The 140,856-nt window shown below is 55.2% G+C and overlaps 4 protein-coding genes across 8 annotated transcripts in view; 2 read left to right on the forward strand and 2 right to left on the reverse strand.

The window, feature by feature from the left end:
* Positions 1-28,890: 28,890 nt before the first annotated feature.
* Positions 28,891-46,257, forward strand: LOC142430657 (long-chain-fatty-acid--CoA ligase ACSBG2-like). 3 transcript variants are annotated; one of them, XM_075535680.1, is made up of 12 exons: positions 28,891-29,052; positions 30,946-31,034; positions 33,612-33,732; positions 35,089-35,181; positions 38,804-38,953; positions 40,153-40,329; positions 43,529-43,710; positions 43,854-44,087; positions 44,339-44,556; positions 44,757-44,896; positions 45,816-46,002; positions 46,184-46,257. In XM_075535680.1, exons 1-12 carry the CDS (start codon positions 28,906-28,908, stop codon positions 46,255-46,257), a joined length of 1,812 nt encoding a protein of 603 aa, XP_075391795.1. In that variant the 5' UTR covers positions 28,891-28,905. The 3 variants fall into 3 exon arrangements, with proteins under 3 accessions (XP_075391795.1, XP_075391784.1, XP_075391789.1); XM_075535669.1 differs by having other exon boundaries at positions 35,089-35,172; positions 45,756-46,002; XM_075535674.1 differs by having other exon boundaries at positions 28,906-29,052; positions 45,756-46,002.
* A 7,255-nt stretch (positions 46,258-53,512) lies between these two features.
* On the forward strand, positions 53,513-66,299 carry LOC142438772 (long-chain-fatty-acid--CoA ligase ACSBG2-like). The gene is made up of 13 exons (XM_075541123.1): positions 53,513-53,549; positions 54,021-54,247; positions 55,288-55,376; positions 55,826-55,937; positions 57,858-57,938; positions 58,091-58,240; positions 58,321-58,497; positions 60,295-60,476; positions 60,572-60,805; positions 63,645-63,865; positions 63,968-64,107; positions 64,737-64,983; positions 66,205-66,299. The coding sequence occupies exons 1-13, from the start codon at positions 53,513-53,515 to the stop codon at positions 66,297-66,299; spliced, it is 1,992 nt and encodes a 663-aa protein (XP_075397238.1).
* A 1,529-nt stretch (positions 66,300-67,828) lies between these two features.
* MLLT1 (MLLT1 super elongation complex subunit) lies at positions 67,829-109,862 on the reverse strand. 3 transcript variants are annotated; one of them, XM_075545546.1, is made up of 12 exons: positions 109,724-109,861; positions 100,504-100,684; positions 95,895-95,977; positions 80,598-80,741; positions 77,826-77,951; positions 74,210-74,767; positions 72,574-72,694; positions 71,546-71,657; positions 70,242-70,341; positions 70,027-70,098; positions 69,868-69,939; positions 67,829-69,748 (listed from the first exon to the last, which is right to left on the reverse strand). In XM_075545546.1, exons 1-12 carry the CDS (start codon positions 109,733-109,735, stop codon positions 69,620-69,622), a joined length of 1,710 nt encoding a protein of 569 aa, XP_075401661.1. In that variant the 5' UTR covers positions 109,736-109,861; the 3' UTR covers positions 67,829-69,619. The 3 variants fall into 3 exon arrangements, with proteins under 3 accessions (XP_075401661.1, XP_075401668.1, XP_075401678.1); XM_075545553.1 differs by having other exon boundaries at positions 72,574-72,661; positions 109,724-109,860; XM_075545563.1 differs by lacking the exon at positions 77,826-77,951 and having other exon boundaries at positions 109,724-109,862.
* A 19,896-nt stretch (positions 109,863-129,758) lies between these two features.
* ACER1 (alkaline ceramidase 1) overlaps positions 129,759-140,856 on the reverse strand; it is a 22,612-nt gene continuing 11,514 nt past the window's right edge. The window contains exons 2-6 of the mRNA XM_075535690.1: positions 134,733-134,847; positions 134,442-134,583; positions 132,532-132,669; positions 132,020-132,157; positions 129,759-129,927 (exon numbers count right to left, since the gene is read on the reverse strand). Coding sequence (XP_075391805.1) covers positions 129,759-129,927; positions 132,020-132,157; positions 132,532-132,669; positions 134,442-134,583; positions 134,733-134,847 — 702 coding nt within the window. The remainder of the gene's footprint in view (positions 129,928-132,019; positions 132,158-132,531; positions 132,670-134,441; positions 134,584-134,732; positions 134,848-140,856) is intronic.

The following is a 140,856-nucleotide window of genomic DNA, read 5'->3' on the forward strand; positions in this document are numbered from 1 at the left end:
AGAGAAACACTCCTTAGAGGCTCCTTAGAGGCCAGGGCAACACTCTGGACCTGTCAGGTGTGACCAGCCCCTCCAGTCATGGTAGGAAACAATCCCTGGGCACAACATTCCCCATGGATGCTGTTTTCCGGGTTCTTAAAACATCATCCTAATATGCCCCCTTGAAGCGTCCTGTGTCCAGGAACTATCAAGCTGACCCTTATGGACTCTCAGAGAACTCCTAAGCCTTGAGTTGAACTGGCCCCGCAGATCCCCTGGAGAGCCACTGCTTTGATTGGACTTTCCCCCCTCTGGCACCTTGATGAGACGAAGACATGGGTATGGCCAAGAGAGCTTGTCTGCAGCCGTCCAGGGACCCCCGAGACCCATGGACATGTGACTTGTTCGGCAAGCACCCGAGCGTGGATGAGCCTCAGCCCTGTTGGCATGCGGACATGTTGCCAGGAGAGACCGGTCCCTGGAGGAGGCCATCACGCTCGGTCAAGAAGAAGGGCAGCGACAAAGAGGAAGGCCCTCTGCAAGCTGGATGGACACAGTGGCTGCGGCCGTGGGCTCAGGCCTAGCCACCATGGTGAGGCTGGGTGGGACCAGGCAGTGCTTCGTTCTGCTGTGCAGAGGGGCTCTCTGGGTTGGAATGGACTCAACGGCAGCTGGCAGCAACATCTGTGAGTACGGACAGATGCAGTTCACAGGTCCCATTCCTACAGTGCCACGGAAGTGATGCAAGGTTCCCATCTAACGGTCACCAAGTGTTCGTCTAATATCATTTTTCAAATGTGCATTTAAAAAAGTCAACGAACCAGTCCCAGACACGCTGAAGCTCGGTGCACACAATGATGCAGCAGCAGCAAAGCTCTGAAGCGCAGTAGCCACTTGTTTTCATGGGGGGCAGGGGCGGGCCTGAGGACTTTCACGTAGCGCCTCTGCAAACCATTCACACACTCAGCCGCTCACCAAAGGGTTGGAGGTTCTGGTCCACCCCGAGGCACCTGAGAAGAAAGGCCTGGCAATCTACTCCCCCCCCAAAAAAAGCAGCCATGGGGAACCCCATGCAGCCCAGTTCTCCTCGACACAGGGGAGTCAACAGCCGTGTGCTCTTGAGCCCCACCCTTGCATGGAATTTCTGTTCTAACTGCGCAGGGAACGAAGGCAGGGCCCCCCTGGCCCCCTACAATTTTGTCTCCAGATATTGTCAAAGGACCCCTGGCAGGCAACATCGCCCCCAGGTTGAGAAGCATCACCTACAAACATTTTTCTGGTAACAAAAGAAGGTTTTCCCTCTACATAATGGAGGGACGGTGAGTGAACTGGGTACCAAACAGGGGCTTTGGAGGGAAGACCTACAGGCGATACAAAGGATCAACCCGACCTGAATGGTTAAAACCGTGTCAGTTGATCCCTCCCATACACTCTGGGCCTGATCTGGTTTTCAACATTTTATGGTTGTTGTTTTTTTTCCCTCTTCTTCTTACTGGGCTCTAGCTCTGATGCATTTTGTCATTGGGGGTAGCCCTCTTGAACTTTTGCTCTATGTTTTTTCTGTTTTTCAGGATATGAAGCCCAGGATTGATGAACCCACAGAGACAGCCGTGGAATAAGGGTTCCAGGGGGGTACATTAAAGGGGAGATGACATCTAGGAGTTCAAGAAGAAAGCGGATGTTTGGAAACTGTGGTGGCAATTGAACAATACTGCCTGATGTGAGTGGACTATGGAGCGATATGATATCTGTAATGAGGTTTGGGGAATTTTTTAAAAAAACAAGAAGGTAGACAGGGAATCCAGGACAGATGATCCCTTCAGGACCAGTGGTGAGACTGGCGATACCGGGAAGGTGGGGTAGAAACAGGGAACCAATTACAAGGATCTAGATATTACCTCCTCCCTGGGGGACAGACAACAGAAAAGTGGGTGGAGGGAGACAACAGACAGTATAAGATGTGACAAAATGATAATTTATAAGTTATCAAGGGTTCAGAAGGGAGGAGGGAGCAGTGAGGGAGGGGGGGGGGAAATGAGGAGCTGATATCAAGGGCTCAAGTAGAAAGCAAATGTTTTGAGAATGATGACGGCAACAAATGTACAAATGTGTTTGACACATGGATGGATGTATGGATTGCAATGAGCTGTTCGAACCCCCAATAAAATGATTTTTTTAAAAAAGAAGGTAGAAAGTACAGTGGGGAGGGGGTGAAAGGAGTGGGGGAAGAGGAGGAGAGGGGAGGAGGGAGAGGGGGAAAGGAGGATGGGGAGGATGAAGAGAGGGAGGAGTATGCAGAAGGGGTGGAGGGAGGAGGAGGAGGATTTCACACAAAAGGTGCCGAAACATAGACAGGCCACTCAATGGATGACCCTGAAGTGGACAAGAGCCAGCCAGGTTACTCCTGTGCTGGACCAGATCTAAAAGTGACCAGAAGCCCATTTAATCCTAGCCGCTCTTCACAGTCACATTAGACTCTGTCGCACAAGAATGGCGGAGGCCCTGCCAGCCCACCACAGGCCCCAGAGGACGATGATGCTGGTGGGGGTCTTACTTGACCGAGTTCATTCTCTGCAGATCGAAAACCACCAAGCCGGACCAGAAAGTCACAGTCCAAGTCAAAAGAGGAATCGACACACTTCAAGAAGAAACTCAGGATGGGTTGGTGGCTGTTAGGGGCCACCAATTGGTTCAACGGCACAGTGGCCTCATGGACCACCGAAGACACTCCCCATCCATTGTCCATTACTGTGGCCGCTGGGGCCATCCATCTCATTGAGGGTCTTCTTCTTGGTGGGCCTTCTACTTTGCCCACACGATGAGCTTCTCCAGGGACCAGTCTCTTCTGATCCCAAGTCCAAAGCATGCGACGGAGATGTACGCATTATAAACCAGAAACCAAAAAGACCAAGGAAGAAGGTGGGAGACATTGGGAATGGGGTGAAGGGGTGGCAAGATTCAATCTCCAACGAGAAGCAGAAAACGGGGAGAAAAAGCTGGACAAAATTGTGTGGGGAGGGGTGTGGGGGGAGGGGGCTCTGCGGGTGGAGTCCCAGAGTAAAACAATCAGTGAATGACAATGTGGTGTGATTTTTAAGCAGTTACCCTCATTCCCATAGAGGGTAGAACCACCCCTGCGGGTTTCAAGAGACTATAAATCTGTAGGGTGAGTAGAAAGCCTTATCTTTCTCCCTCGGAGCAACTGGTGGTTTTGAACTGCTGACCTTGTACTTAGCAGTCTGATGTGTAAACACTACACCACCAGGGCTTCTTTTGAGCAGGTATCGAACTCACTGCCACCCAGTCAGTTCCGATTCACCGAAGGTAGAACTACTGTCCTTGTGGGTTTCTGAGACGGTAGATCTTATGGGTGTAGAAAGCCTCATCTTTCTCACTTCAGAGTGACAGGTGGTTTCGAACAGCTGACCTTGCAGTTAACAGCTCAATGTGTAACTCACTATACCACCAAGACTCCTTTTGAGAAGTTTAAAATACAAACAAACAAACAAACAAAAAAACAAAGCAAACTCATTGCCACTGAGTCAATGCTGACTCACAGCGACCCTCTAAGGGCAGGGTAGAGCTGCCCCTGTGAGTTGTTGAGACTGACCCGAAAGCAAACTCACATTAATACTGACCAATAGCGACCCTATAGGACAGGTTAGAACTGCCCCTGTGAGTTTCCCAGATGGTAACTCTTTACAGGAATAGAAAGCCCTGTCTGTCTCCCACAGAGTAACTGATGGTTTCGAACTATCAACCTTGCAGAACGTTGCCCAACATGTAACCACTGTGCCACTAGGTCTCCCTAGAGACTGTCAGGGGAGGATTCAACAGTGACGTGGTGGTGGCTGTTGTGAGCTGCTGGAGTCCATCCTGGCCCACGGCCATCCTGTGTGTGTGCAGAACAGAACTGCCCCACAGGGTTTTCAGATCACCAGGCCTTTCTTCTGAGCTACCTCACTCAGGATGGGTTTGAACCATCAACCTTCTGGCCGCTTGATGAATGTTTAACTGTTGGCAGCACCGGCATTTATATGGAAGAGGACTCTGAGCCCCGGAAATAATGAGAAAGACATTTCAGTTCTGTCGTGAAAAGTATTTGCCTCGTTGCTGCTATGTTGTTAGGTGCTAGCGTTCTGACCCACAGCGACGTTATGCTCCGCCAACCTCATAAGGATTCCTATGCCCGAGCCCAATGTTGCTGCCACGGGGTCAATCAATCATGTCCTCGAGGGCCTTCCTCTTTGTCGCTGCGCCTCCACTTTACCAAGCATGATGGCCTTCTCCAGGGACTGGGCTCCCTGACCACATGTCCACATACTTTTAGGTCCCCGTTTCATTCATGCAAGTTTATACCGTGGACTGCCGAAGGACAAACCCATCTGTCTGGGAAGAAGTACGGCCAGAGGGCTCCTCGGAGGCCAGGATGGCGAGACTCCATCTTACATGCTTTGGACATGTTGTCAGGAGAGACCAGTCCCTGGGGAAGGACCTCGTGCTTGGGAAAGTGGAAGGGCAGCGAAAGAGAGAGAGGAAGGCCCTGGACGAGATGGACGGACAGTGGCTGCATGAGTAGGCTCAGGCACAGGAAGAAAAGTGAGGACGGGGCAGGACCATGAAGTGTTTCGTTCTCTTGTGCATGGGGTCCCTAGGGGTCGGAGCTGACTCGACGGCCCCTAACAACAACAACAACAACAACAACATGCATCCCGACAGAATACTGCCTGCTGGAGTGCTGGGGGGTGAGCCCCCTGCCCCTCCCCCAGGTTGGAAGGGACTCAGCGTCCACAGGGTCAGCCACAAGGCCTCCGAGCACAGGGACCGTTGTGAAGACAGCACAGGATGGAGCAAGGTTTCCTTCTGGGTACCAAAGGATTCCCCCTGACAGAAGCCCTGCTGGCATAGGGTTTATGCATTAGCAGTTCAAAACCACCAGCTGCTCCTTGGGAGAAAGAGGAGGCTTTCTACTCCCTTAAAAGAATTCCAGTCTCGGAAACCCACGGGGGCAGTTCTACCCTGTCCTCTAGGGTCACTGTGAGTCAGAATCGAGTCAGAATCGGAATCCACTGGATGGCAGGGAGTTTGAATTTGGGGGCAGGCAATTAACTATAGAGAGAGGGGATGAAGGGGAGGGTGGGAGGGATGGAGGGGGCGGGGAGAGAAAGAAGCAGAGGGAGGAGAGAATCTTTCTTAGTGGCGAGTGGTATTCCTATTTGGCACCTAACTACAAGATCAGTAGTTTGAGACCACCAGCGGGAGAAAGATGCAGCTTTCTTCTCTGGTAAAGATTTGGGGTCTTGGAAACCCACCAGCGTTCCACCCTGTCTTATGGGGTCGGTATGAGTCAGGATCCACTCAATCACAGTGCAGCAGACACCAACCCCCCTGTCATCCAGCCCTCCTCATTGACTATCCGGAAGAAGGGAGGTCTAGGGTGAGAGGCGGATGAACTTTACTGTTCAGGATCTTTTCAAATCCTGTTGCAGTTTGACAATTTGGTCACAAAGAGAGGGCTTGTGGGTGAAAGTGGGTGGAGTTACCGCGTATCAGGAAGAACTCTCTCGGGGGCTGTTGTTTTTGTCGTTAAGCCTGCTCCTAATATTCATCTTTTCTTCCCTGCCGAACATGTGTTATTTGGGTTAAAATGGAAAGCTCTCGTGGGCACACCTGGACGCCTCCAGGCCCGGCTCCAGAGTCTGCCAAGCGGGAATTCAACCTGGCAAAATCGGGCTAATATGAAAGCGGAAAAGGGCCCCCAATTCGGGCAAACCAGGGGATCGGGTCAGAGCCACTGCCTTCCCGAAGTCACCCGGACAGTGACCGCGAGTGGCCCCGCGGCGGGGCGGGGCTAGCAGCCGGTGGCGCGGCCCAGCTCTGCGCTCCCATTGGCCACGCGCCCGCGGGTGTGTGGGGTGAGGGGGGCTCCAGGGACTTCCTCTGGTGATGGGGCGGGGGGGACCTGGCCCAGGTACCAGCCCCGCCCCGCTGCCCGCCACTCTCCTGACTCTGGACTTGTCGTCTAGAGTCGGCTACGGCTGTTGCTGTCCTTGTCCCGCTTTTTCCAGGAGGCGCAGAGTTGTGCCCCAGGTAAGGGGGAACCCCGGGTGGGCAACTCGCCTCGAGTCCGCTTTCCACCTTGTCGGGGGTCGCCCTGGCAGGCCGTGGGGGTGAGAGGGTCTTACTATTTCTGAACGCGGACAGGCCCCCTCTGACCACCTTCCCAGTCTCCGATAGGGTTTGGAGCGCGCTTCGCTTTCACCCAAACCTGCGCTCTCCTGGGGCGCGGCTCCATCCCCGCGTCCTCGGAGCTCTCTTGGGAAGCTCCGCGCGCTCCCTAGGCCCCTCGGATCGCATAGCCAAAGGCGCTGGCGAGGGAAGTAGGGGAAGCCATTGGAGGCTCTTCATGGGGGCCCTGACAAGGTGCTTGCGTGGGGTGGGGTCTCTAATACTAATTAGGCTACCTGCTGCCTCCACCATTGGGCGGAGACTGGGCCTGCCCCGGGGAACAGGTGGAGAAGGCATCTGCGCCCTCTGGGGTCTGCTGTCCCTCTGGTTCCACTCTTACATCCCCATTGCTCTCTGCGCCTCAGTTTCCCCAAGTGCGAAACGCACCTACAGGGTTCAGGTGTTGTCAGCGCTGCGACCGGTGCTCAACTCGCTCTACCCATGGAAAGGGTGGCAGTTCGAACCCACCCAGCGGGTCTGCAGAAGCTGGGCCTGGCGCTTTACCCAGGGGAAAACCTGGGGGTGGGGGTGGGGGGAGGATTCAATGCTGTTCAGGGTGTGTGTGTGGTCAATCAACTCCAGGACACCAAACAACAAAAACAGGATGGCGGTAAACTCACATCTGCACCCATCCCAGCCGTATTGTGGCTTTGTGGGGAAGGTGGTGGAGAGCCAGTTTTGCTCGGTGAGCTGTACTGCTTGCATCTGGGGGATGGGAAGGTGGTCGGGCTGTGCCAGGGGGACCTTAGGCGCCAGGAAGTGTGGCCCCACGGTGGAGACATCCTAGACCGAGTTGCCCCAAACCAGAGTCCACCAGCCACCATGGGCCACTGGGCTCCAACGGTGGAAACCCTGTCGGAAAGGCGCACCAGCTGGAGAAGTTGGAGTGAAACTCCCCAAGAAGCGTCCCTCAGGTTTCTACTCCGAGGTTGGCGCCAGCAGGAACCCAGCCAAGATAACATTGTCCCTCTCCCAGCCAACCAGGGCTAGGAAGTGGCCAGGCTCCAGGGACACCGGTGGCCGGATGCGGGGCGGGGCTGTGTATTAGCAAGGCAGTCACCTGGTGCACCCCCTCCCTCCCTTATGTGGCGGCAACAGGCAACAGCTAGAGGCCCGGCCAGCAGGAGTCTGGCTGTGAGGGTTGGGGAGCCAGAGAAGATAGAGGGGCCTGCCCCTCGCATGCCTGCACAGGGACCCCTACAGGAGGCCCGAGAGGAAAATCAGGAGACCATTAGCCACCCATAAAGACCTTAACTGGGCATGCTCCAATTCAGGTCCCCTACCCAGGTCCCAGCTAGGAGGGCATTACACCTGGGGACCCAAACTAGGCCCAGGCTCAGGACCCCACCCACCACACCTCCCCAGGCAAATACCCTGGCAGCCGGAAGGTGGCCTCTCGGACTCCCGGGCTCGCAGGCAGCGGCAAGTAGAAGAGGACTCTCTCCTCAATTTTTGTTCTGCTCCTGCGCCCGCTCTTGGGCCTCAGGTCACCTCATGTGGGCACCCAGTCTCACGAGGTTGCCCGTGTTCCCCTGTGAGCCCCAGCGAGGCTTCTCCAAGGCCTGGCACGCCTTCCCTTGAGACGGTAAAACCTTGTGTGCCAAGCCAAGCACCGAGGTCTTACCCACTCGAAAGGTCCTGTCACGAGGACGCCTGGGACGGAAGGACAAGAGCTTTAGGGAGGCAGCCTGGGGTTCCCAAAGCGTGGGTCACCTTCCGCTGGCCGCTGCTGACGCCCCGTGTGTTACAGAGTGTAACTGCCCGTGGGGGCCGTTTGTTTTCTTAGTGGTCCTCTTTAAGGAGCGGCCCTGGTGGTGCAGGGGTTAGCTGCTAGGCTGGTCTTCCAAGGGTGGGCAGTCGGAGTCCCTCCGAGGGAGAATGGCGAGGCTGTAGCGTCCTGCACGGGAAACTCAGGAGCAGCGTTCTGGTTCTGTGCGATTGCTAGGAGTCGGAACCGACTTGAAGGCGGGAGTTTGCTTCGTTTGGTTTTTGCTTCTGTAGTGGGTCCAGTAGCCCAGTGGCTGCTAGCGGAAGGTGGTTGACCACCCCCTGCTCCCCACCCCCGCCCCCGCCGAGGTAGGAAAATGTAGCAGCAGTCAACTCAGTACCCTCCAGCCTATTCAGGTCAAAGCAGCCCCTGTGAGCTTCTGAGACTGTCACTCTACCCCCGGAGTAGAAAGTCGTCTTTCTCCGGAGGAGTGGCTGGTGATTCTGAACTGCTGACCTAGAGAGTCAGACCAGTGGCAGAGGCTTCTCCGAAACTGGAGGAGGGGCACACCTGTATAAGCCAGAGAGCACAGCCCTCATAGCCACCTTCAGAATCAATGCAGATCCTTGGTGGCTCAGCGGTTTGCACTTGGCTGCGAACCTGCAAAGTCGGGAGTTCAAAGCCACCGGCAGCTCTCCCTCCTGAGAAGGTCACAGCATTCTGCCTCAGCAAAGACTGACAGCCTTGGAAATCCTCCGGGGCGGTTCCATTCTTGCCTTCTGGGGTGGCTGAGTTGGAATCCACTGGGCTGCAGTGTTTAAGACCAGGTTCGGGCTTCTGACCTGTCCCCCTCCAGGCCCCACCACATCCCCCCACGACACCCCCTGTCAGGGTGGTTCGAAGTCACTTTGTCGCTATTGCCGGCTTCTCTTAAGGGCACGCTGTGCTGGGGGCCCCTGGAGGCTTTGGGGGTGCCTAGCACACAGCAGGCACTGGCTCAGTGTTCGACATGACAAGAGCAGATGCTCAGAATCTCCCAGCGTCCCTCCAGCAGTTGACAGGTGGACTTTCAGGAGGTGGGCGGGGACAAGTAGCACTCTGGAAAGAGGGTGGGGTCAGATGGAAACCGCCCAGGGGACAGGTGGTGGGATGGGTCAGGACCTCAACCTCTGCCAATGTCTCGCTGGGCGGGCCTCTCCCAAGGCCATTTGGTGTCTGGCCTACCTGTCTGGCACACCAGTGGGCAAACATTTGCTGAGGCCTTTCCTGGCGGGGTGGGGGTGAGCTCAGGCACAGATGAGTGGGGGTGGGGGAACTCCCGTGAGTTTGGGAAGCTGTGCGGATTATCTAGTGTCTCCTTAACCCCCAGCCCCAAGGTGGGATTTTGTAGTGAGGAGGGCTCGAGGCATGGCACCCAGCTCCACTGTCTCCACGATCCCTAAGTAAATGCTTGTGTCGCTGTCATCGCTCACAGTGGGGGGGGGCAGGGTGGTTTAGGACACCCTGTGAGCCCTGGGCAGATGGGATTGCTTCTAAAGCCTGTTAAATATTTAAACAGCACAGAAATGTTTGCATAGGAACGAATGGTTAATGCCCTCTGCTAACCCTGAAACAGCCCTGGGGCACAGGGGCAATGTGCCCCTCCCCTGCCCATCAACGGGCTGGCTCCCCTAGCGGCGGGAGAAAGCAGTGACAATCTGCTCCCATCCAATGACCGTGTGGGACGCTCTGGGCCCCCACAGGGTCACTGGGAATCCGGATCAACTCCATACCAACAGGTCTTGGAGGGCTGTGCCAGGGAGCCTCTGGTGGTGTTACGCACCTGGGACTCCTAGCAATGAGGTCAGCAGTTCAAAGCCACCAGCTGCCTGAAAGGGAGAAAGATGAGGCTGTCTTCTCCAGTAAACAGTTACAGCTTCGCAAAACCCACGGCGGGGGAGGGGGGGCTCTAATTGTGCCCTAGGGGGTCGCTGTGAGTTGGACTCAGCAGGGAGTGAAAGGTTGGCCTTCAAACCCGCTGGTAAGGTAGCTCCGCGATTAACTCAAAGGTTAACTCAAAACTCGCAGCCGAGTTGATTCTCACAGAGATCCTATAGGATGAACCGGCTAGAACTGCCCTGGAGTTGAGGGTTTCCAAGGCTGTGACTCTTTACAGGAACAGAAAGCCTCATTGTTCCCCTGAGGAGTGGCTGGTGGTTTCGAACTTCCTATCTGTGGATTGCAGCCCAACACTTAACCACTATGCCACTAGGGCTCCTCCGTCAAGATGACATCACAGGAAACTCTTGGGCGTAGCCCTCCTCTGTCCTTCCTGTGGGGTCCCTGGGAGTCGGAATTGACTTGACAGCCACAGGTGTGGTGTTGGGTTCTTGCTAACCTAAAGGTAGGCCCTTCAAGCCCACCTGCTGCCCTGAGAGAGCGAGACCTGGAACTCTGCTCCCACAAATACCAGAGCATAGGAAGCCAGCTCATGGGGGACAGTCCGCCCTTCGCTGCCTACAGGCTGGCCGTGCGTCAGAATGGACAACATCTACCACGAGCGAGTCTGTATCTACAGATGTACATGTATGGGTGTGCACACACATGTACGTACATAATGAGCCATTCTTGTCCCCCAGGCCAAGGTGATTACTGCTAACAGCTTACCACTGTATGGAGGACTAGTGAACACATGGACCTGTCCCCACACCCGTCACACTGTGATGGCGTGTGCGTGGCCATGTTGCTGAACGTCAGGCCAGCCTGGACTTTCAAATACCTGCGGGGTCACCCCTGGGAGATGGCAGAGCTTCCAGATGGAGACAGGCTGGGAGAAAGGCCTGGGGCCTGCTTTTGAAAACTGGCTAACGGGGACTCTGTGGGTGACAACAGAACTGAGAGATGAGTCCCCCAGGCTGGAGGACCCTCGAGAATACAAGTCAGTCAAGGCAATGACCTTGGAACACCCAGCAGTACAGAAGATGGGGCCGGGCCGGGATGAGTGCCGTCCTGCTGTCCATGAGGTCACCAGGAGTCAGATGGACGCACGAGCTAGATGTCAGGGCAATGAGTTCTGATGCGCAACAGGCCTGGTGGCACACAGGTTAAGCACTCGGGTACTCATTGAAAAGCCAGTGAGTGGTCTGAACCCACCTGGCAGCTCCACGGAAGAAAGGACTGGTGATCGGTCTGCTCCCATGAAAATGAGAGCCAAGGAAACCCTATGAGGCATTTGGACTCGGTCAGGTGGGGTCTCCGTGAGTTGGAGCTGACTCGGCTGGGACCCACGAGAGACCATGCCCAGCACGCTGGAACAGGGGTCGGCAAAGGTTTGAGATGGAAGAGCCAATCCTGTCCCTTCCCACAAGCTGAAAATCACCCGAGAGCCATACATCTATTTTTACAAATGACATTACCATGGTCTGAATCATATCCTTTAAATTGTTCGTAAATGAAACTGCAATCATTTTACTTCCGAGCCAGATGTACAAACCGGAAGAGCCGCAGCAGCAGTTTGCCCGTCCCTGCTCTAGAACATTCCTGCGGTCTGGTTGAGCTGGGTTGCCCTCCCCACTCGCTGCTTGAGTTTTACTGGGGTCCTCAACGCCGGACCAATCTCACTGCCATTGAGTCGACGCTGACTCACAGTGACCCTATAGGACAGAGTAGATCTGCCCTGTGGGTTTCTGAGGCTGTGGATCTTTATGGGAGCAGACAGCCTCATTTTACTCTTGCAGAGCGGCTGGTGGTTTCAAACAGCTGACTGTGGGGTTAGCAGCCTGTGTTAGTCTGGGCTGACTAGCGAAACAAATCCAGAGACACTCATGTATGTGTGAGAGAAGTAATGATGCATCAATAAGACATCCCCCCAGTCCAAATCAAGTCCATAAGTTCAATATTAGCCCATAAGTCCGATATTAGCTCTTCAGACTCATGCAGCACATGCAATGATGCCAAGTGCAGGAGGATTACAGGCCGGTGGGTGGAAAGTCCTGTGGGTCCAGTGGCCATGGAAGCATCCCCAGGGCTCTGGCTGCCATCAGCGTGGCTCCATTTGTCTTGTCACCAGGAATGTGAAGCAGAGTTTTCCCCAGAATCCTCATAAGAAGGTCATGCCCACCAGGCAGCATTGATCAGGCTGTGACCTGATTGTCAGGCAAGACTCCACCCCTAGAACTTATTTGTCAAGGTGACATGGAATTATGCAAGTACCACGCAACCTGATGTGTAATCCAGTGTGCCACCAGGGCTCCTGTGGAGCTGCAGAGAGCCACCGTCCCAAGGCAGCCATTGTTCTCAGGTCTCCTCGTTCAATGCTGTGCATCTTGTTGTTTGTTTGTTTTCAATAGTAACTTTTTAAGTTTCTTTTAAATCATTTTATTGGGGGCTCGTACAACTCTTATCACAATCCATCCATCCATCCATCCATCCATCCATCCATCCATCCATCTGTCAAGCACATCTGTATGTTTGTTGGCATCATCATTTTCAAAACATTTTCTTCTCCTTGAGCCATTGGTATCAGCTCATTTTTTACCTTCCCTCATGAACCCTTAATAATTTATCATTTTTTTTCATGTCTTACACTGACCGATGTCTCCCTTTACCCACTTTTCTGTTGTCCATTCCCGTGGGAAGGGGTTTAGATCATTGTGATCGGTTCCCCCACCTTCCCCTTCCCCTCCTGGTATGGCTACTCTCAATATTGGTCCTGAGATTCCCTGTGTTTCCAGCTCTCACCTGTACCCATGTGCATGCTCCATGTTAGTCAGGTTTGTATGGTAGAATTGGGATTACGATAGAATGCTCTGTCTCTTTCAAGTGCCTCTGAGGGGACTGAAAAGACCGTGGCTTCGGGCAGGTGCGCCGTAGTCCTCAAAGTGACGTCCTGCTCTGCGACATTTTAAAGAGGTCTTGGAGGGAGCGCTGGACCTGAATGTGAGGAGTCAACTCATTTTAAAGGCGGTTAATCGGGGGTGGAGAGGAGGAGAATCTACGAAAATGTCTTAAAACTGAATGTGGTAATGATTGTACAACTCTTCCTGATACCATTGAACATAGATGATATGTGGATTATGTGCCGATAAAACTGTTTAAAAAATTTTTTTTAAACAAAGAGGTCTTGTGTGGCAGATTTACCAGGTGCAATGCATCATTTGATCTCTTGACTGAAGCTGACATGCCGTGATATTCTGGAACGGCAAGTGATCTACTATCTGGCCAACCAAGTGGACACACAATAAACTTAACCATCAGACAGGTCAACTGGGTAAACGGGAAGGTGTCTGACCAGTCCCTCGGTCCTTCTCCCTTCAGGGAAGATGCCTCACGGGGAGGACGTGGGTTCAAGAGCAGTGGACCCCGCAGCTGGCCCAGCATGCCTGGCATCCACTTCTCTGTCTGCTGAATCCACACAGGCCACCCCACCTGCCAGGTGAGTGTCCCCTCCTCCCTGCTTCCAGTGTGAGCACCTGGCTTCTTTCCCATATTTTCCTTTTGCCTCAGTGCATTTGGGGGGAGCCCTTGGTTGTAGGGTGAGTCTCAGTCTGAGTTCCCTAGAGGAACAAAAATTCAGGAACACATACAGTAACACCTGCAGAAGCTGAGACCTGGGTACGATGGAAACCTGCCCAGGAAAGAAGTGTCAGATAATTTATCTCTGCAGAGAGGGATAGTGGCACCCAGAAACACAGGCAGTGCCAGCAAGCCCCAGCTCCCACAGGCTTTACTGTCTACATAAATAGATACAAAGATCTCTAAAGAGATTTTTGTCAAGGAAATAGATTTCCCATTGGGCTGGGAAAATCCCAGAGCTGTATAGGTCAGGCGGCCGGCTGGAGGCTTCCGCAGGCATATGTCCCAAGAACTGGCGGTCAGGTGATGAGAAGCGTGTAGGGCGGCCACGCCTCCCAGGAAACCCCCTTTGCCAGGGATAGGCTGCTCCCATCAGATCCCAGCACCGAAAGTGATTCCGTTCTATTACATCGTGGAAGAGCAACCGGCCCAGAGCCCGCCAAACCACAGAGGACCACAGTCGAGCCCAACGGACACACATCAGCCAGCGCATTGGACTGGGAATGGGTTGGTCCCAGGCCAGCCAGAAAGACCCAATGTACATCCAGGCCTGCGGGTGGAAAGACGCGTTGGTCCCATTGAGAAGAGGCGGGAGCAACTCAGCTGGCTCCTGAGGAGCAAGTCCTACAGTCAGATGGAGGTGGGCGCGGACAGCCCAGCCTTGTTCACCTCAGCCCTGCTGCACTCATGCAGGATCGGGGGGCGGGGGTGGGGGGTTATGTAGGTTCTACCTGAGTGGATTTACTTCTCAGGGGAGAGAGACTGTGAGTGTGTGTGTGAGTGTGTGCACGTGTGAGTGTGTGTGTGAGTATGCGAGAGTGTGTGTGTGTGTGCGTGTTTGTGAGACGGTGGGTCTTCCTGACTGTGATTGCCCTAGCAAACGTCCTCACAGCGAGGGAAACTTTGAGCACAAGGACTGGTCTTCTCGCAGAGCTGGTAGTGGGCCTCACTGGGATGATGGTCACTCTCTCTGACCCTCCTCCAGCCCGCGAGTGTTGGCCGGCACCCTTCTTGCTGGTTTGTGGGTGCTCATTTGGGTTCTTGTGGGCCTTCTCCACCTATGTCTCTGCGTCTTTCCGCTCTTGGGAAATATTTGCTCAGTGCAAACAGACGCGTCTGCTTCCTCTTGAACACACGTATGCCACATGGTTGGTTCAGCTCCATGCCTCGCTGCCCCATGTGACAGAGGACACTGCAGGGCGGTCCGATGGCCCCATTGGCTTTGATCTTTATAGAAGCTGATTGCCAGGTCTTTCTCCCAAAAATACACTGGGTGGGCTGGATGCACTGAACTGCCTTTCAGTCGACAGCTGAGTGCTCAGCCATGGGAACCACCTTTACTTTGTTCTTGATGGGATTTTGGAAGTGATTAGGGTTAGGACCCCCAAACACTGTTTCCATACAGCATCTCATCCACAGGTAGCTGGGCCAGGATATCAATGCAGAGCACTGGGGACATAATTCAGTTTACAACTGTGTGTGTGTGTGTGTGTGTGTGTGTGTGAGTGAGTGTGTGATTGAGTGCCTGTGGGGGTGTGTGCATGCGCATGTGTGGGGGTGTATGTATGTGAGTGTGTGCGTGACTGTGTGTATATGCATATAACGACATGTCTTTGTGAGACTAAGGGGCCCCGGTGGCACAATGAATTAAGCACTGGCTTGCTAAATAAAAGCTTGCTGGTTTAACCCTAGCAGCTGCTCCGAGGGAGAACAATGAAGCTGTCTGCGCCTATAAAGACTGGTCATTTTGGAAACCTTAAGGCCTAACTCTGCTTGCTCTATCGGGTTGGCGTGAGTCTAGTTGACTTGATGACAGTGGGTCTGTTTGGTTTGGGGTCTGAGACTGTATGAGGGTGTGTGTGTGTGTGTGTGTGTGTGTGTGTGAATGGAATTGTGGTTCCGTATGAGGGTGTATGTGTGTCTGAATGTGTGTGAGTGCAAGTGTGGTTGAGTGTATAAAGAGGTACAGATGTAGGGAAGGGTGTGCATGCGTGTGTACATGTAACTGCCCCCAAACTAGCAAAATGGCTCCACCAGAAAGGGGTGCTCTACTGACTCCCAGGTTTTCCGGATATTTCATGTGACAACATCGCCCTCTGCAGAGCCCCGAGCCTACCAACATCCATTCTGCCCTGCTGCCCCGGGCCTGGTGGGGTAGGGGTCATGCACTGGGCTGTTAACCACAAGGTCAGCAGTTTGAAACCACCAGGCGCTCCTCTGGAGACAGACAGGGCTTTCTGCTCCTGTAAAGAGCTAAGTTTCAGAGGCCCACTGGGGCCGTCCTGTTGGGTCCCAGTGAGTGGGAGGCCACTTGATGGATGGGAGTTTGTTTTGGGTTTGGTTGTCCTTCTGCCTGGCATTAGGGTTTTGATAGCTGTCTCTCTCTCTCTCTCTCTCTCTCTCACACACACACACACACGCAACATCATGAACACACACAGTCATGAACACCTACAGAAGCAGTGTAGGGAGGGAGGAAGGAGTAAACGAACGAACGAATCGCAAGAGAACTACAAAGGCCCTACCTCAAGCTGTTTCCTCACTTGCCGGGGTGGGGCCAGGAGGCAAGGCCGCCAGTGATGTCACAAGGGTGGCTGGGACCGAAGGTTCTAGAAGGTTGAATGGGGTAGCGGCCTGTTGGGAAGAAAGGGGAGCTGTCTGCTTCCTTTTGCCTCCCACCGTCCGCATCATCCTGGCTGGCCCTGGATGGTGACCAGGGTGGGAAGTGGGGGGTCTACATGCCCAGGCTTCTAAGGGGGACCAGCTGGTTCATTGTCTTTGTGGAAGAAGGCATTCACACCTTGAGAGCTCAGATGTCCCTGCTGGCCCCATGCCTGTCCTCGCCGTGATGAACAGACCCACACGTCAAGAGTGGCAGGTGCCAGTCGGAGGGGTGGGGGGCAAACAGGGGCCACTTGGGTTTGGTTGTTGGTTGTCATTCAGTGGCCCACATCACAAGGAGCTGCCCCTCCCCCCGCCCCCACCTCAGACCTGTACTCTTTGGTGTTGAGCCAGAGCCCAGGAGTTCCTTCCGTTGTGCTTCCTAACGGCGGAAGGCAGAAAAGCTGGTGGTGTTTGTGTTTCAGATCATGTGTGTTTGACGTGTTTTCCTCTGGGACACCCACCTACCTCCCCAACCACTCAACAGATTCCACGGGACAGTTCAGCCTCACGGCTGATGTTCTTCACGTGGCATTGCCCTTCCCCAAACCACACCACCACCACGAACCACGGCTCACAGCCTCCTAAGGAGCTACCCGTGGTGGGTGGGGATCGTAGGGTTGATCCCAGTGACTCATGTCACCCAGAGTAGTGTTTTCCAGGTTCGTCCGTATTCCGGCCTTCCATCAGGAGTTCAGTTCTCCTGATGGATGAGTAAGAACCGCTATTGCTTTTTAAAAATACATTGATCTTTTATCTAGTCATCACGCAGAGCGATTGACTGCCTCATAGTTTCTCAGCTGACTGGAGGGTCCAGGCGGTGACTGCTGTTTCATGGTGCGCTCAGGTCAGTTCTGCCTCATGACTGCCCACGTGTGAGACAGCACAAGGCACTGCCCGGCCCGGTGCCATCCGCACAGCTGTTGTTCTGTTTGAGCTCATGTGTGCGCCTGTCCATCTCGTTGAGAGTCTTGCTGCCCCTCCACTTTCCCAGGCAGGATGTCCTTCTCCAGGGACTGGGCTCACCTGACAAACATGTTCAATGGACTTGAGATGAAGTCTCGCCATCCTGGCCTCTAAGAAGCACTCTGGCTGTACTTCTTCGAAGACGGATGGGTTTGTCCTTTCGGCGGTCGGTGGTCCTTTGAATTTTCATTGCCCTCGTTCAAATGCATCAAGTCTTCTTGGGTCTTCCTTAGTCAATATCCTACTCTCACCTGCATATGAAGCAGTGAAATATTCCATGACTTGGCGCAGGTGCACCTTTGTCCTCAAAGTGAACCTCTTTGCTTTTCAACCCTTTAAAAAGATCCCGTGCAGGAGACTGACACAATGCAATTGGCTGTTGGGTCTCTTCCATGAGCTTTGACTGTGGAACCAATCCTTGACATCTTCCATCTTTTCTGTTTTTCATGATGTCGCCTATTGATCTAGTGATGAGGAATTTTGTCTGCTTCGCTGAAGGCTGCAGTCCTTGATCTTCGTCAGCAAGTGCTTCAAGACCCCCTCATTTTCAGCAAGCACAGTTGTGTCATCTGCACATGACAGGTTGTTAATAAGCCTTCCTCCCATCCTGATGCTTCATTCTGCTTCATAGAAACCAGCTTCTCTGATGATTTGCTCAGAATACAAATTGAAACGTATGGTGAAAATAGACACACACCTCACCAGATTTTAAACCATGCCCTTGTTCTGTTCACACAACCGCCTCTTGATCTGTGTACAAGTTCGGCATAAGCACAATGGTGCGTTCTGCAATTCCCATTTTTCTCAAAGTGATCCGTGCAGTCAAATGCCTCGGCGGAGTCAACCAAACACAAGGAAACATCGTGCTGGGATTCTCTGCTTTCAGCCAAGATCCACCTGACATCAGCAATGCTAGTCCTAGGTCCACACCTCTTCTGAATCTGGACCAGACCTCCAGCAGCTCCCTGTCAGTGGACTGCTGCAAGGGTCCTTAGATGATCATCAGCACAGTTTTAATTGCACGTGATATCAATGATAGTGTTCTATAATTTGAGCACCCTGTGGGGTCACCTTTCTTTGGAATGGGTCCAAATACGAATCTCTTCCAGTCACTTGGCCGAGTAGCTAGTTCCAAATGTCTCGGCCTAGGCGAGTGAGAGCTTCCAGTGCTTCCTCAGTTTGTTGAAACATTTCAGTGGGTCTCCCATCAATGCCGGAGCCTTGTTCTTGACTAATACCTTCAGGGCTGCTTGAATGTCTTCCTTCTGTACTACGGGGTCTTGCTCAAATGCTACCTCTTGTAGACTGGGCTCAACTTCTCTGAGGTCCAGCGACTCTGTAGCACAGATTTGATGATTCCTCCGTCATTCAAGATGTTGCCCACAGAATCTCTCAATCCTGCAGCCCACGGCCTCATTGCCCCCTTCTGCTCTTTCAGTTTAAGGTAGACGAAGCGTGCTCTTCCTTTTTTGGTTTTCGAATTCGAAGGCTGTGCGCATGTCATTGTAATATTCGTTTCCCAAGCGGCCCTGTGACATTTTCTGCTCAGCAATTTGACATCATTTCTTCCACTTGCCCTGGCTGCTCTGTGAGTAAGCGCAGGTTTCCGAGTCTGGTGACGCCCCCGCTCAGCTTCTCGCGCCTTTCTTTCTAATGACCTTTTGCCTTCTTCGTGAGGGATGTCTGTGTGTCCTCCCCCAGCTCACCGCGTCTTCGGTCGTTCGTGTTCAATGCATCAAATCTGCTCTCGGGATGTTCTCGAAATTCAGGTGGGCTAGACCCAAGGTCATGTTTTAGCTTTCATTTTCTTCAACTTCCACCTGAACTTGCATGTGACCCAGCAGGCCCTTTTGATCATTTATCTTGATGTTGCCTACTGGTCCAGTTGTGAGAAGCTTAACCGTCTTTCCGCTGAGTTACAATCCATTCTGAAGGCTGCAGGCGTTGATCTTCCGCAGCAACTGCTTCAAGTCCTCCGCCCTTTCGGCAGGCAAGGCGGGGTGTCCTCTGCGGACCGCGGGTGGTGAATAAGCCTTCCTCCAGTCCTGGGGCTGCATTCTGCTTCATACAATGCAGCTTCGCTGTGATTTTCTTAGGATACACATGGAAAAAGTAGCAGGACAAGCCCTAATGCGCACCTTTCTTCATTTCAATCTACGCAGTGTCCTCTCGTGGTTCTGTCTGAACAGCTGCCTCTTGGAACACGTTCCACATGAGCACGAGGAAGTGTTCTAGAGCTCACGGTCTTGTCAGCGCTATCTCCAGAGTTGGTTGTGATCCACACAGGCCAATGCTTTTGCGTAGTCACGAAAGCACGCATAAACGCTCTCTGTTTTCAGCCAAGATCCACATCCTCTTTCTGAATACAGCTTGAGTTCCTGCCTGCTGCCTGTGTGTACTGCTGTAACCATTGCTGAATGTTTGTCGGCAAACTTTAAAAAAAAAATTTTTGGCAAACTTTTATCTGCATGTGATATTAATGATATTATTCCATAATTTCCACCTTTCTTTGGAATACGTAGATATGGATCTCTCCCAGTCGGTTGGCCTGGGAGCCGTCTTCCAAATTCCTTGGCATGGGTGAGTGAGTGCTTCCAGTGTTTCATCAGCTTGCTAGAATATTTCAGTTGCCATTCAGTCGATTGCAGAAGCTTTGTATTTTGCTGATGCCTTCAGCGCATCTTGGAGGCGTTCCTTCAGCACCATCGGTCCTTGCTTATACACTCCCTCTTGAATTGGTTGAGTGTCGACCAGTTCTTTTATGGTGCAGTGACTCTGTGTATCCCTGCCCTCTTCTTTGGAGGCTTCCCCCGTGTGTAGTTGCCCTTGGTGTCCTTGGGAAACTAACAGGTTGCAATGAAGAAGTCTTGGGTCTTGCAAAACCCTCTCATGTGCTCTCCTGCTTCATTTCCAGCCCCCAAGACCTATGTCCTTTTCAACGACTGCTCCTTCCCGCCTTCTCGCCAACGTTTGCCTTCCCAGTGCCAGGAATGGTCAGTGCATCCTGATGGAGTGTCTGATCAATTGCAGACTGGAGACATTTGGTCTTCATCACTTGCGTAAATTTGAAACATTGTTGCCGTGACTGTCTCCTTGTACAGGTATCCACATCGCCCTGTCACATGAGGCATTGTGCTTCTAGATCAGGAAATGTCCTCTTTGATGGGGGACGTGTTGCCATTCCTTCTGAATGTGTCCTCCTCAGGGATGGAAGCTACGATCGTCTGGTTCGAAACGGCCAGTGCCAGTCAGTCCGTGTTAGCTCCCTGCTCTGCCTAGGATGCCAGTCTTTGGGCATTCCATTTCTATTTTGACAGCCTCCAGTATGCCTGGACTCACGCCTCAGGCACGCCACATTCAAGTTAATAATAGACGTTTACAATGGTTTCTTCTCATCTAAGCTGTGCCCCATCAGCAAACGGAGGTCCCCAAAGCTTCACTCCATCCATGACATTGTGGTCAACTCTGTTGAGCAAGCATATTTTGAGTGTCCTCTAACCTAAGAGATTCATTTTCCCATACTCCGACACTCTCCCTCTGTGGCTCATAAAGTTGCCTCTTCATCTGGACCCTCGCTCTGCTGAGATTTGTTGACCACGGGTCACCATAGCGTCCAGCATCGCACAACACACAAGCCACCACAGTACGCCCAACAGCAACACACAAGCCACCACAGTACGCCCAACTGACAAGGGGTGGGATCCAACATGGCCAGTACCGATTCACTTCAGCTGACGAGTGACCTAGGATATCGATCACTACATCGTCCATGGTCGTATGTCGTTCCACTGATTGTGATGTAATTCATTCCAACAAGCACGGTCTAAGCAGCCAGCCTCATTATTTGCAAGTGGTGTCTTTTTCTTAACTTGTTTCATTTGCTAGGAATCTCCAAACCAATGTCATGAGAGCAGACCTATTTGTCTTGTTGTTGACTTAATGGCAATGTGTCCAGCGATGCTATTTTTTGGGTGTGAGCTCTCAATATGATGTGTGTGTGTGTGTGTGTGTGTGTGTGTGTGAACATGGTTTACTTCTGGTAGCTAGCCTTAACAAGACTAAGAAGTGGTGTGTTCTACTTCTGACTGGGGCTTTTCATCCTAATTGGATATCGTATCGACTCCTATTTTGAGATAAGGTGATTTTTCACCCTTCATTTTATAAAGGCGGTAACTCGCATTGGTAGATTTTTTAAAAATAAATAAATCTTTCGTGGTTTCGGTGAAGGTTAACAGCCGGTCAGAGTTTTAGATCCAACAATTCACGCCCCTTCCGATCCCGCTCATCCGCCACAGTCCCTCAGTGTCCCATGGTCTGTGCTACCTCCTGCCTTTGTTTCTCGCCTGCGTTACTTCCTGACACTGTGACCTTTCTCACTGGGTAAACACTGCCCTTTTCTTCTTAAATGGTCGACGGTCATAACACAGAGGTGATTTCCTGTCCAGACCTGAAGAGTAACGAAGGGTCACAGTCTCACGGGTCCCACGAGTTTTATCCCACGTTTCCCCGTCCTATCCTGGACCTCCTCGTGTGATCGAGTGGTCGTGGGGTACCATCTAACTCTCTTGGTCTCAGAGACAGACTTTGGCATGGTTCCTGAGTCCAGGGGGCACATCATTTCCATGTGTCTCGATTTTCATCAATCGTCTTTCCTCCGAATGAGGAGAGACCGTCAGATGGCTGCTCACGAGCTTTTAAAGACACCCCGCCCCCCCATGGCTACTCCCAGCAAAGCACAGTGTACAACTGCGTCAACTCTGTCATGACAAGTGACCTTGGTGTCCCCCATCCTGCGTAGTTTTTTGTTTGTTATTTTTTAATGATAAACACTTGTCAACATAGGTCCCTTCGGTGGTTCCAGTGGCTTTTGCTTCACTGGTTGGCAATGGGAGGCTGCCTGGAGGAGCCACGGAAGACCCCATGTCATACACGGTGTGGCCCTTGGAACGGACCCAGTGGCCATGCAGATAGCGGGGTTCTTTTGTGTTTCTTTTAGCACGAGCATCATCGCACAATCAGCTCTGCATGCACAGAGAATGGCTATGACAGGGAGCTGACTCGGCTGTATGGAACAACAGATTGGGGGGGGGGGTGGAGGTGGGGAGGGCCGTCAAGTCAGCTCTGACTTGTAGCCACCCACGTGGAATAGAACAAAACATGCCATCCTCTCCATCTTTGCTGTGTGTGAGCCCCTTATGACAGCCACTGCATCCATCCGTCTCCCGAGGTCACGTCCCCTTTAATTGACATACAATCCCTAGTTTTGACAAATGACCCGCAGTCATGTGACCACCACCACCACCACCACGGCCACGGTCAGGCAGCATAGCCGTTCCACAGCCCCCCACCCTCCACCCAAAACATCCTCCCGCTCAACCCCCTCTCCCAGCCGCCCACCACGGATCTGCCCTCTCTTCCTGTAACTCTGCCTGCTCCAGAGCGTTGATTGTGTAGCATGCCACCTCTCGTGCCTGGCTACTTTTCCTCAGCCCCGTGCCTTTCAGCCTCCTCCAAACGGTTGCGTCTGTCTACACACCATTTCTTATTATTGCAACGTGGTTTCCATTGTCTGGGGCACCGCAGTCTGTTTAGCCACCCATCCGTTTGAAGGTCACTTGAAGCCTTTTCAGTTGAATGACCACAATGAGCAGCTGCCAACATTACACAATGCTTTTGTGTGGACAAAGGCGTTTACTTCCTGGGGGGGTGGGGGAGGGCTGTTAAGGCTCTTTCATTTGCCCCAGGAGAGAAGGCTCCTTCTAGAGTCCTGGTGACATGACCTTTAAGGGTTTGGCTGCTCGCCCAAAGGATGACGAGCCACCCAGTAGTTTCTGTGGGTCAAAGGCCCAGCCATCTGCTTCCGTGACGATGACGACTAACAGACCTTAGAGGCCACTTTTCTTGGCCCCATTGGGTCCTGGGAGTCAGAACCATATCCACAGCATGTAACAATAAGACTGATTTCTTGCCTCGATGGGAGGGTCCCCTAAAGTACCCGTCTCCATCGGAGCTGAGGCACAGAGGTGAGGCTCCCCCCACATGGTCAGTGTGTGATGCAGGAGAAATGGGACTCCAGGGCCCTTTCTTGAAGTCGAGTGGAAATTCTCAAAACCCAGCATTTACCAATGAGCATCTCACCGTCATGTGGGGTTGTCACAATGATATGTCATCACCAACTCTCTCTAGTTCCAAAGTATTTCTGTCTCCCATTACGCAATCAGCCCTCCTCCCCCAATCCCTAGGCAACCACTAATCTGCTTCCTGTCTCTCCCAATTCCCCTGCTCCAGAGGCATATAAATGGGATCATGCACTATATATCCCTTAGTCTCTGGCTTCTTTCACTGAACATCATGTTTTTTGGGGTCCCTCCCTACCTAGCCTGGGGTACAAACATTAAGGGGCCACCATCAAACCAAGTCATCTGGAGAAGTTGTGCTTTAATGCCACACTTTAAAAGAGCAAAGTGGATGGGGGGGAAATTCCACTATGCACAAAGGATCAGCATTTTAAAAAAATATTGTTGACAACCCATGAGTATATGGCCCAGCATTTCCCGGGTGTGACATGTTGTAGAAATGTCAGCGTTCTGCATCAGGACAGGTTGCATTACTGGGTGGTCTGACAATTTTGCTTATTGTGCTAAGAGAACAATCGTTTCCTGAGACCCCTATAGCCCTTGGGCGGGTTCAGGAGGGTTGGCATTGATGAACAGTTTTGTTTTTTTTTCATGTCAGCCACCCTGCGCCAAATCCTCACAATTGTTCTTACGTGTGAGCCCATTGCTACAGCCCCTGTGTCAATCTGTCTTGGGTTGGGTCTTGCTCTCTCTCGTTAGGTCACTACATTAGCAGGCATGATGTCCTTCTCCAGGGACCAGTCGCCTCTGACAACGCATCCAAAGCATGTGAGACAGAGTCGCATCATTCTTGCCTCTAAGGCACATCTCACCATACTTCTTCCGAGACAGATGTTTGTTCTGGAAGTCCACAGCAGAGTCAGTATTCTTGGCCCACACCATAACTCACCTGTCCCAGTTCGTCTCTGGTCTTCCTCATTCGGTGTCCAGTTTTCAAATGCATATGAAAAAACTCACCACCATGGACTCAGTGCTGACTCATAGCGACCCTCCACCCCCACCCCCACCCCGTGGGTTTCTGAAATGGTCACTGTTTATGGGAGTAGAAAGCCCCATCTTTCTCCAGAGGAGCTGCTGGTGGTTTTGAACTGCTGTCCCTGCAGATTGCGCGGCCGAACCCACCCGTAACCACCCGATGCATATGAGATGATTGAAAAGGCCACGGCTTGGGCCAGGCACACCTTAATCTTCAACGTGGCAGCTTCGCTCGTCCACAGTTTAAAGAGATTTTCCCAGTGCAACCTGTCATTTGATTTGTAGGCTGCTGCCTCCTCCGGCATTGACTAGGTATCCAAGCAAGACGGAATCCCTCCCTGAGAGCCCCAGTCTTTTATTCGTTGCTCCCAATAGCGCTTGGTCCACTTGTGGAGACTTTGTTTATTTTTGCATCGAGTTGGAATCCGGTCTGAAGCTGCAGCTCGTGATCTCCCATCAGCAAGTCTCCATGGCCCCCTCCATGCCAGCACTCCGGGATGTGCTCCCCAACTGGTCACCTGACTGCCTCCTTGTCCACGCACAGGTGCCCGTGAGCACAATGAAGGGAACCTTCATGTTTGGAGCCACGCTATTGAGTGGATTTATAGAAGTTAACACTTTGAAAACCAAACGGGGTTTAAGGCATGGTGGCTGTCCTTATCGTGTACAAAAGTCCTAGGACAGCGGTTTTCAACCTTCCTCATGCCGCCACCCTTTAAGACCGTTCCTCATGTGGTGGTGACCCCCCAATCATAAAATGATTATCCGTTGCTACTTCATCACTGTCATGTTGCCACTGTTAGGAATCGGGAGACCCCTGTGAAAGGATCGGGTGACCCCCAAAGGGGTCACGACCCACAGGTTGAGAACCGCTGCCCTAGTACAATAAAGGGTGAGCTAGTGAAGGGGCTGGACGCTTGGTAGCCGGGACTGCCACTGACCTCGCAGATGGGTTAAAGGCCATGTGATCGATCCTCACCTCAAGTGTGACTGCCCCATATGACCCCACTGGTTGTCTGGGAGTGTCTGTGTCCCCACATCCTTATCGATAAGAGAGATTCTCAACGTTTTGCTTTCTCTCCATCTCAGGGTGAACATCCCATGGCATTGTCTCTATATTGCTCAATGGCGGAGATTAAGCTTGTTTACCTGTGTTTTGTTTTTAAAAGTCGTTTTTATTTAGCAGAAAGCCATACACTCACGCCCTTTGGCTGTTGTCCTTTTTATTTTTCAGACTGCTTAACACTGGGCGCTCGGTGATGCATATCATAGTTTTCACTCAACCGTCCACACGCATTCTATGCGCACGCATCCATGGCCACCCCCTCAACAGACCGTCCGTCGCTGATCCCACTTCCTCCCTGTGCTTCCTGTCTCCTCCTCTGGACATTGTCCTGCCCTCTTGATCTCCAGTGGTTGATTGTTCTCCCACAGGGGTCAGTTCAGCTCCAGACCATGCTGAAGAGGAAAGGGCATCGTTTGGGAGTGTGTGTGTGTGTGTGTGTGGGGGGGGAACACCAGTCTCTCTGATCAAGAAGCCTGGTCTCTTTTATCATTTTGAACTCTGTTCTATTTTTTTCACCCACTCCGTCCAGCATCTTCTAATGTGATCTTTCCAGAGCAGTGGGTACTGGTAGCCGGGTACCATCTAGTTCTTCTGGTCTCAGGGGTGTGGAGACAGACATTCACATGGTCCATTCCTCCAGTGGACTCTGTTTTCTGTGTCTTTTGATTTTCATCATTTTCCTTCCCTCTAATGGTTGCACCTCAGATGGTGGCTCACAAGCCTTTCGGGCCCCAGTTGCTACTCACCCCATTAAGATGTAGAACATTGGTTTTGTTTTGTTTTTTAACTATGTTATGACATTTGACCTTTATGTCTCCCAAGACAGTAAGTCTCATCCCCCAGGCTCTGCAACTTGTTTCTTCAATATTGACCTGTTTCTTATTGATTTACCAGAGCTCTTTATATATTAAGGACAACAGGCCCTTATATGTGCGATGTGTTGCCTGTGTTTCTTCCAAGTTTGCTCTCTGGCATATCTTCTGATTTTGCTTACGGTGTTCATTGCCATGTCAGAAAATTTTTTTTAATTTTTTGATACCAGATTTACTCTATATTCCTTTCATGTTGTGAAATCTTTAAGTTGAGCAGATTAGAGCAGATGTGCGTTCTGGTGAGAGTCCCTTTTCCTGGAGAGACTGAAAAATCTTTCCCATCAAATGGATGACATACACTTGGCCCCCATAGTTTGGTCATTTAAGGCTCTCCGCTGGGGATGCTCAGATTCAGCATCCTCTACGCCGTACAGTTGCTGTAACATCTGGCACACGGGCCACTCCCCTCTCTTCCTAGATCCAGGACAGTCATGACTAATCGACCTCAGATGTCTAGGCAGCTGACAGGAGCTGGCCTTGGACATGCAGCCCGTTTGGATGCTCCACTGAGCTGCCTGCTTCTTGCCTTGCAGTGATGGGAAACATGTGCTCTGTGGATCTGGAAAGACCGAAACCCCAATGACTCAAGAAAAGGAAGCCAAAGATACAGAAGTAGATATGAGTAAGCCACAAGGTAGGTTGTGCTGGAAACCCAAGTGAGAGTCCGCAGCCAGGGCAGCCACAAGACCAATAGCACCTTGGTATAAATAGGTTGAGACCGTTTTACTGCAAGGACTAGGCTCCCAACAGGCACGGCATGATCACAAGGCTCTCAGCCATTGTCTTCACAAATGTCCTTAGCAAACCTGCCCGGGGTGCTGACCACAGTGGTCACTTTTATTAAAACAAACAAAAAATCCCCGCCCATGGCATCGAGTCGAATCCCACCCATAGCAACCCTGTCTGGTCAGACAGAACTGGCCCGAGAGGGGTCTCCTAGGTTGCCATCCCTCCTGGCCGGCATGTTCCTCAGAAGCGAGTGCAGCGGGGCTTGGTCTTGTATCCTTTGGACATGTCACTGGATGGGACCAGGCCTTGGGTCAGCAGAAAATAGGACGCGCCTCGGCGAGATCCATTGGCATGGTGGCTACAACCCTGGCCTCAAACACAGCAGTGAGAGTGAGGATGGAGCAGGATCGGGTAGTGTTTGGCCCCGGGGCTCATGGGGCCACCAATAGTCAGAGGAACCCCACGGTACCTAACAGAGAGCAACAATGTTCTCTGTGAGGGTCTTCCTCCTTCAGAGCCGCTGGTGGGTTCGAACTGCTGACCTCTTGGCTGGCGGCCAAGTGCTTCACCAGGGCACATCAAGGCAAAAAACGAAACAGAAAACATGACCCTGCGATGACATCATGGTGCAGCCAGCAATTCACGGGGACGGGAGCATGAGCAGGAGATGTACCAGAGGCAAGCTTTGCAGTGCTCCGTCTTTGGGTTAGCTGAAGAGGGTCGGACTGTGTGCGCCACCCATGACGGCAGCTTAACAGAGAGATGGGTGGGTAGATTCAGAGCCAAGAGGGTCCGCGCCGGCAGCTGGAGAGTCAAGGTGGGGGGTTGCTAGCAATGGTTACTCTTACAGCGATCTTGTGGGCATGACAAGTGTCACATGGCATTATGGGCAGGAGGGTGGTGAGAAAAGAACAGATGTTTAAAGGGACCACTCTTGACCACAGGCCTTGACCCAAGGAGTACGACTGAGCCACAGGGCCCAGGTGGTACCCGTGGCTTATCAACTACTAACCTAAAGGGTCTGGGAGCCCTGGTGGCACTGTGGGTTAGGCATGGGGCTCCTAACAGTAAGGTCAGTGGTCTCACCAGCCACTGTTTGGGAGAGAGATAAGGCTGTCTTTCTGCTCCCATTAAGACGAACAGCCTAGGACATGGGGTCCCAAGCTTATTTGGCCTACTGCCCCCTTTGCAGAAAATTAAAACTTTTGTATAATAGCCAATCCAGGATAAAGTGATAAGCCCCTGGCTTTCTATTCCCCTGAAGAGTTACAGGCTCGGAAACCCACAGGGGCAGTTCTACCTTGCTCTATAGCCATGGTTCTCAGCCTTCCTCACGCCCCAACCCTTCCATAGTTCTTCATGTTGAGGTGACCCCAACCATAAAAATTACTTTCATTGCTACTTCATCACTGTCATTTTGCTACTGTGATGAATTGGGTGACCCCTGTGAAAGGGCTGTTTGACCCCCAAAGGGGTCTCGACTCACAGGTTGAGAACCGCTGCTCTGTAGGGTCGTAGAGAATTGGGGGGTGCAGTATTGCCCACTCTGGGAAGCACTGGTCTAGGGACTGTTCTGCTCCATCTTATAGGGCTTGCTGTGAGTTGGGATCCATAGGAGGACAGTGTTTTGGATTTTTAACCTAAAGTGCTGAGGTCCCAACCATAGCAGTACTGTGGAAGAGGGGCCTGGCGTCAGTGAGAATGAATAGCCGGGAAGCCTGTGTGAAGCAGTTCCAAGCTGTCACCCACAGGGCCGCCATGGGCTGGGATCGACTGGCCAGCCGTGGGTTTGGTTTGGTTTGCTGGTTTGTTTAGGATGCCTTCCAAGTCTCAGCCCCTGAGAACTAAAAGACCCTCTCTCTCCGACCCCCCCCCACCCCCACACCCTTCCCAGAAAACAACTCCTTGTGTAAAATCACCCACTATCCCACCCCCGTGATTGTTGCAGATGGTCTGCGGCTGTGGACCACCCATCGGAACGGGGAGGTGCAACTGAGGCTCATGAAGCACGGGCCGGGCCACGAGGCTCCGATGACCATCCCCGAGTATTTGCGGGAGTCAGTCAGCCGGTTCGGGACTTACTCGGCCGTCGGCTGGATGGTCAACAACCAGTGGGAATTTCTGAATTACAACCAGTACTACGAGGCGTGTCGGAAGGCAGCCAAAGCCTTCCTCAAGGTACAGGAGTCCCTTGTTCCCTCATCGGTGATCCCCTCACACACTCCGAACTGGCTGCACGGGCCAAACACAGGCACATGGCACACGCTGCTATCAAGTCCATTACGCCTCTTCATTGGCGTTTTCAGTGAAGCTGATCACCAGACCTTTCTTCCGTGGCACACCGGGAAGAGTCCGGACTGCCAGTCTCCAGACTAGTACTCAAGCGCATGCAATTGGCACCAACCCAGGGACCTTAAACAGCGCCATCCAGTCCACCATCACCCACGGTGCCCCGTGTGTCTCTCAGACCTCATACTTAAGGCTCAAAAGCCACAGGTGCTGAAGGACCCACCGGGTAACTGGCAGGCGGTCCCTTTGATTCTTGGTGAGCTGGCTTCCCTCTGTGCACTGGGTGTGCACTGGTGGGAGAAAGACGCTGTGTTCTCTAGTTTACAACCTCTGGGTGTTGTAAACAGTCTAATCCTGGCTTCTAACCAAGAGCTGGTGGTCTGAAGCCACCCAACGGAGCCAAGGACAAAAAGGCCCGGCTGTTTCTGTGACGATGTCCGCCAGGAAAACACGGTCACCCGTGGGATGGAGCTACCGGCAACAGATTCGCGCACACGCACATTTTTACCCATGCAGTAGCCGGTGATACCCAATATCCTGTATCTCGTGGGGTCCCCCGGCCTCCACAAAGCTCCTATCTCTATGTGTGCGTTAACAGTGGCTGCGTGACAATTGATCCCGGAACTCAGCGAGCCACTTAACCATCACACCGTTTCTCTGGGTCCAGAAGTCTCAGCGTAGTGAGTGTCCTGCTCAGGGTCTGTCCTGGGGCCGCACCATCTGGGGCTCTGCTCATCAGTGCCCTCCGGTGGCCGACAGCAGGCACAAGGTCTCGGCTCCTCATCCTTTGGCTCTCTCCATGGATTCCTTCTGTGTCCTTACAGCCTGGCAGCTGACCTCCCTAAGAAAGAGTGAAGTCAGGGAGAGAGGGAACAACTGAGATAGGAACCATAGGATCTTTAATAGTCCGGTGATTGCCCATCATGAGGGAGGGGAGGGGACGGAATCCGAAATACCCGGAAGAGAGAATCACTGGGGGTCGCTCTGAGTGCCTTCCACGGCTGCAGACGTGGACGTAACACCAGCCCCCATCGCACAGGCATGTAAGGTGTTTCTGGCCTTTTGTTAAGGAGCCCCGATAGCATGGCGGGTTACACACTGGGTTGTTAGCCACAAGGTCAGCAGTATGGAACCAACTGCTGCTCCCTGGGAGCAAGGCAAGACTAAGTGTTGGAATAGGCTCCAGAGCAGTGAGTGTTTGCTTCTTTAGCTTTTGGCTGCCACAGGGACGCTCCCACAGAGGAGCTGGATTCCGATCCAGGAATTGTCTCCATCGAACCCCCTCTCCACGGTCAGCAGACTGTCTCCCTCTAGTTTTGCCAACATCAGAAACATTATCCTTGACCGCCCCATCCAGTAAGCGGGGTGGAGAGAATTCCAAGATGCCCCACCGCCACCCCAGACGCCCAGGCACACACACCCCGCAACCCCCCCCCACCCCCGTGTGCTCAGCCGGAGTCCCAGGGTCAGCGCTGGAGTGCGAACCGAAAGGGTTGGCTGTTTTGCAGCCCCTCGGAAGAAAGGCCTGGCCACGAAACGCGGTGGGGTGCAGTTCCACTCTGCGCCGCATGGAGGCGCCACCACTCGGAGGCCCTCCATGGCGCTCTGAGAGCCGCTTCCCCCCTCCCCACCCCCAACCCCTCCCCACCCCAGGCTTTAGGGTCAACGCCTCTGCTCTTGCAGGGACTGTGCGACTGTGAATCCGCGTGCGTGTGTCTCAAGAGCCCGGGGACACCTGGAAGCCCCGCGCAAAGGTAATGTTTCCATTTTTTGCCTTCCCAGCTGGGTCTGGAGCGCTTCAACGGAGTCGGCCTGCTGGGGTTCAACTCGGTGGAGTGGTTTATCGCTGCCATCGGCAGCATCATGGCAGGGTAAGGGCATCCCCTGGGCTCGAGGTGGGAGGAGCCCCGGCCCCGCCCCCGTTCCCGCTGGTTCCGACTGAGCCACGCAAAGGCTTTTGAGGCGGAGACACCCCCCCCCGCCCCGGGGGTGGGGGTCGGAGGGTCCCCGCTAGGAAGACACGCCCACAAATCCGTGCACAGTGACTCCCGTCTGATTGCATCCATCGGATGGAAGATTCCAGACTCCGAGTGCGTGTTATTCTGTGTGTGACTGGGCCTTGTCACTGTGGATGTCCACATGACAAATGGGAGGTCTGCTGAGAGTGAGGGGTGGTGGGGGGAGGAGGAGGAGGGGGGTGGGAAGAGCCTCTTCTTCCTCCCACTGGCCAGCTGGTGGCTTTGAACTGCTGACCTTATGGTTAGCAGCCCAATGTAAAACCCACCACCCCATCAGGTCTCTTGAGGATGATCCTAAAAGGAGAGATCCGTGGTCCCTGCTTAACTCGGGCTTTCTCCTCTTCTCAGCACGACTGGCATTCGGGGTCAGGTCCTTCTCGGTTGTGGGGGAGGGGCAGCCTGTACAACAAGAGTGTATCCCTGGGTGGGATCCTTCCTTCCTCTACTTCACCACGCGCATGTCCATCAATGCTCAGAGCAGCAGCAGCCAAGAGGTCACAGATGCATTGCCTGGGGCAAATGTACTGCAAAAGACCTCCAACATGGGTTGAAGAACCAAGAGGCCACTGACTTTGAGGACGTGGGCGCTCGCGGCTCAAGCCGTGGTGTTTCAGTTGTTCAGTATGCACGTGGAAGCTGGACATTGAATACGGAAGACCTGAGAAGAACCCATGCCTTTGCATTTGGGTGCTGGTGAAACATATTGAAAGCAACACAGACTGCCCCCCAAACCCCCAAGCAGACCTGCCTTGGAAGAAATACAGCCAGAATATTCCTTAGAAGCAAGGATGGGGAGACTTCATCTCACCCACTTTGGGCATGTTGTCAGGAGAGACCAGTCCCTGGAGCAGGACATTAGGCTGGGTAAGGGAAAGGGCAGTGGAGAAGAGGAAGGCATTTGGCAAGACGGCCGGCCACAGGGGCTGCAACCCGGGGCTCAAACACAAGAGCGATTGTGAAGCTGGCGCAGGGCCGGCCATGCTTCGTTCTGTCAGACACAGGGTCATATGAGTCAGAGCCAACTCAACGGCCTTTCACAACAACACCACACACACACACACACACGTCCTTTTAAAGAAAGACAATACTGGAACAGAAACACCACAAAGGGAACTAGCCATCAGGTAAATTGTAGATTAAGGTCACAATGGATACACCACATTCCGGCCCTGGCATGGCCGGGAACAAGAACAAAGGGGCAGACAGCCCATTGGCGTTACATGTGGTGTGGCCTGGAACAAGCAAATGACATCACTGCCCTGGGGCTCAGCTGCTTCATCTGTGATGTGGAGGGGCTCAGTGATTAAACCAAAAGGGCAGCAGTTCAAACCCACCGGCTGCTCTGTGGAAGAAATATGAGGCTGGCCACCTGCTCCCGTCAAGATTACCCAACCAAACCCACTGCCACCCAGTCGAGATGCCGGGTCACAGTGACCCTATCTGTATAGGGTTCCCAAAACTGTAAGCCTGACGCAGCGGTTCTCCACCTTCCTCATGCCGTGACCCTTTCATACAGTTCCTCATGTGGTGGTGACCCCCAACCATAACATTATTTTTGTTGCTATTTCATAATTACCATTTTGCTGCTATTATGAATCAGGCGACCCCTGTGAGGGTCATTTGACCCCCAAAGGGGTCAAGACCTACAGGTTGAGAACCACTGCTTTACTCCCTCGGAGCTGCTCATGGGTTTGAACCATCAACCTTTGCGTCAGCAGCCCAATCCCTACCCCACAGACCCACCACAGCCTTGGCCATCCCAGCAGGCACTGCTCTGTTCCCCTAGGACAGAACTAATCCAGAATCGACTAGATGGCCCTGTGCTGGATTTGGTTAGCTGCTTCCTGTGGCCAAAATGACATCACAGAGCTGCTGTCCCCGTGATTCTCTCTCTCTCTCAGTGTGTCCATCACAAGAGAATTGACGTCATTTTCAATTTTACTCTTATTCCTCATGCTCTGACCAGATCGGTGTGTAGGTAAGTCTCACGGATAAGGAATCCGGAGGGGTTAAGGCAGCACCCCTTCTCTCCTTAAAAATAAAATCATAATAATAACAATTATTATTTTATCCCTTGTATTATTGGTTTTTCTTTCATGTGTGGAGTGTCACACATGCCAAAAAGAAGATAATAAATAACATACAAAATTAAATAATATAGACGATATGTCGTTATATATGAGCCCATCTCATCAAAAACGGTGACCGTGGCCCAGCAAACCCCATGCAGTGTAGTAGGTGTTTATTTCTGCTGCCGCTTTGGCCCCTCCTCCCTCCCCAGGTCTGACCTCAGCGTGGCCTTCAACATCTTTTCCTTCCGTGTGAAACCCATCCTTCCCCGCTTTCTTCCTTTACGATGCTGGCGCCATCATGATGGCTGTATCTTGATCCGTAGGCATGCACCCACACGCCTGCGCTTTCTCTCCCTAGGGGCCTCTGCGTGGGCATCTACGCCACCAACTCTGCGGAGGCCTGCGAGTTTGTCATCACTCACGCCAAGGTCAACGTCTTACTGGTTGAAAATAGCCAACAGCTACAGAAAATCCTTTCGGTAAACTTCTGCCCAGCGCTCCCCGCCCCCACCCCCACCCCACCCCAAACTCAGGTGTCTGCTCAGGTAGATGTTGAAAGGCATTGTGGGTTGGGCGTTGGTGATCCTGTGAGATCCCAGGAGCAAAGCGGGCCTTGCGGGCGGTGAATTCCCACGCAGCCTCCGCTGAGAAATGCGTTTCCGCGTTCTCACGGCGGGGCACATTCTCTCTGTCTAGTAGAAGCTCACTTCTGTTCCTGGTCGCTTTCCTCGGGTCTTGTCACTGTCTCCATACCTGCCATGGGTTTGTCTTCTCCTTCCGCGACTTCTCTCTGCTTCCTGTTTCCCCTCTTTCTGGTACCTGGCCGCCCCAGCTCTCTTACTAACTCTGTGCTTGGCCTTCGTAGCTGTATTTGCTTCTCCCTGTTGGTGGTTTGATGCTGCAATGCCGGCCCGATTTCCCTTTGCCCCATGGGGACGCTGCTCAAGTGAGCAACATGCACACAGAGTAAGAATTCGCTCTTCGCTTCCAGGCTCTGATTTTTCCCCCTTGTGGTGTCTTTGAAGGAATGTGATCAAGGGTGGGGTGGGGGAGGGATGGAGTTCTGTACTTCACTTTTAGGCACAAGGTTCCAGCATCTTTCATGGAATGCCTGGCTCCAACTTGCCGGTTTTCTGGATGGTGGGAACAGTTAATGCACTCGGCTGCTACCTGGAAGGCCGGAGAGGGCCTCGGAGAAAGGCCTGGCAATCCACCTCTGAGCAGTCAGCCGTGGAAAACCGCGTGGAGTGCTGGCACACCTGCGGCTGCTAGGAACCAGAGCTGGCTACTGTTGTGCTCTTGCTGTTTTTAGCTAAAACACCAACCGATAGGTTGGGCGAGTCTTCCCAATAGATTCTAGAATGTGGCTTGTACTTGAAGGAGCCCTTCCAGGGAGAAGTCGAGTTCCCATGCTGATGGTGCAGCCCGATGCCATCTGAGGGACAGGGTTTCCCTGGTAAATAGCCTCCTCCTGGCTGTACGTGTAACTACGCTGGCGGAGCGGTTGCACGTCCGTCAGGCTGGCCGCTGCCAGGTCAGCAGTGCAAACCCCCCCCAGCCAGTTCTACGGGAGGAAGACAGGCCTGTTGACTCCTGTAAAACTCACAGGGACGGGTCTGCCCTGTCTTGTAGGGTCGCTGTGAGTCTGAATCACTCAGTGGCAGTGAGTTTGTCTTCCTTTTGTTGTGTTTGGAGGGAGGCTCTTGTCTTTCTATTGGAGCTGCTGGGGCCACAAAGAACCCACCAGGGGAGGACCGGTCATCTTAGGGCAGCACTGAGACAGGAGGCGTCCCGGAGCTGGGCTGCTGTGAGACCCGCAGGGCATTTCCTTTCAGATTTCACCCGGCAAGCTGGAGACCTTAAAAGCCATCGTCCAATACAAGTTGCCTCTGGACGACACCATCAGCAGCGAGTTCTCTGTGTACTCTGTAAGTGCGTGAAGGGATAGGCCGACCTGCACAGGGGAGGGACCGGTGGGGGAAGCGGGCGTGGCATAGAAAAGGAAGTGGGCGTGAGCAAAGGAAGGGGGCGTGGTCTTCCAAAGAAAGTGGGCGTGAGCAAAGGAAGGGGCGTGGCCTTCCAACGAAAGCGGGTGCGAGCAAAGGAAGGGGGCGTGGTCTTCCAGTGAAAGTGGGCGTGAGCAAAGGAAGTGGGTGTGGCCTTTTAAAGGAAATGGGGCAAAGACAGTGTGTGAGGCATTGCCAGGGGAGGTGGGTAAACCTTCCCTAGAGAAGTGCTGGGAGCCTTTGATAGGGAGCAGGTGATGGCTTATAAAGAGGGCGGGGCCTTGCAAATCAGAAGTGAGTTTTGAGCAGCGGAAGCAGGTGGGGGTGGGGGGGTTCTTTGGGACTCTTTTTTGTCTTCCTGACATGAGGTTTGAGCCCATCAGAGGCGCCTGGCACGGTGGTTCAGCCTCGGAGGTCAGATAACGCGAGTCCTGCCACTCTGCCCACCAAGGTAGCCACAGAGTTCTGGGGAAGGGACTTGGGTGGCAACTTCCTTTGGTTTCGGTTCTTGTCGCTGAATGTGTGCGCAGCAAAACAGACCCCAGTTCAACAGTGTCTCTGTGTCCCCTCCAGCGAGGTGGATTCCATTCCTCACATTGGAACTGCTCTTCCCCCTGGAAAGGGCGTGGGCTCAGCGCCGCCTCAGCTTTCTCTCGGCCATTTCCAGGGGCAGTGGTCAGTTTGATCCATCTAGATAATTCTTCAAAACAGCCCGATGTCCAAGGCAAACATGCTGCTCTAAATAAGCCAATGTCTTGTTTGGTTTAAGGAAGACTTCAGGGAACATTTTTTAATGTAAATTTAAGTTTTATATAGTGTCTCGAGGTAGAAGTGCCAGCGTTCATCTGGGCTCCAGAGAGTCTAGAGTCTGTGAGGATGTGGTATTTTGTCTCACACACTCCCCTCTTTTGGTCAGGGTTTTCCTATAGGATCTTTGATGAAAATATTCAGTAATGGTAATAGGGCAATATCTAGTACTAGAGATTTCAGAGCTCGGGGGGCAGTGCTCATGGAGACAACTAGCTGCCCATCTGGGTGGTCCTCCTATTCCTGATTCTCTTTCCTCTTTTGCCCCAGGCGATAGAAGACCAATCCTTGGACCTTGGATTACATTCCACCCCTTTTTTTCTCTTTCCATCGATTTTACCTTTGTTGCCTTTAATTCTTGCAAAACCCCAGTGTCTTCCCCGGCCTCCCTCAATTTGTAACAATCTCTCAAGTGTTGTATAAAGTCAGTCATTCCAACCGACCAGCTGCCCCGAGGTAGAAAGATGAGCCGGCCTATCTCTGTCATGATTACAGCCTCACAAACCCTACTGAGCAGTTCTGTACTGTTCTGTAGGGTTGCTATGAGTCAGAATTGCGCCCAGGCCAGTTAGTTTTTTTTATGGGGAATCCAATGGGCAGCAGCAAGCGGAAAGGTTAGATTCAGACGCTTAGGGAGCAATGAGTTCTTGCTTGAGTTGTGGTCAGGTACCATCGAGTTGATCCGACTCATAGCGACCCTCCTACCTACATGGAACAAAACCCCCCCTGGTCCTGCATCACCCTCACAATTGTTACGAATGAGCCCTTGTGTCAGGCACGGCGCCCATCCATCGTGTCCTCAGCCACGAGTGCTGAGTGCTTCTGACACTGCCGGACAAGGTTCTCTTCGGTCCACGAGGTTCTCGATATCTCACAATGCTCCGCTGCTGTCCAGAAGGCTTTCCGTGGCTAATGCCTCTGGAGCCACGCCTACGCCAGTGGTTCTCAATCTTCCTTATGCCGCGACCCTTTCGTACAGTTCCTCATGGTGGTGACCCCAACCATAAAGTTAGTTTTGTTGCTACTTCATCACTGTCATTCTGCTACTGTTATCAATCGGGCGACCCCTGTGAAAGGGTCGCTGAACGCTCCCCCCAAGGGGTCACGACCCACAGGTTGAGAACCGCTGGCCTACGCCTTCTTCGTCACGTAGTCTGTTCCTCGTTTGGAAGCTCTGCTGAAACCTGATCTCTTCTGGGTGCTCCTGCTAGCATGTGAAATACTAGCGACAGAGCTTCCAGTAACACACAAGCCTCCCCAGTACTGCGACCGTACTACCTGACACCGAACTACACACTGGGCATGTCGAGCGGGGGAGGAACAATTCAGAATTGTACATGGAGAAGTGGAATGGGTGCCTGATTTGGCTGTGCCTATTATTTTCCACAGCAATAATATAACCCGAATTCAAAGCAAAACACCACACACAAACACTAGTCCCAAGATGAGGAGCCCTGGTGGCATAGTGAGTTATGCAGGGGCCTGCTCACTGCAAGGTCAGCAGTTCGAAACCCCCAGCTGCTGTGCGTGGGGCAGGGGCTGGGGCGGAAGATGAGGCTTTCTACTCCCGCAAAGAATTACAGCAGCAGTTCTCAACCTGAGTCGCGACCCCTTTGGGGACTGAACAACCTTTCACAGGCGCCGCCCGATTCATCACAGTAGCAAAATGACAGTGATGAAGTACCAACGAAAATAATTTTCTGGTTGGGGGTCATCACCACATGAGGAACTGTAGTAAAGGGTCACAGCATTAGGAGGGTTGAGAACCACTGAATTACAGTCTTGGAAACCCACAGGGGGAGTTCTGCGTCTCTCTCAGTTGGTTCACTAAGAATCAGAACGGTCGCCGTGGCAGCAGGTTTGGCTTGGAATCCCAGGATAATGGCCCAACTGAGTAAAAACAACAGTTCCAGGCTAGACTTTCCAGAGGTTCCAAGTGGCCACCATCAGACTGTTGGGTGGGAGAGAAGGCATCACATCGGATGGACTGGGGATGGGGGATGGCCTCTTTGACCTCCAATGACTAGGTACCAGTAAGCCATGCTGGACCAGTTACCATGGGGCTAGTGCTACCCCCTGGCGATGCCAGCCTGGAAAGAGATCCTTAAGGAACATTGGCGAGCTCCCATGAACTGGCCCGTCCAACCCACTGTGCAATGACCCTGCCCACGAGTAGCTGGGTATGCAAGACTGGCTAGCTGCACTCCATTAGGTTTTTCCTGGGGTCTGGTTTTATTTTTTTTTAATGGAAGTAGATCAACAGGCTTCTCTTCTGGGCCTCCTCTCAGTGGGTTTGAACAACAACCTTTTTTATAGTAGCCAAGCCCTTTAGACCTTTGTGCCACCAGGCCCTCTCTGTGGAGCCCAAAGGGATGAACACAAAAACCCATTGAGGACCAGGTGATTACACCAAGAACTGCCCCATAGCAATCGCATGGCTGGTGCCCCCGTGTGGCACTGGTAGAACTGTCACATAGTGGTTCTGTGGCTGGCACCCCCGTGTGGCACAAAGTAGAGCTGTCCCACAGCGCTTGTGTGGCTGCCATCCTAAGGACCTTTTTTCCCATGCTGACCCTGGGGTAGACTGGAACTGCCAACCTCTTGGTTGGCTGCCAAGCACAAATGGCTTTTGCCCTTGGGGACTGTTATCTCCCACTGAGGAAGGGGAAATCCTGGGCAGGCCCCCACCCGCTCACACCGGGACACCCCACTCTCTGTTTCTCCTCTCTTCTGGCAGTGGGACGACTTCATGAAGCTTGGTTCGAGTGTCCCTGATATCGAGCTAGACCCGATCCTTGACAGCCTGCAGCCCAACCAGTGCGCCGTGGTCATCTACACCTCGGGGACCACCGGCAACCCCAAGGGCGTAATGCTGAGCCACGACAACGTAAGAGCCTGCTCCGCCAGCCCCAGGATGGGAAACTTGGCCAGCAGAGGGCCTTTCCTCCCATCTGCTTCAACTCACCGGGCGGGACTGAGGTCTGGGGTCTGAACTCAGAGCTTCTGAGCCTCCTGTTTCTGGACCCCAGAACCTAACCAGTCAGCATGCCGGCTTGGTTCCAACTCAGGAGACCCCAGGGGGGTCTGAGTGGAAGGGCACCTGGTAGGGCTTGTCGTGGGCAGCGGACTTTTCAGGACTCACTTGACTTGGGTGGATCGGAACTGCCATGTGGGAGGCCACTGGTACTGCCCTAGGGCTCCTTGTGGGACCCAAAGGTAGGCCTTTCTTCCGCTGTCACTCTGTGTGGACCAGCCGTGTCCTGCACCAGACCCAGTGGTGGCTGGGTGCCTTTGAGCCAGTTCTGACTCATGGCTGTCCCAGGTGACAAGATGGTAGAACTGCCCCCATGGGCTTTCCTTGAATGCCACCCTTAACGTGTGTGTCTGGGAGGGGGGTGGGGGGTGGATTGCCAGGTTTTACTTCTGCGGCTCTCATTGCCAGTCTTTTGTTAGCAGCTGAGCTCTGGACAAAGGCTCTGCGTAGCCCGGAAGCAGCTTGCTGCATTCTGCAGCTCATTCACGCCTGGCTGTGCCCCCTCTCCTGCCTGTAGAATGGGGAGAATTGTTATCATGGCCCCATGTTTTGAAGAGGAACAAATAACATATATAGAGAGAGAGCACCCTGGTGGCATAGTGGTTACACACATTGTGCTGCTAACTGCAAGGCCAGTCATTCAAAACCACTAGCCGCTCCACAGGAGAAAGATGAGGCTTTCTGCTCCATAAAGAAGTGTCGTCTCTGAACGCCCCAGGGGCAGTTCTGCTCTGTCCTAGAGGGTCGCAAATGCTGAATTGACTCAATGGCAGTGAGTTTGGCTTTATTGTGTTGTGTGTGTGTGTGTGTGCACGCGTGCAGGGCCTGGCACGTAATGTCTGCTGATTATCAAAACCCCACTGCCATGGAGTCGACTGTGACTCGCAGTGACTTTGAGGACAGAGTGGAAGCTGCCCCCGCAGGGCTGCCTCCCATGGCCGACGAGGCTGTCGATCTTCATGGAAGCCGGCCACCTCCTGTTTCTGCCACAGAGCAGCTGGTGGGTTCGAACCGCAAGGCGCTCTGGATGGTAAAGGCAGCTTTTGTTCCAGATCACGTGGATGTCCGGGGCCGTGTCCAGGGAGTGCTGCCTGTCTTTGGCCTCAGAGAAGCAGGAGACGGTGGTCAGCTACCTCCCCCTCAGCCACGTCGCAGCCCAGATAATGGACCTGTGGATACCCATCAAGGTCGGGGGGCTCACCTACTTTGCTCAGCCAGACGCACTGCGGGTAAGACGTGGGCAGGGGGAGTTCCGCTCATGGGACCCTGGCTTCCTCACAGCCATGCTCTGCAGCTTCAGGGAGGGGGCCTTTCTCTGTCCTCCTCAGGCCCCTGCTTCACAGCTTTGGGAAGAGTCGGCCGGCCATGTTCTTTAACTTTTCTTCTTCTTTCAAGTCAGGGCGCCCATGTTTGGGAGTGTGGGCTGACCACTGAGCAATCCAAGGCGAAGGTGTGAATGATACCTACTGTGTGTGTGTGTGTGTTTGTGTGTGCCATCCACTGAGCAGTCCAGGATGAAGCTGTGAATGATACCTAATGTGTATAGTGTGTGTGTGTATAGTGTGTGTGCAGTGTGTGTAGTGTGTGTATAACGTGTGTGTATATAGTGTGTGTAGTGTGTGTATAACGTGTGTGTATATAGTGTGTGTATAGTGTGAGTGTATAGTGTGTGTATACAGTGTGTGTGTAGTGTGTGAGTGTATACAGTGTGTATATGGAGTGTGAGTGTAGCGTGTGAGTGTGTATAGCGTGTGAGTGTATGGAGTGCGAGTGTATAGAGTGAGTGTGTACGTAGTGCGAGTGTATAGTGTGTGTATAGTGTGAGTGTATAGAGTGCGGGTGTAGCGTGTGAGTGTTTACATAGTGCGAGTGTATAGTGTGTGTATAGTGTGTGAGTGTAGCGTGTGAGTGTATGGAGTGTGAGTGTGTATGTAGTGTGTACATAGTGCGAGTGTATGGAGTGCGAGTGTATAGTGTGTGAGTATAGACTGTGAGTGTATAGAGTGTGAGTGTATGGAGTGTGAGTGTGTATTGTAGTGTGGGTATAGTGTGAGTGTATGGAGTGCAAGTGTAGCTTGTGAGTGTGTACGTAGTGCGAGTGTATAGTGCGTGTGCCTAGAGATGTGGTGGTGCTGGGTGCTGTCAGGTGGGCTCTGACTAAGCCCACCCTATACAACAAAGCAGAACCGCCCTAGGGCTGTCTCAGTGCTCCTCAAAGAGGGGTACCCACCCCCTGGGGCGCTGGACCGACAGGGAGGGCGGATGCTTAGGCTTTGTCCACTAGGTGGATATCCTACTGCACTTCCTCCAGGAGTCCTGGTGGGTGGTGGTCACGCCCGGGGCTGCTAACGACAGGATCAGGACACCATCGGCCACTCCTCAGGTGAAACACGGGGTTTTCTCCTTCCATAGAGAGTCATAGTCTCGGGCGGGCTCTCGTTTTATCTCCTTTGGTGAGGTGTCGGTTCAGATCTTTTGCCCACGTAAAGTTTTGGCTGGATGCCTTGTCACGGCAAGTTCTCGCTTGTTGGCTAACAAGTCCTTTATCAGACGTGGGCGGTCCACGTACTTCCTCCTGGTTCTGTGGCTTGTCAGACGTGGGCGGTCCACGTACTTCCTCCTGGTTCTGTGGCTCCTCCTTTTGTCTTCTTGGAGTGTCTTTGGAACAGCAAAAGTGTTTAGCTTCCTTGAAGTCTGATTGGTGGCTTTGTTGTTATTTTTCCTCCTTCTACGGATTGTGCTGTTGATGTCACACATCAACTTGCTCCGGCCAAGTTCACGCAGGTTTTCTTCTGGAAGGCTTTTAGCTTTAATCCCTTACAGTTAGGTCTGTAATCCATGATGAGCTAATTTTGTGTATGGTGTGAAGTAAGGGGTCTAAGCTGAGCTTTGTTTTTGAAATTCTTAAAATTCTTCTTGTTGTTTTTAATATTTCTCCTCTCGAATTCCTTGCACTTTCATTGAAACTCAACTGATCATCATAAGGTGTCCCTTCTGATTTTTTTTATTCCGTTCCATTGATCCAGCCCCTGGTGGTGCTGTCGGGTCAGTGTGGGGCCGAGAATGACAGGGTCCACGGTTCCGACCCATCAGTCTCCCTGAGGGAGAAAGAGGGGCTGTCTACTCCTGTAAAGTTGGAGCAACCCTGAGAAAGCCGTACGTCAGAGTCGACTCGATGGCAGTGTGCTTGCTCTGCCTGACTCAGGGGCTGTGTCCCTGGCTCAGGTGTAGGAACAATGGTGAGGATGGGGCGGGACCGGGAAGTGTTTCGTTCTGCGGTGCACAGGGCGGCTATGGGTCGGAGCCGACTGCATAGCACCTCACACCATGGTGGTGAGGACACTCTTGTCTGGTTCCCTTAGCAAGAGGAACCTCAGCAAATCTTCTGTTAAATGTGCTGAACCGAGGTCCAAGCAAGCCCAAATGCCTTCCCCATCTCTTCAGTGGTCCACTGTTGGGCTTTGAGCACAAGGGCATGAATTTTGTCGACAATTCCATCCATTCAGGAAGTTGACGGATGTCCGGAATGAGGTTTGAAATCAGAAAACGCCTGGTACTCTTGCATTTTTCCCACAGCGCTGTCCCTGTAAGCTGTGTTCAACATCACAACCGTTTCTGCGGCATATTTTCCAAGGAGGAAACAAAATTTCACAGCCACGCATGTGCTGTTCTCTTAAATTGGCCTTCATCAAAAAATGAGGTTTGAGCGAAACTGCTTTTAGGAAAAAATTCACTGTGACCCGAGAGAACCTTCCAGGCGACACCAATTGCTGGATGCTCGCCTAGTGGGCAAAATGCATACTACAAAAGCTCTGCTCAGAGCAATTCCAGTTTTTTCGGGGGGAGTACCCCCTCATATGTAAGACAGAGTCTTGCCCTCCTTGCCTCTAAAGAGTCCTCGGCCTGACTTTTTCCAACACAGATGGGGGTTCCTCCTTTTAGCAGTCCACAGTACTTGTTCTCCAACACTACAATGCAAATTCGTAAGGAAGCAGACAGTCTCATTTTTCTCCCTCGGGGCAGCTGGCAGGTTTGAACTGCCAACCTTGCCATTAGCAACCCAGCGGTTACTCACCATGACACCAGGCTCCTCGGGGTGAGATCCCAGACCCGAGTCCAGCCCACTGCCTCTGATAGTTGATTCCAAACCCATAGCAGCGCCAGCTAGGGTTTCTTAGGCTGTTGGTCTTTACCTGGCTTGGGGGGGGGGGCGCTGAGGGGGGGTCCTCATCTGCCCCGCAGAGCCCCTGCTCAGGTGTGAACCACTGATCCTGCAGCTAGCACCCCAGCACTTACCCCTCGGCCCCGCCAGGGTGGTCTCGGCTGTGCGTAAATCAGCCCAGAGGAGGGAGCCAGCCCTGGATGGGCCGACCGTCAGACCAGGTCTGTGTGGGCGGCTGCACGGCTGACCATGCTGTCTGCCAACAGGGCACCCTGGTGAATACCCTGCATGACGTGCGACCGACGACCTTCCTGGGGGTGCCCCGGATCTGGGAGAAGATGCAGGAGAAGATCAAGGAGAACAGTGACAAATCGTCCACGCTGAAGAGGAAAGTTTTCCAGTGGGCGAGGAACGTGGGCACTCAGATCAACAGCAGAAGGATGATAGGGTAGGTGCGGGGCCCGCAGATGGGCTCGGCGTTCTCCATGGAGTGTGTGTGTGTGTGTGTGTGTGTGTGTGTGTGTGTGTGTGTGTGTCCTGCCAGCCCCCTCAGGCAGGGCTCCGGGGTCATTGACCCGCTGGTCTCTGCAGGGTATCCGACTTGCCCATGAGTTACCGCGTGGCCAAGGCCCTGGTATTCAACAAGGTGCGGGTCGCCCTGGGCCTGGACCGCTGCCGGCTCTTCATCAGCGGGGCGGCCCCCCTCACCCAGGACACGGCCGAGTTCTTCCTCAGCCTGGACATCCCCGTCTTCGAGCTATACGGCATGAGTGAGAGCTCGGGGCCACATACCATGTGCAGCCTGGAGAACTACCGTGTCCTCAGGTGCCCGCCCAAACCACTGTGCCACTGGGGCTGGGGGGCAGGGACCCGGGGCATTCTCTGCAGAGGGCATCCCTGTCTGGGTACTGCTGGCGGGGGGGTTGGAGAGGGGCTTTGGACTGCCCTCCTGGCCGCTAGCAACCCGGTGCCTGAACAACTGGAGCTCCTGGGACACAGGGCTTGGAGCTGGGTGGGTGGGTGGTGGGGCACGGGTGGAGGGGACCTGATACCTCGTCTCTATGGTACCCTTGCAGTTGTGGGAAGATCTTGAGCGGCTGCAAGAATATGCTGTACAAACAGAACAAAGAAGGCATCGGCGAGGTCTGCTTCTGGGGCCGGCACGTCTTCATGGGCTACCTGGACAGGGTGGACAGTACCATGGAGGCCATCGACGAGGAGGGCTGGCTGCACTCGGGGGACCTGGGCCGCATGGACAACCAGAACTTCCTCTACATCACTGGACGCATCAAAGGTGCCGGGGCTGGCAGGGCCAGTGGGGCGGCAGGGGGCGAGGACAGCTTCCTTGTGCCCCAATCGTGCCCCTCATGCCAGCAGCAACGCCGGCCCACATGCCATAGCAATGCCACCCCGGCCAGCGTGTCGGTCGGTCTGTCGGCGGGGTGGGGCTGCCCCCCTGGGCCCCCTCCCTGACGGAGCCCTGCCCCCTCCCAGAGCTGCTCATCACTGCCGGCGGCGAGAACGTGCCTCCGGTCCCCATTGAGAACCTGGTCAAGGAGAAGATCCCCATCGTTAGCAACGCCATGCTGGTGGGGGACAGGGCCAAGTTCCTGAGCATCCTGCTGACGCTGAAGGTGACCCCGGGGCTCTGCCTGGGGGCCTCACGCCTGGCTCGCACACCCTCCTGGGGCCTCAGCGTGGGGAGGGCCTCCTAGAGGGTTCAAGACGTCCCCCCACCCCCAACTTCTTGGTTGTTTGTAACGCTTCCCATCCCTTGTTGCTGAGGAGAGGCAGCAACACCTGCACCCTGTCCATACAGGTCCCCACGGGCCGTTCGGTGACATGAAACCACGCTGGCCCTCCCCCTTGCACCTGAACTCAGGCTCCCGCTCCCAGCCACCTGTCTGGCCCTAATGTGGCACGTGCCATTTCCCGCCACAACAGAAAGACCACAAAGGGGGCGGCTTTCACCAACAGAACATTTTCTCGTCGTTTGGGAGGCTAGAAGGCTGATTTCAGGGCGCTGGCCTTGCCTCGGGGGCCAGGCTGTGGTACTTGCTGGTTCTGGGGAAAGGAAGCACATCCTTGCCCCTCCTTGGAATCAGTTCCCCAGGCTTCTTGGCATCATCTTTGCTGTGGGGTGGCACCTACCTCCCCAGCTCTGCTTCTCGGTGCCTGGGCTGCCCAGGTATCCCTCAGAGATCCTGGCTGTAGACACCTGCAGCACAAGTGCCCACTCATGAGCCTAACATCGACACCTGTCCCCAGTGGCGGGGGGTTGGGTAGAGGGGAGCTGTGTTGATGTCCACGGCCCCAGGCTCAGGAACCCAACACATACACGTGTTTGTGTGGGGGGGCAGTCTGTCAAATCACCCCTGCTTCTAAAAGGCACCAGGCTCCCAGCCAATGAGGACCTGCTCCTTGGCCTCTAGGGCCTGTGGCTGTGCAGCGGGGGGCGGGGGTGTCTGCGGTGACAACGGTCTCCCCGCACAGTGCGAGATAGACCCCATGACTGGAGCGCCGCTGGACAAACTGACCCCGGACACCATCAAGGTCTGCCGGCAACTGGGCAGCCACGCGTCCACGGTGACGGAGATCTTGGAGGCGCAGGACCCCCCCATCTACAAGGCCATCCAGATGGGGATCGACCAGGTGAATGAGGTGGCCGTGTCCAACGCCCAGAAGATCCAGAAGTGGCTCATCCTGGAGAAGGACTTCTCCATCCCCGGCGGGGAGCTGGGTGAGTGGAGCTCCTGTCCTCACTGCCCCACACAGCGTGGTGGGGGGACTGGGTGGGGAGTGGCCTGGAGGGACGGGCGGGGGTCCCACTTCATCCCTACAAGTGCACGGGGAGCCTGGGGGGGGGCAGGTGGAATTGCGGCTCCCTCTGCCTCTGAGCCCACCGCCTCCTCTCCCAACAGGCCCAACCACCAAAATGAAGAGACCGTTTATAACCGAGAAATACAAGCTACAGATCCAAGCCCTGTACCACTGACCGGACATGCAACAGTGAGCTGAGATGCTGGGGGCACAGGGCCGGCTGGCCAGGGGCCTGTGTGGTCACGGTCAGCCACACGCATGCACACTCCACTCTCACACTTCCATCCACACACCGTATCACCCTCACCCTTTGACTCACCTACACACCCAGTCGCACACACACACACACCATATCACACATTCATACTTTACTCACCCACGTGCACTTTCACATCCCCTCCCCTTGTGCACACTCACACACCCGATCTCGCGTACTCATACACACAGATACATACTCTTAACACTTTCACATTCTCATTTACACACACATACGTACCCACCAATGTGCATATTCACCGGCATCACAAACACACACCTTCAATCACACACGCTGTGGTGGGTTCTGACTCGTGTGTGGCCTCAGCTCACACCTTCTCTGCAGAGTCAGCAAACAACAATCACAATAACCCCTGCTGTCCAGTCAAGTCCAGCTTCCAGAGACCCCATAGGACAGGGTAGAACAGTCCCTGTGAGTTTCCGAGGCTCTCAATCTATTTGGGAGCAGACAGTCTCCTCTTTTCCCTCGGAGCAGCTGGTGGGTTCGAACCACTGACCTTGCAGTTGGCATTCAAGTCTGAACCACTGAGTATGCAGACTCCTTCGCGATTACTGCCCCACACTGTGTGATATTCTCCCCCTTTCCCACAATTACCCCACCCCAACACACACACACTGTGGGATATTGTCCAGGTGGACTAGAGAAACAAATCCAGAGACACTCATGTGTAAGAGAGAACTTTCTATCAAAGAGCAATTGTGCATTAAGAAAACGTTCCAGACCAGTTCAGATCAAGTCCATATGTCCGATAGTACCCCATATGTCAATACTAGTCCATAAATTCTTCTTTAGACTTATGCAGCCATGCAATGATGCTGAATTCAGGAAGATCACAGACCAGTGGGTGGAAAGTCTTGTGGATCCAGTGGCAGGGGAGGCATCTCAGCACTGGCAGGGGTCTCCACGTGGCTCCTCCAGCTCCAGGGCTCTGGCACCATCAGCGTGGCTCCATGTGGCTTATCAGCAGGAAGACGAAGCAGAGGGAGAGTGTGTGTGTGTGTGGCCTCTTTATTTCCATCACGCTTTCAAATGAGGTCATCAAGCTGCAACCTGATTGACAGGCTAGACTCCACCTGTGGGACAGCGCAGGTCTCAAGTACATTCAAAACTCCCAACATACAAACAAAAACCAAATTCAAATTCACTGCCCGCGAGTCGATGCCGACACAGCCACCCGACAGGACAGGGTGGAACTGCCCCTGCAGGTTTCCAAGGCTGTGGCTCTTTACAGGAGCAGACAGCCGCCTCTCTCTCCTGCGGAGCCCCTGGTGGTTTCAAACCGCTGACCTTGAGGTCAACAGCCCAACCTGTAACCACTGCATCACCAGGACTCCTTTGGGGAGGGATTGGCGACTTTTGGTGAGGGGACGGGTTGGTAAGTTAGGGGGTGTTTTCACGGCACGTTCGCAGTGGGGGTCTCATTCTGTGGGACCCCCACATGTGGTAAGCTGGGTTTTCCCTTCTCTTCCCCCAGTCACAGACAGGGAGGTCTCAGCACAACGCACCACCAAGACCTCCTCCAGCCTCGCACCTCCCACCTGGGGCTCCCACCTGCCGGTCTCCAGAAGCCAGGTGTCTCGGTCTCTTGATTGTGCACCAGTTGAGGTGTCCCAGCGGGACCTCCCCCCACCGTCCAAAGCAATCAGCTCGTGGCCATATGAGCCATGGGGCGGCAGGTCCCCGGAACCGATGTTGGGGGAACATAGTCTCAGCAAATTCCTGGTGTAGCGGGAGGATCGGGCCGGGACATGTTCCAGGCAGCCTGCATCCCCCGGAGGACCTGACAGATGTCGGAAGCCACACCAAGCGTCTGTCTCCCCACAAGAGCCAAGAACTATACCCCTGCACCCCTTCAGAAACAAACCCACCAGCTGCCTGGAAACCACTTGGGGACCCACCCCGCAATCAGCTCTGAAAATAAAAGCTCTCAACGCCCGTTGTCCCCTGGCCAGATCCTTAGTGAGCTGACAGCCACCGGTGGAGGACGGGAGCCAGAGGTCAGACGCTGGTTTCTGAGTTTGAATTCTGACCGGAGGCTGTGGCACCTTCGGGGTCTCGGGGTCGGGGTGGGTTTGATCATTCACAATGGAAGCCATTTCACAGGGTGGTCGTGCAGGGTCCCCGAGCCCCCTGTCTTTTCAGGTCTTGACCCCTGAAAGCCCTTGTGGTGGCCCAGAGAGTGGTGTCCCCGCCTCGGTGGACAGGTGACTGGCCACAAGGGGGACCCTGCTGTCAAGTTCAGCATAGCCGCTGCTCCATCCAGCGGGGAGTCCCCAGTGCTGGCTCTTGAAGAGATGTTGGGGACCGCAGAATGAAATACCACCGTCCCTATGGCTCTGGTTCAGGTTACCCCCTCCCGATGTGTGGCTGAGGCCTCACCTTGTGCAGAGAGTCCTGTGATGAAGAAACAAGTATTCTCTCCCCCCCCTGCCCTCCCCCCACACCATTATATTGGGAGCTGTGACAGGAATCTTATTCCATAGTCCAATCACATCGAGCAGAATCGGGCAGTTGTCACCACAGCCGGTCTCAACACATTCTTTTCCTCCTGGAACCCCTCGACGTCAGCTGCCTCTCACCCCACCTCCACCCCACCCCTGTAACCCCCAGGAGCCCTGATTCTACTGTCTGCCTGGGTTCATCGATCCTGGGTCCATATATTGCAGTACACGCGACGACCATTCAAAAGGGGCACCCCAGCGACAAAGTGCATCTGAGATAAACCAATCACAAGGATCGACATATAACCCCCTCCCCAGGGGATGGACAGCAGGAAAGTGGGTAAAGGGAGACGTCGGGCAGTACCAAGACATGAAAAGATAATAAATTATCAAGGGTTCGGGAGGGAGGGAGGGGAAAAATGAGCTGATACCAAGGGCTCAAGTAGAAAGCAAATGGTTTGAGAATGATGATGGCAACAAACGTACAGATGTGCTCGACACGATGGATGGATGGGTGGATGGTGATGAGTTGTATGAGCCTCCAATAAAATGGTTAAAAAATAAAAGCAAAATAACAACAGAAAAAGAAAACACATAGACACACAATGTTGAAAACCACATCAGGCCCAACGTAACGAGCAACGGGCTGGGGTGGGGGGGATCAAGCGACAAGGCCTTAACAGTTCCAGTCGGGTTTAACATTGCGATGATCTGTAGTCATCTCTCCAGCACGCTCAGTTTGGGAATCTGTGTATTCCCGTCCCTCCATTATGGATACAGGGAAATCTACAGGGGCTTGTTTCCGCCTAGACCCCACACAGGTTCCTTGGACTCCCACTGTGTCCACAGCCTTCTGCAAACCAGAATCTCACCGTTTTGGCTCCGATACGATTCCCCCCTCCGGCTTCGGATGATATGCTTTCCCATCCTTGGGCCACAGATGTTGGTGTGCTTCTTCCATGTGGACTTAGTTGGAGTCTCACTCGGATGGCTGCTTGTTGAGAGGGAAGCCTTTGAGACCCCAGACACTATTTTATCTGGTAGCCAGGCACCATCTAATTTCTTCGCCACACTGATGGATCGCACCCATAGCTTGTGTTCCCTTCCCGGGGGCAGGTATGGAGCAGGGAGGCGGTGACGTAAGAACTGATTGTCTTGGGCTGGAGCAGGGACTCTGGAGGGTTTCCCTGTAGGAGACCCCACAGGTCTACCCTGCCTTTCTGCCGCTGTGCTGCTGCAGTCGTTCGCAAGCCGGCCTTTTCTCCTAAGAACCGTCTACTTTTTCTTTCCACTCACAGGCACTTGGTCCGTGTGGAATGAGTTTGTGTGTGCAGTGGGAGGCGTGGATCCCGATTCCTTCTCCGGTGTGTAGAAATCCAGTTTCCCCAGCACCGTTTATTGGAGAGGCCCCGCTCCAGCCCCCTTCTCCATTGATCAGATTTGTTCAAAACCAGAAGCCCTTCGATGTGTGCATTTGTTTTTCAACTCTCAGTTCTCCTCCATTGGTCTGCGGGTCGGCATGTTACCATGCTGTTTTAATTACTGTGGCTTTTATAGTATTTTTCAAGTCTGTCAGTCCCCCTGTTTTCTCTCTGTCCCCCCACACTGTTGTAGCAAGCTCGGTCCCTTGATCTTGCATTGAATTTGGGGGGGGGGCTGGCTTTTTGTTTCCCTGAAGAGGGCTTTGGGATTTTGATGGGCTCCCTAGAGGTTTAAATACCCCAATGCAGCCCAGACTCTCTTAGTTTCTTTCTTTTTTAAGTGCAGACGTGAGGACCGGACCTGCAGGCGAGGGTATTGTCTGGGCTCTCCTGTGCTGCTGTGGCAGAGAAACGCCTGGCACAAACTCATAGTTGTTTCCTATGTATTCAACAACCAAACCAAACACACTGCCACTGAGCCGACGCCGAAGCACAGCGACCCTATAGGACAGGGTAGAACTGCCCCCGTGGGTCTCTCAGACCGGAACTGTTAGGGGAGGAGAAAGCCCCAACTTCCTCCCATGGAGCGGCTGGTCATTTGAACTTTGGACCCCTGCGGATTGCAGCCCAACACGTAACCACACGCGACCAGCGCTTCCTATATATGAAGGGTAAGGAAGTACCCACGTCTCATGCATGTATCATGCGCACATGCACAGGCCTACGAGGAAGCACACGCGTGTCTCACATTCATCATACATGGACATGCATGAGGAAATACCGGCACTGACCTCTGTCAGTCTGGGTTGGCTAGAGAAACAAATCCAGGGCACTCATACATGTAAGAGAGAGCTTGATATCAAAGAGTAGTTATATATTGAGACAACATCCCAGCTCAGTCCAGATCAAGTTCATATGTCCCATATTAGCCCATATGTTCAATACCGGTCCATAAATTCCTCTTCAGACTCATACAACACACGCAATGACACCGAATGCAGGAAGATCACAGGCCAGCGGGTGGAGAGTCTTGTGGGTCCAGTGGCGGTGGAAGCCGCTCAGTGCTGGCGTGTGTCTCCACGTGGCTCCTCCAGCTCCAGGGCTCTGGTTTCATCAGCGTAGCTCCATGTGTCTTGTCAACAGGAATGTGTAGCAGAACCATGTGTGTCTGGCCTCCAGTGAGCTTTTTATCTCCATCGCACCTCCAAATGAGGTCACCATGCTGCAGCCTGATTGACAGGCCAGACTCCAGCCCTTCCTCAAGTTGACAGGAGGTCATGTAACTGCCGCTGTGCCTGTTGTAGGAGGGCAGCAGGCTGCGTTGCCATCATGACGCTAGCCCACGGAATCTGTGGTGATGTCACAAGGGCTGCCCATTTGCAGGAATGTTCTGGACGCCCCGCCTGGAGGCCACTGTCCTTCTGTGGCTGGAGCTGAAGGGTCACTGAGACGGAGGAGAAGAGGCTGGGGACAGGAGTGACGTGAGAGGGGGCAGTGCGCTGTCGGAAGACGGGGCTGGGTGGCCCAGTGGGTGGGGCCGGGGTGAGCACAGCAGGTACCAGCCTACACTCCCTCACGGCCATCTTGAGTGCCTTCTCTTTGCCCCCTCTCCAGCCATGGCACCCCCCATCACACTGCCCTCCACTCCAAGAGCCCCCACCCCCCGCCGCTCAACAGGTCAACCGAGTTTGGCTTCTTTCACTCGCATAGCTGGAGCAGAACTATCACAAGGGGGTGGCGTTCATGAACAGAAATTTATTTTCTCACCATTCGGAAGGGAATGGGAATCCGAGCACCGGCTGCCCTCAGTGTTGGCTCTGAGGGGAGATTCGGTCTCTTCCGGCTCCTGTTCCTTGGTTTCTTGGACACCTTCATGTGGCTTAGCCTCATGTCTATCTATCTCTGTTTCCATTCCCCCTCCTCCTTCTCCCTTGTGCCTCCAGCCCCCTCCCCTGGCTCCAAACACTCCAGAGTCTCTTCCTTTGGTGTGCAAATGATGTGCCCTGTTTCTTCCTTTATGATAATAACACTAGCGATGTCGTGAGTATTTATCCTTCTGAGCATAATGTCCTCCCAGTGCGGTGGTTCTCAACCTTCCCGAGGCCGCCACCCTTTCATGCAGGTCCTCATGTGACCCCCAACCATCAAGTGATTTTCATTGCTACTTCATCACTGGAACTTCAATCATCATGTAAATATCTGATACGTGGGATGTATTTTCATTGTTACAAATTGAACATAATCAAAACATAGTGATTCATCACAAAACAATATATAAGTATATATTGTGAAATGTTTATTTCTAATGACAAATAAATGAAATTTTGTCTTAAAGCATGGTGTAGCATGGGTCACAGTCTTCATGCCGGGCATATCTGCATGTGAGAGGGCCCACCTGGAGACAGATAGAGGAGCAGTGTCTCGGTCCTGAGACCATTGGGAATATGTGTTTTCCGATGGTCTCAGGTGACCTCTGTAAAAGGGTCATTTTCGTTTGACCCCCTTGCGGCTCACAGGTTGAGAACCGTTGTCCTAGTGGGTCCGTGTCACGAGGGCTGTGACAGCCTCATAATGTCCTTTTCTGGGCTGCATAGTATTCCATCGTGTGTGTGTGTGTGTGTGTGTGTGTGTGTGTGTGTGTGTACCAGCTTGGGTTTACCTATTCCTCCACAGGCAGATTGGTTGTTGTTGTTGTTTTTGCCCAAAGCTGCCTTCTTGTAAGGGAATGCAGTGATCACGTCATTCCATAGTTCAATCACACCAAGCAGTACTGTACAATTGCTACCACGATCCCTTTCAAAACATCCTCTTCCTCTTGAACTCTTTCATATCATCGCCCCTTGACACGCCCCCCCAGATGGATTTTTATTATCCCTCCCTCCCTCCCTGGTTTTGGATATGACAGAAGTTGCTGCGATGAGCAAGGGCATGGCTTGTTTCTGTAAGGTGTGTACCCTAAGGCATTTGCATCTGTCTTTGTGCGAGGGAGTGCCACACTGATTCCCACGGTGGCTGTGTCGTCCTGCGGCCCCTCCAGCAAGTCGTGCGCCCCCCCACTCTCCTCACATCCCCTCCCAGTGATGGCTTTCTGTTTTCTTGAATTTCGCAAATAGCCTGGTGTTTTAATTTGTCATGCGTATTTTGGGGGCACGCGATTTGGTCCATAACTTCTCAGTTGCCCCTCGTGACTAAGAAGTCCCCCACACCCCCATTGTAATTCTATTGATCTTGATGCCTATCTGTGCCCCCACCCCACCCCAGGCCCTGAGGACAGAGCAGAAATCCCTTGGGATGACTTCTCGAGTAGCGACTCAGAACAACTCCAAAGGTTGGTGGTGGTGGGGAGGAGGTCTGTGGGCTCTGGGGCAGGTGTGGGGCTCCCCTAGAGGCTGGTCTGAGGGGAGGGGGAAGGTCAGGGCTGGCCCAGCCATCACTGGGTTCCATGGGGTAGGAGAGAGGGCCCCAGAACAGCCCCTCTACCTGGAGGCTGAGCTAGGGACCCTGCGGGCGGGGCAGGTGGTCAGATCAGCAGTGTCCAGTAGAGCCTGGCCACTGTGGGGTCAACGGGAGACCTCAGACCTGCTGCTGGACTGCCTGCTCCCTGGGGCTGCAGCTGCACTGGTCAACCCCGCCTGCATCCTCTGCGCCTCCCACCCTGCCCATGCCCCCTCTGTCTGATGCTGCCCTATCTCCCTGGCCCTGCCGGACTGCCCACGCTGTGCCCCCCACCCCCTGCCCCTGAGATCCCTCATTTCTGCTGAGCATCCCCCACCCCACCCCCACCCCCGCCTGCCCCCAGAACTAAGCTTCTGGACGACGAAGAAGGACGGCGAGGTGCGGCTGCGGATGGAGAAGAACTCGCTGGCCAACGAGAGCCCCCTGACCGTGCACGACATGTTCCTGGACACGGCCACCAAGTTCTCCAACTCGATCGCGCTGTGCTCCAAGCACAGGGACGGCTGGCAAGTGCGCACCTACGTGGAGTACTACGAGGAGTGCCGCAAGGCCGCCAAGGCCTTCCTCCAGGTGCCCGGCCCCGCCCCTCTGTCGGCCCCGCCCCTGTCGGCCCCGCCCCTCCGTAGGCTCCGCCCCCTCTGCCTGTCCCATCCTGCGTGGCAGCATCCTCCTGCGCGTCCCGCTCTGCTGGGGCCCCTTCTGTTTCCTTTGGACTCACGGGGTGCTCAGAGCTTAGTTCCTAGTTTGGCGGGGGTGGGAGGGGCTGTCCGTGTAAGCCGCGGGTGTGCCTGTTGGGTGTCGGGCAGGGGGCGCCTGAATCCAGAGCACGCTGCCCCCAAGCCGTGACAATTAGAAACGTCCCCAGACGGACTGGCTCATTGCCTCCGTGAGAAAATACCCCCCTGAGCCATGAGACCCAATGGACTAGATGGTGCCTGGCGACCGTGACAGTGTATTTGATCAGAGAATCTACTGATGACTCCTGATCAAATGGGAGGCTTGGGGGGAATGTACACAGGACGTCATATGGTCACAAAATCTAGACTTCCTGGAGACCCTGAGCCAGGACAAAAACTGAGATTGTCTTTCAACTTTCCACCCCCAAATATCTTCTGAGGTCTTCTTTAAACCCAACAAGGGTTTTGGCTCAACTGGTAAGGCATGCCTGCCTTGAGCACTGTGGCCCCCTTGGGTCAGTCTACAGAGAGCCCAGTGGGCGAGCCACTCGGAAGGTTCGATGGGGTGGGTCACGGAGTGAACGACTCGGAAAAGGGGGAGCGTGGAGAGCAGCTGCCTGTGTGAGAGATGTCATCAGCCCCACTGGCTTGTCGACGGAGACGCGGGGGGCTGGTGTGTCCATTACCAGCGATGGCCACGAAGTCTCCCACATTGTCCAGTGTCTCCTCCTGAGGGTGGTCGGGTGGGGGTAGAGGGCAGAACCACTCCAATGGAGATGGCAGCTTCTAATGGGGGGTGTGAGCTCTTTATCAAAGAAGGACGGACAATGACTCTTTGGACAAAGCCCAAGCCTCTCAGCCTGAGGCTTCTGGGCAGTTTGGGGGTGCTGAAGGAGGAACCCCCTGGGTCTCACAGCGGCCTTCCTCCCCCAGCTTGGCCTGGAGCGCTTCCACAGTGTGGGGATCATCGGGGTCAATTCGGAGGAGTGGGTCATTTCCAGCCTTGGTGCCATCATGGCCGGGTAAGGGGCACCCGATTTCTCCCGGGGCGGCAGCAGAGGTAGAAGCCACCAGCCCAGCAAGGGCCCTGCCCGATTCTTACTTGTGTAGGGGTGTATCATGACCCGGCCCCCTGGACATGGAGCAGATGGGGGCCCGTGGGGGCCTCGCCCACCTCTGTTTAGTCGAAGCTTAGTGGGATGACAAAGCCCAGCCCCAAGCTCCAGCCAGGTCCGCCCTTCCTAACAGTCTCTACCTGTGGAACTCCTTTCCATCCTGTGAAGCCCAGTGCCCAAGTCCCCACCTCAGGGACTTCCCGGCACTCAGTCCTCCTCCTCACAGGCAGAGCCCAGGGCTGGGCTGACCCCAAGTGCCACCATTCAGCACCCTAGCCCCCCCCCCCCCCCGCTGGGAGTGACTGATGCCTCCCCCTGAGCCCCTTGTGCACTCACAGCCTGGGTTCTGCTTCCAGAGGCTTCTCCGTTGGCATCTTGACCACCGACACTGCCAAAACCTGCCAGGTCATAGTCGAGAATTCGAAAGTGCAGGTCATTGTGGTGGATGGCACTGTGCAGCTGCAGAAGGTGACCCAGGTCAAAGGGGGCCGGTGGGGACTCAGGGCCGGGTGGGCCTTGGTGGGGAGGAGGGCTGGTGTGGTAGGCTGGGCTTAATGGAGACGAGCTCAGTCCTTCCAGCAGTCACATCATCTCACTCTTGTGTACCCGTGTGAGGGAGTGCCGGTCCTGGGCCCTCCACTGAGGTTCAGGGCCTATTTGCTCTTCCTGCCGAGTAAGTCCCCAAACCCCACCGACAGCTTGCCCCGGGCAAAAGAGCTCAGGCCATGCTGGCTCCTGGCGGACTTTCCAACCAGCCTAAAGCCAGAGACACGTTAAATCCAAACTCAGGGGCAACTCCGGTCCCTCAGAAGAACCAGTGCTTTGGATGAACTGTTGGTCGCACATCCCACTCCACCCCACCCCCCAATGATCTGTAGAAGGAACTTCGATCCACCTCTGGTGCCAGGTTAACAGAAACTCAAGACGGGTGGAAGAATTCCACTTTCTGGAAAATGATGAAAACGGCATGGCCTACGAGGAGCCTGGGTGTGCATTTAGGCCCTTCAGGATTAAAAAAGAAAAGGAGCAAACAGATGGGCATGAGCCCAGAGGGGGACAGTGTCCAGCTACCAAGACATCAAGGGTTCTCTGTGAGCGGATCCTGATCAAACGTGAGGATGGGGGATGTGGAACAGAATTTCAAAGGCTCATGAAACCCAGACTTTGGGGAGCCATTAAGACTGGGTGATTCTGCTCCCCTGCTCCAAAGAACTCCAGAGCGTCGTGAGAGCCTGAACGGAAATGATCCTCTGAAGAAATCTTGACCGGAAAGGCTTCCTTCAGCTCCAGAGGAAGGCCTGCCTGATCTCAACAACCCCAAAGGCTTGACGGGAGGCTGTAGGGAGGCGGGGCAGAGAATTTGTGCTCCTGACAGCGAGAGGATTTGGGAAAGATTGTCCAAAAAGGTCGCACAACTCAGACATCACGAATATCCCTCAGTCAAACACGTGGAAACGGCTGAGGTGTGATGGGCGTGCTGTGTGGTACAGGATAAACGAGGAAGAACATTCACACGCTGAACATAACTCACTAAAATCTGCTCTCTCAATTCTGTAAGCGTGTGATATTACACACAGCAACCCTGGGGGAGCCATGACTGAGCGCTTCCCAGCGACCAGGAATGAAGCGGCGGCATCATACCATCCATTTGTGCCTGGCTCATAGCAACCCCACGCACCACGGAATGAGGCTCTGGTCCTGCACCATCCTCACCCTCCTTCCGCTGTCTGACCCCATTGTCGCAGCCACTGTGGCACCCACCTCGTCATCACTGACCTTCCACTTTACCAAGCACACTGTCGCTGGGGCCTGGTCTCTCCTGACGACGACGTGCCCAAAGTCCGTGAGACGAAGTCTCGCCCTCCTTGCCTCCAAGGAGCGTTCTGACCGTACTTCTTCTGAGACGGATCAGATTCTCCTTCAAGCAGTTCAAGTTCCATTCTTTGCCAGGACCTTATGGCCATCACACAGCTGGGCCAAGAAGCAGGATCATGAGAAAAACAGGAAAGGTCGACATGGCCAAGGCTTTCATCTGGCTGGATTCCCCAGTCCATGCTCACAGAAGCAGCAGGCAAGAGGTCACACGGCATGTGGCGTGGGCCTGGTCCACTGCCCAAGGCCTCCTTCAAGGTTGAGGACTCAGGTGTGTCCGACCCAAGCCGCAGTATTTTCAATCACCGCCTAGGCCTTTGAGTAAAGAACACCGGAGGAGAATCGCCGCCTTTGGATGGCGGTGAGGGTGCGATCCTGGGACTGATACGTGTATTGGAGGGTAAAAGAGCTCAGGAAGCTCGGTGCTGTGAACCACAGCCCCCCCACCCCCCCCACCCCGGGATCAGGCTCGGGAGCTTGCCCCTCCTCTGCTGGCTGAGCCCTAATGTCTTGCAGATACAAGGCTTCCTGAAGTCCATCAAGGCGGTCGTGCAGTACAAGGAGGCCATCCGCGCGAAGCTTCCCAACCTTTATTCCGTGCGTTCCCAACCCAAGGGGACGGGCTGGGCGGCCAGGGTCACGCAATGGGGAGGCCTGAGGTCTCAGGCAGTGGGCGTGGCCGGGGTCGGACCGGTGGGCGTGGCCTGGGCGGGGCAGCCCGAGAGCCCACGGGGCGGGCCTCTCCGCAGTGGAGCACCTTCCTGGGCCTGGCGGTGAGCGTCTCCGATGAAATGCTGGACCACGTCATTGACTCTCAGAAGCCTAACCAGTGCTGCATGCTGGTGTACAGCCACACGACCTCGGGTCCCCCCAAGGCCATCATGCTCAGCCACGACAACGTGGGTGTCCCTCCCGCAGCGGGCGCGGGGGTGGAGGGCGGAACCACGAGGCTTCGGGTGACCAGACCGGGCTCTTTCAGATCACCTGGACCGCCTCGGCCATCGCGCAAAGCCTCTCTTTCACCTGCCCCCCCGAGGGACAGGAGACCATGGTGTGCTACCTCCCGCTCAGCTGCTTCAGCTCGCAGCTCTTCGACGTGTGGGTCTCCATCTACGTGGCTGGAATGCTCTACTTCGCCGAGCCGGACGCCCTGAGGGTGAGCCCACGCCTCTTGCCCAGCGCTGGTGGGCGGTGGTGGATCGGGCCCACTCAGGGCCAGAGGCTCGATCCAGAAATGGAACGGAGAGCCCCTGGGTGGGGCGGAATGCCCCAAGCCTCAACGATGGGCTAAAACCTTGGGGTTCCAATCTCCCTGGAGGGTCCCAGAGGACAGGCCCGCCTTGAAGGTACCGAGTAGCGTGGACTTGAGGGCAGCTGGCAGAGACAACGGTGGTGATGAAGTTTGCTGTCTGCAACAGGAACCCCTGCCCTGTCCCCAGTAGGGCGTGCGCTAGCTAGTGTCCTAGTGAGCAGAAGCCCACCACCCCGTAACAAGTGGAGCTGCCCCAAAGGGTCTTCCAGGCGGCCATGGGCACGGGGGCGATGGCAGGCCTTTCTCATCTAGCTCTGCAACCGCCCGCCTGCTGGTGAACAGCTGCACACACTCACACTCACACACTCCAGCAGACACCGACTCACACACAAACGCATACACTCACATGCCTCCACACGCAGACACACACACATGCCCAGACACACCCAGAGACACACACAGACACCCAGACACACATACATACCCAGACACACAGACACACATACACAACCACACACACATAGACACCCAGATACACACATACACAGCCACACACACAGAGACACACACACACCCCAGCACAGGCACGCATACTGAGACACACACACACACATAGACTGACAGAGACACACATACCCCCCATGCAGACATACACACACACACAGACACACACACACCCCAACACAGACACGCATACTGAGACACACACACACACACACACATAGACTGACAGAGACATACACATAACCCCCATGGAGACATACACACGTACACACGTACACAGACACACACAAATAGACACCCAGATACACACACATACGCACACACACACATACATACACACACACACTCTCACACACATACACAGACACCCAGGTATACACACACATACAGACACACACACATACAAACACACACACTCTCACATACACAGATACACACACACACTGACACAGATACCCAGCCACACACACATAGACACCCAGACACACATCACACACACATACCCAGACACACAGACACATATACACACACACACACAGAGATACACAGAGTAAGTGCCATTCTCCCCTCTGCCTGGATCCTTCCCCCCTGGGAACTCACTGTCACGTGGGGCGTTGAGTGACAGACCCAGCTAGTGACACGTGCTGTTAGCTGATGTCCCTAGTTCACTATCAGTGTGCTCTGCGCTGTCCAGCCCTGTAGGCTTCCACACGTTCACCGTGTTCCCGGACACCGGGAATCGTGTCTCCACCTTGGAATGACCTCCACCAGGAGGTCATCTCTCTGTCCCCTCCACTATTGTCTGTCTGTCCCTCCCTCCCTCCCTTTCCTGGGAGCAGGTGGGCGTCAACATAAAAACAAACACAGCGACCCTAGAGGATAGGGTAGACCTGCCCCTGGGGGCTTCCGACCCGGCACGCTTGCCTAGAGGGGAAGCCCCGTTTTTCTCACCAATACTGAAATTTACACCCACGTGGCTGGAGCTCGAGACTGCTGGGAGATGGTCCCACTCCGCAGTCCCCCTCCCCAAAACCCCCTGCAGTCTGAGGGCCCAGTGGACTTGAACTGGGCCCCAGGCCCACTAAGGCCAGTCAGGGTGCTGAGGGGTGGGCTGAATAGGACTCTGGGGGAACTGGAGATGGCTCTCAGGGGTCCCACTGGCCACAACTGTGTCCCTCATTCCGTTGTCCTGCACAGGGCTCCCTGTTGGACACGCTGCGGGAGGTGCGGCCCACCACGTTCTACGGAGTGCCCCAGGTCTGGGACCGCATGCTGGACAAGATGCGGACGACCCAGCTGGCCGCCTCCAAGTTCCGCAGGAAGCTGGATGCGTGGGCCATGCGGCTGAGGCTCCGGATACACGCCAAGCAGATGCTGGGGTGAGGCGGGGGGGCCGGGCTGCCTCTGGGGCCCTCTGGGAGGGCAGAGCGGGGCCTGGAAGGGCGGCCTCTGTCCCTGGCGTCTGCTTCTCAAGACAGGAGCAGCTGCCACTGTGTTTCTGCCTGGCTCAGAGGATGACCTTCGACCCCGCCCGGAAGTTCCTGGGCCTGGACCAGTGCCGGCAGGTCTTCAACACGGGGATAGGGCTCCCCGAGGACACGCTGCTCTACTTTCTCAGCCTGGACATCCCCATCTGTGAGCTGTACAGCCTGGATGAGTGCACAGGCGTCCACTCGCTCTGCAGCCCCGGAGAATTCCGGCCAACGAGGTGGGTGCCGCTCCCGTGTGCCCCGGAGGGGCAGTATTCCTGGGACCCCTTCCGGAGCTGAGCTTGCAATCCTTGTTCTTTGGGAAGTTGATTGTGACGAGGCCTTTCTCCCTAGTCCTCCTTATCCCGGAAGCACCTCTGAAACCTCATCCGCATCCCAGCCCCATGCCGGACTCCACGGATGGGCGCATGGCGGCCGCGGGTGAGGTGGGCTGGCCCGGCTTTGAACCCGGGTCTCCAGGACCAGCACTTGCTCGCTGAGTCACCGCTGTTGCTTTTGGGGGTCGGTTGGTGTTTTAATTTGCAACCTACCATTTTTAATAAGACACCCTGGATTAATCACCAGGCCGCCAACCAAAAGGTCAGCAGTTCGAACCTCCCAGCCGGTCCATGGGAGAACAAGGAGGCTGTCAGGATCCACAGTCTCGCAAGCTCTAAGGAGCAGTTCTGCTCTGCCCAGAGGGTTGCTGTGAAGGGGCACCCACTCCGCGGCAGTGGGGTTCACTCTCTCCAGTGAGGCTGAATGCTTCCTTAGCCCTGGCATCTGGCGACACCCACGCAGTGGTGAGGATGGTGCGGGGCTGAATGGGTTTTCACTTTATTATACCACCAACCAGCTCAGCGACGCCTACATAGAAAGCCAGCGAATGGGTCACCTCTTGCCACAGCAAACTACCCCCAAATCAGCAGCATGACACACCAGACCCCCTCGCCGCGGTTCCTGGGGGTCTGGAGTCAGGAGCTGCCTCCCTGTGCGCCTCAGGGTCAGGAAGCATCGCGAGTTACCGTAGCCACGATGGCGCTGGTGTGGCATTGCCGGAAGGCCGGACGGAGGACAGAGGGCTGCTCCCAAGAGGGGCTGTTGGTGCGAGGCTGGGGTTCTTGGCTGTCGGGACTGCCCACAGGGCTTCCTGAGCGGCCTCCCCACCTGGCATTCAGCTTCCCTCCAGCAAGCTCCCCAAAAGACAGCGGGGAGTTCACGAAGAGAGGATGCTGGGTAGAGGGTGGTGGAACCCACAAGACTCAGGCCCGCAGTCCCCCTTCCGGTCTGGCACTGAACTCGCCATGGTGTGAGCGGCATCAACCAATTCAGGGTCAAAGGGGCAGCGTTGACCCTAGGACAGAGGGCTGGGAAACAGGAAGCCGGGGGTGGCGGGGGGATGGGTTGTTACATGGAGGAGTACGGCAATGAAGATGAAACATGTGTGAAGCACCACATGCAACATTGATGACCCGCTCTGTAAACCTTCGCCGAACGCACATGAACGTGGGTGTGCGCACGCCTCGCCCGCACTCCCCCCACCAAACACAAAGCAAGATGCCTGGTGCCTGGGTACATTTAAATTTTAAGGGATGGATTTCTGAAAAATTAGCTTACGTATGTCCCATAGAAGACAGGCGATGGTTTAAGTAAAACACTCACCTGCCCTCGAGTGGATACCGACTCATGGCGACCCCGCGAGACAGGGCAGAAATGGCCCTGTGCGTTCCCGAGGCTGTAACTCTTCATGGCAATAGAAAGTCTTGTCTTGCTCCCACCGAGCGACGGATGGTTTTGAACCTCTGGCCTCGTGGTGAGCGCCCAACTGCCATGGCAGCAGCTTGTGTGCTGCTGGGAGCTGGCTCAAATACCAGCAGGGTTGCCCACGGTGGGTAGGTGTTCGTGGTGCTTCCAGACGCGGGAGAAAGGCCCAGCAATCTCATCTCTCCCCACCCCCGCAAACCAACCAGAAACCAGCCAATGAAAACCCTGGGAAGCATACCCAAACTTGTCTGTCCCTGAGGTCGGGACGCAAAATACATTCAGTGGCCGCCGCCACGGACCAGAGCCCACCGGCAGTCACAGGACTGGGTGAGGTTTATTCTGTGGCGCACATGGCGTCGCCACGCCTCGCAGTCGACGAACTCCAGGGGCCCCACACTAGTGGGGTCCACACACAGGAAAGATCCGCAGAGCCTCTGCCATCGGCCTCCATCCATCCATCCACCCCACCCCTTCCCTTCCGGTGGGCTTGCCCGAGTGGCTTCAGAGAGCATGTCAAGTCCAGCTTTACAGCCCAGGGCTTGGGGACGGGGCCTGGCCTGGCTGCTACCTTGCAGGGTGTGTCCTGCGTGTTGGCCACAGGTAGGTTTGCAGCGAGCTGTCCAAGGACGGTGTTGAGGACCCTTGGGCTCAGCGTGGTGAAGACCCGCTGCCCGGCTTCACAGGAAATAAACAGGGCCCCTGGGCCCCTCGAAGGCAGAAAAGTATCGGGCTGCTAATTAACTGCAAGATCCGAGGTTCAAACCCACCGGCTTGCTCCTGTAAAGCTGTCGTTTCGGAAACCCTGGGGAACAGCTCTACTCTGTCCTGGAGGGTCGGGGTGGCAGCGGGTTTGCACGGGTTCCTCCTGCTTGCCTGGGGTGCACTCCTTCATTCTCTTCCCCACGCCGAAACCTTCCACAGAAGGCTGCCTTGTGGAGACCCAGGTCTTCACCCTTCCTCTCGGTCCCACCGATGTATGGGCTTCCGGAGACCAGGGGCTGGCTAGGCCCGTCCACGTGCCTGCCCCCGTGGGCTTAATTCCCAGTTGGAGGTCTGCTCAGGGGAGACCAGAGGTTGCTGCGTCTGGCAGGTCTAACTGCCCCCTCCCCACACAGAACCAGTAGGAACCTAGGAGCTGAGAGTCAGAGCAGATGGACTGCATAACTGAAGGGAAGTGGGGATCTCCTTTCTCTACCCTGCATCCTGGTACAGGGGGCTTCTCGGGCACCTCAGAGACAGGGCGGCACGCACAGAAATAGTGGGAGCCAGGGGGCTGCTGGTGATGTCCCACCTCTCCCTGCCCACTGCCCGCAGCTGTGGGAAGGAGCTACCTGGTACCCACACCAAGATCATCAAACAGGAAGAGGAGGATCTTGTTGGTGCCGTGCATGTGTGGGGCCGCCACGTTTTCATGGGCTACTTCCACAACAAGGCCAGTACGCAAGAGATGCTGGATGCCTACGGCTGGCTGCACACGGGGGACAGGGGCTACCTGGATGAAGAAAACTTCCTATACCTTTCGGGCAACATCCAAGGTGCACCTTAGAGGAAGGGTTAGGAGGTCTGGGAGTGGGTGGGTGGGGGGGTGGGGGAGGGCTACCTAGGGACAGCCCTGAGCTCCTGCCCTCTGCTCCCAGACCTCATCACCCTCAAATCGGGCGAGAAGATCAACCCGCTGCCCGTGGAGGAGCGGCTGAAGCTGCTGATACCTATTGCTCGCTATGTCGTGCTGGTGGGGCAGGACGCCCCGTACCTGTGTGCTCTGCTCACACTGAAGGTGAGGGAACGGTGCAAAGGGGGCCTGCTGTCCTGGTCTCAGATGGGGCACAGACCTCAGCTTGGGGGTCTAAGTCCAGGACCCCAGAGATGTGGCTGGCCTGGAGTGCCGGCCTCTGTGGGAACAGGGGCATGTATCCCGGAGCTCCTGGGGGCTGCAAGTGGCTGCCCCATCCGTTCCTCAGAAGAAAGTCCTGGTGATCCCTGTCCAGAAAACTCCACAGAGCACACTCCTTCCCCGAGATACATGGGGGAGAGGTGGGGAGGGCACCCTGATTCGGCATTGACTAGACAGCAACTGACCAGTGATGCCTTTTAAAGAGACCTGAGATGAAGCTCGGCCAGTGAAGTCCCTGCTGAGGGGGTGGCCCGACTCCAGGCCATGCCATATGCCTGGGGACAGCTCTCCTCATATGGGGTGGGTCAGCCCTGGGATGATGGCCAGGCATGGAGTCTGGCTGCCTCTGGCAGCCCTGGCAGAGCCCTCGCCTGCTCCTGGGTCATGAGGGAACCTGGGTCTGCCCGCCCAGCCCGGGCTGCTGTGGGGTTGGCCAGGCGGTGGGCTGTGGCCAAGCCCCTGTTAAGCTCGGGGTCCTGGCTGCAGCCTGAGCCTTGGTCCCTGTCCAACAGTGCCAAGTCAACCCAGAGTCGGGGGAGCCCCGGGATGCTCTGACCACCGAGGCTGTGAGCTTCTGCCAGCACCTTAAGAGCACGTCCACCAGGCTGACGGACATCCTGTATGATGCAGACCCCATCATCACCCAGTTTATCAACCAGGCGGTCGACACTGTCAATTCGGAAGCCACCGAGCCCAACTCCAAGATCATCAAGTGGAGGATTCTGGACACCGACTTCACCATGGAGAGCGGGGAGCTTGGTGAGTGCACCCCTACCCCCCACCCCCAAGGGCAGGCTAGCTCTGAGCTCCGGAGATGGGCAAGTGGCCAGTTGGCCCGCTCTGAAGTCCTCGCTGCAAGGTGCTGGGGAATTCCCGTGTTGTCATCCATTCACGCTGGGCTGGTGACAGGAAGGTTGGTGGTTCCAATCCACTCAGGAGCAAGGGGGAAGAAAGACCCGGTGGTCGGCTTCCCACGTAAGCCCACCACCGAAAACCTTAAGTGGGCCACACTCTTTTCTGGCCAGGGTGACTCAGCAGCAGTGGATTTCAGTGGATGTCTTTTTTTGGGGGAGGGTTTTGTTGTGAGGATACGGGGTCTTTAGCTCCCTTCTTGGGATCCCCCTGACCGGCAATTACCACACACACCAGGACAGGCACCTCTCTTGGAGGGTGGGTGGAGGGGGGGCAAGTGGCTACTATAGCATCCACAGGCAGGTGGAGGGGTCTCTGTCTTGCCATTCAGGCTAATGGTTGATTCCAAGTATAAGCCAACCCTGTTCCTGCCAAAGTTGATTAGACTCTGAGCAAACCCTATTGGACAGGGTAGAACTGGCCCTCTGCGTTTCTGAAGCTGCAACTCTTAGGAGAGTAGAGAACCTCATCTTCCTCCTGTGGAGTGGCTGGTGGTTTCGAACACTGGGGGAGCAGCCTACTGAGTAATCACTAGGCCGCCAGGGTTCCTCAGTACTGGCCACGGTCTGGTTAAAATGCCCTTTGCCAGGGCCCGGACTCTAAGGAGCAGCCCTGGCTGTACAGTGGCTCATCTTAGAAACTCATGGGGCAGTGCTCCTGGTCCTGGAGGTCACCGAGTCGGAATGGCCTTGATGGCAGTGAGTTTGGTGTTTTGGGTGCTGAGTGGAAGAGAAAGGGGGAGCTCTTGTCTGCTCAGGGAGACACGTCAGTGGTGCCAAAGCACCTGGGAAGAAAGGACCGACATGGCTACTGCCATGGCTTGGAGTCCAGGGCACCAGGCTGGTCTTGGTGGTGTGCAGGCTGCTGGGCCCTTACAGACTGGAATCTTCTCAGGGCCTGTTGGATGGGGTTACAGCACCCCACCCCTTTCCCTCAACTCAAGGGGGCGGGTCCCCTGCCTCTGTATCCTGGATGGCAGTGGGGCCCTCAGGCTTGCTAGGGACTCCTGTAAGAACAGAGGCAGGGGTGGGCATCCTGAGACTGACTTCTCCTGGGCATCCGTTCCAGGAGCGAACACAAAGGTGAAGCGGGCTGTGGTGACCAAAATGTACCAGGCGGAGATCGAGAACTTCTATGAAGAAGATGAGAAGGCGGAAGACTAGGGCTGGCCGCGGGCTATTCGGGGAGCCCTGGGCTGTGGCCCTCCAGCACCCCCTGTAGGCGTGCCAGGAACTGTCCTCAGAGGGCGGGGTCTACCCCTGGGGGTGTTCCACTGCTCAGAGAGGGCATCCCCCCAAAAAACCTGTCTGAAATGTACACTGAAGAGTAGTAAAGCCGGTTCATTACAAGCAGTGGGTCTCCAGGTGGGTGGTGGTGCAGATCTGCATTCCCTTCCTGCTCCGGGACAGTCCCCGAACACCCAGCTGGGCACACTACTGCCCTGATGTACACCGGGTGGGGGGCTGTTTGGGCAACTGGCTTCTTTCGGGGTGGGGACACATTTGTGGGTGTTACGAGGAGTGCCTGAAGGCCCAACATGCTGCTCAATGCCCCAGTGCCGGGGAGGCCCCTGGTCACTGAGGAACCCTGGGAGATAACCCTCCCAGACTCAAAGACTCACTGCCATCGAGTCAACTGCGGGTCACCTGGACCTTAGGAGACGGAGCAGGACTGCTGCTTAGGGCTAGCGAGGGCAGGTGTTTATGGGAGCAGACAGCCTCACCCTGCTCCTGTAGAGTGGGCTGGTGGGATTGAACTACTGACCCTGAGGTTGCAGCCCGTGCTTAACACACAGTGCCACCAGGGTTCCTTCCCAGGATTGAGTGAGGCTCTTCTGATGGGGATGGAAGGTGTTTCGTTACACAAGCATGCTCCCTTGTTCTGAGGGCTGGGGGTGTGGGCTCGAGGGCCCTGTCTAAGTCCCTCTGTCCCTATTGTAGTTCATCAGAAACCAACCCCACTGGCGGCCAGCAGGACAGCCCTGTTGTTGGGGAGTTAGTAGAGAAGACATGGCTGAGCGACCTGGTACCCCCCTACCCTCCCTGGCCATCCACCCACTCATCAATCTCTCTTCACCCATCTGTTGCCTACTCATGGACTCCCACCCACCAACCATACACTGTCCGCTCACCCACCCCCTAGCCATCCTTCACCCATCTACCCCTACTCATCCACTCCCACCCACCAACCATACACTGTCCGCTCACCCAACCCCTAGCCATCCTTCACCCATCTACCCCTACTCATCCACTCCCACCCACCAAACCATACACTGCACTCTCCGTTCACCCAACCCTCAACTACTCAGCCATCTACCCATCCATCCACACACACACACACGAACCCACCGAACCATCCACTGTTGGTTCACCTGACACCATCCATCCGCCTGTCCACCCGTGCCTGCCCCACCCGCCAACTCAGCTTTGCCTTGGACCCACACTGCACTGCCTGCTTCCGAGGGAAACAGCTCGGTGTTCAAAGCGGGACCTGGGATGGAAGGACAGATGCTCGACCTCCGTGCTGCTCCTCTTGGACTTCTGAGGGACCCTCACCCCACCCTCCGTCGTTTCCGCTCACTGGTCTGAACAGCACTGCATGGGGAGGTGTCAAGGTGGCCACCCCCACCAAACCACACTTGGAGGTGGTCCTGCCCACCAGCTCTACCGAACCAACGAGGCTGAATTTTCCATTTGACTTTATTTCAGGTTTTTTTTTCTATAAAACTCCTCCATAATTTCACAAGTTAACAAAAAGAAGTTTAAAATGCAGGACAGAAACAATCCTGCGGCTTATTACAAACACGATTCCCCGAGTTCCTTTATCCAGGAGCTGGTCTCGGCCCAGGGAAGGCCTGGCTCCCAGGGGGACGCGTGCTTTGAAGGAACCCTGGCGGGCAACAGAGGCATTCCATACCTTCTGCGTGCCAGCGTCAGCTGACGTACGTTTGGGAGAGAGCGAAACACAGGGGTTTGCACCAGGGACTGCACACTTCACACGACACACGCGGCAATCACAAAGTGCCGGGCCCCTTCCTATGCCAGTGTCCCGGGAGCCCGAGTGGGCCCAACACTCGGGCAGCGGGGTGGGCGGGAGCAGCTGGGAAGGCCGCAGGCAGGGGCGCCGGTGGTCTGGGGCTGCTTGCCAGCTGAGGAGGTAACTGAGAAGGGAGCCGGGGATGCCCGGCCCTGGCCGGTGGGGCACAGCAGGCCAGCCGCCCATTCCTGTGAGGTGGGAGGGCTGCCCAGGTCACAAAGTCACGATGGCCTTCCTGGGGGTGGTGGTGGGGGGAGTGTTTCTTAGGAAGAGCAAGCCTCAGTCACCCACCGTCTTGGAGTTGTCAGAGGAGAGGCGCCCACTGGAGTATTGCTGGCCTGTGGGGAGGCGAGGGGAGGGGAGGGGAGGGCGGCCCGCCCTCTGCCCATACCTGAAGGCAGTGGGGTAGGAAGACAGGACAGGGTGCTCCAGCTGCTCCTGTGAGTCCTTGGAGCAGAACATTGGGGAGGGAGGTCATGGGGCACTGGGAGGCTGCCTGGGGGCGATCCCCCCCCTCTGGCGTGTGCAGTCTTTCAGGAGGGGGTCGGGATGGAGATGGAGGAGCAACGAGCCCTGAGTCCCGGGGCCTGGACTCCTGGCCAGGGGACAAAGGGCTGGAGTGTGGGCGCTCCTGGCCCCAGGCCACCTCTTCCCACTTGTCTTTGGAGTGGGAGGTTGGTCTGCCGGAGAACTGCCCAGTGCTCCCTGGTCCTATTTGGCAAAAGCTCATTGTTTCGAAGTTCAAAGACTTGATCAACACGTGGAGGCAGGTGACAGGGTGGCCAGGGACCCAGGGGTCTGTCCCCAGGCCCCCAGCTAGTCTGACTAGGTATGGAGCAGTGTCTCTGGAGGACCACCACCCTGTCTGTAGTGACACTGGCCCCGGGCAGCGACTGCATCCCTCCCTGGGGAGGTGGCCTTGGGGCTGCAGCTGGCCACTCCAGAGGCCCCCTCCATGGCGACATGACCAGTTGAGACCCCTTAACCCACATGTCCAACCTCATATCCCCACCCCCACCCACCCCACTGCTGTCCCAACTGTCAGACACTCACAGGATACACACACACAACAGAAGGAGGGCTGTACAGGCGGCCAGCACAAAGGGGCGCTCCCTGTGTGGGGGCCTGGCCTCCCACTGCCTCCGCCACTGGCCTGTGCTGATGCCTGCCACCCACAGCTGGGTGAGGAACCCGCAGCCAGATGCCCCTTCCACGTCCACACCAGCGGCCCTGCAAGTCTTCAACCCAAAGCCCTTCCCGGCCGAGGGGAGGGTGAGGGCACCAGGCCCCCCTCGGGCCGAGGCCCCAGTGAGCGGTGGGGAGGGCTGGCCGGACGCCGCCAAGGAAAGTGCAGCAGGCGGTGCGGGCCAAGGGCAGGGCAGTGGCTAAGGCAGCGCTGCGGGCTGGCGGGCGGGAGGCGGGGCCCCGGTGCAGGCTCCGCCCCGGGTCATGTGGCCACAGCCTCCAGGTAGCTCTGCAGCTTGCGCACGGTGGTCTCGTCCAAGGAGAAGAGGTCGAAGTCAAAGGTGGTGTTGGTGACATTGAAGTGGCCCGTCTCCTCGATCAGGTTGACGATCTGGGAGGCAGGGCGTGGGGTGACATCAGCAGGTGGCGGGCAGAGCCACCTCACCTTCAGCAGCTGCCCTGGCTCCGCGGCGACCCCCAGCCCGGGCCCCACCCTCCAGGCCGGGCTACCTGCTGCAGCACATTGCGCTCCCGCAGGGCCATCAGCCTCCGGTGCAGCTCCACCAGCTCGTCAGTGTAGGCCTGTGGGGGTCGGGCAGGCAGTGGCATCATGGCACCACTCGACCCGCCCCAGGAGGGGTCCCCCTCCCCACCCTCTCCCCACATCACCTTGTCATAGGCGCCCTTTTTGAGGATCTTGTCAGGCTTGCTGCAAGAGTCGGGGCTCCGGCGGCCGGAGGCCTGCAGGATGAACCCCAGGACCATTGAGTACTCACCCCTCCCCAACAACCTGAGGCCCGGCTCAGAACCCCAAGTCCTTCAGAAAACCCAGGCCCAGATGAGTGCTGGCTCCAGTAACACCAACCCCGCCAGACTGGGCTCACCTTGCTGTTGGGTGGGGGTGGCTTCTGGGGGGCCGGGGGCTCGCGGTTGGGCAGGCAGGAGTCGGCACTGTTGTCACTCTCACTGTCGCTGAAGCTCAGCCTGGAAAGCGACACAACAGGGACCATGCGGTCAAGCCCTACTGCCCTACACGCGCGCGGCACCACATGGTCCCACAGGAGAGCAGGCCAACAGCCTCAGCCATGTCTGGACCACGTCCCTCCTCCCAGCTGAGGCCTCGTCTCTGGATTATGGCCCCACCTGCCCATCCAGGCCACTCCTGGTCCCCCCCCCCCCCCGCCTTGCCCAATCTCTCTGGTGTCCCGGGTCTGGGCACAGTCCTCTTCCTTCTCCCAGCACTTTGTACAGGGAGGTGGGGCCAGGAAGGCAGAGTCCCTCAGGCTCTGGTGCCCCCATAACCCTGAGGCCTGTTCCCATCACCCTCGGGGGCATCCACCTGGACAGTCTGGTGGCCCCAGCCCAACACCAGGCTCGCCTGGTCCTCTCTCAGCCAGGGGTGGGGCTGTTCCCCCACAGTGGCAGGTGTCTCCCTGACCTAGAATAAACTCCAGCTGACCAGTCAGCTTCAGGGCCCCTGCCTGGCCATGAGGCTGGCATGGGCCCCAGGGTGGCATTGCTGCCCACACCCCAGCCTCTTGCCTCCCCTTCCCTGGTCACGCTGGCCTACAGGAACACTAGCCCTAGGTCAGCTACTGACCCTGCTGTAGACTGGCCCTGAAGTCCCACAAAGCAGACAGCTACCATCCCTATGGGCAGCATGCACATGTCCTGCCACAGCCCCTCACTCTGCGGAGGGGGTGGGGAGCATCAGGCTAGCCTGGGGTGCTACCGTCCAGACCACTGTCCAGGTCCCTCCCGCGAAGGCAGGTGGTACTTGGGTGGGGTGGGGCTGCGTGGAGTAGTAGGGGGCCTGAAGGTCAGCCTGGGTGACCCACGCTCACCCATACTCCAAGTCAAAGAAAGCCGTCAAGCTTGGGGACCCTCCTTCCGAGACAGGCCCATGACCCTCACAACTCCTCCACTGCCGACAGCTGGGTCCCCAGACCTCTCTATGGGGCTGCCGCGCCTTCTGAGACTACACCGAGGAACACCACGGAAGGCCCTGGTGTGGGCACGGTGGGGAGGGCACACCTGGCCACCTGCCCAGCAACCAGGGGAAGCCTATCCTCCCAGCCGGCCTCAGCCCACCTGATACAACGAGGCCACGAGGCTCGTGTGCTTGCCGCGTCCCATCCTGGCCCAGCCCAGCCTCCACAACTGCAGACGGCCCAGCAGGCGCTGTTACCTGGAATCCCGCCCTGGGTTTGTCGTCTTGACGGCCGCTTCCTCTCCAGAAGAAGAGTCGTCCTCGTCTGACTCCTCCGACTGCAGGTCCTCTACCATGGAGCGCAGGGGGCCTGTGCGGGGTGGGGGAAGGCCAGGGCTGTGGGGTCATAGGGGGCCCACGCCCAGCCCCAACCCTCCACCCGTCTGGCAGTGGTTCCTCCCACCCCGCCCTACCTTCCTGCACCCTGGCCTCAAGGCCAGGGCTTGCAGCAGGGCTGTGGGGTGCCTCCATTGCAGTGAGGGGACCCGCCAGTGCTTCCAAGGGGGCTCACACTTGGGTGGGCAGCGTGGTGCCCAGCCCAGGGCCCTCCCCTGGACTGAGGCAGTGGTGGCGGAGCCTGCGCCCCGCCACTCACGCCCCCCTGGCTGCCCCTCGGTGGTCCCCTCGGCAGCTCTCGGCCCACTGTCCTCCCTTTCTCCAGAGGCACACAGTTCCAGTCCCCTACCGACGGCATCTTGGTTTATATCCCCGTTACCAAGGCGACAGAGGGACACAAAGCCCTCAATTACCTTGGTCACGTGCTCCTGCTCCAGCAGGTCCCCTCCCTCCTTTCCCAGATAAGAGCACTTGGAGGGCGCCCGCCCCATCCCCCAGCGCCACGCGCGACTGCGCAGCTCAATGCCAGGCCGCCCCCCCCAACAGACTCCGGGCTGTGGGGGAGGGGAGTCACTCCGACCAGGGAAGATTGACTTCCTGGCTTGCAGGGGTCCTCACAGGCACCCACCCTCATCTGAGCTTGCCCCACCCCACAGGGAGAGAACACAAAGCAAGAACAGGAGACAGGATGCCGGAGCAGGCAGGCCACAGGGGGTGATCCTTGAGCTCAAGGGGGTGGGGTGGTCAGTGGCGCCAGCATTTCCTCAGCACAGCCAAGAGCCCTGCCACCCAAGAGGTCCGGGGCAGCCACCAGTCTGAGATGTGTAAGGGCACCTTAGTTCCACGGTGGAGACTGCTCCCCGCCTCAAGCAGTCATTGAAGGCACCCACCTTGACTGTGGTTCTGGGATGGCTCGAAGTCTGAGTCTGAGCTGGAGTCCGCGCTGGAGCTGGAGCTGGACGGGCTGGACGGGGCCGACTTCAGCCGGGTGGGCGGGGGAGAGGGGGACTCCTTCAGACCACAAGGAAGGAGAGGGGGGGGGCAATGCCCTCGGGCCCTGCAGTGCAGCCTGCCCCAGGTCCCCTCCTCTAGCCCCTCTCCCTATTGTGATCCAGGGGAAACAGACTCTGGAGACCAGACCACCAACCACCAGGGCTGGGGGTGGGGGAACAAGAGCTCTGGGGCGGGGTTCACCTGCCTCAAAGAGGGTTGCAGCCAGCAGATGGGGGCAGTGGGAGCGGGGAGGGGCTGCTTTTCATGGGTAGACCCTCCCCCTGCCTCTGTGTCCCCAGTGTCCTGCGGGGAAGACAAAATGCTGTGTCCTGTCTCGTGTCACTGTCCCTCACTAGCTGCCCCTGCAGAGTGGCGGGTGTGTACATGTGTGTGCACCGAGAGCGGCCCCTCTCCAGCCTGGGCCCTGAGCCCTGCAGGTGTCCTGTCCACATCCTCTTTCCTGTGCCTGTCCACCCTAATGCAGCCACCAGGGGGCAGGAGGACAAAACAAACTTTGGCCTCCATGGGAGGAGGCAGCCTCATCTGGACTCAGCCCCTCCCAGTCCCCAGTGGCCCCAACCCTCAGGGGGGACCTGGACCACAGGAGGCTCTCCTCGTCACGAGGTCCAGGCTCTTGTGCAGAGGGCAGACAGCTGTCCGTGAGCAGGGCCACAGATGCACGAGTGCCCATGCCCTGGGCGGCTGGTACTGAACTCCACAAATGTGTGTGTTTGGGGAGGGGGGTGCCCCTCAAGTGGCCGCCTGCTGTGCTGCAATGTCCCAGGCCAGGAAACACCTCAGAGAGCCCCTGACCTCCTGGCAGTCAGGAGGCTTGCTCAAGAGCCCCTCCTCTTAGGCGCAACAGAACTGGACATCCATCACCCCACTCTGAGTAGTGAGGTGAGGGTTCGCCCCTCAGGGAGAGCAGGCTGGAGCAAGACCACACAGGTCTGTGTGCATGTGTGTATGTATACATGCTGCGTACATGCACGTGTGTGCAGACGCATGCCTTGAGTCATTGGCCAAGGACTGAGGCGAGGGGCAGTGAGGAGGGTGGGCATCGGGATGCCAGTCCCGCTGTGCACCCCGACAGGCGTGCGGCCTGGGAGCAGAGTAGTGGTCCATCTTCCTAGAAGGCTGGCTCAGACTGCACAGCCTCTCTGAGCAGACAGCAGTCCCAGCCCGGCATCTTCAGAGAGTCAAGTGGCCCCACTGCAGCACAGTCAGCCAGAGCATGGCCACCATGCTCCAGCACCCCCAGTCTGCGCCTGGACCCACGGTCACCCCATGGCAACTGGGGAGGTGGCTGGGAACGGGATGCAGCCGCGGGGAAGACACAGTCACCCACGCTGGCCGTGAGTGGGACATGGTGGGAGGGAGGTTTGGACCAGGGCCTGGCCCCTGGCGTGTCCCAGAGACTCACAGCTCCCCTGCTCGCCTGCCCTGTGCCCAAGGACAGGCCTGGGGAACCAGCCCTAAGTCTCCCCTCGAGTGGCAGCTTCCTGAGGCTCAGTGGTGAGGGGGTGGGCTCACCTCGGACTTGAAGGAGGCCTCGTCCTCCGAGTGGGATCCCTCCACCTCCACGGCCTTCTTGGCCTCCTTGGGCTCGCGTTCTGCCTGCAGCTTCTCCCCTTTGCCGCTGCCCTTGTCTTTGGCGGGCTTTCTGTCCGAGAGGGAGGAGGAAGACGAGGTGCGGGGCGAGGTGCTGGGGGCGCTTCGGGGCCCCTTGGAGCTGCTCTTCTTCTGCTTTTTGGTGCTGGGCTTGGGCGAGTCCGAGGTGGCAGGCCGCTTGCTGGAAGACTTGGGCGGGGGTGGGGCCGGAGGGCCCCCCTTGGGGGACAGGCTCTCCAGCTTGGGCTCCTTCAGGGCCAGCTTGGGCTCCTTGAAGGCGGCCTTGGGCGGCGGTGCCTTCTCCTCCTTGGGCGGGCGGCCCTCGGCCAGCTTGCGGGGCGCGTCCTTGGAGGCCTTGGCTGGCTCGCGCTCCGGCTCCTTGGCGGCACTCTTACTTTCCGAGTCCTTGCGCGGCCGTTCGCGGTGTTCCTTGCTTGCCTTGTGCGGCTTGGAGGATTTGCCACTTTCCTTGTTGGCGTCCTGCAAGGCCAAGGGCGGGGGCACGGTCATCGGGTGGTCCAGACCTTGCTGGTGTGACCCACCTGATGCTGCCTCCGCCAGAAGAAGAGGAGAAAGCCTGATGGCAGTGGGGAGTCTGGTGGAGTGGCTCTCGAAGCCTGCGAAAGAGGTCGTGTCCAGCCAGACCCTCACAGCAGCCCCCAGTCTGGGCCTGGCCAGTGCCTCGCAGTGCCCACAGCCCAGTCTTCCGGAGCCCCATCCACAGGTCACTCATGGGCTTCACGCAATGCCCAAGACCTCGAGCGCACACCACATCTCCTGAGGCCGCCAGGTGGCTTGCCTCCAATGGGTCTGGCCCGGGGGATCCACCCTGAATTTGCACGGTGCATGGCTCCCACTCCCACCCTCTGTACCTGCACTCAGAGCAGGCAGCTCCTGGGTGTTCTGCCCCGTAGGTGGCAACAGGCCTGCGTGGGGCAGCTGTAGCAGCACATCCATTGTGCCCTGGTCCAGACTGAAGGATGAAACCAAACTACCAGGCCCATGGCAGTGGTCTCTACGGAAACAGACCGCCACACCTTCTTTGTGCAGAGCAGCTGCAGGGCTCAAACCACTGGCTCAGCCACAGCCCCTGCAGGCTCCTGACACTTCACTGCACATTTCAGACAACGTGGCAGTCTACGCCAGGCCATGTGACCCCCACCCTGGAGCCAGACCAGCTTTCTGAACACTGGCTCTTGGGGGTTCTGTGGCCATGGCCCTTGACTGGTAGGCTAGATTCTTTTCTCAGGGGTGCAGTGGGTGGGTGGGGGAGGAGATGCCAAGGCCTGCCAGCTGGGCTCTCTGAAATGCAACCATTCGTTTCTACTTGTTTGCAGCTGCCTGGGCAGTGCCTACACCAGAGACTACCTCTGGCCCCAACTACAGTCAATACGTGTGGGCACCCACACTCTGCAGGTAGGGGGCCTCTTCACCAGGGATGCCCCCAGTCCTCAGTCCCGAGGGGGTCAGCTGCTTTGGGCTGCGCCTGACCCTGGAGGTAGCGATGGCAGGCCAGGTGCACAGCCAGGCCCAAGGCTCTCAGACAACGCCCACCTGAGCCTCTCCCAGGCCACAGCCTCATGGGCAAGTCCCACGTGGCACCTCGGGGGAGGCAGTGTGTTCTCACACCTTCCCCGACAGAAGCCCTCAGGATGGCCACGCCACTGTCACCCTGACAGACACCACAGGCCTGTCCTGCTGAGCCTCTGGAGACAGCTCAGCTACCATGGCCTCCTTGGCTGACACCACAGGCCGGTCCCTTCATAAATGAGCTCCGGGGCGGCTCAGTCATCACGGCCCCCAAGCCCACAGGCTGTCAAAGCTTGGTGATCTAGTGACAAGGAGATAAGCAGGGTCAGGGACTCCAGCACCCCTGGGGCACTCCTGGACACGCGCTACTTGAAACAGCAGGAATTTCCAAGTGGAGACTCTCCCTGCAGGACAGACCCTCAGGCGGACAGAACCCCTGGCGACGCAAACTGAGCTCCGGAGTACGACCGATGGCCCAGCCTAGAGCCCAGTTGTGTCTGGGAGCAGCCAAGAGTGGGGACCCAGGCCCCTCCTGATGGAGAAATTTCTCTCTGCCCACAGGGACCCCAGAAACAGAGACCCGCTCTGAGTGGGGTCAGCAGTCACGTGCTAACTACTCCCAGCAGGACAGTGTGTGGACACCAGGCCTGCCTGTGGCAAGGTGGCAGAAGTTCCTGCCTGAGACCCCTCGGTGGACACCTCCGTGCCCACAGGCCCCTGCCCAGCAGGCAGCAGGCAGCTCTGCAGGGGGAGGCAGGGGTCCTCACAGGGTCTCAGCTGATTGCAGAGGTCTCAGCCATTCGCTGTGGTGGGTAAGAGAGAAGTGCCCGCGACCCCGTAGGAGAACTCTCGGCCAGCACTCGGGCCCCACAGGAAGACAGGCGCCAGCGCTGGCAGACAAAAGAGCGCCCGGGTGCTGCTGATGCGGATGGCTCAAGGACGCCAAAGGCGTGACCAAGGAGCGGACTCAGGGCAAAGCGGAGCAGCGCACGGGGCTGATGACAAGAAGACAGGCAGCTGCCCGACTGCCAGCTGGTGTTCAGGCGCCAGGCACGTGGAGAAGGCGGGGCAATTGTGTGCTTGGAGTGCAACTGAGGCCTCAGCTGGGCGCGCTCAGAGAGCCTGCTCAACGGAGTGGCAGCTGTACACTGTGTGCACGTGTGCGCGGGGAGACGCAGTCCAAGGCCTCGGCTGGGAGTGCTCAGATGGAAGTGGCAGTTGTACACCATGTGTGTGCACATGTGAGGGTGCTTGGAGAGCGAATTCAAGCCTCAGCTGAGACTGCCCCAAGAGAAGTGGCAGCTATACACGGGCGTATACACATGGATAGGCAACCAGAGGTCTCAGCTGGGCACGTTCAGAGAGGGTGGCAGGTGTGTGTGTATGTGTGTGTGTGTGTGTGTGTGTGCAGAGTGATTTAAAGCCTCCGCAGGGCCTGCTCAGAGAGAAAGGTGGCAGCTCTATGTGTGCACACGTGTGTACATGGAGAGTGATCCAAAATCTCAGCTGAGCTTGATCAGAGAGGTGGCAGCCGTACACATGTGCATGTGTGGAGACAAGCTGGAGGCCTCAGCTGGGCGCACTCTGGAAGGGGGGCAGCTGCACATGTATGCAGTGTGCATGAGCACGTGCTCAGGAGGGGTGGCAGCTCTTGGGGGGGGGGGAGGAGAGAGACAAGATGATACTCAGCTCCTCCTCCATCAGCTGCATCACTTGTCCTCACTCTGACTCCCAGCCTGGCCCCAGGCAGCCTTCTCTGCACAAGCGGCTGCCCAAGAAGCAAAGCCCGGAAGACTGAGTGCGGAAGCAGCAGGGCTGGGCAGACGACAGGCTGGGCCACAGGCCGGCCAATGAGCACACTGTGTGCAGCGGCCCTGGCTCTCCTAAGAAGGGTGGTGAGCGGCAGCCAGGCGGAGCATAAGTCCCAGAAAGAAGATGAGGGCAGCTCTGCAGGGTGCAGAGCCCCACCCTGCACGGCGGCCTGGGACGGGCCTTGCACCGCACTAACCTTGGTGCCGTGGGCCGGTTTGGTCTTCTTGGGGTCAGAGAAGGCAGAGAGTGGAATTGTGGGTAACATGGGGTAGTCGGGGCTGGGCCTGGACACGGTTTCTGCTCCTTCGGGCATTACCATCACCTAGTGATAAAGAAGAGACAGGCGTTACGAGGGAGCGGCTGCTGAGTCAGCAAGCCTGGTGGAGCAAAGAGAAGGCTGGTCAGGAAGATGTGCCTGGAACCCCAGAGGGGGCCACGCCCACCGGAGCTTGGCACTCAGGTGCACAAGACGAGAAGCTGCAGCGTGAGGAGCCAGTGGGCAGCCTCGGTGAACGCTGTGGGAAGAGCTGCCCCGCACTGCGGCCGGGAGCAGGCGGAACGAGGCAAAGAGCAGACAGAGTTGGGAGATTGGGTATCCTACTCTGGGGAGTGGGACATAAGAAAGCCTGGGCCCGTCGACGTACTCCCAGAAGCACCAACAGGCAATGGCCATAAAGTCAACTCTGGCTTCATCGGGATTCAGGGGCCAGGTTTGGGGAGATAGATAGGCAGGCCTTTCTCTCACAGTACCTCCAAGATCAACGTGTGCACACCAGAAAGCACCCCTGGATGGTGGCGGGGGCGGGGTGGGAGAGATTTGGCCTACAATGTACTCTCCCAGAGTCTCCAGGTAGATAAGATGAGGGCCTTCAGCCTAAGAAGCCTGGAATGAGCGGTCCTGCCCAGGGTGGCTATGAGCAATAGACCTACTAAGCCACGCACGGCCAGCCACAGCCATGCCCAAGACCTAAGACAATGGCCATGCGTGGGGGCCAGCAGCGCAGTGTGAGGGCGAGCCAAGCCTACGTCCCCGCGACCACCCTGCGCCTGTGCTGAGTGCTGGCTGGCTTCAGGTGCAGGATCATGTGCTCTCTGTAGCAAAGCCCCTTGTGGAAGAATGAATGGAGCCACGCCTGCGCCGGGGGCCCCACAGAGAGGCCCATCTCAGCAGGTGGAGGCAGGTCAGCCCTGTCAGAGAAGTCACCAGTCTGGGTGGCGACTAGTTGCTCTCCACAGAGGCCCAGGGACAAGCCCGTCCCGGAGGACCCTACCACCTGCCCAGAAAGTGGCATTTTTCTAGGGCATGCCTGCTGCCTCACACGAAAGTCGAGAACTCAGACTCACCCAACAGCTCGTGAGGCCTAGAGGGAGCACATCGCATCCACCCTGGGTCTCTGGGGCCCCAAGGGACACAGACACCCCCACCCCATCCCCAAGCCTCAACCTCTAAGGCTCGCTGGCTTCTCCCACGCCCAGAACAGTCTAGAAGGCACGCAGCTCAATGGAGGCCCCTTCACACAGGAAGCCTGTCCCCTGCCCTCGCTGTCTGCACCAGGTTCACCTGGAGACACTAGCCGAGGGTTCCTAGAGAAAGCTGACCCGAAGTCTTCCGGAAACACCCCAAACACCTTGTGTCAAACACACAGTGAGTGAGCAGGAGGGCAGGCAGAACCAGGAGGGCCTTCGGAGCCCCGCCGGGTCTGCAGGAACCTTGGGCAGGGGCTCCTGTGTCCCCCTTGCCAGCCAGCACCCAACATGAATCTCACAGCCATCACAGGACCCGCAGGATCAGCCACAGCCCCGTAACGGACCCACGACACTTTAATGCAAGTAAACGTTTCTCCATGACCATGCGGACGAGGCAACTGAAGGAGCGATCAGATGCCCTCCATCAGTCAGCATTGCAGCCACTACAATCACACAAATGCACACTCACATATGCTCACATGTATGCACACTCATACACACCAACAGGTATACATGCAAACTCAGAGTCACAAACTCACATACATATACAACACACACACAAGCTCATGTATGCACACACATACACTAACACACTCATACATATATACAATACACAGTCATGCAACCACATGGTCATATACTTGCAAACTCATCGACAACCATGAACACAAGTACACATTTACACTGTCACACGCGTGAGGGGGCTTCAAAAAGTTCAAAGAAACTTTGAGTAAAAGGTAGTGAATTTTTCTACAAACTTCCCGAAGCCCCCTCAGACACACAGACATACACATACATTCGCGCATACACAACACAATGACAGACTCCCTCAAGCATATATTCATGCACATTCAGATCCAGTGTGTGCAAAGGTCTAGTGACTTAGGGTCCCTCAGAGGTGACGTCTGGATCTCCTGTGACCAACCACAGCCGGCACCGCCTCCCCACAAACAGTCCAGTTCCACAGCTAAGCACCCCACCTCCTCCTCCTCCGCCTGCCTCTGCCAGCCAGCACACCACACCCTCCCCTCACTCACTCCCACAGTCACTCTGAACGAACCCCAGGGCCCACTCAGGAATCCCTGCCACACAACTCACGCAAGGCCCCGCTTGTGAAGGGGGGTGACCTCCACGCACAGACCCCAGGGCAGAGCCTCACGAAGCAGCCACTGAGATCCTGGGTGGGATGGCGCTGGCGGCAGCCTTGCCAGGCCGGTTTCAAGCCAGCTCCAGTGCCAGCCACGCGGACAGACTGGCCCAGTGCCCATTCCTGCCAGCCCCTCAATGGAGGAAGATGCTCATTAACCACGGCCAAGCAGGAAGCAGCCAGCCACTCATCCCTGTGGCCACCGCCCAGAGCAGCCGGGAATGCCCTGGGTCCTCTCGGCCTGGCCAGACCCTTGGAGAGCCCCCCAACGGCCCCACAGTTCCTCTGCCTCAGGGCCACAGCACCCAGGGCCTCTCCCAGCCCAGCGGCTTCTGCCCATCACAGTGCACTCACCCCGCCTGCCCTCAGGAGCTTGCATCGGAACTCGTAGGTGGGGTTGTTGAAGGTCAGCTTCTCACAGCGCAGGTGGTTCACAGGCGGGTTACCCTCCAGGTTCAGGAACAGGTCATAGGTGAAGCACACCTTCCTGGGCTCCTCCTTCAACAAAGTGAACAGGAAGTCAGGGAGCCGGGCCTGACACAGAGGGCAGCCCACTCCCCACCCTGCCTTCTCTCCCCTGCTTCTCCCATTGAACACTCTTTGATCGGTGCCTATAGGCCGGGGGGCTGGGCAAGGGGCCCAGGCGGCACAGCTATAAATTACTGGGCTGCTAACCCAAAGGTCGGCAGTTTGAAGCCACCAGTGGCTCCAGGAGGACAAGCCTGTGATCTCAGAGCCTCTCTGCGGCAGTCTGCTCTGCCCCTCGGAGAATAGCAGCTGTTGAGCTGAGAGCACTCAACACCAACAGGTAAGGGATCCCTGGGTCTTTCCCTCTGACAGCTCCTGGGGTGGCAGGGTTCATCAAGGCTGCCCAGCCACAGGGCCCCTGCCCACCCACCAGTAGAGAAATCAAAGCTCAGAGCCCCCCCCCCACCTCTGCCCCCAGCCTGTCACTGGAAGGCCCCCCCCACCGGATGGCTGGGGGTGTTCTGAGCACAGCGGGCTCATTCAGCATTGCTCTGAACCCGAGGCTCATGGTCAGGCCTCTCCATTTCTGTACCCCACCCCAGGACACACTGGGGCGCTCGGAGGGATTGGGGACACTTGTCTCTTAGTGACAGTTTCAGGAGAGTGGAACGGGGACAGGGGCATTGGGTGAACCGGCTAGGCCAGGAGGGCCTGGGGTGCCGGACAAACAACACTGTGGAAACTTGGTGGCCACACCCCTCTTTCTTCACCAGCTCCCCGCCCAGTTCCGGAATCCCGGGCCCCAGCATCTGGGGCAGGGAGCCAGGAGATGGGCCACAGGGTGAGAAGAAGCTTTAATGCAAACAAGGGTGAGGAATACTGACAGGGCTGGCCCTGGTGGCACCTCAGCTAAGCACTGGGCTCCAGGAAGGCTGGTGTTGGAAGCACCCAGCAACTCCATGAGAGAGACACGGTGGCGAGGGTCCTTCAGGAACAGGGCCCATGTTGCTTCCGACACCCCAAAACCATGGCCATAGTCATGGCCAAGTGTGCCCCACCCAGGAGACCTGGTGCCATAGCCTGCAGTTCAAAACCACCAGTCGCCCCTCAGGAAAAAGATGAGACTAAGTGACAGTCTGGGAACTTACAGGGCAGTTTCCCCTGTCCTGTAGGGACACTGCGAATTGGGACTGACTCTGCATGGCGTTTGGTTTGAGCTTGTTTTGAACCAGGGTCTCCAAACCACTGGGTGGGGAGAGATGAGTCTTCATTACACAGGACTGGGCCTGGGTGGACAACTGCAGGCCCAGCATGGAACTAGGCAGCCTCCCTTAGCATCGAACCAGCAGCCAGTGGGCTACGGCCCCACAGGGCTTTCCAGGCTATGGCCTTCCACAGCGGATCACCAGGTCGGTCTTCCAAAGCACCTCTGAGTGGGTTGGAATGGCCAACCTTTTAAGGAGTAACCAATTGTGCCACCTAGGGGACACCCACTCATGCCACCCAGAACAAAAACTCTTTGCCAGAGTGGATTCCCACTCACAGCGACCCTCGAGGCAGGGCAGAATTGCCTCTGTGGATTTCTCAGACTGTAACTCCATACAGGAGCAGACAGCCTCATCTTTCTCCCACCCAGTAGCCTGGTGGGTTTGAACCGCTGACCTTGGAGTTAACAGCTCAGTGCGTGCCCACCACACCACCAGGGCTCCTTCCTTATTACACACTCAGAGATGAACCTACATGTCAGAGCTGGAACACCCCAAAGGCACAGACCTGCACAGCCTTGTCGCTGGCATTCTCTCTTAGATACGGCACCAAGAACATTAAGTGACAAACGGAAATACTGGCAAGCTGATTACACCAAAATCAAGGGTTTGTGGTTGCTGTGTTCAGAACAAACAACAAAAAAGGTAAAAGAGGCAATCCAAAATACATCAACATGCAAAAATAAAAGAAAGAAAGGAGACAACTTTTGTAATTCTATCTGACAAGGGACTTGCCCGAGTGGGCCTCAGAGAGTCCATGTGTCAGGAGTCTCAAGCCCTTTCTGGACCAGGGTGAAGGGCACATCTGGCCCTCGGCCATTCACACACACAGCCCTTTCCAGAATCAGGGTTTTCAGCCCCACAGCAACCCCAGCTGGCACGATCCTGTTTCACAGAGGACGACGCTGGGCCGGCAGAAGCAGAGGCATCTGTCCAAGGCCAGCATGCCTTAGAGAGGCCTCTCCCCACCCCACCCCCGCCGCCTCCACACACACACACACTCACAGCGCTACAGCCCCCTGGAGACGTTGCCTTCATTTCCTCAGAGACCCCAGGGGTGGGCAGGCCAGCACTCACAGGACTGTGAAGCGACCACAGGCCCCCAGTGACAACGTGGAGTCCAGCCCAGAAGCACCATCACTGACGCCCGAGAGCTACCCTGAGTCACCCGGCCTGCTGGCCTTGGGCCAGCGTCTCTCTAGCTTCAGACCAGGAAGATACAGGGAACTGGCCAAACTGGTGCCAGGGCCTGGGCCACCCTGTGCTCATTTGAGGGTTGTGGGCAGGCAGGCAGGCAGGCAGCCTGCTAGGCTGCCAGTGCCCTGTGGCTGTCCCCACGGGCGGGAAGCCATCAAGGGGACAAAACTCCACACCTGACACCAGGTCCCTGGCCTCCATCCTGTCACTGGCCCTGAAGGACCCAGACTTATTCCTGGACAACTAGAGGTCTGCAGGTGCCCCTGCCAGACCCCCTGCCTTGTGCACTCAGGCCCTGGGCCCCACGTGAAACCCTGGGAGATGCCCAGTTCTGATGCCCGCAGCTGAGCCCCACTGGCAGTCCTGGGGTGTCCTACACAAACAGTTAACAAGAGCAGCTGCTGAATCAAAGGCTGGAGTTTTGAGCTCACCCTAAGGTGCCTTGGAAGAAAGGCCTGGCAATCAGCACCAGCCAGTGAAAGCCCTGGGGAGCACAGCTTGGCCATGAGACACTTGGGGCCCAGGCGATGAGGCTGACAACGTGGAAGGCAGTGGCAGGGCGGGGCTGTCACTTCTGTGGATGAACTCCACACTCTGCATCCTTGAAGGGTGACATGTAAGAAGTGGCTCCCATCCCAGCTCTGACCACCCAGGAGCCTGGTGCTCTCCTGGGAGCTAGAGATGCTCTCCTGGGCCCACAGGGCTCCCCTCAGCCACCAGGCAAATGTCTCTCTCTCTGCCTGGGGCCCCTTGGAGACCCCGTGCTCCCTGCCCCGCCATGGCTGCGCCTTTTTACAGCCTCAAAAGAGGTGCTCAGGGTGAGTCTCTGCTCTCACAGCCCCAAGGGGCACCTGAGGTTCACCTGTTTTCTGGGCTCCGGAGAGGAAGACGGGCCAGGCAGTGGCTTCCGCTAAGGCTGACAGCCTCTGACACTGAGCTGGAGCCGACCTGACAGCAGTGGATTGGTTTGTTTTTGTGACCTCCTGATTACCCCCATCTACCAAAGCAGCTGCGAGAGCTGCCGCCACCTTCGTTCCCACTGAAAGGCGCCTAGCACAGCAGTGAACAATGACACCTGGAGCCTGAGAGGCAGCCGGCAGTCCAATGCAAGGGGCAGGGCGGAGAACCACCTGCATCTGCTGCCCCACCTCACAGGGTGGCTCTGAGGTGACACAAACAGAGCAGGGACAGCCATTCTCACCCAAGATGGGGGACTCCAGGGACCTCCCATACACCCACAACCACTCCCGCATGAGTTGCTGGCTGCAGGGATCCCCCAACTCCACAACCACTCCCACCTGAGATGGGGCACCAGGGACCCCCTCCCACAGGCCCTCATGTGATGGGCAGGTGAGCCCAACTGAGACTCTGCCCTACTAACATCCCCAAATACTGTCTTCTGGGTCCTCCCCTGACTCTGGGCTGCTCCAGTGCCATCTGCACCGCTCCACACATCCATCTTCTCTTACAGCCCCAAACCTGCTGCCCTGGAGCGACTCCGGCTCCCGGTGGCTCCGAGGGGCCCCTGGGCTGGATCACCATGGGAAGGAGCCTGGCAGCCCTGCGCAAGCACTGGCTGGCTTGCAGCACAGCTACTTGAGGTCTCGTGGCAGCGCAGCAGCAGAAAGGCCTGGGTGCCCTGTGGGGCAGCTCTGCTGTCCTGTAGGTGGCGGAGTTGGCATCAACTCAATGGCACCAGCGCTGCCTTTACAGAACAGACCGCCAGGCCTTTCTTCCGGATACCCCGAGGTGGTTGGCAGTCATCACAGGTGCTGGCCCTCCTCCAGGGCTTCTCCTCAGGACAGACATCTGAAAAGAGGCTAGACCAGGACATGCTGGGGGCCTCCACCAGGCCGCTTCCTCTCTCTAGGCACATCCTGCCCGCTGGGGCAGACCCTCCAGGAAACACAGCCATGGGGACATGCACAGCATCCGACCACACAGGCTTGTCAAAACTTGGAGGCCTCCGACCTTTCTCTGGGTCTCCCCACACAATGGCCCCTCTGTCTGGCTCCTTGGCGATCTCAGCCAACTGTCCCAGTAGCCAGCTTGCCTCATTGCCGCTGGGGCTGCCCACCCCCTGAACCTGAGGGTGCTGTGAGAGTGTACATGGAATGAAATGAGCGTGAAGACATGGTGACCCCTTGGGAGGGGGTCATCCTTAAAGGATAGCCTGGGCTCCGCTCTCTGTGTGTTTTTGACAAGCTGAAGGGCAGGTAGAGGAGCAGGAGACAGGCTGAGGAAGGAAGATATCTTGCTGTGCTCTCTCGGTGGTTATGTACTCACTGGGAAGGGGCTGAGGGTGGGAGGAACTTGGGCTGGGTGCCGGAGCTGCTGCTCCTGCACAGGCGCAGATCAGACAGGACCGGTCTCAGACACGGTGGAAGGCCCCAGGCTTTGCTAAGGCCAGTGCCACTGGGGCGGACTTCAAAGTGCACACCCTTTCTGATAATGCCCTCAGCTCCAGGTCAAAGGCACCCAGGGTCCTTCGTGAGCCAGGGCTCGATTTGGTGGCAGTTGCAATGTCCTTTTGAGGCTCCAGGTGACAGTGGTTGGTCACAAAGCTGACCCAACGATGCGCTCCCCACAACGTGCCAACTGGCAGCTGAGCGCTGTGCCCTCAGGGAGACGCTGCTGTCGGACACGCTGGTCTCACAGCCCCAGCCCAGGGAACCACTGTGAAGAGCTATGCTCTGCCACCACATTTCCACCCCAGTCCAAAACTGAAACCACCCCTCTCGTCTAGCCATCAGCTTCCGGGTCAGGTGAGAGCTCTGCCCTGGGTTCTCTGGGGCTGGTGTTTTCACAGGTCGATGGCCAGGCAGTGAACTCAGAACTTCCATGCCCTGGGGATTCCTGGCACCTACTCAGAACTCGACTCTCGGCTGTGGAGTCCGTCCAACCTTAGAGGACAAAGCAGAACTGCTCCTTGGGGTTTCTGACCCTCGCCTTTCTCCTGCATAGCAGCTGGGGGATTTGAACTGCTAAGCCTATAGTTAGCAGCTCAACGTAGCCTACTATGCCATCAGGGCTGCTGGATAGATCTTTCTCGGAGCAGAAAGCCTCAACTTTCTTTCCTGGAGGGATCGGTGGTTCCAAACATCTGGCTTGACAGCAGTGCAGGGCACAGGACTCCCGCTAGAATGGCTGTAATCAAAAGGCCAGTGGCAGGTGCTGCCATGCCCAACTCAAGTGGGACCTGGCCCCCAAGGTGGGCTGAGGACCAGCAAACTGGCAGGGGGTTGGGAAGGGTGCACAGCATGGTATCCCGGACCTGGAAGGACAATAAGCCCAGCCCCCAGCATGATGAGGCACCAGCTACATTGGGGGGAGGGTTGCTTTAGCATCCCCCCCATAGCCACCCTGGAGCACCAGGCTCATTCACAGGGTCACCGTGTGTCCCCAAGGACAGCTGCTCTGAGGCAGCTACAAGAAGGTGGCTGGGGACACGAGTCAAGGGGCAGGAACAGCCAGGGAGGCTGACCAGGGGAGCGTTGAAGCAGCGGAGCGGGGCGAGCAGGGCTGTGTGCACGTTCCATTAAAAACGGCTTAAAACAAAGATGTCACATTCACAGAAAACTCCAGGGCAGCTCAGGGGTCAAGGGGTTCGGTGCCAGGGTGAGGGGCAGGCTGAGCAGTCGGGCTAAGATGTGAAGCCACCACTGGTTGCGATGGCCCAGGGCCACTGCTGGCCTTGGAGAGTGAAGTGAGGGGTGAGGAAGGGCGGCCAAGGTGGGAGGGGAAGTGGGGGGCAGTATCTCTAGATGAACACGCTCAGTTTGGGCCCACCAGAGGCCCTGTGGAAGAAAGGCCTGGCAATCAACGTGAAGAAGCAGAGTTTCCATGTTCTCTGTATTATCTTGGGAGGAGCTTTCTGCCGCTCCTCTTGGGGCCTCCTCAGCCTGGGGGCCAGTTTTCTGGGAGACCAGGGAATGAGCTAGGTCGCCTCACACTAACAACAACTTCAAGAAAATTTACTTACCATGGGCTGCCTCTGAGTTGTCTGGCCACCACAGGCAGACACCACTACGAAGCCCACATTACAAATGGAGAAACTGAGGCTAAGAAGTTACCTGGGCCCCTAGTGGCCAGTGGGTTAAGCTGTCCCCTACCCACATTGCTCACACACAGATGTCTGCCCACCTGTGGGTGCCATGTCCCTTGTTGTGATTGGCTGCTGCAAGTCGGCCTCTCCCACAGTGGAAGGCAATGCCTTTTCCAGGATGAAGCCCCTATCAGACCCCTTTGGTCCCAGGGATTTACAAAGGCTGATGTTTAGACATTAAGCAGCAAACCTTTCTTCCTAGTCTGTCTGAATCTGGAAGCTAAGCTGAAGCCTGTATAGACAGGAGTGGCTGCTCTGGAGGGGTGTTGGCCAGGAATCTTACCATCCATGATCGCCCCCTTTCAAAATGACATATAAGGTTTTCAGGGGCTCCTTCCCCCAAAGTGGGGGATCTAGTCCTTCTTTGTTTTCTGTTCTTAGTCTGGAAGCTCTGCGGAAACTATGCTGAAGCACTGCAGCCTTCAGTGTGGGTTCCAGCCCAAATCTTCACACCAACAGGTCACCATCACACAGCTACACGGAGAAGGGGTTGAAGTTGTCAGACAAATCAGTGTTCATGGAAGTTAACAGCCAAGAGCTCAGGAGACATGCTGCATTAGGCAAATCTGCTGCACTACCCAGAAGCCATAAAATCCTCCATTGCCTGATATGCATGTCAGGATTGGTCAGTGAATAAGGGAGACCATAGAAGAATAGATGCATTTGAATGTGGTGCTGGAGAAGAATATTGAAAGTACCATGGACTCTTAAAAGAACAAACTGATCTGTATTGAAAGCAGTTAAGACCAGAATGCTCCTTAGAATCAAGGATGGCAGAGGGTCACAAGAAAGAAACGAGCCAATCAGGGTGCAGTATAGCACCGAGGAACAAACAACTTTCCTCTAGTTCTTTAATGCTCCCCCCATCCCCACTATCATGACCCCACTTCTACCTCACATATCCAGTTAGACCAGAGCATGTACAAGGGTACAGATAAGAGCTAGAAACACAGGGACTCCAGGACAGATAAACCCCCGAGGACCAATATTGAAAGTAGAAATACCAAGAGGGGAAGGGGAAGGTGGGAGGAGAAAGGGGGGAACCTATCACAATGATCTACATATAAACCCTTCCCAGGGGGACGGACAACAAAAAAGTGGGTAAAAGGAGACATCAGTCAATGTATGACATGAAAAAATTTTTTTAATAAATTATCAAGGGTTCATGAGGGAGGAATTGGAGGGGAGGGAAGGTAAAAAGGAGGAGCTGATACCAAGAACTCAAGTAGAAAAAAGTGAAAATGATGGCAACAAATGTACAAATGTGCTCAACACGACGGATGGATGGATGGATTGTGGTAAGAGCTGTACAAACCCCCAATAAAATGATTTTTAAAAATCCAAATGTTCAAATGTTAAATAATAATATTGGAACTACAAAAAAAAAAAAAAAAGGAATCAAGGATGGAAAGACTTCATCTCACATACCTGGATGCTCCCTGGAGAAGGACACCAGAAGAGCAGCTGGAAGAGGAGAGGCCCTGGACGAGGTGGGCTGACATGGTTCGGGCTTAGGGGTGACTGAGCGGATGGCGCAGGAACATGCAGTGTCCTGTTCTGTTGAGCCGAAGGTCCCTCTGAGTCGGAACTGACTCAGTGGGACCTAACAACAACATGACGCCCCTTCGGTGGCGTAGTGGTTATACGGTGGGCTGTGATCCACACGGTTGGCAGTTTGAAACCACCAGCCGCTCCGAAGGAGAAACAGAGCTTTCTACCACTGTGAACAGTTACAGTCTCGGAAACTCACATGGACAGTTCTACCCTGTCCTGTAGGGTCGCAATGAGTCAGTATTGACTTAGTGGCAGTGAGTTATGAGCCCCCCTCCTTTACTCACTACTTCAAAATCCGACTCACCCTGTCTAAGCTAAGGAGCACTGGTGGTGCTGTGGGTTATGCATTGGGTCCTAACTGCAAGGTCAGCGGTTCACACCCACTAGCCATTCTGAGGGAGAAAGAGGAGGCCGTCTGTCCCTGTACATCTGTATGCTGAGAAAATAACCAGAGGAAGCGGGCTCATATGAAGAATGTGGCATCAGGGTTGGAGGAAGACTTATTAACAACCCTCAATATGCATATGACACGACCTTGGGTGCTGAAAGTGAGGAGGACTTGAAGCACTTGCTGATGAAGATCAAGGACTAGCCTTCAATAGAAAAACCCAAATCCTCACCACTGGACCAACACGGAACACATCAAGATAAATGAAGAAAGGTAGAAGCTGTCAAGGATTTTTGTCTTGCTGAGACCCACAACCAGTGCTCATGGACGCAGCAGTGAAGAGGTCCATCTGCTGTATGAGACCTTGAGAGTACTGAAGAGCAAGGGACCCAGGCTGCAGATCTTCACTGGCTTCACATGCCCACGAAGGTTAGACACCAAATAAGGAGACTGAATGTTGGTGCTGGCAAAGAACACTGAGAGCACCAGGGACTGCTGACAGCACACACCCATCTGTGCGGGAAGGAGTAAGCCCAGAGCACTCCATGGAGGCAAGGATGGCGAGGCTCTGGCTGACGGACTTTGGACGTGCTGTCAGCAGAGATCAGTCCCTGGAGAAGGACGTCATACTCAGTAAAGTGGAGGGGCAGTACAAAAGAGGAAGGCCCTCAAGGCGATGGACTGACAAAGGGGCTGCGACCCTGGGCCACTGGCATAGGAACCGCTGTGAGGATGGTGCAGGACCCGGCAGTTTTTTGCATAAAGTCACTATGGGTTGGAACCGACTCAGTGGTACCTAACAACGACAGCCCCTTGAAACCCTATATAAGGTTATAGGTTGCTGAGTCCGCTTGTACAAAGACCTAGAGTTAGAAAACCTAAAAAGTAGCACACGCCCAACATATCTTAAATTGAAAAACTCAAGAAAAATTTCAAGCCTCAAGTTACAATATTGAAAGATTCTAAGGCAAAATACTCAATGAAGCAGGAAGTATCAAATGAAGATGGAGAGAATACAGAGTCACTGTACCAAAGAGAACCAGTCGGCAACCCACCAATTCTTCTGAGCAAGGGCCAATGGTCTGAAGGAGGACATTCAAGCTGCACTGAAAGCAGCAGCAACACAAGGCTCCAGGAGTTGACGGAATCCCATCGAAATGCTCCATGAAGCTGATGGAGCACTGGAAACCACTCACTCATCTGCGCCCCCAAATTTGGAAGACAGCTGCTTGACCAACTGTAAGAAATCCATATTTGTACCCATTCCAAAGAGTGATGCGACAGAATGCTCAACTTATTGAACAATATCATGAATATCATGTGCAAGCGAAATTTCGTTGAAGTTCATCCAACAACGGCGGCAGCAGGACACTGGCAGGGAGCTGTCAGAGATTCAGGCCCAATTCCGAGAGGATATGGAACAAGGGATATCAGTGTTGGTATCAGATGGACCTTAGCTGGAAGCAAAGAGTATCAGAAAAATGCTTACTGTGTTCTATTGGCTATGCAAATCATTGCACTGTGTGGATCATAAACTCCAGGTAACCTTGAGAAGAGCGGGAATCCGAGAGCACCGTGCGGAGGAACCCGTAATGGAGCAAGAGGCAGTTGTGGAACAAAATGAGGGAAGAGCATACATGACTTAAAACCAGGAATGGCGCGTGTCAGGCTTGTATCCTCTCACCACACTTACTCTATCTGTATGTAAGTCATCAGAGAAGCTGGATTATATGAAGAAGAACGTGGCATCAGGATTGGAGGAGGACTTAAGAACAAGCTACAATATGCAGATGACACACAGCCTTGCTTGCTGAACGTGAAGAGGACTTGAAGCAGGTGCTGATGAAGGTCAAGGATTGCAGCCTTCAGTATCGATTACAAGTCAGTGTCAAGAAGACCCCAATCCTCACAAGTGGACAAATCACGATAAGTGGAGAAAAGACTGAAACTGTTACGGATGTTGTCTTGCCTGATCCACCATCAGTGCTCATGGAAGCAGAGGTCAAAAGATGAGCTGCGTTCTGGATATCTCCTGCACTAAGACTTTTTACAGCGTTGACAAGCAGGGAGGTTACTTTGAGGACTAAGGTGCGTCTGACCCAGGCCCTGGTGTTTTCAGTCACCCGTGTGCCTGTGAAAGGTGGGCAGGCAGTCAGTGAGGCATACTGAAGGAGAGTCTGCCTTTGCGTTTGAATGATGCTGTGAGCAAACCATATTGAGAGTACCACGGACTGCCCAACACACAGACACATCTGACCCAGGATGCTCCTTAGTGGCAAGGATGGTGAGACTTGGTCTCATGTATTTTGGACATGTTGTCAGGAGAGACTCCTAAAGTGGGACATCGTGCTTGGTAAAAGGGCGGCAAAAAAAGAAGGAAGACCTTCGACAAGACAGACTGACACAGAAGCTGCAACCCGGGCTCAAAGGAACAACTGTGAGGACGTGCAGGGCCAGGCGGTGCTTTGTTCTGCGGTGCTTCTGAGTCAGAACCAACTCAGCTCTTAGCAGCAGCAGCGACGTGAATGGAACCAATTCAATGGCAGGGGCACTGGGTTTGGGGATCTAGAACTTACAGGGGTGTCAAGGCTAGAACTCGGTGCAACTTACGGTAGAAAAGTCGCCTGCAGACCCACCACTGTGTCTCAGGTAACACTCCAAATCAGTGTTTTTAAGTCAGAAAAGTTGCTTTTGCCATTAGCCGACTTTTGTTTCCAGCTGAGGTTCACACCATTTCTAACAGCATTGAGGCAGTGCTCGCAGACAGAACACAACGCATAAGGCAACACCGTCCCTGTCATCGGGTATGTTGTGGGTTGTCGGGTGCCTCACGGTGCCCCCCATGGGCTTAGAGGTGTTATCATCTCAGCAGTAGACTGCCAGGGAGCCACCGGGGGCGGGGGGTGGAGGAGTTTCTGTGCCTCCAATCTAGTGGTTGGTAGCTGAGTGCTTAATCACTGGCCGCCAGGCTTCTCCTGTGGCCATAGCACAGATGTGCACGAGCCCCGCAGCAGGCCTGTGGGCAGCTCCTGCATGGGCACTCCAGGTATGGAGTGGTGGGTGAGTCTGCGTGCGAGCACATTACTGGGAGCTGCACTGGTTGGAATCCCCCGTGCTCTGCCAGGCTCCTCCGCACACACGGGAGTGAATCTCCTGGGGGGCATGCTCTGGGACTGCAGAGCTGTGCAGTGCTGGCCTGGGGAGGGCACCCACCAGAGAGAGCAACAGAGCACTGTGGGTGAGCCGTACCTCCAGCTTCTCTGTGTGCCAGGCCTCAGAAAATAGGGTGGGGTGGGGCAGGAGACAAAGACTCAAGGACCCCGTGTGTCCCAGTGCCCAGGGATGCAGTGTACCCGTCTTGAGTGACCGGGCTCACAGCCAGGGTGCCGGGCTGAGGGTCTGGCCACGTGTCCTTGCACCAGAGTCTATCAGCCCATAGGCGTCCAGGGGGGGTCACCTGTGCAGGACCACAGCCTGTCCCTCCAGAGCCCACCCTGTACCCTGGGGCTCTGCTGGAGGAAGGCCCACGGTGGGCTGACGTGATGCAGCTGCAGGGTCAAGGGGCCCCTGCTTGGCTGCCTGTGCTATGTAACTCCAGAGCCTGCCTGTCAGTGACTGTCCCCAGGCCCTCCAACTGAGCAATGATGAGAATGTGGGGCAACGAGGGAAAAAGGGGCCTGTGCTCCATCTAGCCTCGATGTTTGCGTCCAGCAGGGGCCTGTTGGTGGCTGTTAATTCAGCCTGACTCAGGGCACCCTATTCCCAAGGGACTGAAAAAGGCTGCCCAGCTCAGTGCCATGCCAGAATCAGCAGTGGGCTGGGTAACTGTGGTCATGGGGTTCTCAGAAGCCGACTGCCAGGCCTTTCCTCCTAGAGCACAAGCTCCACTGAAACCTGTTCCGCATCGTACCAGACTGACAGGTGGTGGCTGGGCAGGAGGTGGACTGGGTCTCTCGCACGGGGCCACAGTCCAGAAGAGGCCCGAGCCCCACTCAAGCCTGGCAGGGTCCCATCGGTGATGCTCTCCCTCCGAAGGTTCTCTGTCCACAGGACCTAGACGTTCACCCCAGTCAGGCCCCGCCCTCTGCCTGCTGGTGCTGACCGCCGGGCCGCAGGACTCCCATCTGAAGAGCAATGGTCTGGAGAACGTGGAGGCTGCCAAACTGCAGTCCTGAGAACAGACCCAAACCAGCACTCTGTCTGTGGGAACAGCAGGTCCCAGATCTAAGGCCTACGGTGTGCCCCAACCCCACGGACCCCAAGACCCTTGGCTTCAGAATGCCCCAACCCCACGGGCCCCAGGACCCCTGAGAAGGTGTTGTTGTCTTCCTGCCCCAAACACCTAGCACCATCCAACTCCCAAGAGGGAGATCCCCCAGGCTCTACGTAATTCAGCCCACCAGGCAAAAGGCTGGGAGGGGGTGTTGGGCCCTATGGTGCCAGAGGCCCCAGGTCACTCCAGAAGCCATGAGCTTTTGGCCTAGACACAGAGACACTGGGTAGTGTCCCGCATTCCAGCTGGCAGGGTCTGGAGGCAGCAGATATGTAACACACACCGAGACCGAGGGGTTACCTCCAGGCAGAGGAGGGTAGGGCAGGCCATAGGGCAGGGCAAGCCTAGGCCTCCCCGGCAGCACCCAGCAAGAACCCTGAGCAGGGAACAGGCTCTGCCTGGCAGGCAGTCTTCCTGGTCCTCCCTGGGCCCTGTAGGCTGAGGTCTCCAGGCAGATGCTGGGAGTAAAGGGGGCAGTGCCCACCTGTCGGCAGACCTAGCACCAGAGCAGCTCACAAAAGAGAAAGGTTCAAGGAAGTCCAAACCACCCCACCAACTTCAGAGGAGTCCCCAGAGCCAGCAACCCATGAGGGGCTACTACTGCTACTAACCCACCCACCCTCCACTGGGGGGTGCTCAGAGTACACACGCAGCCATCCCAGGACTGGCCCAGCAGAGATAGGGCGGGAAGGCTCTGTGCCATGAGCCTGAATCCCAAGTCACCCCCCAACACTTTATGAGAGCCTTGGCCTGGCCACTCCCAGCCAGGCCCTCTGCATGCTGTCCCTGCAGCTCTGAGCACTGGGTACAGAAGAACTGTCCTCTGCACTCCCCTCATCTCTACTTTTTTCTCACCAGGGGACAGTCATGTGAACACCCAGGCCCGAGTCCACCCAACTCCACCAGAGCCTGAGCAGGGAGTCTCCCGGGAGGGACAGGGCAGCCCTTGCCCTGCCCCACCAGCATGACACACAGCTGCACTGTGATCCTGTCCCCCTCTCCCCGCCTCCAGCCCAGCACCTGAGGCCCCACAGCACCGTGGGCACAGCAATGCCATGCGCTGCTCCGGTGGGCCATGCACCTGAGGTGTCCCGAGGTCATCTATGCTGGGCAAGAGGTGGAACACATTGACTCCTGCCACGTGTTCCCACAAGCCCAGGTGTAAACAAGGCCTCATTAACCAGGCAGGCAGGCAGACATCCCCCCCACCCACACCCACCCCACCCCACCCCACTTCCTTCCTGAAAGGCAGCCAGCAGGCTGCACACAAGGATCAGCCGCCCCGAGGCCAGACCGATGGGCTACGGGTGGGTGGGTAGGTCCTCTGAGGAGGAGCAGAGAGGACTGCGGGGAGGTGCTGTCTACACTTTAATTGCCGGGCTGGGATAAAGCACATACATGCTCACTGCCACCTTTAAAACACACAGGGAGAAATGAACTGTGATCCAGCCACTCTGACCAACACTGGGAGCATGTGTGTGGCACCTGCACTTTTTTTCCTAGAAAGAACAAAAACCGTAAACCCACAAGCCAAGGAGTGAACCCAAATCACAGTGACCCTACAGGGGAGGGAGAACGGCCCCATAGTGCCCACGGCTATCCCCTTGACCAAAGCAGGTGGCATGCACCAGGGTGGCTAGGGAGCAGCCTTAGCTACCAGGCAGGCCCCTTGCATGAGTGCCAGGCAGGCTGTCGCTGCCGGCGGCCACGGGTCAGAGGGCATGGCCCCTCTGGGTTCTCCAGGTGGCGACCTTCCAGAAGCTGGTCACCAGGCCTCTCTCCCACAGTGCCAGGTTAAGTTTGAACCACTGACCTCTGCTGGAGTTGGCACTGAACCACCTGGGGCTCAGACAAGGCCACCCGACCCTTCCACTCAACTTAGGACCTCTCCCTGCATGCCATTCCCAAGCAGCATCACACACTGACCCATACTCCCCTGCTGTGGGACCCCTAAGGTTCCTTCTGCCTCGTGTGACTGGGGCTTGGGGTTGGCCTTCGGTCCACCGCCTCTCAGGGACCGTGGGCACCCTCAAGCCTCTCTGTGGCTGGCTCTCGTCATGAAGGTCCTGAGCCACAGCATCCCCTAAGCCCCGACAGACTGCAGACCCCACGGTGTTTCTGTGGCTGTCCTTGTGGTGGGAACAGTCGGCCAACTGGCCTTTGCCCTTGGAGGGTGGGTGGGTTCAAACTGCTAACCTGTCTGTTAGCAGCTGCGCCCACCCCAACTGCACTCCGCACCTACTGCCAGAGCACCCTTCCCACCCCGAGAGCTGAGCCACCAGCCTATGTGCCCGGCTGCTGCCGCTACTGTCTGCTCGCTGGTGACAAAGCACCAGGCACTCAATGCTCCTCTGGTGAAAGGCACCGCCTTGTGTTTCCTCGCTGTCCCCACGTGTCCTACCTTGTTTTTGAAGTGCACCTCAATGGGCATGATGAAGCCAGCGTAGCCCGACTCCTCCACTTTGTAGGGGGGCTCCTTACACACTGAAAGAAATGGAAACACAGCCGTCAACTTCCTGCAGCGTCGCCGGCTGCATGAGGCTCTGGGTCTCTGGGCCTCTCAGGAGGCTGGGCTCGCCTGGGGATGTGGACTGTCACACAGAAGGGAACAAAGTGGAGAGGAGGGGCAGAGAGAGCCTCAGAAGTGGGGCATGCAGGGGAGGGTGTCAGCTTTTGTTGTTCAGGACGGTGTTGAGGCCAGAGAAGTGGCGCGGCCCCAAGGGACCCCCAGTCCAACTGGCCCAGGTCAGCTGTGCAGAGTGCACCACCAAGTCCCTGGAACTGGACCACCCGGGCCTTAGCCCCTGGCTTACACTCCAGGGGCGGTAGTGGTGATGCGACAGAGCCCAGTGACACCCCCTCACCTAACTCAGAAACGCAAGCACAGACAGAAAGATGACATTTTAAGACTTGGTGAAGTTCAAGAAAAACACTGCCAACTGACTGGCCCATGAGCCCTCATTATATAAAACCTAAACCATGCCCATTCCGACGCTCAGTGACCCTGGGGCAGGGCAGAGCTGCCCGTGGGTTTCCAAGCCCGTGCATCTCTCTGGGGCCGGCGGGTAGGGACTGCTGATCTACCTGGCACCACATTGGGCCACCAGAACTCCCTAAATGATGGGGGGTGGTGGGGGTGGTAGTGAGATATGGAAACACAGCTCTCTCCTTTTAAGAACCAACCAACCAACAACAAAAATCAGACTATTCTTTCCTTCTGCCCTTCGCTCTCCAGAAGTGACCCGAAAACAGGAGATCAACACCCCCTCCGGTCTCCGAGCCTTTTCAAGCTTGTCTATCTGTGAGAGGTGCAGTGGGCTAAATGCTGTACTGTGGGACCCCACCCGCTCCTCGGTGCGAGGAAGAGGAAGCAGTTTGCTCTCTAGAGGCACAGGTTCGGATTCTTCACGTCTGCTCTGGCCCACGGGATCTCGGGGATTGGAATGGGCACAGCGGCAGGGAGCCTGGGGTATGTGAGGGCAGAGAAAGAGCAGAAGGCCCCTGTAGAGCTAGACAGACACAGCGGCTGCCACGATGGGCTCAGACACAGGGACCACTGTGAGGACAGCGCAGGACCGGGCAGTGTTTCCTTCTGTTGTGTGCCCGGTCGCTATGGGTCGGAACAGACTAGGTGGCACCTAACAAATATACCTTTTTGGACCCAGTACAATAATGGGGAAGGGGACCAGGAGTTGTCAGAAATGCTTTATGAGACACAGTAAAGCATTGTATGATTTTTTTTTAAGGCCTTTGGCTCTCATATCTAACTCATAAACCCAAATCAAACCCAGGTGCCACCACGCCCACTCCCATCCAGGACGAGTCCGGTGGTGTCAGATTTGTGCTGTCCTTTCAGAGGCGGCTTTGTTGAAGTAGACTGCCAGACCTTTCTTACTCAGTGCCTCTCGGTGGACTCAAACCTCGAAGCCTTTAGTTTGCGCTCAACCACCTGTGCCATCTCCAAGGACTCTCTAAGACAAAGCGGTCGGCTGGGTCAGCTCGCTGGCCTCACAGGGCAGGGCTGGTGGGCTGTGGTAGAGGAGCAGAGAAGGGGCCGGGGCTTCTGCATCCAGAGCTGCAAGGACGAGCCAGAGGTGAAAGCTGCCTGGGCCCCCCCCACAAACTTTCCCAGCATTCCTGCTGGCCCGCCTCCCCCCCACCTCGGCTGCACCCCTTTCTCCTCCCACTCAAACCTACTGCTGTCTTGCTGGGGATAACTGCTCTCTCCACGCACAAGCACATACTGGAGGCCTCTGAAGGGCAGGGCCTCCCAGCAGCAGGCCCCATTGACAGGTCCAGGGCTGGCACTCTCAGCTTGTCACCTGACACCTGGCCCACTAGCCCACCTGCAACAGAGAGCCACACAAACACCACAGAGCCCGCCCAACTGGCAGGCAGGGGGCATCCCATGAATACCCACCAGGCGGGCTGTGGGTGAAGCATGTAGGCCTAGGAGAGAGGCGGGGCCGAGATGGCCCACACTGCACGGGATCGCTGCTGGGCTGGAGGTAGCCCAGAGGTTCTTTTGGGGATGATAAAATGCCCGGCAGCTTGACAATGGTGACGGTCACACCCCTCTGTGAATGTAATGAAAGACACAGAACTAACTGCACTATCCCAGGGTGAATCTGGGATGAATCTCAGTCAGGTGATTATTTCAAAACGGAACAGCTCAGCCAATGGAAAGGCTGCCTGTGGAGCAGCAGCCCCGGGGCCACCTGACCTTCCACACAGGCGATCCCTCTCCCTCCGGGCCATCATCCAGCAGTCCACGCTAGAGACAGCTAGCACTTACAGTATGACACTGGGCCCAGGCCACACAAAAACTACGCTGACCGCCGCCTGGTCAGTTCCAACTCCCCGGCGCCACGCTGCTGCGTTACAGAGCAGGACGGGGCTCTGGAGGAAAGGTTTCCTGGCTGTCACCATCAGGAAAGCAGATCGCCAGGCATTCCTTCTGCAGTCTACGTCTGGGTTTCAACCACCAACCTTAGCTGAGCGGTTGAACACACCCTCCTGGGCCACCCGGGCTCCTCCCCAGAAGCCCTCCTCACTTGTGGGGTGTGCCTTCCTAAACCGAAGGCTGCTGTTCAACCAGACCCTCCTCACCCCCTGCAGAGGAACTCCCTTGGGGAGGAGCCCAGGGAGAACAGTCATCTGAGGCCACAGGAGAACCTGGGGGTGGAGGCCCCGCCTCAGATCCAAGGAGACGCATTCACTGCAAAAAAAAACAAGAAACCTGGACACGGGAAAATCAGAAGATGCCCGGTGACCATGACCAAGCACTGCGAGAGGAGGAGATGTGGGACAGAGGGTCATGTTCTTCAAACCTGACACTCTCTGGAGCCATCAGGGCTGAGATCATCTTGAAACCTTAGAACAAAAATGGGCCCAGAAGTCTCCTTAGAACAACCAGAAGTGTCGCTGAGTCAGTGAAATCACGTCTGCCTGAGTATCATGCTTGTCTGGGGCCGAGCTCTGTGTGAGTAAACTGACAACAGCGACCCGGAAGGTTCGATGGGAAATTTGGGTAGCAAGTTTACAGCCAGGGGAAGACACGGCTCCGAAAAGGCAGGTGGGGATGGCCGCACAGCTCAAAGGATGCCATCAATGTCACTGGAGTGCAGACCAGGTTAAACTGTGCTACGTTCTAGTGTGTGTATCTCAAGACAGAGAACAAGAGCTCTTCCTGAAAACCCAGCCCGGAGCCATGAGGTCCAGTCCAGCTCCGAGTGACCTGACACAGGGAGCGCCTCAAAAGGGCCCATCTTTACAGGCGCAGAGAGCTTCATCGCTCTCCCACCACCCAGCCCACCATGCCACCAGGGCTCCCTTACGAGCTCTGAGCCATCCCACGAACACCCACTCCTCACCCAGCCACGTGGTCAGGCTCCAACGATGAGGCCATTGGGTGACAATCAGTGTGAGGTCAAAATGGAGAATGACCGCGTCAGATGTGTCGGGTCACATCGCCCCCTAACTGCCAAGTCTCCAAGAACCATGTTCCGGGCAAGCTGACACACGCCCTCACCCAGCGCAGCCAGCTGCTCTTGCCTCACACCTCAGCATTCCTGACCGCCACACACATCCTTCACTTGCAGAAGAGCCAGGCAGCAGCACACTACTGTCCAAGTGGACTGTTGGGTTCAGGAGAGTACAGGGCACACACATGGGGCATGGGGCACAAAGAGAACATGGGGATGCAAGGCAAAGGGCACACAGCATGAGTGTGTGTCCAGCGCAGGCATGGGCATACCGCACAGGGTCTCAGGATGCAGTCATAGGTAGACTGCTTCTGGCAGTTGTGCTGCGGCTGCATGACCTGCATGATGGGGCTGGGGTCTAGTCAGAGGCTCCATAGGAAGAGACCCAACCCAGAGCTGTCACCCCAAGAGCCCACAGTCCCACACAGACTGTGTGTCTCAGCTCTGTACAGAGGGCCGGCATGGCAAAAAGGGTTAAGCACCGGGACATTAGTTCAACTACATCCTCAGGCACCTAGGAAGAAAGACCTGGTGGCCTACCTCAGTCAGGATCACAGCAGGAAAGCCACACAGGGGTGTGTGTGTGTTCTACTCTGTCCCACGAATCATTCCCCGGCACCCAACAGGCTCCAAAAGTGAGTCCTTGGGTGGTGCGCGCATTTAAGCACTGAGCTACCCACTGTAGGTCTAATGGTTCTAACCTCCCCAGGTGCCTCCAAGAAAAGGCCTGGCATGCTGCTTCTCAAAGTCAGAGCCATGGAAACCCTACAGGGAGAAGTTCCACACTATAACACACGGGGTCACCATGAGCACGGCTCTGGTGCACCAAGAGACAAAAACAGGCAGCAGACAGGTCTGGCCCAGAGACCCCAAGTTCAGTTCATGGACCTGGCTTCTAAGCACAGCCAGCCTGTTGGGCCCAGGGAGGGAACTGAAAGGGTCAGCCATGGCGATGAGGGAGGGGAGGCGCCCCAAGACGCACTGGTCCCACCTGCCAGGCCGGCCCGGGGCCCGGGGTGCACTCACCGCGTTTGGGCTTGGGGAAGCTGTCGTGCAGCCAGAAGACCACCTTCTCCACGAAGTGCTGGATCTCGCACTGCTCGGGGCCACGGACAAACACCATCCAGTCGTGGGTGAAGCCCTCCGTGGTGGGTTTCTTCCGCAGCTGGGCACGGTGCCCCAGCTCTAACTTGACCTGGACAGTGCACTGCAGGGGAAAGAGGCAGGACGGGTCAGGCTCCCCACAGCACATGGCCACACGGCCCACCCGGGGACCAATGGGGGTCGTAGGGCACCCCATCTGTCCTGCTGTGGGAGCCAGGGACAGAGCAGCGCCGCCCACGGACCTCCCTGGGTCAGGTAACCAGCTCTATCTCCCAGGGAAGCACAGACTTTTGGGTTCACAGGCAAGCACTTAGCCATTGTGCTATCAGGACTTCTCAAGCCTGTACCCAGCACTATATACATGGGGCCCTCTGTTACCACCACCCTCACACACCCTCCTGAACACTGTATACACAGGAACACAACCACAACACCCACACAACACCCAGACCACTGTATACACAGGGCCGCACCCCATTACCACTTCTGCACAACATCCCAACCATTATATACACAGGACCTGCCCCCCATTACCATCATACCTGCACAATATTCCATTAAACACACAGGACCTGCCCCCCATTACCATCATACCTGCACAATATTCCATTAAACACACAGGACCTGCCTCCCCATTACTACCACACCTATGTAACGTCCCCACCACTGTATACATAGGACCTGCCCCCACCATTAGCATCATACCACACAATGTCCCGAGCACTGTATACACAGGATCCCCATTACCACCATGCCCCCACAATGTCCTGAAGCAGCCCAAACCCTCAGATTCTGCTCCCGTTCCACTCTCCTGTTCGTTTTCACTGGCAGGCCCCACTTCCTCCCACAGAGCTCTCTGCCTGGGATGCACATCACCTGACCTGCACCTGGCTGGTTCCCTTGGGATATGCTCCGACAACCTGCCCCTCACTCTGCCATGACCACACGCCCCTCCCAAGGGCCTGTCTCCTCAGCCCCCCATGCCCTAATGGAAGCATGCTCATCCCCTTCCTCATGGAAGGTCACCAGAGCCACCAACAAGCATTGGTTCTCGGGGGCTGCCAGTGGGCACCAAAAGGAAAGCTACTGGTGGCCGGTCACCGGACTGCTCTGAAGCCAGCCCCCCACCTTGGACACTGAGGCTCAGCCACCACACCCTGCAGCGCATGCTCCACACCTGGGGTCAAAACCCACTCATCCACTCTGGTGCTGAGAGCCCCAACTTCCCAGAGACACCATCCCAGCCCGGCATCCAGTTCAGAGGCCATGGGGACACCTGCTTCCGACAGCTCAGGTGGCTGGTCATACCCATAGTCCCCCGCCCCCGGTGGTTGAGCTGAGCTGGCTCCTTCTCACCAGCTGCACTTGAGGACGGACGAGGTTGTTCCACCATCCTTGGTTGGACCTGGAGGTACACACTGCCTCTCCTGTCTCTTCCTGTTTTCTACAAGGATGGAGAGGGACTCCCTTAGTCTCCCTTGGAGGTTTGCCACTTTGACCCTTTGGAAGACAGACTGTGCCTTGCAGACCCCAATGAATGGCTCATGAGCTGCCAGAAGTCTACGCAGACGCCATCTCAGTTAGCCGTGGGCTGTAAGTCCCAAATAGAGAAAAATAAGAAAGCCCCCACTGTTGATGTTGGGGGACGATCTCTGGGTCCTGATGGGTGCAAACAAGAACGTTTCTCTCTGTGGGGTCGGGTGGGTTCAAGCACTGATCTGCCGTGCCGCCAAGGCACCCTGCATACCCTCTGCTGACTGGTGTAGACGCCACAACAGGGTGCCTTGCATGTGTCAGAGTAGACCTATGCCCCTCAGGGTTTCCGACAACTGAGTTTTCAGAAATAGACTGCCAGGTCTTTCTCCCAAGGAAACTGGGGTGCACCAGACCTATCTTTCTGTTAGCAGCAAGCCCATCAACCATTCACACCTTCCCAAGCCCACTGCCGCTGAGCCAAGACTGATTCACGGCCCCATCCACCCCCCACCCCCTATGACGGAGCAGCACATCATCAGGCTTCTCCTTCAGGGTGGCTGGTGTGTCCCAACTGCCACCCTTCATTCAGCTGCGGTGCTTAACCACTGCACCACTAGGCTCCTTCTGCACAGCACTAAACCAACACCAAACTCACTGCCATCAAACCCATGCTGACTCACAGCAACTGCCCTATGGGTTTCTGAGACTGTAAATGTTTGTGAGTAGAAAGACCCGTATGTCTCCCGCAGAGCTGCGGATGGTTTCAAAATGCCGACCATGCAGATCACAGCCCAATACATAACCACCACATCACCAGGACACCAATACCAAACTCGCTGCCACTGAGGCGATTCTGACTCATAGCAACCCTGTGGGCAGGGGGTCCTAGACCATCGGGCCAGCCTTCGCCACCTCCCCACCAAGGGCAACATTCACTCCTGCTGTCCTGTCCCCTCATCCTCAGCTGGGGCCCTGGCTCCATCTCAGCCCCTTCTATTCCACCTCCTAGCTTTCCACTGGGGCCAAGCCACCTCTGTATCCTCAGCAGGTGTCCATTACCCCCACCCCCACCCCATGCCCTCTGCGAGTACGTATCCAGCTCCCCAAGTGCAATTCCCATGACCAAAGCCGTACCGGCCCCAACTGCCTCTGCTCCCTCCCTCCTGTGCCTTGCTCACTGTGCTACTTCTGGTCTCCCCTGCATCTCTAAGAGCAAGGGACCATGGCTTGTCTGTCCTTGTCATCATGCCTGAACACGGCCCCTATGGCCACAATGACAGGGGAGTCATTAGGCCTGGATTAGGGTCGGGTAGAGGAACCGGCCCAGATGGACTGCCCGGAGGGTGAGCCTTAAGCCTCAGCCTGAAGCTCTCTCTCCCTTGACATCATCTTTGAAGGTAATTGGAATTGTGCCCAACTAGTGAAGACGGCTCTCCTGAGCGGAGGCTCCTTCCTGTAAGGGTTCTGTGGGTAGAGTCTTATCAGCACAGACACTAGGGCCCAGGGAGGAGTTGGTCAGGGGGCAGTGAGCCTGGGCTTATGGGGATGGCACCACCACCCAGGCAAGCTGCAGACAGAAACTGGGACATTCAGGTGAAAACACCCCCTCTAAGGGCAGAAGAAAGGCCTGGCAACAGTGGCTAAAGATGTAGACAAATAGGATGCAAAACCAGCACGCCCATCTGAGTAGGGCTGCACCACACAAACAACACTGACAACCAGCTGCTGTCAAACAGATGTGCCATGGACGCCCATAGGCTGTGGTTGTTGGGAAGCTGTCGCCAGGCCTGCCCTCTGAGGAGCTTCCTTCTGGGTGAATCTGAACCGCCAGCCTTCCACTGGGCCACTCGTGTGGTGGCCCGGGACTGGTGCCAGGCCGTGAGCACAGGCACTCAGGTAGGGCAGCCTGGAGTGGCTGGGAGAGCTCCAGCAGAGACAAACGCTCTATGGCAGAGGTTCTCAACCTGTGGGTCTTGACCCCTTGGGGGGTGTCGAATGACCCTTTCATAGGGGTCACCCGATTCATAGCAAAATGACAGTGATGGAGTAGCAACGAAAATAATATTATGATTGGGGTGGGTCACCACAACACGAGGACCTGTATGAAAGGGTCACAGCAGCAGCCACCCCATGTGGATGCCGACTTCTGAGGCTCAGGCTTTCACTGTGGCTGCGCGCGATCCAGGCGGTTCTGAATCACACAGCAGAGAGCACCGCCCGTGTGTTTCCAAGGCTGTGCATGCTGACTGGAGCAGACCACCAACTGAGCACTTTAACCACGGCACCACCGGGCTGTTTCCGACATGATGCCAACGTCTTCTTGTTCGGCAGACTGGCTGCCCGAAGCTCAGCCCACGTCTCACAGGGTACATACAGGGAAGCGGGAAGACCACAGCGCCATCCGAGAGCTACGTGCCGGCACCAGGGAGCTTCGGAGGCCAAAGTCAGCAGGAAGGTTGTGCAGCTGGCCTGGTCACAGCTCCCCCAGGGCTCAGGTGGGTCAGTGACCAGCCAGCAGGGTCCCCACACCCAGCCTGCTCACCCCGCCCCAGGGAGCCCATCAGCATGGGTTTCTTTCTTAAGAAGGTTGGCAGATGAGACTGACTGCAAGCCACTCCACAGGGAAGACGCACAGATTCAAGCCAATGAGCCCCCCACCTGCTGACTCCGGAAACAGCTCTGCACAAAGGAGCCTTGGTGGTGCAGGGAGGGAGCAACTGCTTCTGGCCCAGCAGCTCCAGGGGAGAAAAGATCTGGAGGTCAGCTCCCAGAAAGACGAACCACAACCAAAAAACTGAAGCTCTACCACTGAGCTGATTTAGACTCTTCTTAACCCTGCACAGGTCTCTGAGGCTATCTTCCCTTGTGGGAGCAGATGGCCTCCCCTTCTCCAGAGCCTGATGCTTAACCCTCAGCGTCACCTCCAGGGCTCCTCCTGGGGGACGCCGGAAAAAGAGGTTAGCGGATGGCCACGCTCGCCTGCGCCTCTCAGAAGGGATAGCTCTCGTGTCAGCAGCTGGTCTCTGCACTCCCAGCTGGCACACCTCCCAGCAGCTCCTCCAAGAGAGCTGCCTGCTGCCGGGCAGACGCCCGCCGAACCTCCAGAAACAAGGGCCTGGCCTCGGTCACTGCCACTGCCTGGCCCTTGCGGGGGGAACCTCGGCCAACCCACTCCCAACAAAAGCCCAGCACAAAGGGTAAACATCGGGCCTGCCCCAGCGTGGGACCACTTAAATTGTGTGGCAACATCAGGAAGACAGTGGACGGGGCAGGGGGGCCTGGGCAGGGAGTTCAGCTAGGCTGACAGGCAGAGGCCTCGTGAAGCAAGGGACCAAGTCCTCGCCTGCCCAGGAGAGCAGCTTCCCAGGCTGCTCACCGAACACCGAATGAGTGCTCAGGAGTCCCTGGGAAGGCAGCTCCCAGAACTTTGTCACTGAGTATAGGAGGGCAAAGCTAAGAGGTACTAGTCTACCCAGTGGTGTCTCTGAAGAAAAGCTGGACAACCTACTTCCAAAAACCTGAAGCTGCTACCACCCTCCAGTGGGGATCGACTTGGGGGCCCACTTGGCTGAGCACCTTCCTCAGCAGCCTCCCTGTCCCAGGAGCCCCGAGACCTCGGGAGGCAGGTCCTTAGTAGTAGCATCTGTGCCAGGTTTCCCAGTCTTTCTTGGGGATCTTCCAGACGCCCCTCCTCTGGGAAGCCGATCAGCCCCAGGTGCTGGCATTAGGCTGGGGTGTGGCCCCCAACCCACAGCCCCCTCCTGGACCAAAGCACTGAGGAGCCGGCATTCTCTCCAGCTCCAGAACCATGGCTGCCCCACAGGGGCCCTGTGTGGAGGACTGCTTCCCAGCGCATGGGAACCTCATGGTCAGCACCTGCCCCCCTGTGCACCAGGGCCCCCTTCATCACAGCCAGTTCTGGCGCCAGCACACTCCTGCCCGAGGGCTCCCTCTGCCTGTCTCTCCGAGGGCCAAGTCAGCAGGAAGGCATGAGGATGAGCCCATGGAGTCTGTCTCTCTCTGAAGACTCAGGAAAAAAAATGATGATGCCCTCTGAGTCTGCAGGTGCCTGGGAAGGCCAACCCTCACCAGGCTGACCAGGGGGTGGCCAGTCACGCACGGATGGCAGGCAGGTATCACCTGGCAGTCCAGGCAGCAGGGGCACAGACTGTGATTGAGTTACTGAACAAACGCTTGAAGCCATGACATGAGAGGACGTGGCCCTGCCCTCAGCCCCTCATGCTGTGACGATGTAACGATGGCATAATGATGACGCAGTGACAGCAGCAGGGGGACCCACCTCGGGCACCATCTCCTTGTCCGTAACACGGGTGTCTGGGGTTGGGGCGAGTTACTCACAGCCATCACAGTCAGAACAAGCGTGCCCTTCCAGAACAACTAAGCTTCACGACAAAGCCCCAGAAACTCCCTGCCGGCGAGTCGAGTCTGACTCACAGGGAGTCTGCAGGGCCACCGAGCGTGTCCCCACCTTCAACTCTGCAGGACATCGCCGGGTTTCTCTCCTGTTGCTCGAATCACCCACCTTCAGATCCAGCCAAAAAATACAACCAAACTCCTGCTGGTGGTGCCCACGCATGGTGGGCCTAAAGAGAAGGGAAGTGCGGCACTCGCGTGTCCGTGGGCATCATCTCTGTGTGTGCAGACGACCACATCTGGAGGATTCAAGCCAGTGGCCTGGCAGTGAGCAGCTGCATGCTTCATCCTGCACCTCCTGGACTCCCGCCACACCACAGTGTTCCCCAGCCCAAATGTAAGCAGGGCCTTTTCTTTAGTGATGCTGTGCACTTGACAACCAACTGGAAGGCTGAGTCTACCCAGGGGTGGCTGGGAAGAAAGGACTGGCGAGCTATGGCTCAAAAAGCAGCCGGCGAAAACTGCTCTGACATGCACAGGGCTTGCCAGGAACCTGGGGCCCACACGATGGCAACCAGTCTGGCTTCAAAAGTCAATCAGTACCCAATTAGAACCCACGAAGTCAGGGATCAGATTCACATGCACTGGCTATCACTGTGGGAAGCCCTGGGGGCAGGGTGGGTTGCCCCTTAGACCGCTAACCTTAAGGTCAGCAGTTCAAAACCACCAGCTGAGAAAAACGAGGCTGTCTGCTTCAGAAATCTCCGAAACCCACAGGGACAGTTCTGCTCTGTCCCAGAGGGTCCTGATGAGTCGGCATCGACTCGAAGGCAAGAGTATTTTTTAGAGCTGCCCACTGCGGCCACAGGACCAGTCTGTAGTCCTTCGGGAATGCAGGCTGGCTCAGACAGAACCAACACTGCCAGCTCCGTTTACAGACCACACCCCATCACCACCCCCCTTCTCAAGCTTTACAAAGTCTGCCCACTCCCTCCCCACTGTCCTGTAATCACACCTCCTCTGGGACATGACCTTAAGGGGACAGAGCAGTTCATCCCCCTACCCCCACCCCACCCCTAACCCTACAGAGAACAGCAGACAAAACAGTCATGGGCGTGGGGGAAATCACACACACAGGGGAACTGGTGCCTGGGCCCGCGGGAAAGATTTCAGTAGAAAGTCCAGAGTTGGGGTGAGTTTCCCCCTGGTCTGAATTCCCACTCCGCGCCCCCAAGAATCCCAAAGGAGGCGCCTGCAGGGCACCAGGGGCCCCCTTCCACTGGGCAGAGGAGGCATTCACAGGTCTGTGACATTTCAGGGCAGGATGGGGACTTTCTCTGGAGCCAGAGCCAGTCTGTCTCACACCAACCAGTCTTTCTAGAGCTCACAGCCAACTAAGTTGCCTCCGCCTCCACCTCCCTGGGTGACAGGCACTTTTCTCCCCACTCCTGACATGACAGAGCCCCGGTGCCTCTCCCCGCCACACACACACACACACACACACACACACACACACACACACACACACACACACACCCCCTGAACGCACCCAGCCCCATGGCTCCGCACACCTTCCTACCAGGATCCGGCTACACTTTCTGCAGAGAGGGGGGTGGCTGTCTGCCCTCAGGGACCACAGGAGGTCGGTGACAGACTCTGGATGTTTTAGATTTAAGCAGCCCCACTTTCTGCGTGCACTGTCTGAACTCTTGGGCCTGTTTGTCCAGCAGTGTGTGTCCCTTCCCCCCCCCCCCACCTCACACCGACTCCTCTCTTCCCCATGAACACGGGATCTGCCCACCCTTCCACACACTGACATGACAACTTCCCCGACAATGCCTAGCACATCCAGCTGCTAACCGAAAGCTAGCCAGTCCCAGACTGCTCTCAGATACCTCAGAAGAAAGACCTGGAGCTCCACTGCTGAAAACCTCAGAGCAGAGTTCCTCAGCCTACAGGAGACCTTTGAGGGGGGGTCGGCTTGGCAGCAACTTGCCTTGCCATGGGGGACCCAGCCCAACCCAGGGGGGAAGGACCAGGTCCGAAGACCTCTTCCCCAGGGTCAAAAGGGACCAGGGTCATGACGACATGCTGCGCCTTGGGGTGCTGAACATACACTTTTATTTTATTTTTTAACTCCAAGCTGTTGGAGGTGATACGATCCCTTCCAGAGTAGTGCGCCCTCCACGCTGGAAATCCATTCTCAGTGTGGCCAAAGGCAGGGGAACATGGGGAAATGGTCCCCAGGCCCCCAACAACCATATATGCCTTGCTCCCAGACCCTGAAACCCCATGATCACAGGACACATTACCAGCAGGCACCCGACTGCCCGACCGAACAGCAGAGCCCTGGGCACTGCCCCCACCACAGCTCCCTAGTCAGGGGTCCCTGAAGCAGGAGGAGCTCGGGGTCAGGAAGATGATGCAGCCCAGGTATGTAGGGAGAGGGCTTCAACAGCAGGGCCGCCCACCGAAACCATCCGCTTTAGCTCCAGGGGTGCCGGGCGTTGAAAGGATGGGTAGAACCCTGGCTCCCGGTGGGATGGAGGCGCCAAGACGCTGGGAAAGGGAAGGAAAAACGTGGAGGGCAGGAGGGTAGGAGTGTGGGAGAAGCAGGGGTGCAGGTGCCCAGGCTGGGGTCCTGGGCTGCAGGGCAGAGGGAAGACTTGACAAGCGGTAGGAGCCTTGGCTGCGGGGGAACGAGGGATGCTGGTCTGTGGGTGAGGGTGCTGGCCTGGGGCTGGGCACTGGGGTCCCAGGGCAGTGACCAGGCCTGGAGGCAGCGGGGCTGCACCCACTCCCCAGCAGGCCTGGATCCCCGTCGGGTGAACAGGGGTCTCAGAATCTGAGGGGAGTGCGCCGGGCGCACAGGGACGCCGGGGCCAGACTTGGAGCCGGCTCCAAGTGGCTCAATCCGGCCTACGCTCAAAGGCGCCTGGCAGGGTGGGGGCTCAGGGGGTCTCAAGGGGGCACAGGGCAGGAGAACGAAAGGGACACTCCCAGCGGTAGCCGTAGCGGTCGGGTCTGATGGGTCCCGAGTAGAGTCGGGGAGGCTCCGGGCCCGGGCGCCCGAGAAGGGTGTGAGGAGCCGTGGGCCGTTCAGGGGGCTCTAGGCCGGGCCGGGGTCCCCGGGGAGGGTCTGCGGGGGCCTGGGCCGGGTCAGGGTCCCTGGGTGCCCGAGGGCAGCGCGGCCAGGCCGGGGTCCCCGGCGGGGGGGAGGGGCGCCCCCGCCCACATAAAGGCCGGGGGGCGGGCGCGCGCACAAAGCGGGGCGCGGGCGGCCGCTCCTCACCTGATTGTCCATGGCTGGCGCCCCGCCCCGCCCCCGGGCCCCGCGTCGCTCGCCGCCGCCGCCGCCGCTCAGCGCCGCCCCGCCGCCCTCATTGTCTGTCAGCCGCCGCCGCCGCCGCCGCTCCCGGCCGCCCGCCCGCCGCCCGCCAGCCCCGCGGAACCGGAAACCACCGCCAGCCCGGGTCGCGCACCGACCACGGCCCCCGCCGCCGAGTCGGGCCCGCCGCGGCGACGGACGGGCGGCTCGGCCACTCAGAGGCGCGATCGGGCGCGCGTGGGGCGGGACTTCCTGCTTGGCGGGGGCCAGACGAGCGGTGGTCGGAGAGACGAGGCCCGCAGCCAATCCGAGGCCCGGGCCGGAGGGGCGCGGGGAGGGAGAAGGGGAGGGGCGAGGCGAGCCCGGGGGCGGGGAGCGCGAGGTGTGCGGCGCACGTGGAGGGGGGCGGGGGCGGGGACGGGAGCGGGCGCGCCGCGCCTGCGCACTGAGGCCCGCAGGGGGCGCTGTCTGCTGGCCTGGGCGAGTCGCGCTGCGGGTTCGACCCCCGGGAGGGCGCCCTTGGCAATGGGTTGCTGCACTGGGGTAGTCTGAGAGCGCGAGAAAAAGACTACCTAGTCCTGTGCTGTCTTCACAGGTATGTAGGTACGGTCTGTTTGAGCCTACTATTACATCCCTGTGTTAGGGTCGCCTCTTGGAACTTGACCTTTACAGGACGACTGTCTCCACGGACTGGTGTCTCCTAAAACGTCTCTCCAAGGTACATGAGACAGTCTCACCATCCTCGCTTCTAAGGAACATTCTGGCTGCACTTCTTCCAAGCTAGGTGTATTTGTCCTTCTGGCTGTCTGTACTGTCGATATTCAGTATTCTTAATCAATAATTCAAGTGCCTCCGTTCTTCTCTGGACTGCCTTTACATGGTCCAGCTTCCTGATGCAATTGAGGTGAATGAGAAGACCATAGGCTGAACTGTCAAGCTTCAAGCTAAGGTGCCCTTTATTCTCAAAATAGCATCGTTGCCTTCTACCACATTAAGCGGGGTATTTACATCTGATTTGCCTAATGCAATACATAATTTGAGCGCTTGACTCCATGGAAGTGAATTGCCAAGCCGAGGCACAGAAGTGGAGAGGTCTATCTCTGAGAGAAGTTTACAGAGAAGAGCTTTTATGTTACAATTGTTGCAATGAGTAATTTCTGGACAGGAGCCTGCGGGGAAGTGTCTTTTATTTACAATTGTTGCAACTTGTAGCCTCAGGAGCTCTTTGATAGTTCCTTATCTGAGGCCAACACAAAACCCGGCTGCCTTACAGTAGAATTCAATTCTTTCGAAGGGCTGTAACCTTTCTAGATCTTTAAAGTGTTGAAAAGGAAAGATGCCCCTTCAAGGTTTGAAGGTGGGCCTGCCTCAGACCACAGGTATTTTTCAATAGCTTCATCAGCAGGTGAAAGGTGAACAATGAATGAGGAAGACTGAAGGTAAACTGATGCCTTTGAATGATGATGTTGGCCAAGAACATGAACTCTGCACCTCAGACTGCCAGAAAAGCAAATTAATCTGTATTGGAAGAAGTAGTCAGAATGCTTCTTGGAAGAGAGGAGGGATAAACTTGGTCTCACATACTTTGAACATCAGGAAAGGCCAGTTCCTGTAGACGGACATGATGCTTGGTAAAGGAGGCAGCAGCAACAACAAATAAAAGTGAAAAGAGGAAGACCCTTAGTGAGGTGGATGAAGTCACTGGCTGCAACAGGAGGCTCAAACATAATGATTGCTACACACAGGGGTCACTGTGAGCCAGAAACAGCCTACAAAAGTAGGCTGCCCTATTCTTCTCCCTCAGACCACAGATGGATTAGAACCACCAGCCTTTCAGTAAGAAGCCGAGTGCTTAACCACTGCGCTACTAGAACGCCTGCATGATCTGTGAAGTTATTCTTAAATTCGACTGCTCACCTATCAGTCTGTTCTACTACTGGGATGGCTTTCATGTTGCTAGAAATGACATTCAAACAGCAGAATCAAGAGTAGACAGATCTCAGGGGACTTTTCAGACTAAGGAAGACTAGGCAGAATGGGCTGGCAATCGGCTTCTGAAAATTAGCCAGTAGGAATTGCATGACTCACAACAGAGCCTGGTTGCATAGAATGCTAGAAGATGGTACTGTTAGGTTCCATACCTCCGACCTTGGCTTCGCACGAGAAAGCATTCCTGCTGAAGCCTGGTTTGTGCTCCCAGTGAGTTTTAGAAAGGATCTTAGTTTCAGGTTTTACAGTTAAGGACATGGGCACCCTCAGGGCACTTCATACCCACAGGAGGAGACCTGAGGCTAAGAAAACTTTACCTCGGGGCTGAGGAGCAGCAGGAAAAAGGGTGGTGGGCTCGTGATTCTGGCTTCTCAGGGCCCTCTGCTGGGAGGCATGGTCGAAGGTACTGGTTGACCCCATTGGCTGAATAAGCCCACCTGTGGCCTAGATTGAGATCCTCCCAAGTGTACTGGCTTCCTTTCTCAAAGGCCTGAATTTGTCCATGCCCTCTAGCCTTGATTGGCTCCAACTTCCTGTAAAGGGAGGAGGGAGACCTTGGCATGGAGAGCAATGGTTCTCAACCTTCCTCATGCCACAGCCTTGAATACAGTTCCCTGGGGTGGTGACCCCTCAACCATAACATTATTTTCGTTGCTACTTCATCACAGTCATTTTGCTACCGTGATGAATCGGGTGACCCCTGTGAAAGGGTCCTCCGACCCCCAAAGGGGTCTCGACCCACAGGTGGAGAACCACTGCCATAGAGGGACAACCCCTAGTTCCAGTTCTGCTATCTAACAATACCACAGCTTGGAAGGCACCGAGAATGTACAGTGGCCACAACCAGGAACAGACAGGAAGGAACACAGCAATGGTTTCTTAGGAAGTTAACAGCTTACATGTTAGGATAAGAAATGTTAAGGATACAATTGCTTTGCTCACATTTGTGTGTTCGTTTTCTCAGCCAGCTCTCTGATCCTTGGTCTTTCCACCATGTGGCCCCTTGGTCTCTGCACTGCTTAGGCAAGTGTCACCAAGCTCCTTAGCACTGCGGATGTCCAAAGACACTCAGCTTTGTAAGCTCTGTGGACTGACTGAGTCAGTGCTCCATTCAGCCTCTCCACTCAGCTCTTCTTTCTTGATGGATGTGAGAGCCGCTGTACCTGCTTCTGAGATGGCTCACTTGATACCCAGCAGGATGACAAAATGGACCAGTACCCTCACTTCAAGTCCCATAAGCCTTAATTGCATGTTCCCACACCAGCCACTTGATGGGCGTTAGAAAGCAATTCCATGGTACCACTAACTCACTGCCATCGAATCCATACTGACTCATAACTCCCCTCTCCTCCCCGCCCTCCACCCTGTGGGTGTCTGAAATTGTAACTGGTTATGGGAGTAGAAAGCACCATCTTTCCTCCCTTGGAGCTGCTGCTGGCTTTGAACTGCCGATCAGGCAGACCGCATGCAGCTCAATGTGTAACCACCACAGTAACTAACAACAAAAACCTAACCAAGAAAGAGAAGAAAACAAATCCATTGCTATCGAGTCGATCTTGATGTGCAGTGACTCTGTCAGGGTGGCATCCTTGACTGGGTCTTTCGCCCACGGAGTGGCTGGTGGGCTTGGGACCACCGTCCTCTCAGTTGGCAGCAGAGCTAGCCACTGTAACACCAGGGGCTCCGCACAACTTCTGAACACACCTTCAATTACGTCCCTGCCTGTTGGGCGTTCCTGGGTTTGATGCCCTTTGAGCTTTAAAACAGATTTTGTTGTAAGGGCCCCACTGAGTCGGTTCTGACCCATCGTGACCCTCCACTCAACAGAAGGAAACACTGCCCAGTCCTGTGCCAGTCTCCCCATCATCCCTGTGCTTGAGCCAGCCGCGGTGCCAATCCACCTCCTTGAGGACCTTTTGTGCTTGCTCGCTCTCTTTCTCTCTCTCTGCCCCTCTACTTCACCAAACAGCCAGCGATTACCACGGTGTGAGATATTTGATAGCCACACAATGTCCCCTGGGACAGGTGACAGTTGTGTCAGCTTCTGACCAGGCCTTTCCAGCCACAAGACCAGCCCCAACTATAAGCAGAAACTTGTTTCCAGAAAAATGCCAGCCGCCACGATTGGTCTCTCTGCACATGGATGGGAATCCAAACGATGAGCCCAGGACCCAGTGGATCTCCACGCGAACCTTCGTCTCCACACCTCTGAGACCAAGGGAACTGGACGGTGTCCGACTGCCACCCACCAAGTGCTCGGAGAAGGTCCTGGAGACGGTGGGAGGAAACCTCAAAGTCATCCAAAGATCAGCCTGGCTGACTGGTTGGATGGAAACGGATGGATGGAACTGGTGGAAGGAGTCGCCTTTCGTGCTTGCAGTGGGACGCAACCTTCCTGGCTGTTCTCAGTCCAACAACACCCAGGGCTCCGAGGGGCAACGGTGACTCCAGGGTGCACGTTAGGGTAATCAACCAGGCGGCGGGTCCAAAGGGTGGGAGGCATGAACCGGAATACGAAGTTCAGAAGGGTTGGGAGAAGAGGGTGAATGGAAACAGGAAACCCTGGGAGGAGGGGGGGCTCCTTCAGCGGGTGGCCGTGGGGGAGAGGACACACAATGTGTATGAATGGTCAAGTGTCACCCAACTCACACACACACACACACACACACACAAATCAACATGGAAGAGATGATCGATGTGGCTCTATCTGGTAACCTTCATGAAGTCAGGGGAAGCCGTCCGGCCAGCAGGCGCCTCCGAGCAAGGGTGGTGAGGATCCATCTCCCTCCATGCACAACATGTTTCTCCCGGGGACCAGCCTCAGGAGAAGGACCCCTGGTGTCGACGTGATTAAGCGCTCAATGATCCAGGGGAGGGGCTGTGAATCCAAAGACCTGTCCTTCACCCTGCCTTAATACCACCATGCAAAGGTGTCTCAAGACTGGCCAGGTGCGGGGGTGAGGGGGGGTGAGGTGGGGGGGGGGCGACCATTCCTTTCCGTTCTGAAGCCAAATCCATTTGGGAAGCTGGGATGGGGAGCACACACACACACACACCGTTTGGCGCCACAATTGAGGTTCCTCAGACGTTAAGGACCAGGGCAGAGGAGCTGAACCAGGCAGGTGGGCTTGCCTGAAGCCACCATCACGGCGCTTCTTGTCGATCGAGTTCTGTGCCTTTTTATTTCATTTCATTCTTTTCTGAACGGTTTGCCTATTTTAAAAGCTACCGTCTGGTGACGATTCACCCCAATGTGTCTGCCAACCAGAAGGTCTGTTTCCTACTTAGTCACCAGCCCTCTGGAACACGCAGCCAAGTGGGTTTTTTTTAAACTATCACCTGGTAGGTTCCAGGTGGCGTGGCCGCTTACCCACTTCGTGTGGGACTGCGATCGCGCTACCATGCACCAGAATCAACTCAGTGTCAGCGAGCTTCACGGAGGGGAGCCAGTGTCATGCACAGTCAGCTGTTCAAACCCACCAGCCGTTCTGCGGGAGAAAGATGAGGCTTTCTGCACCTGTCACGATATACAGTCTTAGAAACCCCAGGGAACAGTTCTCAATCCCATTGGGCCGCTGTGATTCGGAATTGATTTGACCGCAGTGGGGGGTTTGTAAGGTGACCAGATGTCCCGCTTTTGGCGGGACAGTCCCGATTTTTAACAATTTTTCCCGCATTCACGGCATTTCTAAAAAGTCCTGACTTTTGGAAAGGATGCACGACAAGCTAGGGTATACGGTTTTCGGCTGCCATGTGGCTATTTCGCCAGGATATGAGTTTTATCAATGGTGTCCCGCTGGTGTCCCCGCTTTACCAATGTTAAAATCTGGTCACCTTAGCGTTTGGGGCTGTAGCTGGAGAAAAGATCTTCGCAGTGGCATGTAAGGTTTTCACTGGACTCACTAAGCCTACTGGAGGGTCAGACCCACCAAATGGCACTGCAGAAGAAAGGCCTGGCTGTCATTCGCTTCCATAAAGATTTTAGTCGAGAAACCCCTACAGAGGGAACTTAAGGTGGCACTGGAGCCTGGCATCCCTTCCTCCTTCACCCACCAAGCCGGGCCCTGCCCCACCCCACAACACACACTGACTCCAGTGGTGGACCCCCCATTCACCTAGTGGTGGCATCCTGGGCACACCCATCCAGGTGGAGGGAAAGGTCTCCACAGCCAAGCCTACCATCGAGGAAACAGCCTAATCCCAGCAGGGACTGTAATCCCCACTCTCTTGCCCTGGGCATTTCGTGGAGACCCATGGAGACCAGCACCAGGGAATCTCCAAGCAGCGGTGAGGCAGCCCAGGGAAGTGTTTGACACTGAAGCGCCCCCATCAAGTCTCTGCCCAGAGCCTGCTCTTCCCCTGGAGACACCTTCATCTCCTAAATTAGTCTCACCTCTGGGCACCCAGTTCTGTCATGGGGATCGGATACCACCTCTGAGCCAACCAGTGTTTTCTACAGAGGAAGCAGGCCAGCCTCCACCCCTACACACACTTTCAGGGAGCCCGGTGGCCACCCAGGGCTCAGGGAAGTCCTTGAGACAGCCTGAATGAGATTCCTGACCTTCAGATTTGAAGGAAACCAAAGGACAAGGCTCCAGGGCTCTCTCCCACCAACACCCCCACAGGATTGGCAGCTCCTGGGGGACCCGATGCAGGGCAGGAAAAGCAGCCTTCTCCCCCTGAGTGAAAACGTTAGGGAACCCGGAAGATAGGGCCTTTCTCAGAACCAGAAGGCTTCTGGAGCCTGGAGGGCGGAGCGTGTCAGCCCAGCCAACGCCAAGCCTGGAAAAACCAGCACTTTGTCCTGGTGGCACTCCAGACCCTGCGTGGACCCAGCCCTGGAATTGCTTAGAGCCTAGAGCTGTTGCCTGAGAAGAAACGTGCTTGTTTGTTTTGTTTCTGACTCTTCGATAACCTTTGGTTGAGGAGCCCTGGTGGTGTAGTGGTTATGTGTTGGGCTGTGATCCACATGGTTGGCAGTTTGAAACCACCAGCAGCCCCAAGGGAGCAAACACTGGGCTTTCTCCTCCCATAAACAGTTACTATCCTGCAAACCCTGGGGGGGGGGGGATGGGGTGGGGGTGGGGCAGGGGCAGTAGGGGTCACTATGAGTCAGCATTGACTCAATGGCAGTGAGGTTTTTTCCATACATAAAACCCTCGATTGGCCTTTGTCTCTGAAATTGAGAGCTTGATCGCACTTTCTTTGTCTCTTGTAGGTTTCTTGTAAATTAAAGGAAGAGACTTAAAATGTTTCCAAATGTTAACACATACAGAAAAGAAAAGAAACCCCTACTGAGCAGTTTGTTGAAAGGGACTCAATAGCCTGTTTGTTTTGTTTGTTGTTTTTAGCAGAAGAAATGCACTAGCTGCCTACTTCTTTTAAAGACCCAGCCGTGGAAAACCCCCCGCTTCCACAGTTCTGATCTGTAACGCAAGGTGTCACCGTGAGTCAGAACCAACCCAGAGGTTTGACTTGTCTGTCACCTATCATCTTAACAACTGCTGGCGTAACAATTAGGTGCTGGGCTACCAACGGAAAGGCTGGTGATTCAGACCCACCCGCTGCCCCCAGGACAACTCATCCCTATCAGCCCCGCCCGTTGAATGCGTTCTGACTCATAGCAGCCCTGTCTTGGGTCCCCAGGACTGTACGTCTGCACGGGAGCAGACCTTCTCACCGGTCTCCCTCAGAGGGACCGGTGGGTTCGAATTGCTGACCTTGAGGCTGGCAGCCCCACATGTAACCCACTACACCAGCAGGGCTCCTGTGCCATGGGAGACCGCCTGCCGTGAGTCAGATTCCACTCCACAGCCTCAGCTCTGTTTTTCTAACCCCGTTACTTGGTGGCCCAGCCAGATAAGGGCTGAAGCGTGGGTAGTTCAAACCTGCCCGGCTGTTCTGCGGAAGAAAGGCCTGGCCACCTGCTCCTATAAAGATGGCACAGCCTAGAACAGTGCTGCCCTGTCATGGGAGTAACAAATGACCCTACCCAAATGTCCACTGGCTTGTTCAACTGCACCCAACAACCCATTTCAGCGTCCCCAAGTGGATTAAACCTCATCGAATACCCTCTGACCACTGACCCAAACCAAAAAACAAAACCCAAAGCCACCGAGTCAATGCTGACTCAGAGCGATCCTATAGGACAGGGTAGAAATGCCCCTGTGGGTTTCTGACATGATAACTTCTCGGAGCCGAAAGCCTCATCTTTCTCCGGAGGCGTGCCATTGGTTTCAAACTGCTGACCTTGCGATTGGCAACCCAACTCCTTCCTAACTACGGCACCACCAGGACTTTTACAAAGCAAAATAAAAAAAAATTTTAAGTGGTGCCTGCCCTCCCCCTCCCCCCACTCCTCCGCCTCCAGGGTTCTGATTTTATTGTTGCTGAACAGGGGGTAGGACCCCTCCCTTTTTATAAAAACTGAGCTGGGGATTTTAATAGGTAGCCTAGGTTAAGAATCACTTAGCTACAATTAATAACGGTGTTATTGCTACTATGTTTAGTCTTATGGTTACTTTTAATCTGTGACAACTTATTTCTTGGGGTGACACAATGTTTCCTATTTAAACGTAGCAATGTAAGCTAAGGGAGCAGGCTTTGAGAAAAACATAAATAATAATTTGAGGATTTGGCAAGATGCATGGTTGGTATTAACATGGTATTCATAATGTTGCAAAAAAAAAGCGAGACATGGGGGTGGGGGCGGCGCGTAAGTGTTCCACAGCTACAAAGTAATATTTTGGATCTAGCCTGTCTGGCTTCCAATTATGCACTAGGCTGTTGCTATGTCAAGTTTCCACCGCCCTCTAGTGGTGTGGTTTATGTGCACCCAAGAGAGAAACCAAACCACACTTGCTTGCCTTTAGGTCAATTCTGAAGCCTAGCATCTTCATCTTTCTTCCTCTGAGTGCTTTAGAACTGCTGACCTCTGAGTTGGTAGCCCAACTGGACAACTATTCCACCGTATAGATGACTCTAGCCCTTTGGATTTTTTATTTTACTCTTTCTTTCTGAAGCTCTTCTACCCGAGGTTTGAAGCTTGGAGGCCCCTCAGAAGAAAGGCCTGGCGTTCTAAGACTCCCCGCCCCCCCCAACTCAGCCTTTAAAAAATCTGAAGATGCCCACCATGCTTTCTGCTCTGACACACAGGAGGCCATTGTGAGCTGGACTCAAGGTGTGTGTGTGTGTGGTTGTTAGGTTTCTCAGGTGGAAATACCTCAGTCCTTGGCTTTGCAGGAGAAAGAATTCACTCCAAAACCTGGTTTGTGATCCAAGTGAGTTTTATAAAGGACAGGTTTTACACAGGCACCCGAAAGGCACGTCTCCCCCAGACATGGAAAACTAAGGACAGGGAAAAACCCACAGCCTGGCGGTGGAATAGCTGGCAAGAAGCCACTGTGGGCTTCAGATTCTGGCTTTTCAGGGCCTCCCCCCCGCCCCACGCACGCCATTGGAGCATGGTCGAAGGTACTGGTTGACCCAACTTGCTGAATTTAACTCATCTGGCCCAGATTGGGTCCCACCCAGGTGTACTGCCCGCCTAGGTGTACTCCCCCTTCCTGTCTCAGAGCCTGAATTTGGAGCATGCTCAGTAGCCATCCTGGTCCCTATTCTGGCTACCTAACAGGGTTATCTGAGTCTTCCCATTGTTCCCAGCCTTAAATGCACTTAGCCCGCCTTCTGTGTACTAAGCACACCTTCTATGTACGCACACAGGCGATCCAAAACCATACTGAGTGTGACCCAGTTGGAGCAGAGTCCCAGAGGCAGCCCATCGAGACCCCCACCCACCCCACCCCTTCACCCCTACCCATTAGCTTCAATTCAGCACAGACCTTAAATATCTCACGGAAGTGCTAGCCCTTATTCCTTAGGCAGTGGGAAACCACTGATGGTTAGGGGGGGCATGGGAGGGGGCGGGGGGCGAAGCACTCCCGTCCTGTCAATGCTGGCTCACAGCAGCTCTAAAGGACAGAGTCAGTGGGCTCCCTGGGATTTCCAAGACTCAGTCTTTGTGGGAGCAGATGGCTTCATCTGTTGCCCTCGGGATGGACGGCTGGTCAGTTTGAACTACTGACTTTGAGGTGGACAGCCCAGCACCTAATCTGCCATGCCACCTAGACTCTCACCACAGTATATGGGACAAGGCCCTTCCCCAAACAAGGAGAGTCTACTGGGAGTTGCAAGTTCCCCTCTTCACATCATTCTTCCTAAATTGCTAGTCCCTAGACCCAGGGCTTGTCTGTCAGACAACTTTGTAAGAATTCCGCTATGATATCCCTCTGGGGCTCATGACATTGAGCCCCGTCTCCACGATATCCCCCTCCTCCACCCAAGGGGAAGAACATGACCAGTATTGGCCAATCGAAGAAAGGATGGCATTCCTCTGCCTGCTACAATGGCTTAAAATGGGCACATGACCCAAGCCAGCTCAGATCAGTGACTCTTAGAACTTGTAGACATTTTAATTCACAGGACCAGTGTAAGCACAAGGTTGTACAACCATGATATAGTTAAAGTTTATTGTACCGACCTGGCCGATAAACACATGTGGGGTTAATTGAAGGGCGGAAAGATAAATGGCCTGGTGAGCCTCCCTTTCTAGTTCTCAGGTCTCTTGCTTTGTGATGGTCGGACCAGGGTGCAGCTGCCTTAGCCAGTTCCCTGCTTCAGCTGGCAAGGCTCACTTCCTGCAAGACATTCCTGAGGAGAAACTACATGGACCTACCCCGTGCAGCCCTGGGTGCTGGAGCAGCCGTGTGGAGACCCCTGCCAGCGCTGAGATATTTACACGTTCACTGACTCGACTTTCCTCCTGCTGTTGGCGTCATTACATGTGTTTTGTGAGCTGGAGGAGGACTTGGTGGCTATGTTGGACATATGGGTTAATGTTGAACTTGGGCAGCACTGGGTTGGGATGCTTTCTTGATGTGCACTTAACCTGTATATAAAACTTTCTCTTATACATGTGTTTCTGTGGATTTGTTTCTCTAAAGGACCCAGACTAGCACAGACCACTACCACTATCTAGCTTCACGACAGTCCTCTATCTCCCTTCCTCTCACCGCTCCAGAACCAAACTCACCGCCATGGAGTTGATGCCAACTCATAATGATCCTATAAGACAGGGTAGAACTGCCCCTGTGAGGAACAATTTGTGGTAGTCACATAACTTCATGTCAACTTGAAGATATGCAGTCGTGTAGGGGTGGTACTCAACCTGTCAATCAGGTCACAGCCTGATGGTGACTCCTTGTGGGTGTAGACTTTTCATAAGGAGGGTCCTGGGCCTTGGGCCTCTACTCAAGCACTCCCTCAATGCATGAATACTTTCTTCTATTAAATTGGCATTCTATGATGCTCACTCTCCCGACACTACCGCTGAAGCCAAAGCAGGTGAACAAGCAAATGTGGTGAAGAAAGCTGATGGTGCCTGGCTAGCAAAAGAGATAGCATCTGGGATCTTAAAGGCTTGAAGATAAACAAGCGGTCATCTAGTTCAGGAGCAACAAAGCTCACATGGAAGAACACACCAACATGTGTGATCATGTAGTTCCAAAGGGATCAGTTATCAGGGATCAAAGAACAAAAAATCATATCATTGGGTGCACACCTCCATGATACAATCACCGAGAACAAATGGGTGCATAAGCAAATGTGGCGAAGAAAGCTGATGGTGCCTGGCTATCAAAAGAGATAGTGTCTGGGGTCTTAAAGGCTTGAAGGTGAACAAGCGGCCACCTAGCTCAAAGCAACAAAGCCCACATGGAAGAAGCACACCACCAGCCTGTGCGATCACGAGGTATCGAAGGGATCAGGTATAAGGCACACACACAAAAAATTTCCTACCGTAGTGAATGAAGGGGGAAGTGCAGAGTAGAGACCTAAAGCCCAGTTGTCGGCCACTGGAGATCCCCTCACAGAGGGGCCTAGGGGAGGAGATGAGTCAGTCAGGGTGCGATGTAGCACCGATGAAGAATACAGCTTTCCTCCAGTTCCTAAATGCTTCCCCCGCCCCCCCCCCCACTACCATGATCTGAATTCTACCTTGCAAGTCTGGCTAGACCAGAGGATGTACACTGGTGCAGATGGGAGCTGGAGGCACAGGGCATCCAGGAGGGAGGATGATCCCTTCAGGACCAGGGATGTGAGGGGCGATACTGGGAGGGTAGAGGGAGAGTGGGTTGGAAAGATGGAACCGATTACAAGGATCTACATGCGACCTCCTCCTTGGGGGATGGACAACAGAAAAGGGGGTGAAGGGAGACATCGGACAGGGCAAGATATGACAAAATAATAATTTATAAATTATCAAGGGCTCATGAGGGAGGGGAGAGCGGGGAGGGAGGGGAAAAAAGAGGACTTGATGCAAAGGGCTTAAGTGGAGGGCAAATGCTTTGAAAATGATGAGGGCAAAGAATATACAGATGTGCTTTATACAACTGATGTATGTATATGTATGGATTGTGATAAGAGTTGTATGAGCCCCTAATAAAATGTTTTAAATAAATAAATAACTAAGTAAATAAAGGAGGGTCCTGGAAACCTCCCCACCTCTCCCTGACTTCACCTCCCTGCTGGTTGACCCTAATCATGGCCAGAGCCACCGCCATTGGATCCACAAGACTTTGCACCCACTGACCTGTGTTCCTCCTGCATTCTGCACCATTGTATATGGCTGCATGAGCCGGAAGAGGGTCTTACAAACTTGAGTGGGACTGAGCTGGGATGTGTTCTCGATATTTAACTACTTCTTGATATGAAGCTCTTTCTTACACATACATGAGTGTCATGGGATTTGTTTCTCTAGTCAACCCGCTTAACACACTCTTTATGGGAGTAGAAATTCCCATCTTTCTCTCAAAGATCAGCTGGTGGGTTCAAACTGCTGACCTTGTAGATCGTAGTCCAATGTATAACCACGATGCCACCGAGGCTTCTGCCTGCAACCCATGGGCAACTAGCTACTAATCTATTTTCCATCTCTCTGGATTCATCATCTCTGAGGCACTCCATAGAACTGGAATCACAATAAGGGGGCCTTTTTCTGTCTGTCTTCTCTGGTGACAGGATTGGGTAAGTTAGCCCCAAGGACAACCGTTCAAATCCACCAGCTCCTGTGAGGGAGAAAGATGCATCTGCCTGTTATCATAAAGATTCACGGCCCAGGAACCCCTACACAGAGTCATGGTTGAGTGCGTCCGAACGGACTTGACGGAGGTGGGTTTGTTGGCTAGCTCCTCGAGCGGAATGTTTTCACGGTCCGTCCAGGCTGTGAAGCGTGTGGTTGGCCTTCATTTCTCTTCATGACCGAAGGACAGTCCATGGTGTGGCTGGACCCCACCGTGCTTGCCCCTTCTCCTCATGACGGACACCTGGGCTGTTCCCACATGTTGGCACTTGTGATCAGGGCTACAGTGAACAGTGGGGTGCAAGGGTTAGGTTTCTGGAGTGGGCGGAACCTCGGTTATTGGCTCCACACACTGTAAGAATTCACGCCACCGCACATTTGGAGATCCAAGTGGGTTTTTATGAAGGAAAGGGAAAGTTTCAGGTTTTCCCGTCTCTAAAGGGGACAAGCGATTTCTGGGAAGTGTGACAGGCCGGGAGGAAGCTGCACTGGGGTGCACAAGTGGGTGCGAAAAACCCCGTGGGAAGGAACACCCACACGTGCGGAATTGGCGAATCCCCGGGGACCAAGAGGCCAAGAGCATGTGAGCCCCAAGTAGGCCTGGGGTGGGCCCCGAGGGGGCATGCAGGCGTGTGTGAGCCCCCACACACTAGCGCTATCCTCACCAGATGCCCCGGATGGAGGGCAAAGCAAGAAGAGAGTTGGCCTTCCTGCAGCCAGGGTATTTAACACTTGGCTGGTGCAGCGTGGTTGAAGATATTGGTTGGCCTTACTGACTGAATTAGGCCCACCTGTGTGATGTACCTAAGGTGGGTGTGCCTAAGGTATTGGTTGTACCAGAGCTGGGGGGGGGGGTCCTAGTCTGTGCGTGCTTAGTAAATGGGTGTCCAATGCAGTGCATGATCTCTTTCCAGCCCTGATATATGGCCTGACCATGCATTTTCCATTAGCGCCAGTATTTGGGGGAGACAACCCAGCTTCCTCCCTGAATCTAGCTCCTTTCACAGTATCTACCTGAGTCCCTGCTTCTCCTCCTTTGGATTACATACCCAGGGGTGGACTTTCTGGGGGCAGTTCTTTGCTTCAGTGTTTGCATGGCCCGATGATTTCTTTCCCCACCAGCTGTGGTTGGGGACTCTGATTTCTCCACTTGTCACTGTCCCCACTGCCATGATGACTGCCACTCTGGTGGCTGTGTGGCAGTTCCCTAATGATTGCAGCAGTCACAACATCACATGGACGAAGTGCATTGAGGACAGACGTGACGAAAGATCCCGTTAAAGGTGTAAGAAGCTGTGTTAGTCTGGGTAGACTAGAGAAACAAATTCATAGTCACTCGTGTGTGTAGGAAAGAGCTTATATAAAGAGGAATTGAACATTAAGAAAACATCCCAGCCCAGTCCAGATCAAGTCCATTAATCCGATATTAGCCCATATGTCCGATACCAGTTTGCAAGTTCCTCTTCAGGCTCACACAACATGCAATGATGCCAAATGCAGGAAGATCACAGGCTAGTGGGTGGGAAGTCTTGTGGATCCAGTGGTGGTGGAAGCATCTTAGTGCTGGTGTGGGTCTCCACATGGCTCCTCCAGCTCCCAGGCTCTGGCTTCCATCAGCTTAGCTCCACGTGGCTTGTCAGCAGGAAAGTCTTGCAGGGAGTAAGTGTATGTCCCACCTCCAACAAGCTATTTATCTCCTTTGGTGCCTCCAAATGAGGTTGTCAAGCTGAGACATGATTGTCAGGCTACACTCCACCCTTCACTCTTAATAGTCTCAAGTTGACAACAGATGATGTAACTACCACAGGAGCAAAGATGTGACCTTGAGGACTAAGATGCACATGGCCCAAGCCAGGGTACTTTCAATCTCCTCATATCCCCATGAGAGCTGGATGGCTGAATGAATAAGGGAAAAGAATTATTATATTGAATTATGATGTTGGTGAAGAATATTCAATATACCATGGACCACCAGAAGCTAGCTGGCCAGCTAGATATCCCCCTCTGATGCATGCTAGACATGATTTAGTTTTCAACATTTTCTGTGTTTTTGTTTTGTTGGTTCATATTAGGGTGCATCTGAGGTGTTATGTCATTGGAGGTCACCCTCTTGAAGTTGTGTTATGTTTTTCTATGTTTCAGTACACGAACCCCACGATTTATGAACCTATAGGGACAGCAAGTAGAATAGGGTTTGGGATGTGGGGGGTGGGGGGTATAGTGGTGGTGGTGGGAGGTAAAAGGGAGATGGTGTCAAGGAGTCCAGGAAGGAAAGAAGGTTTGGAAACTGGCTGTGGTAGCAATCACAGGATATTGCTTGACGTGATTGAACTAGGGAATGATATGATATATGTATTAACTCTCAGTTAACAATAATTTTAAAAAATCCTTTGGGAAGAGGCACAGTGTGGCAGTTACATAATCTGTCAACTTGTGAAGGGGTGGGGTCAATTAGGTCATAGCCAATAAGGCCTCTGTGTGGGCATGGCCTCATCCTGAGGATTCTAGGAACTCCTGTCTTCCTCCCTGGAGGTGGGACACATACATGCTGTGAGACATTCCTGCTGATAAGCTTGATGGAGTTACACTGATGGAGCCAGAAGCCTGGAACTGGAGAAGCCACGTGGATCCCACGCCAGCGCTGAGATGCTTCCTCTGCCACTGAAGCCACAAGACTTCCCACCCACGGGCCTGTGATCTTCCTGCATTCAGCATCATTGTGTGTGTTGCATGAGTCTGAAGAGGAATTTACAGACTGGTATCGGACATATGGGCTAATTAATAGTGGACATATGGCCTTGATCTGGGTTGGACTGGGATGTTTGCTTAATATACAATGACTTTGATAGAAAGCTCTGTTTTGTACACACAGATGGAGACACGCAGCCAGATGCTCCTTGGAAGAGAGCATGGCAAGGGTTTGGTTCGCATTCTTTGGAGAGGCCTGCCCCTGGAGAAGGGCATCCTGGAGGGTCAAGTACAAGGTCAGCAAAATTGAAGACAAGCCTCCATGAGCTGGACTCAGCGGCTGCAGTGGTGGGCCCTGCAGAAGAATGATAAGGGTGGGGCAGCCTTTCCCTTCTCTGAGTCAGAGCCAACTTGACAGAGCCCTGGAGGTGCTGCTGGGTAAGCGGTGAGCTGCACATTCCATGGTTACTGGTTCAAGCCCACCAGCCACTCCTTAAGAGACACTTGAGGCTGTCAGCTGCTGAAAAGATTTGCAGGCTCCCAAACTCTCTGCTGAGCTGATGGGTTGAGTTGGGGGGCGGGGGGGAGGGGTCAACACCACCACGTGACTGTAGGGGTCGCTATGAGTCAGAATGGACTCCAGAGTACCAGGGTTGGTCGATTGACTTTTTCACAAAATGATGAATGACATCATTCTATCTATCTATCTATCTATCTATCTATCTATCTATCTATCTATCTATCTATCTATCTATATTCCCCCATGTGTCCTGGAAGCTTTAAAACTCACTTTTCAACTTGGGATGATGTCATTCATAGCTACTGGTGCCCACTTCCCACCACGAGGCCTTCCAGAGCGGGGGAGGGAGAGGTCGGCCCCAGAGGCATGGGAAGCCTGTCCCAGCCAGGGCAGTAGCCTGGTCCTTCACTCGGCGGCGAGTCTGTCGACTGACCTGACAGTCCAGTTAGGTTTGCAGTCCCTTGGAAGTGTGTGCTCAGTCGTTGCCATTAGAACTCCCCCTCGGATAGCGGTGGAGACTTTCCCAGCTCACTAGGACAGTCTAGACAAGTACCCTGAGCTTCGTGTGCCTGCCACAAGAGGAAGCTGTGTGGCGAGGCAGGGCAGTAGGGGCCAGGGCCCCGATTCTGGGCACAGATTGTGGCCCTATGTGTTTAGAGGCAGGAAGCGGCCCTGGTTGGGGACTCAAAGCCACCCTGGTGTATCTCAGACATTAAGATGAGACCATCTCCCTTGCAAGCCCCCCCTGCCCCCCACCAGGGAGCAGATCCACTCTGCATGCCTGGGGCTTGCCATGCGTTGGAAAGGACCCCAGGGAGCTGGCAACTGACACAAGGGCGTCCCTGGGTGGGGACAGGGGTCACAGGCCTGGCTGCTAACCCAAAGGTTGGAGGTTCCCATCTGCCCAGAGGCTCCTCGGAAAGAAATCCAGCCGTTGAGAATGCCGCCGAGCTCAGTTCTGCTCCGACACCCTCGGACATCTTTTTGGCGATTCCCCACATGGTCACATAAGGCAGCAAAGGGGGGAGGGGATGGCGCAGGAGGCAGTGCTCCTTGGACTCCCCCCTCCCAAGCCAGTTGTGTAGACAATTCCCCAAAGTGGCAGAAACGCCCTTCCCTCTCCTGCCCTTCCTGACACCTCCATCCAATCTGGGAGGCCACAGGTGAGGAACTTCTGGATTTAGACGCAAGTGAGAAGACCTGGGAAGCAGGCAGACTGGGCTTCCATGCCCAGGTTTCTTGCTGATTCACTGTGGTGCAAGGACCACCAGAAAGGGACAGCTTGGGTTGAAGTCCAGGCTGTGTGGCCTTGGGCAGGTTGCTTGCCCTCTCTAAGCCATGTCGATACAATGATTCTGCCCATCTACCCTTCACTTATCCATTCATCTACCCATTCACCATTAATTTCTCTATCCATTTATCTAATCGTGCAACATTAATATTTCTATTCATCCACCATTAATTTATTTATCCATCCACCATTCATTTATGCATCCATTCATTCATCCACCATTAATTGATGTCCACCTATCCATTCATCCTTCTATCCACCCCCCATGAATTTATCTACATATATACTTATTCATTTGTCTAATCACCCACCATTAATTTACATATCTATCCATGCATTCATTTATTTATACATCCAGCATTAATTTATCTATCCATCCATGTATCTATCTGTCATTAATTTATGTGTCCAGCCACTAATAATTTATACATTTATCCACTCCCCATCTACCATTAAATTATCTTTCCATCCATCTACCCACCCACCATGAATTTATCTATGTATCTATATATTCATTTATCTAATCACCTACCATTAATTTATGCCTATTCATACATTAATTTACGTGTCCATCCATCTATCTACCCATCATTAAATTATCCATCCACCATGAATTTATATATCTATACATTCATTTAGTTAATCACCTACCATTAATTTGTGTCTACCCATCCACCATTAGTTTATGCACCATCCATACACCCAACCATCTATTGTATTCTTTGAGCCATCCGTCTCTTGAATTGCTCATCCATTAACTTAGCCAGTAGCGGAGGCAGGCCGAGTACCTTGACTGGGAGGGAGTAAGTGTCAGTATGGTAAGGGAGCAGAACACATGGTCACTATTCAGTGGATATGAGTGGCCCCTCCCCTCATAGATTCTCTCTCTCTCAACACCAGATGATTGGCTTCTATTCCTTTGGATTGATGCTCTCCACTGACCTAGCTAATGAATCCAGACATCAACTTCTACAGACAATGTCAAGAGGTTAGTGGACCCTAAGACCCATCCTGAGGTCCCCTATTAAGGACCTTGACTATGTGCTGACCCTTATCCACTAAGCTCTAGCAATGACTTGTAGGTTTGGTCATCCTGGGTGGGGATAAGGGGCACACTTGTGGTTCCCTCTGCCCAGGTGGTCTTGCCCCACATCTTGTGCTTGGCTCGTTTCCTTTTGTCACTGTCTCAGCTTGACAGTCCACTCCCCCTAATCATCCACTTGAGAGGGCTGCTCCCCCGCCCCATTTCTCTAGAGCAGCGGTTCTCAACCTGTGGGCCGCCACCCTTTACCAGACTTTATGGCAAGCACTTGACAAACACCATCTTGTTTTATCCACACAGAAGCCCCTCGTGAGGGAAAAAACATCATTTCCATTTTCGAAGATGAGGTTGCTTGAGCTTCAGAAGTGGGGGAAATCACACCCCCAAGATTACAAGGCTAGAAGATGGTGGTGGCACAGGGATTCAAACTTGGGACTACCCAACCCCAAGTTGGTGCTTTGAATAACCATAGACACCCACTTCTTCCATGAGGGCTGCTCTCCAGCTTCCTTGGGCTCCCAGAACCTCTAGAGCACCCCATCGGGGACCCCAATTGCTTAGCTCTCCTTTAGTGATGGTAACCCTCATGAGTCCATGGCAGTGTTTTCAGAGCACCCAAGATGTGTTGTAAGTCAGGAGGGTGAGGGAGGGAGGGGGAAAATGAGGAACTGATACCAAGGGCTCAAGTCGAAAGAAAAAGATGTGAAAATGATGACGGCAACCTATGTACACATGTGCTTGATGCAATGGATGGATGGATGGTGGTAAGAGCTGTATGAGCCCCAATAACATGATTAAAAAGAAGAAATGCTGTAAGTCTTTGTATGCAAGAATGAGTGTAGAATGTGGTGACCCAAAGGCATATCCCTCCTGACAGGATCCTCAAATACTAAAGAGACTGCCATAGCCGAAGATGGGTGCAAGAACCCTGGTAGCGGCCACCAGAATTTATAAAGTGCATGGGGATCAAACCTTCACCGGGATCATTCCCTGACAATACCAGGTCTTCCCAGTCAAGTCTTGTGACATGAGCCATCGGGAAGGGCTGGCCCAGAGCAGGAAATTGAAAGAAGATGGGGTCACATCATGTAGGGGAACTATGACAGCCAGCCGCTCCCTCCCCCTCCCCCCCCCCCGCTCCCAGTCATCAGATTGGTGGTCTGGAGAGGACAGGAAGTCCACCTCCACCCTGGAGGCCAGGACAGTGCAGGACAAGGAGGATGGGTGGAGGGAACTGGAAAAAGGAATCTTGAAGGTGAAGTCCTGATCCGGGTCTGTCTTCTCAAGACACAAGTGCGTTGATGGTGGTCGGGTGGGCAAGAGACTGGGCCCTCAGCAGTTCTTGTCTTCATTCATGACCTCCACATAGGGCATCCCCACGGGCCACGTGTCCCGAGGCCAGTAGCGGATTTTGAGCGTCTGGCCTGGCAATTCATAGTGGGCGTCCACCAAGGCCATGGCCACGGTGGCGTAGGGGAAGGTGAAGCTGATGAGCACATGCCTGTGGAACACGAGGGGGGGAGGGAGGGTTAATTTTCGGTGTCAACTTGGCTGGGGTGTGGTTGCCAGTGGTTTGGCCAAACGCAAGACTAGTTGCTATCCCACAGTGCAGTGCGGTGTTCCTGATGATGCAGCAGTAGCTATTTTGGCAGAATTCTTCTCTCTCTGTTTTTCCAAAGTTATGCCGCTTTTCGGCGATATCGTAGGGTGTCGGGATAGTACAAACTATTAACACTCCCAACTGCAAACTGAAACGTTGGAGCTTCGAGTCTACCCAAAGCTCACTTGTTTCTCGCTCGCGCTCTATCTATCTATCTATCTATCTATCTATCTATCTATCTATCTATCTATCTATCATATATCTTGCATCTGTCCTTCAGATCTTGGGACACAAGCCTGAAGAAGGCTCCAGACTACCACTTGACCCACTCATTTGGACGGAACTAAGCCCCACAATCCTGCTAGCCAATTTCTTGAAGGGAATCTGGGTCTGAGTTGCCCCTGGCGGCTCAATGATGAAGCGCTCATCTGGTTGTTTGAACGGCCCCCACTCATAGGTGCCTTGGAAGAAGGACCTGGCAATCTGCTTCCAAAAGGTCAACCTTGAACCCCCCTCCTCTCCCCCTGTGGCAGGAGCACAGTTCTACCGTGACACACACGTACGGGCGCTCTGTGCATTGCCAGCAACTCACAACAAGCATGTCATTGTGATTTTACAGCATACGTGCGCATGTTCATATGCATGTACATATTCATATACATACATGTCGAGTGTATATGAGGGGGTTTAAAATTTCATGAAATAATAGAAATAAAACAATGGAATTTTTCTATGAATTTTTTTGGAAAAAATATTTGTATGAGGAACCTTGGTGGTATAGTAGATTTTATACATATATTTGTGTGTGTATATATGTACCCATACACCTACAATTATATATGATTATACAAGGAACTCTGGTGGACGTGCTCGCTTCGGCAGCACATATACAAGGAACTCTGGTGGTACAATATATATACATATATATACAAGGAGCCCTAGTGCCACAGTATGTTTATGCATGTGTGTGTACATGTACACACGTATATACACATACAATTATATATAAGCATGCAACTATACATACACATACAAGAAACCCAGGTGGCAAAGTAGGTTATGTATCTATACCGTATACACTCGTGTATAAGCCAGTTTTTCAGCACATTTTTAATGCAGTTTTGGTGGCAAAATTAGGTGCCTCAGCTGATATTTGGGTTGGCTTACACTCGAGCATCTACGGTGTACACACTCACATACACGTACAATTATATATAAACACAAATATGTATATATGTATGTATGCACACACATGGAGCTCTGGTGGCATAGTAGGTTAAATGTTGGGCTGCTAACCTCAAGGTCAACAGTTCAAAACCACCAGTGGCTCCGAGGGAGCAAGATGAGGCTTTCTGCTGCCGTGAAGATTTATCGCCTCAGAAACCTGCAGGAGCTGTTGTTGCACTTTGTCCTGGTGGGTCACTATGAGTTGCATCAACTCAGTGGCAGTGAGTTTTAATATACACATAGATCTGTGTACACACACATACACACACACACGCAAAGAAATCTCACTACCATTGAGTCAATTCCACTCACACATACATAGATGCGTACACACACGCACACTCGGGGTGAAAACAGTGAGAGCCAGAACTTGACTAGCCTGCCAGTGTTCTGCCCTCACGGTCTTACCCGTTTTCTGTGGGCCATTTCAGCAGAGAACCTTAGGGTTCTCCTTGCCTGGCAGCTTTGGGCTTTCTCAGGTTTATATAAAATGCCTCGCGGACTCGTCCCCTTTAGAACCCTGACGGGGGCCCAGGAGAGGATGGAGAGAGAGAGCGCATGCTGCCCCTGTGTCCAACAAGATGCCACGGCCCCATCCTAGACCTCTTCTTCCTTCTCAGGACCCCTACTGTTAGTGACCCCCTAAGTGCTGCCCTCTGTGGTCCCTCGCCCTACCTCTCAGACTCCTGCTCCTAGCCTGGGGAGCTGAGTCTCGCTGCCTGTTGTGAGGGCCCAGGCCCCTGGTGTGGGGATGGCACTCACTCACCAGATGCTGTGGAGATAAGAGAAATTCATTCTCTGCCAGAAGCTACAGAGCAGCCGGTCGTTGACCCAGCTGGTCAGGGAGATTGCCCACAGGACCACAGAGACCTGGAGAATGTGCCGCAGCTCCCTGTTGTCGATCCTGGAGGAAAGCACAGAGCCCTGGTGGCGCAGGGGTTTAGCGCACCGCTGCCCACAGGAGCGTCAGCGGTTTGAACCCACCCAGATGCTGCTCGGGAGAAAAGCCTGGCAGGAACCACACCCAGCACGCTGCCGCCATGCTACTGCTGACTCGGGGCGTCCCGTGGTGGCGGGGTGGGGGGAGTGGAGGGAGGCGTGGCTGAGCCAGGTGGCGCGGCAGGCTGCATATGGGGCTGCTAGCCACAAGGCCAGCAGTTCGAAACCACCAGCTCCTCTGCGGGAGAAAGGGGATGTCGTGGGCTCCCCTAAAGGGTTACAGCAGGCCGGGGCCGGGGCCGGGGCTGGGGCCAGACGGGTGGCAGGAGGCGCCCTCACTTCTTGTACTCCTGCACCACGATGTAGAGGATGTGGAAGGCGATGCTGTTGAGGGCGTAGGCGTTGACCGTGGGCCGCAGGAAGGACAGGAAGCTGCTGACCACCGTGGTGAGGATGACCAGGCAGGTGAAGTGGGTCCTAGGGTGGAGGGAGGTGGGGAGAGAGGGGCTCAGCTGGGGGCCAAGAGGAAGGCCTGCAGGTCCCGCATGCTCTGCTGGAGATCTGACCTCAGAAATGGGCAAGGAATGGGCAGAGATTCGAGGGTGCCCACTGGGGCTCTGAAGGGGGTATCGGAAGGCCCAGCAGACCCCGAAGAACCAGGGAGGGCAGAGATGGGGTCCAAAGGAGACACAGGGGGCTCAGTCAGCGAAGGGTCCCAGGGAACCCAGGTCAGGCATTTTGTTTTGTTTATTTGTTTGAAACCAACTTGTGTGTCACACACACACACACACACACACACATGCACAAATCCAAGTTCACTTTAGTTTGTCTTTTCCTTGTTTTATGATCACTCAGACCAATGTTTAGATCTGATGGGGAAGGAATCTGAAGGGTGTTTAAGGCTAGGGTTTCTCTCTCTCTCTCTCCTCTCGCTTGTTTTTACTCTGAGTCCCTCCAGTTCGCTCTCTCTCTGAAACCTTGTCCCATTCCGTGGCGTGGCGTCCTCACAACTGTTCTTAGGGCTGAGCCTGTTGATCTAGCCACATTAATAAATTTATTTATGTTTGTGTTTATGCATACACATTTCCTTTTTTTGTTTGTGGAATATAATGCTTATACACACACACACACACACACAAATCCCCTATTCTAAGTACTTGCACTCTCCTCACCCCATACATGTGGGTTTTTGATCCCCACCCCCCTCGTTGTCCCCCTATAGCCTCCTGTCTCTTCCCTCTTTTCATCTCCCGCTCCCCACTCCCACCCCGTCTCTAGAGTCTAATCCTTTGGTGTGGAAGCCGTTTCTCCTTTTCTCTATTTTCCTGTACAGTAGTGGGATCCTAGAATATGTATCTTTAGAAGGTTGGCCGAGTGTGCTGAGCCTAACGTTCTTTGAGTTTTCCACGGCTTAAGGTGTTTGATGGACTCGCTGCTGTTTGTCTGTCTGTCTTTAAGGAGGCACGGGCTTCCATTGTGTGAAGGGACCAGAGTTTGCTTTTCCATTTCTCTACAGTTGAAGGTTTGGATTGTTTCCACCTTTTGGCTCTTCTAGAAGTTGCTTCCAGAGACATAGTGCATATGAGGTTGGGGTTTAGGAATCGCCCAGGGGAACCTTGGGCTTGGGGGCAATGGAGGATATGGGGAAGGTAGGGGGCTGGGAGAGTTAGGGATATGAGGAGAGGTAGGGGAGGCAAGAGAGAGTGGGGGGTGGAGGAGGTAGGTGAGAAAAGGTAGGGGAGGCAGGAGAAAGCAGGGGATGGAGGGTCTTGAGGCTGGAGCAGGTGGGGCATTTGGGGGAGACGTCAGAGGAGGCTCCAACCTAGTAGGTTGGAGAGGATTACAGGAATGGGGGGTGGGGTGGGGGCAAGGGGAGAGCTCAGGAAGGCCCAGGTGAGTCTGGCTGCTTCAGGAAGAGGTTTGCAGACCACTGAGATGGACTTGGGGCTTCAGGGAACCCGGTGGCTGCACCTGTGGGTCCCCAGAAAGAGTGGGGAGAGAGGCTCTGGTAGCCTGGGGCACTTAGTCAAGAGAAGTCCAGGGGTCTCAGGTAAACTCAGGGTAGTGAGCTGGGGCCCCACAAAGCCAGGGTAGCATGGAAGAGTCCTGGGATAGTGAGCCGGGTTGGCCCTGGGGCTCAGGGGAACCAAGGCATAGGGTCTGCTGGCCTCAGCCACCCAGGTGGCCTCAGGCAGGGTGCCCAGAGTACTCAGGCCCCCTATCCGGACAGCCCGCCCTGCCCCCCACACCTGTTCTTCCGGATGAAGGCCGGGTAGTAGCAGCGTGGCATCCAGATGCAGTAGCTGCTAGCCAGCAGCCACAGGATGGCGAGCTCATCCAGCAGCTGCCCCAGGAAGCTGAGGGTCATGTGGAAGTACATGGAGAACAGGCCTGGGGCAGAGGCCAGAGAGGTGGTCAGGTGGCCGCCTGCCTGCACCCTCTGCCTAAGGCCCACAGCCCACAGCCCCACCAGGTCCCTTCGCCCACTGCCACGCCATGCCCCTCCGCCCACTGCCCACCACCGCGCCACGCCCCCGTACCAATGACCATGAAGAGGATCCAAACGCAGTGAATGTAAAGAGTACGCTGCTTGGCGTAAGGGTGCATCAGGAACATCAGGAGTGGCCCGAGGATGAGGAAGGTGACATTGCTGAACTGGGGGTAGAAGGGTCACCGGCAGGGGTGTCAGAGAGGGGCAGGTACCCCTGCCTCCAAATCAGCCAAGTCACTGGCCGGCTCTTAGGGCTTTAACAAGACCAGGGTTTGTCATTCGCCCTTCAGCTGCTCACCTGTCAGCCAGGTACCTGTCTATTTTTCACCCATCAACCACTCCTTCACCTGGCCACCATGGACCAGCCAGGTCCTCGCCTCTCATTTACCCACCAATCTTCCAGCTGACCCGGGGCTGGTTATTACTTCATCCGTTCCTCCATTCCTTACTCAATTGGTTCATCCATTCAAGGAACAGCCAAAGCCGATTTCTATAACCACATGGCAGTTACATAATTCTGTGTCAATTTGAAGATATAAAAGGGTGGGCGTGGAGTCTAGCCTGTCAATCACATCAGAGCCTGATGGTACTTCCTTGTGGGCATGGCCTTCTCATAAGGAGGGGCCGGGAAGCCTCCCCTCACTCTCCCTCTAACTTCACCTTCCTATTGACAAGCCACACTGAGACCTGCAGGCCTGTGATGCAGCCACCACCATTAGATCCACACAACCCTGCACCCACCGGCCTGTGATCTTCCTGCACGCGGCATCATTGCATGGGGCTGTGTGAGACTGAAGAGGACCTTATGGACTAGTATCAGACTTATGCACTTGAGTTGGACTGGGCTGGCGTGTTTTCTTGATGCGCAATTACTTCTTGATAGAAAGTCCTTTCCTATACGTAGATGGATGTCACTGGATTTGTTTCTCTAGCCAACCCAGTCTAACACAACCATCTGTATACCAAACCCTAAACCAAACTCACTGCTATTGAGTCGATGCTGACTCACAGTGACCCTGTAGGACACGGTAGAACTGCCCTATGGGTTTCTGAGACTGTACTCTGTAAGGAAGTAGAAAGTCTCCTCTTTCTCCTAAGGAGAGGCAGGTGGTTTTGAACTGCTGACCTTGCAGTTAGCAACCCAACGCCTAAGCACGATGTCACCAGGGCTCCTCAGTCTATGTGCACCCTCCCTCTTTTCCTTCTAAAAGCAGGAGCCCTGGTGGGCTTAGCGCTATTTAAAAAAGGTACAATCTCTGTTCAACAGAGACGCTACAGATAAAATTAAAAGGTGAGTGGTACAGTGGAAGAAAATGCTCGCCTTATCTAAAACGGACCACCACTGGTCAGTGTGTCACATTGTGATGCTGGAAGCGAGGTCACCATCATTTCACTCGCGATTGGGACATAATTCAAAGTGAGAAGAAACCACTTCAGACACCAATTCATCATTGGAACCTGGAATGGATGCAAAACACCAAAAAGGGTGTGTCCATGTCCGTCTCGAAGCACAGTGATGCAGTGGCTGCAGACATGGGCTTGGCACAGAAGAACAATTGTGAGGATTTGCAGAGTTTCACGCTGTTGTGCATCAGGTCTCTGTGAGCCCAAACCGGTCTGACGGCACCCAAGGACAATGGTGTCTACAACGGATGCGAAGGAATGGCAAAGACACACGCGTGTCATGACCGGCAAGGAAAAAAGAAAGCCAATCATCTGATAGGAAAACAAGATGTGTACGAGTGAGGTGGGCGGTGGAAAGGAGTCAAAGTTCCCAAGTTTTTTTCCTGCATCGGGAGGCTGTGGGTCGGAACCGACTCGATGGCACCTGACACAACATCAACAACAGCATCTCGAAGTTCAATGACACCGTGGCTGCAACCACAGACCCAAACATCAGTGGCGAGAACGGCGTGGACCGGACGGTGTTTCGTTTTGTTGTCCATGGGGTCGCTATGGAGACTGGACAGCACCTCGGACAACAGCAGCAGCACCACGCGGGAGATCTGGATCCTGTTCTCAGACCACATGCTTCGCACACACCGTGGGGCCGGCGCGTCATCGCCGTGTGTCCCTGGTTCTACGGTGCTTCTACACACAGACAGAACAGGAAGACGGGCCTGGTGGACTGCTTCTGAAAATAAGCCGTCGGTCACAGCAGTCCAATCCCGACCCTGCGTGCAGCTGGTCTCGGACAGTGTGGTTCTGCGTGTCTGTGGTTCCCGAGTCAGGGGGTCTTGGCACAGCAAAACTTCCACGTGAAACACTTCCACGTGAATCCTCAAAGAGCCAATGAAAGCCTGTCTTCCATTCCTCTCCCCCGCCCCTATAGAGCAGCGGTTCTCCACCTTCCTCGTGCTGCGACCCTTTCAGACAGTGCCTCATGTGGTGGTGACGCCCCAGCCATAACATTATTCTCATTGCTGCTTCATCAGTGTCATTTTGCTACTGTAATGAATCATCATGTAAATAGCTGGTAGGCAGGATGTATTTTCCTTGTTGCAAATGGAACACCATGAAAGCATCGTGATGAATCACAAAGACAATCTGTCATTCTATCTTGTGAAATAGTTATTTCTAATGACAAATCAATGAACTTCTGCCTCGAGGCATGGTGTAGCACGGGTAGCCGTCTTCATAGAACAACAGTAGACTACATGGCTACATTTTTGCGACAGTATGCGTAAAAAGTCAACTTCCTGCAAAGGTTGAGATAGAGGAGCAGTGTCTCGGTTCCTAGGACCATCGGGAAGATGTGTTTTCTGATGGTCTTAGGAGACCCCTGTGCAAGAGTCATTCGACCTCCAAAGGGGTCACGACCCACAGGTTGAGAACCACTGCTGTAGATAGAAATGCTGTCAACCTCAATCTCCTAGACCAGATCTGGCCATAGACCCTAGAATTTCCTAGAACAGGGATTGACAAGCTCTGACCCAGGGGCCAAACTGGGGGTGGGGGAGCGGGGACGGAGGAAAACCAATAGAGAAAATCAATACGACAAAACATCTGGTTCTTTGAGAAAGAAAAAAATTAATCACATCAGCAAAATCGAGTGGTTGCAACAAGCACTGGCCCGCAGAGCTGAGGATGTTTGCTCCTGGCCTCTCAGGAGAGAGGCCTGGGAGCGTGGTGGTTGTGCCACGATCCACAGGTCGGCAGTTCGACAGCGCCAGCCACTCCCCGCAAGAAAGACGGGGTTCTCTACTCCTTGCAGCACGCACCGTCTTGGAAACTCGGGGGCGATTCGACCCTGTCCTGTAAGGTCCCTTTGAGCTAGCTTCAACTCGACAGCACTGAGTTTGGTTGGGACCTTTTCAGGTAAGACGCTTGCAGACCGCTACCCTAAAGCTTGAAGTGCCTGGGTGCTTCCAACAGTGAAGCATTTGCCTGCTAACCAGAATGTCGGAGCTTCAGATTTACCCAGGAGTGCTTCCGAAGAAAGGCCTGGCGGTCTGCTCCCAAGAAATCGGCCACCAAGGGCCTTGAGGGCACAGCTCTACGCTGACCCACGTGGGCTTGCCAGGCATGGGGCAAACTCAACAGCAAGTGGTTTGGCCTCTGGCTCTTCTCTTCCTGTGGTTCCTTCATCTCTCAAGCCGTCCTGTCCCGTGTGGTGACCACCAGACACGATGGCCTCTCATGGTATACTTGCCGCGTGGCTACTGGCCGGAGAAAACAAATCCTTCCTTTTAACCTGTTTATCTTGAGGTTGCAAGGTGTCACCAGGTCCGGTTCGGTGCGTGGGACCCTGTCCCAGGAGCCACGAGGGCCCGTCCCATGTGGGGCTGCTGAGAGAGTGCTCACGTCCAAACCCCGGCTCATTAAAGAGAACATTGTGAGGATGGCTAAGATGTGGCACCCCCAAAGGCAGTCGTCCCCCAAACTTGCTTGCTCTAAAGACCCCTTGATAGCCTTGTGCCGGTGCCCCCGGGGCATAGTGGTTAAGCATGGGACTGCTCACTGGAAGGTCAGCAGTTCAAAACCACTGGCTGCTCCTCGGGAGAAAGACGAGGGTCTCTACTCCTGTTTTGGGGAGGCCCCAGGGGCGGCTCTGCTCTGTGCTACCGGGTGGTTCTGAGTTGGGCAGGGAGTTGGGTTTGGGTTTTGAGAGAGCAGAGCAGAGACCAAAACCGCCCCAACGGCAAGGCATGCGACTGTGTTTAGAGCTGTGTATCTAAACCCAGTCTGGACCCGTCCATCTGCCGCCAAATTTCCTTGAGGAAAATAAAAACAAAATAAGTGGTCATGCTTCTCTCACGTTCAGCCCCTGGTATTAAAAAAAAAATTGCAATCAAAGCATCCCCACGGATAGGCTTTGGAATGCGGGTGGCATGAGATGGACTCCAGGCTACTCATCCGCTATCTGTGGGACCTTGAGAAGTTCCCTGACATCTCTAACCCCCCAACGCCGTGAGGACGGGACATGCGTCGTGCGTCATCTGCCTCTTAGCAGTGTTGGCTCCAAGATCCCCAGGCCTCACTAACAGGGGGGATCCAGTCCAATTGAGATCCAGTAGGAACATTTGTAGCAGAATCTCTATGGCCCTGGGCCCCGAATGGCAAGATTCCCAGCTCCCCTCTGAGATGTCTGGGCCACGGGACCCGTTTCACCCTCGCTCCGAAACCAGCATGTTCACGGTCTTCCTCTGCACCTGCGGAATTCCGCATGGCTCGTCAGTAGCCCCTGGTTGGTGCCATTGGGCGAGCTCTGTCCTACCAACCAAGGTGGATGGTCCCCACCCGCCTGGAGGGGGGCAGCTTGCAAGTAAGCCGTGGTGCTCTGCTTCTGAAGGGCCCAGCCTCGAAGCGTTGAACCCAGCTCTGCCCACACGGGGTTGCCACGAGTTGGCTCTGATGCCACGGCAGCCGAGAGCAGCCACAGCATGTTGACGCCTCCCCTGACCTTCCCAGTCTCCCCCTTGCAAAACTCTCTGCGGGTGCCTGCACCCCACTGCAGAAAGTGAAGGTGAAGCCTCATCCTCATCGACAAAATTCTGGACCAAAAGACACTGACTCACATGGAGAGCGCCAGCTGTGGGTGTGAAGAAATCGCTTGCCACAGACCAGCATGGCTTTCACTAGGTCATCAGGTGCCTAGACAGGTTTTGGATTCCAGGGCAGGGATGGCCCACTGCTCTTTGTGGCCGCTGGGTCGCCCACGACGCTCAGGGACCTCATGTAACCCTGCTGGCACCCTCTCCACGATGGCTGGTCGACTGGAGTCTGCTGTGTGTTTGAGTGTCGCCCACCTGGAGGTCTCCTCTCTGGGGGGCAACAGTGCTGCCCACCTCCCTCTCTCCTCAGTGGTCCCAGGGCAGGTGGGATGGAGCCACACCCATCCCTCATCAAGCCCCTTCTCACCCTGTGTCTGTGTCTCTGTCTTGGGCACCTCTGTCCGTGACCACAAACAAACCTCTTCCAGCATCCTGACACCCAGAGCCCTGTGGCACACCAATACGTGGCCAAGGATATCCGGTCCACCCTTTCGCCAAACTCCGAAGTCTCCATTTAATACATGTCCCCGGTGGGGGGATGAGGGCAGGGATCTCATGAGCAAAACCCGAACCACTCAGCTGGACTCCCGCGCACCTGGCCATCGCTTGCCTCTCTCCACCTTGAACTCTACCATCCAGGTGGAAGGGGGAGCTCGCCTTCTTCACGCGTCCCTCCGGACTCTCCCTGCCTAGGTCTGACTCTGCCTTCAGCCTGGGTGTCGCCTTCTCCGTAGAACCGGCTCGTCTCCCTCCATCCTCCCACCCCACCCGCGCTTGTCTTGCTGCTCTGGCACCGCCCGGCTCTTCCGCTAAACTTCGAGGACCAAACGTCACATTGGACCGCCCCAACTATGCGGCCCCCACCCCACCACCAAAGAACAAGACTTCTCTAAAGCATTGACGAGCACGGCTGTCACTTTGAGGACTAGGGTGCATCTGGACCATGCCCGCTATTGTCAATCCCCGCATATGCGTGCACGGAGCCCCGCTGGCGTGGGCTGTTAGTCTATAAACCGCAAAGTCAGATGTTTGGAGTCACCAGCGGCTCCTCAGGAGAAAGTCGGGACATTCTATTCCCATCAAGAGCTTACAGTCTCTATCAAAAGATACAGTGTCCGGAGTTTTACAGGCTTGAAGTCAGACAAGCGGCCCTCTAGCAGGGAAACACAAAAGCCCCCA

Source organism: Tenrec ecaudatus, chromosome 1 (assembly GCF_050624435.1).
Source record: "Tenrec ecaudatus isolate mTenEca1 chromosome 1, mTenEca1.hap1, whole genome shotgun sequence".
NCBI classification, from domain to species: domain Eukaryota; kingdom Metazoa; phylum Chordata; class Mammalia; order Afrosoricida; family Tenrecidae; genus Tenrec; species Tenrec ecaudatus.

Coding starts and splice junctions, on each gene's coding strand:
- LOC142430657 (XM_075535674.1), top strand. CDS start 28,906: ATGACCATCCCCGAGTATTTGCGGGAGTCAGTCAGCCGGTTCGGGACT. Junction 33,733..35,088: donor AGCTACAGAAAATCCTTTCG/GTAAACTTCTGC, acceptor ATTTCCTTTCAG/ATTTCACCCGGCAAGCTGGA. Junction 44,557..44,756: donor CATCACTGGACGCATCAAAG/GTGCCGGGGCTG, acceptor GCCCCCTCCCAG/AGCTGCTCATCACTGCCGGC.
- LOC142438772 (XM_075541123.1), top strand. CDS start 53,513: ATGACTTCTCGAGTAGCGACTCAGAACAACTCCAAAG. Junction 54,248..55,287: donor CCGCCAAGGCCTTCCTCCAG/GTGCCCGGCCCC, acceptor TTCCTCCCCCAG/CTTGGCCTGGAGCGCTTCCA. Junction 57,939..58,090: donor AGCTTCCCAACCTTTATTCC/GTGCGTTCCCAA, acceptor GCCTCTCCGCAG/TGGAGCACCTTCCTGGGCCT.
- MLLT1 (XM_075545546.1), bottom strand. Junction 77,952..80,597: donor AGCTCCTGAGGGCAGGCGGG/GTGAGTGCACTG, acceptor CTTTATCACTAG/GTGATGGTAATGCCCGAAGG. Junction 70,342..71,545: donor AACCCAGGGCGGGATTCCAG/GTAACAGCGCCT, acceptor GTCGCTTTCCAG/GCTGAGCTTCAGCGACAGTG.